The sequence below is a fragment of the Scleropages formosus genome, chromosome 15, assembly GCF_900964775.1.
Source record: "Scleropages formosus chromosome 15, fSclFor1.1, whole genome shotgun sequence".
In the NCBI taxonomy this organism is placed as follows: Eukaryota; Metazoa; Chordata; class Actinopteri; order Osteoglossiformes; family Osteoglossidae; genus Scleropages; species Scleropages formosus.
The window spans coordinates 15,913,764-16,027,133 of record NC_041820.1 but is presented as its reverse complement, the minus strand read 5'-3'; the positions used below and the strand labels follow the sequence as shown (position 1 = coordinate 16,027,133).

Here is a 113,370-nt window from a genome sequence, read left to right as displayed (position 1 = left end):
TACTTCTTGACTTTGAAGGCAAGAATGTTCACCAGCATACTAAGCAGTCTATATTGTCAATGACACGTTTATTTACAAATATTGTTTCTAGAATACAGCCATATGGACAACTCCTTATCTGTATTCACGCACAGAATCGAGCGCTTGTTTGGACAGGTTATCCCCGAGACCTTTAATATGCCTCCATCCTGTTTCTGACCTTGCGACACTGCTTTCCTCCAAAGATTTTAAGGTTTTAATTGTTAACAAACACCTGAAAAGTTCATACCTGCTTGCCTAGCTTGTGTGTGTGTGCGTGTGTGCTAGAGTGCCACCTAGTGGTTGAAATTGAATGCTGCATCACATTCCCCCTGTCGACCTGTACCTGCGCCCTGGTCTGTCTACCCTCCACAGCTAGATCTTCATCACTCGAACACCTCCTTGATCCTGACTAGACACTCCAGTGTAAGCACTGCTGTCAGGTCCTATCCAGAGACAGTTATAAACAAGTTAAAAATTATGTATAAACAATATACTCTAAGGCAGTGTGGTGGCACAGTGGGTTTGGCTGGGTCCTGCTCTCTGGTGGGTCTGGGGTTCGAGTCCTGCTTGGGGTGCCCCGTGCCAGACTGGCGTCCTGTCCTGGGTGTGTCCCCTCCAGCCCTGCACCATGTGTTGCTGGGTTAGGCTCTGGCTTGCCGTGTCCCCGGTTGGGATGAGCAGCTTCAGCAATGTACTTCATTACTAGTACTTTAGCACATTTCCTGGGAAATTTTTCTTTTCACTTATGTCACACATCATGCAATGGCCTTTGACACATCATCATCAGTGATGTAACCTGGTCATCGGCCGTTTCAGGTCTTTTGACCTCAGATACCCTCACCCAGGCGATCCAACCACGATTGATGAAATCCCAGTCCGTCTCCAGGTGCCGTTACTTTGAATCCACAGGCCGTCTCTCCTCATCCACAGCCATCAAGATGACTTGCTTGGAGGTTTCTGACAGCAACACGATGTCAGGCCGTAGAAACGTCTCTGTGAGGGTGATCTATTAAACTCTTCTAAACAATACCTCAATCTGTCATGAACAATACCTAAAAATGCAGCTAGAAATCCATCAATTTGGACTGTTAAGATAAACAGGAGCGGAATACTGAAATATCCTGAATCGACCACATGAGACAAACCGAAGTCTTGTTTAAGCATCTGGAAGTCATCCTCAGGGTCGGAACTAAGCCCGCTATCTCAGCAGGGGCTCCGCACCTCTAAACGTTATCGCAAAAGCAGTGCTAATCAGCTCCTTCTGAAGCACAAATAGTTTAGAAAAGGCTCACCTGCCTAACGTGACAGTGACCCCATGGGTTCTAGCTTTAAACTGAAAACTTGAGTGGACCCATTGTTAGCTGCAAGGCCTTCTTCCCACACCCTTTTCTACACTGATCCTACAGAAAAGGAACACCAACGCACCAGCTGTCCAGTTCTTCACAGGTTTTTGTGCTAGAGGACACTGGTTGCGATTATGACAAAGCTTTGGGATGAAATGAGAAGAAACGTTTTAAAAAAGGCATAAATGGATTGGTCTACTCGAGCTGAAGAGAGAGAGGCGCTACGTCACGTGCTGCACGCATTACTACATGAGTATACGCGATGTTGTAGTTTTACTTGTAGTTTTATGGATGGCAATTACACATAGACGAGTATAAGAGCAGGCTTTCGAAAAGGTGGCGGTTTGATTATTAAAATGTAAACTTTCAAAGCAGTTTTTTTTTTTTTTAACACAGCTACAGGCTGCTGTGGAAAAGCAAGGAATCGCTATGAACTTCCTACTTCCTGCTCGGGCCTCAGACTCACAACGTAGACAGCAGATTCTGCACTTTTAGAAACCAATTATTAATATGTTAATTTTAAGCGATACGAACAACTTTCGATACATAGTGTTGCACGTTAAGGAAAATTACATACATGGAAAAAAAGAAAGAAGGCGATTAAGGCCCCAGCGAGGATCGAACTCGCGACCCCTGGTTTACAAGACCAGTGCTCTAACCACTGAGCTATGGAGCCTCTGTTACATTACGCTTCTGTTTAAAGTCTCTTAAAGATAATGAAAAAATGTTAACCCACAACATAAAGGTGTTAATAGTTATACACTTTATGTTGTAGTGAAAATGTTCGTTTAATCCTTCTAGAGCGGGGAGGTTCAATATTGGTAATGAGGAGACGAAACACGCCCACAGAAATGACTACACAAGTGAGGTGTGCGGTCACGCGTTCTACTTGTTAAACGCATTCCATAGCCGCATCGTGTCGAAACAGGCGATGTATTTCAGTGATGTATTTAATACGTTTTACACATGACCATCCTCTCTCATTTTCAGCAACACACTTCGCAATAAGAAAATCCAACGTTTAGGAGAAGTTCCCTGTAACTCGGAAATGATGGATCTCGCGCTCAGCGCCAGACGGCCAGCGCAGCGCGCGCGAAACGCACGTGCACACAGTCACGTCCGCGCGGCATAATCGTACAAAATGGCATATAGTTCACATTATAAGTTGTAATGAAATAGTGCACACCTTAAGTAGATGTTATACTGTAATGGGGATAAGTGAGAATAGTGGAACAGAATCCCATTTAATGAACGGCTGCCCCACTGAGCCCTAGACTCCAAGTTTAACATGCAGGTTTTTGTTTTAGGCAAATGTACGAATTGTTCAATCCATTTTATTAGTGTAAACTAAATGGATTAACCCACGTTATTATTATTAATAGCTGAAAAAAAATATGTCTGAGAAAAAAGTAACTGGAGAGAAACTGGACATTTCACTTCAATATGTACATTGTTGGGAAATTTCCAGAACACAAGTTACAGAAACCCCTGATGGAACACTTCCCCAACCAAAAGTTTGCAAGGTCTCTGTTAAATGAATGCTCATCCTCATCAGCATACAAGACATGTGCAAGAGGTGCTTTATCCAAATTAAAAAAAAGACCCATTTATACTCGGTGACCTACTTACTTCCGTGCGAAACATGGTGTCTCCTTGCTATTAGGAGCACAAGCGCTAATATTTGTCTGTGAATTAACATCCGAACATTGCTCGGTATTAAAACCAGAAAATGAGCTGCAGCAAACCAATACCCAAACATTTTGCTTAACCATTCCTTTAGGTATTTTTTTTAAAAAAAAAAAATTGTATTAAATGTATTACATTCGCTCAGAAAGAAGTATACTGACTACAGTGGTATACAGACAACACAGACATTATGAAATGCAACTTGCACATATGACTGGACTTCAAGCATCCAAAATAACATAAAAGAGAAGTTAATGGCCAAAGTTACTTTAACTGGCAGATTTCACTGAAACTTCACTTTAAGGTCATTTTAAGTCCTCAGTGAAAGTATCTGCGATGGACTGGTATCCCATCCAGGGTTTACCCTGACTAGCCCAGCACCATTTGTTTCTGGAAAAGACTCTGGATCACCAAACCTGACTTAGACCAGCAGTTAATGGTAGTGAGTGAGTGAGTGAAAGAGGTAGACCTATGTGCCAAAGTCAACTGTTAGGCTTTGTCAGGGCTAACTACAGTCTTTAGTGCTGCGTGGAGTCTGTGTTCCCACACACGACGCCTGCGTCCTCGTGGTGCCCGCAGTTGTGCTTGCCCACGCCAGCATGTTTGCAGTCTATCAGCCGTTCCTCAGTTCCCTTGCACTGGACGTCATCCAGAAGGATCCTCAGCTGCCTGCCCTCTCCAAACCAGGCCTGCTTTAAGGCCTTGAGTGCGTAACGGAAGCCCAGCTGCCTGCATACCACTGCTGCATTTTTGGTGTCCCACAGATCGTCACAAACTGTACCCCATTCCCCGCTGATGAAGACCTCTACCCTGCCACGATCGCCCCTCCCCTCGGTGTCGCCGGCGAGTCGCAATGCCCCGTTTTTTCTTTTCCTCCGCCGACCTTTCCGAGGCTTGGCCGATCTGGGGGCTTTAGTGGTAGTTGTAGCGGCAACTGTGGGGGTTGTTTTCGGGATAGGGGTCGTCTTCCCCAAAGCACCCTCTTGTTCCCCAAACAGATTCATCAGCTCCTGGAGCCAGTCCACTGTAATGGCCTGTGTGGGTGTCGGTGAAGGTCCTTCTTCACCCGCTAGCCTGGAGCGCTTTGTTGGAATTTCTACACCAATCAGTGCTGTGAAATAAAGTTTTTTTGTTAGAACTTAAAACTGTATGGGAAATAGCATCTAAATTCATCTTCTATCAATAAAATAAAAACTATAGCAAAATTCATGTAGTTACCATAGGTTAATGCATGGGGGTGCCCAGCCTTTTTTGGCCATGGACCAAAACTATTATTCTGAAGTGTTTTGAGGGCTACGCATATAAAAAAATCATAATAAGTGACACTATAACTCAATTTAGAATCTTAAATGTCTAAATTAAAAAAAACCACTGTATTGTTTTAACTTGGATGTTTTGTGTTTACATTTGGGTGCCTCTAACTTTAACTATAATGTGAGTCATAATTTATAGTATTCACAACGGGCATAGTATACATTAATAATTTTACATATGCTCTTGTGAGCCATACTTGTATAATGTGAAGCAGGGGGTTCACATGCAGCGCGTTGGGATGGCATGTTGGACACCTCTGGGCCTAGTGGTTTGGAAGAAGAGATGTATGTTACAATAAGGCCACTTACATTCTTTCGGCTTGAATTTAATCAGTTTGCTCTTCAGTCTGACGGGCAATGGGTCATAATGACATTTTCCTGGTGGTGCACGTCTGCAAAGCCAAAAATGAAAAAAAAGATAAACAATAGTCCTACTTAGAACTTCAAGTAAGATTATAAAGTTTAATCTGACATCACATTCATATTGTGCATACCTACATATTGAAAAAATGTACTTAAGCTTTTTATCTGTTAAAACAAAATTATTTCAAACTTGTTTCCCAATGTCATGCTTTGAAATAGAAAAAACTGAATTTGCGGATATTAACTAAACTTAGCAGCTACATTTTACCTTGTATTGTTTTGCCTCTTTATCGAATAGGTTCTTTTTAAAACCCTCAAAATTCAAAAGTAACATTCTGGTAGGAACAGTTTTGCTGAAATGTTTCTGAATTTCTGAAATTTTTTTTTTTTTTTTTTTTTTTTTTTTTTTTTTTTAAATCAATGGTTTTACAAGAAAGGAACAGATAATATTTCTGCAAATAAATCAGATCCACTGCTGTGTGAAAGGGAGACTGGACTTTTATAGAGCATAGCGGAGAAGCCATCTCTTACCGTGAGGGATCAACAAGTTTGTACACAACACCTGAAGCTGCTGTGGCACTTGCAATTCCAGTGGACATGAAGTACAACTCTCCTGTTATCATCAGCACATAGAACAGAGAGGTAAAGCTCGAATTCTGTATAAGACAGAATTTTGCTTTGGTATAACAAGGGTTGACAGGCATAGTGAGTTTAAAAGACAATTTATCTGAAGTCAGAAGTACCAATGGTTAAGCTAAACATAATGCAGTCCCTGTTATTCTTCATTAGCAAGGACAGACGTGTAGAAAAAAAAGTCACTTTTTTCAACAGAAGACCACTGTATGAGCCAAAAAATCTGATATGAATTTGTAATCAATCCATTATCATGCCACCTAGTCAGGGCCGTGTCCAACCTGACTCATCCTCAGCAAAAGAGATGATATACTGGTAGTAGTTGTTAATGACGCCGGGGAAGGCGCAGGTCAGTCCAAGACCCATGCAGATCTCGTGGTAGTCCCATTGACCGGACTTCTTGTCCTCCTTCAAGGCCATCATACGTCTGTGCAAGGAAAGAGTTTTGGCCTTTACCAGTAAATCTGTGACAACTGAACACTCCCAAGCAGAAATAAAGAGATAGAAAGAGGCCTTACCCACTCATAAAGTCTCCAAATATATACATTCCATTTAGATTGGGGTATTCACAGCCACGGTACACATATCCCCCCGTAACAGATTTACCCAGTTTGTGAGGGTAGGCAAATATGGGTAGAACATCATCTGAAAAAGAGAACACTGTAAATATAGCGCATCTTCTTGTTCCTTAGACTCTACAGGGAGTCTTATGTGTGGTGGGTAATACCTGGCCACACTGTCCAATTAAGGACACCCACCTAATGAGCTGTTTGCACACAGCTTCTTGTCATAGCATGCAAAGCCCTCTTTGGCTCGCCAGCCATAGTTCTTCCCCCGCTCAATGACATCTACTTCTTCATACTTGTTCTGTCCCACGTCTCCGCAGAAGATCCTGCCTTTCCCCTCTTTTGTGACAGGATCGCCCCGGTCCACAGAGCACCGCCACATGTTCCGGACCCCGTAGGCAAACACCTCGGGCCGTGCTGCCGGGTCTTGCAGGAAGGGATTATCTGGGGGGATCTTGTATAGTGGACCCCTGTCATTGTCATCCACATCAATGCGAAGGACCTTACCCAACAGCGCTGACCTTTAGAAGCAAAACGTGGAGAAAAGCTGTGTCTGAAAATCACATGAATGTATGTCACAAATACGGATGCAAAAGTCATATTCAAATGCATGTTTGTGAAATTTCATGGATAATACAGTATCCAAGCAGAGGGTTCATGATGTTGATTCCATCATCTTTGACTCCTACTTGTTTTGCGAGTTCCCAAATTTCCCAAAAGGATCTCCAGCCATGCCACCATCCCCAGTGAAGATGTACAAGTAGCCATCATCAGCAAACAGAAGCTGGCCTCCGTTATGATTGGATGCTGGTTCATCAACTTCCAAAATAACCCTGAAAAAATTGAGAAGTATTATACTATAACATGTAAAAATATTGGAAGGAAGAACTGAAACAAAGGACTGAAAGGAAGACCAGTAAAGTGGGTCTGAGAGTTGGTTCATTATTCAAAATCCTTGTTATGTGATATGGCAATAATGTGATGTGGAGCCAGGGGTTTGTCATCAGTTCTGTTCTATTCTGTTCTTTTCTATTCTAATTCCATATCAAGATACTCCTGTAATGTGCACTGGCAAAAATAATGTTTTGGATTAACTGACAGCACTGAGAACTGCATGTCTGTATCTGTATATCTCTCCTGATGAAGTGCAGTTTTGTTTACTGAAAGTTGTTACTCCAACTTAATATTCAGATTTCTTTAATTGTACACCTGCTAAATGAATAAATGTAATGTGAATGTCGGCAATGTGACAGCTTTGCATTCCACACAGAAATAGAGAAGTGAAGTCGGTTTCTCCCAATGAGTAGCTTGCAGAGTCCAGGCTGGCATACAGCCTTGTGCATACCCCTGAGCATCCTGAGTGTTTATGACTCATTGTAAATAAAAAAAAGCACAGTAAAGTACCCTGGTCAGAAGTAGAGCAGGGTGCTGGCAAACTTAAGGCAGCATTTACTCTTTGCGATCGCCGTCTGTTGGCGAATTGGGTGAAGCTTCGGGACATGATTTGAATTCTATGATATTTCAATTTATGAAAAATAAATACTAAATCCTCCAAAAAAAAGGTTTCCCGTGGTGAAAAGTCTGTTACTGGAAAGTTTGTAAGGAGATGGCCCACTGTACAACATACAGCGGCGCAGCAGCAGTAAGGGAGCATCACTGACATCACAGTCACAGCCTTCAAAAGCTCTTCATATCTTCCCTCCTCCTTCAAGTATCGCCACATACATATCTCCTGAAGATGCGTTTAAGCAGGTTATGACTGGACAATGATGTACACATACCTTTCTGAGCTGTGGTCTACAACATTCACGTCGCTGGAGGAAACACGGAATTCGCTGATTCTGATTCTCTCGTCGAAACCCACCTCCACCGAGTAATAGACGTACAATTTTCCATTGTATTTATAGTGAGGATGAAAGGCCAGACCCAGGAAACCTCTCTCATCCCCCTCCCAGGGCGAGGTCAGAACCGCCTTGCTGATGTTCAAAAAAGGCTCCTCCAGCCTTGAGCGATCAGGCAGGTAAACCCAGACCACGCCAACCTGCTCTGCCACAAAGGACCTGTGAGTACCATCATTGGCGTGCACCATAGCTACAGGGTTCCGCAGCCCATTGGCCACCTCCTCTACACACAGCTGTAGACAGCCCTCGGCGTCGGCCGTCACCCTCCCTAGGTCCTTGGTCAACTGCTCGTTGCTCAGCAAGTGGGGGTAGCAGTAGTCTGCATCATCCAGCTCCAGGTACTCGCAGAAGCGTTGCTGGTCCTGCTCCAGGTCTGCCAGGACCGTGTCGTTGGAAAGGAGGGTGACGACGGAGCGGCACGTCGACCAGAATCGGGAGCAATAGTCCGGGCACAGTCCTGGCACGGCCCGCACAGGTGTGCTGGGATCCTCGGCATCGAACAGGTGGGCCGCGTACGGAGAACATTCCTGCAGAACCCCAGGAATGTGGGACATCACACACGAAGAAAGAACACATTTTAAAGTATATTTTAAGAATATATCCAGTCATTGCACAAATGAAGAAAAAACATTGCAACACAGTGTATGGCACATGTGACACATAGATCAATAACCATTTTCAAATAAAATTTCTTTCCCTTTTATACACCTGGAGAGGGACCTAAGGGTGCCATCACAGTACTTTAGTCAACCATATACACATATTCTGAGATCTTCTCTAGTGTTAAATTCGTTTAAATACACTGAGATTGATTAATACATGTTGAACTAAAAAAAAAAAAAAAAAAAAAAATCTGATTTTAGAGTAACCTCATGGGCATTCTAGTGGTTTAACGGGCATAATTTATTTCCCTTTTTAAGCATCTCAGTAGTCAGATCTGTTGCCTTTTGACCCAAAAGTTGCAGGCTCAAAATCCCACCTACAGCTGTACTACCCAGGCTTGGCAAGGTACTTACCCTCAGTTGCTCCAGTAAAATTACCCAGCAGCTGCGTGATGGGTAAATAACTTACTAAGCCTTGGTGCTTGGGGAAAAGCGTCAGCTCAACGAATCATGTAAACTTGCGCAAATACATCATCATCATCATCATGTTACCACGTTTTACCTGGCACAGCAGCTCTTGCACGTAGCCCGCACAGCTGACATAGGCGTGGTACGAGAAGTGGTCCATGATCCTGTAGAAGGTGGCCATGAGCTCCTGGTCCCTGGCCGAGTCGCAGCAGCCCAGCTCCTTGTACATCGCGCAGAAGACGAGCCCCTCCTGCGCCGGCTTGAAGGGGGGCTTGAAGTCCAGGCACTGCGGGTGTGCGCGCGCGGGTCCTGCCGCGAGCTCCAGCACGAGCACCAGGAGGAGGATCGCGCGGCGCCGCACCGCGGCCGCGCGCCCGCCGAGGTCCCGCATCGTGGTGTCGGAGCGCTCTCGTTCCCGCACACCTCCTCGGAGGAGTTACGCAAACGGAGGGGGGGGATATATATGCGTGTGTGTGTGACGGAGAGACCTCTGCGTGCTTTATTTATGTCTATTTCCTCAGTCAGCGGCGCTTTCGGACGAACTTCTCTTCAGCAGTGTTGTCCATGATTCAGTCGTATTTGTGTCCCATGTTTCCGAACCCTTCTTCCGAACTTCTGCTTTTTTTCGGCCATTTTAGCGTTTTGCGCTGCCGGCACAGCAGTTCTTCTTCTCCCGACAAACTTCTGAGCTGCTCCACAGACATGAATCACCATCGCTGGACCTTCATCACATCATGCGTCTCCATCTGAGTGCAGCTCCTGGCAAGAAATCAGAGAGCGACTCCAACCAAGTGCGCTTCGAGTTCAGCCAGATCATGTGCGGCGCGGCGAAGGGGGCGGGGAAGCTTCTCTCTCCTCTCCTCTCTTCTCCACTTCTTCACAAATAAGACTACACACACACACATTTTCAGAACCGCTTGTCCCATATGGGGTCGCGGGGAACCGGAGCCTACCCGGTAACACAGGGCGTAAGGCCGGAGGGGGAGGAGACACACCGAGGACGGGACGCCAGTCCGTCGCAAGGCACCCCAAGTGGGACTCGAACCCCAGACCCACCAGAGAGCAGGACTGTGGTCCAACCCACTGCGCTACTGCACCCCACAAATAAGACTAGTCAATGAGATTATTATTATCTATAATAATACCTGACTTCTCATTGTGTACAAGAAAAAAAGCGCTGTGTGTGTTAGCAAAAGGACCAGTTATGCGTTAAAATATCTTACTGAGGTAACGATTTTGTTAATTTTAGCACACAAATGGTCCCCGTGCGTTGCGCAATACCGACGTGGAATCAATTTGTTTCGCAGATACTTGAATCTTGTCTCGCAAACATCTTATCTTCCCAAAGTTTTCGCTAGACCCATAGGTGGACTTTTCATATGAAAAGTTAATATTTATTTTACTTGTAAGTTAAGGGGGTGCGGTGGCGCAGTGGGTTGGACCGGGTCCTGCTCTCCAGTTGGTCTGGGGTTCGGGTCCCGCTCGGCGTGCCTTGCGATGGACTGGCGTCCCGTCCTGGGTGCGTCCCCTCCCCCTCCAGCCTTATGCCCTGTGTTGCCGGGTTAGGCTCCGGCTCCTGGCAACCCTGTATGGGACAAGCAGTTCAGACTATGTGTGTAAGTTAATGATCCACCTCCAGCTCAACCTCTCCAAAGCAGAGATTCTTCACCTCCCAGCTGACCTGTCCTCCTGTCACGATCTATCAATCAAACTGGACAGCTCACTCATTTTGCCTACCTCCTCGGCCAAGAATCTGGGAGCAACGATTGACTCGAGTCTGTCTTTCTCTCGGCACATCGAAGCCACAACCTGCAGATACATCCTGCATATTGGCAGGATCCGTCCCTACCTCACAACTGACTCTGCCCAACTACTTGTCCAGGCCATGATGACTTCCCGTCTGGATACTGCAACTCTCTCCTGCCTGGCCTTCCTGCTGCTGCCATCAAACCCCTGCAGCTGATACAGAATGCTGCTGCCCGAGTTGCGTCTGACTTACCGAAGCATTCTCATGTATCTCCTCTACTCATTTCTCTGCACTGGCTTCCTATAGCTGCCCGGATCAAATGTAAAACCCTGGTTGTTGTCTACGAATGCATCAACAGAACTGCTCCCAGCTATTTACAGGACTTGGACCACTACACCCCAGCCAGACCCAGTTCTGGCTCCACTGTGGTGGAATGACCTTCCCCTCCCACTCAGAACTGCTGAAACTCTGTCTACATTCGAGAAGGATCTGAAAACCTACCTTTTCTGGATTCACTTCGCCCAAGATCTCTCCAGCTCATGTGTGGTGTAAATGTTCATGCACCGTAACTTTATGATCATCCCCAGATAGGCCTTTACAACGCAGCCGCTACTCCTGTACTGTATTGTATGTAAATGTTTGTGTACCTTAAAAAAATGTAAATAGGTGATCAGGATTCGTCTATCCTGAGTTTTATGCACCTACTCGTGCTATGAACATCGGTGCATGAAGTGGAAAGAAACAAATTAGGTTTACTTAAGAATCACATTGTCTGCAAGTTACTATGTCTCTTTCTTTCTCAGTGTAATGCACAAATTGTATTTTCTCTGAGATGTACGTCGCTTTTGGAGAAAAGCGTCTGCTAAATTAATAAATGTAAATGTAAGTATCTGAAAAGTTACACAAAACTAAAAAGATCTTTATGAAGCGTTATTAATAAAACACTGTACCGATATATACAAACTGTATGGAGTGATTCCCGCCCACTAAGTGAGAACGAGAGAGAGAGAGAGAGAGAGAGAGAGAGGGGCTGAACCGGACTCGCTTAAAGGGGCAGAACACTTTTATTTGCCGAATTCAACTCGCGGGCGCTTAACCTGCCACACACCTGTGGTATAAAAATGAAAATATTGAATGAAAAAAAAGGCAATTCGTTTGAAATATGCAGCACTCAATTCCAGAAAATTGGTCCACTGGTGAGACCCAGTGTGGTGCAGCTGTTGCTATGGCTCTTTTTGGGCTTTCCTAGTAACTATGCTATGAACTCTCCGGCCAGAAGTCTTAGAATGGCCAGGTGAGCCGAGCTGAACCGAGCCGACAGGAGCTGTGCCCTTCAACGTGTGCCACCTGCAGAATGGAAGCGAGAGACGATGCTTTGCGGTCCGTTCGAAGGAAGCCCACCGTTTCCCCACTGGAGGCTGCTTATTATGTGCTGCAATAATAAAGGAATCTGTGTGGTGCGGCACTCCAACTTACATTTGCACATCTTTATTCATTTAGCACATGTGTTTCTCCAAAGGCACACACAACTCAGAGTAAGAGAAAGAGCATTTTACAGATGTCAAACTATATATGCCGATGCGTGGCTCCTGAAGAGGGAGCCCGCGGTGCAGAGGGCCCGGCTGGGCCCCACTGTGTGGCGGGCCTGGGGTTTGAGTCCCGCTTGGAGAACTTTGCGGTGGACTGGTGTTGCCCCCAGGGTGTGTACTCCTGTGCCCCGTGCTGCCGGGTTAGGCTCCGGCTCGCTGCCATCCCGCCCGGGACAAGGGGCTATAGACTTTGTATGTGTGTCTGAGTGTGTGTGTGTGTGTGGGCTCTTGAAGTACAGTTACAACCGTCCCACACCACTGCTTTGCTGCCACACACTACAGGAGTAACTGCATATAGAACTGATGATGAGCCCCTCAACCGCCCCGCTTCACACTGCAGTGACGAGGTGTGTGAGTAACAAACCAACTCTCCGCCCCAATTAGGTTCGTAAAGCGGGGAGCGACTGAAAATGAACGCGACAAGAGGCAACCCGTAATGACTGATCTGTCCACGAGGTGGCGCTCAATTCGCACGAACATTGTTTCATGGCGTTTGACTGCGCAAGTTTCCAAGCTGAAAATCAAAGACAAATGAATTATTATTACCATTATCACTGGATCTATATTGGACGTGTTTTTATTAGCTGCGATGTATTGAAAAATGGGTTGAGTAATGATAGACACAGTTAACCATTTTTTCACATACTGATTAATTTAACTGTAAGTCGAATTCGTGTATTCCAATCAGGTATGGATTATTTTATTACAATATCACTCATAAAAAGTTTTCTCGAATAAACCATATTCCGTATAGTCACATAATGCTTTTAAGCAATACAGCACTATTTAAATAAAATAAAAAATACAATCCAAAGGCAGGTAAAACTTACAATTTCTTAAATACGCATGCATCTTTGCATGCATGTTTGGCAAAATAAATATTTCTTGTTTTGTGCATTTACTTTGACTATATGAGAATGTATCTCATAAGTGTAATATACTGTTATTAATATTAAAAAAGTTGAATTTACTTCAGTTATTTCATTGAAGTGGGGGGTGCGGTGGCGCAGTGGGTTGGACCACAGTCCTTCTCTCCAGTGGGTTTGGGGTTCGAGTCCCCCTTGGGGTGCCTTGCGACGGACTGGCGTCCCGTCCTGGGTGTGTCCCCTCCCCCTCTGGCCCTACGCCCTGAGTTGCCGGGTTAGGCTCCGGTTCCCTGTGACCCTGTATGGGACAAGCGGTTCTGAAAATGTGTGTGTGTATTTCATTGATATTTAATAAATTTAACTTTGTCAAGGGTAACATCATTTTTAATTCGATTATTTAATAGTTAAAATTCACTTACGTCGTATTTCCTACTTTTTTCTGTTTACTCTGAAGTTTTAAAATCATACACCTTTGTTACGATAAATATGTTTTTATATTTGTATATAGCCTCTTATATATATGTTTCTGATAAATTACTGTTCTAGCCTAACTGTTTCATACAGGAATACACTCACCTAAAAAAAATTCCATATATATCCCATCATTATTATCTATCTTGGATCCATCTTCACATCTTATAGTATATAAGTTCTTCATAATATAGCAATGAAATCGTCAACATTTATTATATTCAAAGAATGCGCCTTACCTAGCAACAGATATGTTTATTTTTACCAAACAAGTTTCTGCAGACCTTCGTCCGTGTACCTTGTGCGCACATGTTGAGCTTAGTGTCGACGAACTCCCTTTTGTTACTGGCCCTTTAAGAGGGCGGTGCCTCACTCACAATAGGATTCCACATAGAGTATTTCCAATGTACCTGCACGCGCTGTTTATCTGCACACTGATTGGCTGGCGGACAGAATCCCCTGGAGCGACTCGAACGGAGCTCAGGCGAGGGGAGGGCGGCGGTGACACAGTGTGTCGGAGCGGCCGTGTGACAGCGGAGAGCGGCCCGAGCGCACTTCTTCCTGGCGCAAAACTTGGATTCTGTGGACTGGGAGAAACATCACTGATCCGCCGCGAGTGGAGCGATATTAGCTGATCTTCACCGGACCTTTGCGTTTAAAAAGGATTCGACCTCTTGATAGAGAGATTAAGATACTGGATGGACGAGTGATGATGATGTAGCACGTGAACAAGTCACAAGTGTAGTGCGCCGACATTTATATATTACATATTAGCCCGGATCGCGACGGACAGGTAGTGACCATCGTGCGCTTCGGTCTTTACCCTGAGCAGGCAGGTACAGTACCGTGGTGTGAATTACACAGCATGTGGTTTTTAACGTGAAGAGAGAGGGATCGGGGCGTCTCCGGGCTCTTTTACTTTTTTCCTTTTAACTCGCATTTATTATTTTTGTAGCATTTCGGTTCCTTGAATCCTTCCGCTCGACGTTTTTTTTTTTTCTAATAATGATTACAGCCAGTTCATTGTTTATTCTGAGTTCATTATTATCTGTGCCATTGCATTTCTGGGTCACACGTGTGAATGTGTTAAATGACATAAGGGCTCAATAAAAGTCGTTGTTCTGTTGCGCTGAATGGTACCGACGTCTGGAGGAATGATGATGGCTACGAACAAGGCTGATGGTGTCAAGGATGATCTCAGTAAGGTGAGCGACTCGGAGCTGTTTAAATGGAACAAGGAGGACTTGATCAAAAGGCTGAGAAAGGCAGAACACGAGAAGATGAGCCTGATGGTCGAACATGGGAACATGATGAAAGATGTAAACCGCAGGCTCCAGGTGCATCTTCATGAAATCCGAGGGCTGAAGGAGGTCAACCAGAAACTGCAGGAGGACAATCAGGAGCTGAGAGAGCTCTGCTGCTTCCTGGACGATGACAGGCAGAAGGGCAAGAAGCTGTCCCGGGAGTGGCAGCGGTTTGGCCGCTATACGGCCACCGTGATGTGGCAGGAGATGGCTTTATATCAGCAGAAGTTGAGGGAGCTGGAAGTCAATCAAGAGACCATGGTGCAGGAGAACATGGAACTGAAGGAGATCATCCTCATGCTGGATGAGCAGCGGAGTGGAGCTGGCTCCAGAAGCTCAATCGACAGTCAGTCCAGCCTGACCAATCTAAATGGGGGTTCCGGCACGGTTCGGGATGTCGGGGATGGGAGCAGTACCTCCAGCACAGGCAGCACAGGCAGCCCAGACCACCACCACAGCCACACGCACAAACCAGGGGATCCCAAGGCGGGGGTTGAGAGAAGGTCTATGGAGGACCTTTGTGGTTCTGCCCACCACCAGAGCATCCCCAATGGACTTGATGGTGAGTCTCGCTACAAATGGGGATATCTTGTCACCTTAGCGACTGACTTGTTTCAGCAGCAGTTTGTCATTATTGTGATCCTCTTACAACCGGGAACTGCTGTGAATCACAAATCCTGCTGGGTGTCGTAGATTTTGGGTGGTTTTAGTGGATAAATGCTGACATACAAGATAATCTGTCAGCATTTTTTCGTGTAACCCCACAAATGTGATTATTTGGAAGACATCCAAACATTAGAACTGCGGAAAAATCACACGTGTGAGAAGACAGGTTCAACCTCACATAGTGGCTTGCCGTGTTTGTTTAATTGCACATGACTGCCTGTGGTTGGTGTTTAGTCACACAAGAGAGAAGATCAGGAGCAGCCTGTGGGGCACTGTGTCTTCAGGTTGGGCAGAAGTGTGTATTCGTTCTACACTGTGGGAAGTGTAGAAGTCAGGTCTTGTTGCATTCCTAAGAGCGCATGGGAAGCTGGCTAGTTTTCATTTCTTTAATTATCACTGATTTACTAACTGATATTTTAAGACGGGGGTGTGCTGGCGCAGCGGGTTTGACTGGGTCCCGCTCTCCGGCGGGTCTGGGGTTCAAGTTCTGCTTGGGGTGCCTTGCAATGGACAGGCGTCCCATCCCGGGTGTGTCCCCTCCAGCCTTATGCCCTGTGTTGCCGGGTTAGGTTCCGGTTCACCGCGACCCCACTTGGGACAAGCGATTTCAGTCAGCGTGCGGGTGTATTTTAAGACAAACACAATACACGCCGTATCGTATTAGAGTGTCATTAAGGTGACAAAATTCTAAATGACTACGTTTACTGTCAGCTTTCAGGTGTTTGCCTTTTTTGAAGGTGGACTCAGGATCTTTTATTAATTAGGAGTTAATGTGAAGTCTGCACAATGAGACTTAAGCTAACATACTCTTTCTGCTCTAGATAAGAGTAGAACTGAAACATTAATGCGCTCCTACACTTGGTCCCGTTTGCTTACTTTGTGCCGAAACTGTGATATTTGGAAATTTCTCCTTGTCTGGGAGTGTGTGTATGTGTTGCGTTTGAGGCTCACCTCAATAAAGATCGCTTCTCTTTGTGCCGTTTCCCGATTCATCAGCAATCACTCACTCCCAGTGTCTCTCGCTCCCTCCCTCCTCTTTACTCTGACACTCCCAAACTTTTTCTTACTTAGTCACTCCTCGCTTTCCAACTAACTTCCTCATCAGTTCTCTTCATTCATCTTACTTATCGTTTGAATGCGTGCTCATTTTCCATTGCGTTCCATCCTGTTTTTATGTTCCCCATAATTTATGCCCCAGATTTGAAAGCAGTAAAGACGCCTGCAAACAATAGCCTTGTTACAGATGTAATAGTACTTTGGCCCTTTCAGGGGCCATGGGTCATACAGGGGTCAGCTCGAGCATAGGGGCAGATCTTTCCCTGGAATGGCACTTTACCTCCTTCCTGTGGCCCAGTTTCCAGTGAACGAGTATTGCTCTTGCCACACCTCCACGGTCGGAAAATAATGGAGTTAATTGGACTGATGGAGATCACCAATATGCAGGAAATGGTACATGGCTGCAAATCTGTGAGTTCTGATTTAGGGTCAAATCTATGTGTTTATGAATATGAGCGTGAACAAATATGGTTCGGTGTGGTCCATTTTTTTTTGTATTTCCTACACATTTTGCAGTATCTTGGGGCCAAGACAAGTTTTGTCTTTTTGAAATATCATACCTGAAAACACCGCTTCAGTACTGATATACGCATTTATAATCGTGACTTTTAGACTGCTCAATTCCTTGCCCCTCATCGACTCTCACAAGACACAAGCCACTGCCCCTTTCTCAGCTCCCCCAAATCTCTCGATGGGTTAATCCTGCTCATGCTGGCTGAGCCTTTGTTTCTACCCCCCTGAACATCACTGAGTAAACAGACACTTAGCCCCTCAGCAAAATGCTCTTTAGAGGTTTTCGTTTGGCAGGGGCAGCAGGATGAACCTTTTCCAGGTTCCTAAACCGAAAGACCTCCTCACTTGGGAAAAAACATGCATCAGCACCCGTGCTGTTTCATGAAATGGTACTTTTAGAGTTGCACCTCTGCAGCAGGTAGCCTAGCGGTAAATGGCACAGGGTTGTGACCTGAAGGTCGATAATTGATAAGTCCCGGTAAGAGGCCCTGCTACAGAACCCTTTAAAAAAGTACTTATCCTGAAATGGCCCAGTAAAATGTCCATCTCATTTCTGGGTGGAATTGTAAGCTGTTTTGACAAGGACAAAAATAATAACTATGGAGGCCTCTTTGGGTTTTGTGTATCTGTATTTATTTTTTAAGTTTGTCAGAAGCCTTTCTGTGTTGAGGTGGCACCTCTATGGTATAGAATAACTCCGCTGTGGGGAAGAACTGATGGGGGTCTTTTTGTCACAAAGGAGTTGACCTCCTTTGGATCCCCCAGTGGAGTTACCGAAAGACCAAATGGGTCATGTGCTGGATTCCCGTTACGGGGTCAGGTAACACTCCTGCTCTGTCTTCCCACAGTCAGAGAGAAGAGGATAATGTTGTGCCGGTGAGGACCATCTATCAGGTCCATAGAGTTCCCCTTTGCGGAGGATCTGCCGCGTGACAGTTTGACTGCCTCTGCGGGTGGAATTTAGCGCGGTAATTGCCCCGCATATCCGCTTCTCTCCTTGAGGACAGTGGTCGAAAACACCTCCCGATGCACTCCTCTGTGAAACACATAGCAAATGTACAGTGCGTCGAATCTTGAGTGGGAATCAAATGAAATGATGTAATAGAGCAAAAGATACAAACGGGGTAACTGCATTCCCACATTTTTGGCGTTGCTGCGCTGTTGTGGTATTCCTCAAGATGCTCTCTACTTAAAGTGGTGGATTATGCTGCGGAGGAATCCCCAGATCTCACGGGAACGTTCAAATCGAAGTCTGGCCACGTGATTTTGGACTGCTGTGACGCGGTCGTACTTTTTCGGACAAAATACCGTGTTTTGTTTCGTATTGCCGGCGTACAGTGTGGATGAGTCCAGATGTCAGTGTGGCCGTATGACTAAATTCCTGGCCCAGGAGCGGGTGTCCGTGCAGGAGCTGGTGGAGGGAGTATCCGTCCTGTACAATCTGGTCATGTAGAGTCATTAGCTCCGTTACACAATAAAAGTCCTGCAAACACGGCTTGCTCCCATATATAGGCCTGTAAAGGTTTCCAGATAAGCTTGTAATAGGCTTGTCCCACTGAACCCACACTAACTGAACCCTTGGGAATAGGTGGCGGTAAATGCCGGTGAGGACTGTAGTTTGGCTGACGGTTTTACGGCAAACCCGATGGATGCCCGCCTCATCATCGACTTTTCCGGTGTCGATTCTCTTTATCAGACTGACCGTTTTTAAGTTGCATCATTAAGCTGTATTTTGCGTCGGCGGTTTATGCGTAGTTTTAAAATTGAGTGATTGTTGTCGCTGAAGAGATGTTTTGCTCTACAGCTGAATGAATGTGCTTTCAGTTCTATGTCTGTGGCTTATTTATGTCACACACCGCTACTTGCCCCGTCTGTATTAGGGCTCAGCTCGTCTGAAAGGGTTTATTGCGCAGAGGGAGGAGAGTTACTGCTTTGTTATGATAATGCTGCCACGCAGAATGAATGAAGACCTGAACAAGAGGGATTGCATTCCTGAAAGGTCCGGCCCTCCTCCAAACTGCTTTTGCTCCCCCATTCAATCCCAGGAGACAGCTGCTCCGCTGCCTTAGGGGAAGAATGGCCAAGGCGGTTTTCTCCCCGTCCCGTGGCATAATAGAGGCCCCCCCCATATTGCCAGAGAAGCTCCATATTTAATTATAAGTATTTAATTGCATATCTATGGTTTTACCCAGATCAAGTCTAAATATTCTCTGGGATATTTCACCGGTGCAGTTCAGGCTGATGCAGCACAATACAGTTGAACTTTATTGTCGATTGTTAGACGTATTGTTAAAAGCCTGCCTTCTCACCTCCATTCCACAGATGGGTGACCTCCATGTTGAGGCTTGTGTCTTTTAAGTACCATGCCATGTGTGTTACCTGTTGATGTACCTACCATGTTGCTCCCGTTCGTCTGCTCTGTCTGGCTCTGGCCTGTAATTAGATCAGGGATCAGTGGACATGCCGGCCTGGTGGCATCTGGTCTGCTTGAGGGACAGACGGTGGAGAACTCCTCTGGAAGGGACATCTTCTGCAGTCTGTGAGTCCAGGGAATTTGTATAGTGGTGGTGGGCAAAGTGGGGAACCCTGGGCCTTTAGCTTGCCTGAGAGAAAACATCTTCTGCATGAAGCTTTCCCTCGTGAGCCGCTTGATTCCCACTGTTGCGTCGACAGTGCAAGGACGAAGCATTTATTTCGGCGTGATGGCACACAGACGGGATGGAGAAATGAAGGGCTATCCCGGTGCTCTATGTGTGGAGCACTGTACCCATGGAGGCACCATTGGTAATCCTGTGGTACGAAGGCTGACCCAAAGCGTGACCCTTAAAGTCCTCTTAGAGTGGTACTATAATCACTTCCCGCTAATCGTGCAAAAGGCCAGGGTTGGGCAAACTCTCTCTCTGTGGCACACACTAATCCACTTTTAAAGCCATTCTTGTACTGCGAAAACATTTAGAAAAATATTTCTGCCATTCTTTGACACGATTGGACAAATCTTATTTTAAATAACAGCTTCTTTGTTTGCGGTGATGTATTTAGCAGGGTGGAAGTAATACCTTCAAGAAGTATTTTTGGGGAGCAGTGCCAGAAACAAGAAAAAAGTTACTTCTCAGTAAAAGTTTGCCCTAATTAGGCAGGTGTCCCACTTCAATGAGTGGATTATGGCTGTGTCTCTGTGGCTCCGGGGATTTAGCTGCGGTGGGAGATGTCACACTGAGCCGTGCAGCTGGATCACGGCCGGTTTGAGGACTTCCCTCCGGGGCCTCCCACGGGAGCCGTGCTGCAGCAGGCTTCTGATTGCCGGGTCCCGGGAAAACCCATATAAAGTGATAGGACGAGCCGAGAGAAGAGAGTCCATCGACAGTGCTGCACGATATTATGTAAATGTGGAATACATGAATACTTGTTGATCCCCTGAAATTCCTCCTTCTGTGGCATTTGGGACCAGGTTGAACTAATTACTTAGCCACATGACTTACAAGACCTCCTGGCGTCTTATAGTTTCGCTTTCTTATGGGATGCAAAAAAACAATGATTGCAGGAAGGAGGTCAAATGAAGAATGGTCCAGGCCAGCCGCTGCACACGTGTGCTGGGGCGCGGATGGAGCACCACGATGGCTACAGACATTACCGTACAGTTGAATGCTTGCAGAAGGGGCTCGCTTTGCACGGCAGCAGCTGCGTGTCCTGGCTAGAGCATGAGAGGTGGGGTGGGTCCTTCCCAAGGGAGGAGTGCCTGGAGGAGCAAGGGAGCCGTTTTACGGAAGCTGACCAGCCCGCATGTGGATCTGCTTTTCTCTTCCTTGCGTATGAGTACGTCCAAGATATTCTCAGTAAGTCCACAGAGAGGGGAAGAGTGGAGTGTCTGCTGTGCTGAATGATGGAATGGAAACCCTGTGAAGGAGCCACCCCCTCTGCAGACTAGAGAGCAAGGGCATTACTGCGGAGATGGCGCATCGGTCACGATTAGTCTGCTCCGGGTCTCCAGGAAGGACCTCCCACGGTGATGGATGTCAAGAGATTTCCACTTAAAAGTTCATAGACTTTTCTGTCAAGCATGTTCACCTTGTAGGAACTTCAGCCACGCAGCATCAAGAAGAAGAACAACAACAATATTTCTGTAACCAATAGATTTGATACTACATTTACTTTTCCAGGCACTCTTCACACATTTGTGGCTATACTTCATGTGCCTGCAATAAAGCGGGACTAGGGTTTACAATTGCAGTGGGATTTGGGATTAAACTAAGCAGAGGATTAATTTAATTGCACAACTACAATAATCCACATCTCTGTTGAGAGTAATTTTAAGCCCTTATATAAAGGCTCATGACTTGTGTAAAATATGAAGGCCAATAAAGTGAACACTTGGTCTTTCTGTAGGAATCTTGTTTTCATCAAGAAATCCCATGACTTGGAGCCTTGTTTACCATATTTCAACTGCCTCACGCTCTCCTGAACTGCCGTTTGCATCCACTCGGCACCACAGCAGACCACCGAATACTTCTGCTCAGGCCGAGATATTGCACGAATGATGTCCTGCGACAGGGCAGAGCGGTGCGGATGATGTTGCTGTTTTTCAGGCGTTGCCCAGCGCCACAGCCTGCTGTCCTGCATTCCTGTGCTGTGGGTGCAGGGGTGGTATTCTTCTCCAGAGGCCTAACTGTCTGTCTGATGCCATTGTTCTCCAGACAAAGAAGCAGACCTGCTGCCACCCCCTACCATGCTCAAACTAGCCTATTGTGCACGACCCGGGATGTCCCAGGCTGTCATCCCTCTGACCTGAGCTCGGCTGTGTGGAAAAACAGGGCGACGGCGCTGTAGCGTCCTGCTCCTGCACTGTAATCAGGATGAGGAAGCTGTAAAACCCTGATCCTGCATAATAAACAGAGTGAAAAAGCGGTAAATTCCTGTCCTTACTGACAAGCTAGGTGTCGGTGTTGTAACGCCTTGGTCCTGCCGGAAAAACAGGGTGAGAGCACTAATTTCCTGCTCCTTGCTGCTAAGCTGGGCGAGGGAACTGTGACACCTTGGTCCTGCATGATAAACATCGAGAGAGCAGTAATTTCCTACTCCTGTACGATAAACACGGCGAGGGAGCCGTAACGCTCGACTCCTGCATGGTACGGAAAAAAGGAGGGTCATGAGACGTGTGCAGAATTGCACTCTGGCGCTCTTAGCTGCAATAGATGAAACAAGTTTACAGCATCCTTTTATCTCCTCTGCATTAAAGTTTTATGGGAGCCGTTTAGACTCCAGAACACACTGCAGAGCTCGCCGCCCGTCTGCCGAGACTCGTACGGGAAAATAAAAGTGGCGCTCGACGGCATTAGGAGCGTGTCCTCGTGCGCACTCTTTGTGTTTGTGCTGCCGCGGAAGCGTTTCTCTTCACTTGAGCTCAGGCCCCCAAAGGATGTCGGGGAAGACACACACGAGCTTTAGTAGCATCAAGCCTCAGTAAAACAGCAAGAGCGGAGCAGAACTGCAGTAAAGTAAAACACAAAGGCTAGAGCACAGATATAGCGCAGCAAAGCACAGACTGAAATACATGCAGGACAGCGGAGCGCCGGGAAGCATCGAGATTGAGAACCTGGAGCTGTGATCTGTCCCAGGAGGGGCCCTGCTTCTCTACCTCTCGGTTGTTTCGGCAAAAAAAAAAAACACACCCAGCTGTGTAAATGGACTCGGTGGAAACCGTGAGCTATGCGTAGAGCTTTCGACTGAAGCGAAGGCTAATTAGCGGAGACGACAGCGCGCAGCGCTATCCCCGACCTGGTTAACGTTAGCTAAATAAATGAATATAAATGAATGTAAATGCGAAGGAACGTGAATAATGCCGATTAGCCGTGGGTTTCCAGCGTGCCGGATAGTGATGGGCGCGCTTGGGGAGGGAGAAAGAGCAGTGAGTCGAAGGCAAGCCTTTCCGCCAAAGGGTGCCACGGTCAAGGGCAAATGTCGGTCTCGTCTCACTTTCAGGTATTCGCTCATTATCTGGTCATGCATCTCCTCGACATAAAGGAGAACAACTCGGCTAGCGGGCACGTGCACTTTATTCCATTTACTCAGGGAAAGAGGTGAGATGTTGCCTTTTGTTTGAACGTTTTCTCCTGCTGTTTCAGTAAGGGTAGCCCTGTGTCTGGAACAGTACTGCTCGTGACTGAAATGTACACGTTGCTGAAGCGGTCGTCTGTGAAATGGTAACGCTAAATAAATATGTAGGAAAGAAACGTCCCGAATAGCCGATATTTTCTCGGCGTTCCGTTTTTTGCAGTCTACTTGATTTGATGGCGTAGCGAGGAGGACTACTCGCACTGACAATGCTATCGCGTTGAATCTGGTTCTCGGAGAAGATGTTGCTAAAGGCAACGTCTTGTTCATTTGCATTTGCCGGATGAACGGTAAAGGCTACTTTCTTCCTGTATACAAGACAGACTCCTCTGGGCACTCTTCCTCCGCTCAGAATTAAACTAAGTACTGTCCTTTACTGCCTACTTGCTCAGGATGTCCCGGATGTTTCCGGAGCAAAATTGCGGCCACGTTTCTTGCATTTAGTGTTTTCCCGTGGAGGCACTTTGCATCGATCTGATGAAAATCCACTGAAGATACGTACGCGTATAAATTGTGAGTCGTGTTCAGTCGGTTAATTTTTCCAACGGGAAAAATACATTGGATTAAGCGGCAGCGTTTTGAAAATGTCCAGCACCGCACTTCAGGTATCGGTCTCTGAAAGCGGAGGAGAGGGAGGAGGAGAAGAAGGTCCCAGCTATGGGAGCAGCAGTGCCTTCAGAAACTCGTTGCTAGGAAACAGTCTTATCTGTGCACTGGCATGCGGTCTCCTCTCCAGGGCTCTGAGCGCTGGTCTGTCACGTTCTAATGAGCTCATTTGTTTTTAACTCCCATCTTGTGTGAAGCAAGCCAGCAGACCGGCATTCCTCGCCACGCTGAAGTACGGAGCAGCAGCCAGAGCCAAGAGAGTAGGAATGTGTTGAAAATTGGGGGCCGATTTTTTTTTTTTTTTTTTTTTTGCAGGGGGTTTTGGGGCCCCTCCCCCAGAGTAATCTGAGTAGAGGGGAAACTGAATTCCTGCAATTCTACGCATGTTCCCATAAATCTGGCTTCTTCCAACAGCATATGAACATAATTAGACTATTTTTTTAAAAATTTGTAATTAAAGCACTGTGACTTTATTAAAGGGTGTCACAGTGGCACATTGGGCAGCACTGGTGCCTTACAGCACAGTTCCTCCCAGTTCAGGTGAACTGAACACTTTGTATTGCCCGTAACATGTGTGACTACCCTGCAATGGACTGGAATCCCTTTCCTCGCACCCAGTGATTCTGCGATAGGCCTCAGACCACCATGACCCTGACCAGGACAAGCGATTAATGAAAATTTTTGATTTTATTAAAAGCGAGGAGGAGAAGAATTATCATTTTAGGAGCTGGGAAAACATTGAAAAAGTGTGTCCAATTCCTTTGGCATTAGCATCCATAACATAGTCCATTGTCCCCTCCATGGTATTATGAAAGCTGTTGCTCTACTTCTTCAGAATACAACTTTTGTGTTGATGCACACTGTTGCCTGGAAAAGCGGAAAATGTACCCTTCAAGTGTCTGAGGGCACTGGATCTCTGGGGTAGTTCACCACCCTAGGAAATATGCTTGTGCTTTGTGAAGACCTGAGGCGCCATCAGAAGTAAAAACTTAGGTCCCTAAAAATGTGTATTTCTGTAGTCAGTGAGATCTACAGCCAAGTGAATTGGTCTCAAAATTTGCTAGTGTCACAGTTTGGTTTGGAAGGTGTCATAAAGGGGAAATGCTCAAAATGTGTTTTTTATTAACAAAAGAGCCAACGGTAGCTTTTCGGAGACCCTGGGAAAAATTTGAGAAAGGAACCCTTCCAGACTGCAATACTAGATACTGTAAACAATCAACACTCAGTGACAATAATATGCAAAAAAAGAAAACTGAGTCAGTTGCAAATAAAGTTTCACCTAACCCAAACAGTTATATAACTTGATCCATCTAGATTTCCTCGAGGCAAAATCAGCAATTACACAATACCTGCTGGCTCACCACAGCATAGATGCTTATGATAGAACATACAGTTATGTGATACTTTTCTCCAGATAAACCTACAATCATTTACCCCTTTATAGAGGTGGGTAATTTTATGGGAGCAGTTTAAGGTAAGTACCGTGCTTAAGGGTAAGACAGATGGATGGGGAATTTGAACTAACAACCTTTGGGTCCACAGGCTGCAGCGTCAACCACTATGCTGCGCGATGTCCAAAAACTTGGTAGTTTCAGTGTTTGGTTTGGAAGGTGTCATTAATGGAAGTGTTCAAAGTTTGTTTTTTTATTAAAGTAACATAAGACATACATAGTAAAATAATCCTTTTGTACATAAAAAGTGCAACGTACTATAGTTTTACCTGTTTCAGTGTGCATAATTAATAAAGATTAATTTAATACTGTTTAAAATGTTACGTAATTAGCAGAATGATTGATTAAAGTACAATAGAGTTTAATGGTAAAGCGAAACTGGATTTAACCAGTCAGTTCTGCCACAGTCTACATTTATATGAGCATGTTTACTAACATCACACATGATAGTTCAGCTACACACTTTCTCTACATACGCTGGTTAAGTTTCTCCTATTTCTGAAAGTACGACTAGCTGAAAATGTACAGATATCTGTCGAGGTAAAAATGTAAACGTAAAATGAAAATTAATTAAAGCTTAGCTTAACAGTGGGCCTTTTCGTTGCCGATCTCTAACAAGGACCTAGACAATCATCTTGTGTCATTTTGAAAAGATTGTAATGTAGATATTGAATGTCGCTTTGTACCAGCAGACAGAAGTAGGATTCATTTGCTTGCTTCCTACCTAGATTAGCCGGCAGAATCTTTGCCATATGGTCGAGGAATAATAAACAGTAGCTGGTCTGAAGTCATTTGATATAATTGTTGAAATAGGTAGCTAGCTAGCAAATTAAGTAAAATGGTAGCTACAAAAGCCAAAAATGTATTTACGTTCCAGAACTAGCTAGCTAAAGCTAAAGCTAACGCAACAATACCTGTACAACATTATTACGAATGGCTCACTTTATCAAATATTAGTTATGTTTCGGAGACATTAAATTAATAGTGACATGCAATACATTTATGATTACTTGTTTCTCTGTGCTTTTGTTCTGAAATAAATACCGCGCGTACGCGGTGCTAATGATTCATCCAGTTATTTACAAAACAGCCGACTCGTCATATTTGCTGTCCTCAGCAGCAATTACTTGCAAGCTCCACGAACCGTATTCATCCCTCATTAGTTTGCTCTTCGTTTCTCTTATTTCACCTCACCCGTAAATGCCACCCACTGTGCTCTCTGCGTAGTGTAAATAAACTAGCGGCATGAAGAGCACAGAAATTAAACAGAAACAATATTACGTTGCGTCGACACCTCTCACGCTGAGTGGCTGCCCGATGGCCTTGAGGCCTAAGGCTGTCACCTATTTCGACTAGGCCCACGACTGTAAATAACGAACGCAAAGCAAGGAGAAATTTCTCAATTCTTTAGTGCTACTTCCATGATTCTTCTCCCAGGATGTGAACTCATTAGGAGGGTTTTGAACACAGAACTGTAACGTTGTCTGGGAAGAAGACGGAATAAAGGGCAGACGGGCGGCAGAGACCGGAACTTCAGAACCGTGCTCCCTGGTCTTCTCTTTTGCTTTCCAGCTCAGTCAGCTCCCTTCTCGTCATCGACGAGGGCCTTAAATAGGCAACTGGGAGCTAAGGCAGCTACTGTGTTAGGGAAACGTGATACCCAGCTGGAGGTGTGCTCGCTGTGTCCCCTCTCCCTCGCATGCTACAGAAATGTATTATTATACTGAGTTAGACTGAAAAATGGAATCCTGATTTGAAATATATTACATTTTTATTATCATTTTCCTGCTGGAATTTAATTTAATTTATAGAAACAAGCTGAAAGTACATTCCCCTGCAACACTGGCAAACACTTCCTGTAGTACAGGCTGTTACCACAGTAGATCATGTGCTCCCCTGTCAGGAAAGAGGAGTTGTGTTACCTTGTACAGGTAGCATGATGGTACAGTGAGTAGTGCTGCTGTCTCACAGCACCCGTGTGGTGTGTGAGAGAGTGTGGGTTCAAACCCCCCCTCAGTCCATGTGGAGTTTGCATGTTCTCCCTGTGTCTGTGTGGATTTATTCTGCTGGGTGCTCTGGTTTCCTCACCTGTAGTGTGTGAGTGACAGAGAGTGTGTGTTCCACTGATGTATGGGTAAGTAGTGTATCTAGCAGTGTAAGTCACCTTGGTGAATAAGGTGTATGGGCTGATAATGCTACACAGAGTTTGTTGGAAGTCGCTTTGGAGAAAAGCATCTGCTAAATAAATATAATGTACATGTATCAGAAAAACCCTCAAAACAGGGAAATTATTTGATAATTAACTATTGATTTTTCCACACATCAGTCTCAGGAGTGTTTGCCAAAAGTGTTCAAGCAAATATGAAGAGATGGCATTTTACAGTTACATGAACATCCAAGTTCCCTCAAGCCTCTGCCCTGTTTTCTGGCTTGTGGGAGCATCAGGAGGCAGGCAGGGAAGATGGAGGCACAGTAGGGATACTTGGCCTGAGAATGAACACAAGTCCACTTGTTTACTCTGCAGCTTTGTACAATAAGATGATTACAGCATTAGTGGACAGCTTGAAGATGGAAAAGCTACAAGCTCCTCCAAAGATAGTTTGCAGCAATGTTTACACTGATCGGCAGACTGCAACACCTCTTCTGAGCAACTACTGCCTGCAACCGTGCTTTGCTGAGAAGCGAGTTTGAAAGAGCCGTAATATGCCTCCGTAATAGGACATTTCTGCGGTACGGACACAGGGAAGGTAACGCATCACGTTCGTGGTGCACAATGAAGAAAAAGCTACAGCTTAAATCTCCTGTTCTCTTCATATTTTATTGCGAAGAATATCCAATGTGCTAAATAAATAAATGTTTGAACAGCAGAAAGGCAGGATGCACCGTAGCTGGTACGATCTCAGATGAAAAATGAACATACCCTGCTCATCTTAGGTTGTTCATGCAAAGGGGGTGGATACAATTTTCAAGGTGATTTTCACTTTTGAACTATAAATGTAATATTGAAACCCTAAAATTCTCTGAAGTGAATTTGGAAATTTATTTGTAACTTGATTTTCCAATTTCGTTTAGCAAAAAAAAAACCCGTGTATTAACTGGGGACAGTGAGGAATTACTGCCTCGTCTTCTTGCCTCCAGAAGGTAGTAGCTGCGCGTCACTGTCGTGCTAAAAGTCCTCATAGACATTATGGCACTGAGGGTAACAAGTCAAGGCAAGCTGTTGGTTTGAAAAGGCTGAGATCTGTATGTTATCATATGCTCTCCTTCTTCGAAAGTCCCGGAGGAATTTTTCCAAACCTTAGTTTTGTACGGTGGCTTACGTGTTGATTATCAGCCGGATATGATGAAAGTGTGACATTCCGATTGGTGTCCGATTCGGCGTTTTCTGTTCAAGCGGAGGATTTGTATGGCGGAACGCTGACACTGAAAAAGGTGTTTCGGCTGAGCTGTGTCCTCTTCTCCACACGGGGGGATATATAAACCCAAACTGAGCTCCAGCTGCCTTGCTGGGACACTTGTCATGAGAAAACGTTTACACATATTTGGCCATTCTGCTGCGGATCAAACAGTAAGCGAAGGCAGGTTTGAAATGTGTTTGAAATGGAAAAGAAGATGGTAAGTGTCTTTATTTGGGACCTCAAGCGGCATTTCGGTTTTGGATCACAACCTGGGATCAGTTGGTTGTAAGTCGATCCTGCTTAATCTGATTTGTTTCAGTAAACTGTCCGGACAGTTTGCGTTGTGTTCATGCTGACTTGTGTGTCACTGCAGGCCACACACCACGCAGTGTGAGTCACTCGGGTGGGGCCCAGAGAGGAGAACTGAACACATGGTTAGGATTAGACCTAAACAGGTTGAGCTAGCTCCTTTGTCCCCCCCTCCCCGCCTTGGTGAGTGAGGCCCAGTGCTTGAGGGCCCCGTCTGCTCTCGGCAGGTTGAATTTCGCCGACCTGGACGCCGCTGAAGGGGCGGCACACTTCCTGGACAGCAGCGGCTGCAATTATGCATTTAGAGTATAAGCGAGGAGCTCGTTGCTCTGGTTTCTTTTCACAAATGTGTTGGGAGAATATGATGTGATACACAGATGACTTTGTACCTGTGATCACGGCTCACGCTGCTCACATGCGGGAGGTGGGATCCGGATTCGAAGGCAGCGCTGGTTATGTGGGAGGTGGCATGCGGCAGAGCCCGGTGGCCGACTGGCGCGTTTCTGATCGACAAAAGGTGTTTGGAAAGAGGCGGAGCCTTGCTGAACAAACAGCGCGGGACCGAATTGCGGCTCGATGTGTTCTCCCCCGCTAAGCGCAGCGCTTCTGCGTGGGCTGTGTTTCATTACGCTGCTCTCTGCACGGGGCCCTCTCTAGGAGCCGGCATTGTGGTGGGAGTGTCACGGTGCATTACGGTGCTGAGGGAATACTAAAAATTCTGTCAGCACAAGTCAACATAACTGTTTGGTGGAAAGTGACATGATCCCATTGGACCACGACTGCAACACGATTTGCATAATCCTCATTCTCTTACTGCTCTTTGCCAACGAACCAAGTTTTCCTTGGTGCCGAAATCCCGAATATCGCACACGCTCTGTTTAATGGCCTATTTATGTCTTCGTTTCGTGTGCTTACGGATCGTAATAATGGGGCTGTTTCTGCAGCATTTTGAAGAGCTCGTCATTGTTGTGGGGAACATCTGGCAGTGGAAGTGTATATCGTCTACCTTCTGTCAACCATGATCCTAAAGTAGTTGAAATATCAAACCGTAGTTTATGTTGCTGACCTTATTCACGTGGCTCCAAGGGCAGCGCGGGGGCTGTTTACGCAACGCAGTTAATGATTACAGTCACTCGCAGTCTTTTGGACAGGTGTGGCCATGTCTGGCTTTTACAGGGTTAGATTTACACCTTTGCTATCGATGGCCTGAGTGCCCAGCTCATTTTAGCGGAAAAAAAAAAGGTATATGACCAGTAATCTTTCAGTTGACAGTAATTATTATGTTGTTGCTTAGCTCACATTTTTATTCTGTAGCATTTAAAGTACGTGACACATTTAAACACCTGGGTATTTTTACTCGACCATCTGAAGTTCCGTACCTTCATTAAGGATACTGAACCAACGACCTTCAGGTTACAAGCCGACATCCTAAGTGTTACAGTTCATTTCGCACTGACTGTTCTCTATAATCCATGTCCGCATTCAAATCTCTCCTTCTCTTGATGTAATGTACTCATTGTATTTTTCACTGAGATGTATGCCGCTTTGGAGAGAAGCATGTGCCAAATGAATAAATGCAAATGTATATGTAAATTCTTATATAGCAGTTGGATATATACTGAAAAACTGGCCAAAGCAACCTTCAAAGTTCCTCTGACCTTCCTCTAAGCCTTGGAAGGTCGAAAGGAAGGTGGCAGTGAAGAGGAGGAGTTATATGGAAGGTGATCAGCTCAGCTCACTGCCCATCCGGCCCCCCAATTATAGGTCACAGAGGAAGCACGATGAATAAAAGGGGGCCACCAGCTCACTCTGCACCAAAGTTTGTTCACCTTAACCGCTTATCATTCAAAGCCTCTATCCACCAATGATTCATTGTTACAACAGCACTTGCGGCAATCTTCATTCTTACAGAATGTCAGCCAAATGAACAGCCAGCCATGTTCCTGAACAACAATTTCCATATTCTCTTCTTATGCCTTCCACCCCTCCTGGGGCATAGGCGGCCAACAAGGGCTCTCCAGGCATCCCTAAGAGCTGAGATGTCATGAAGTTTCCTTGTTGGCGTTTCTGTAGCTGGCAAGGTTTTTACGGTGTGGGGTAGCTAGCCCCACGCCCAACCCTCCTCCTGTCTCAGTCGGGCTTGGGACTGTCCATGGCGGAGTTATTTTCATATTACAGTGCCCTAATCTCTGTTATTTACAGTGTATGAGTGACCCCTGGTGGCTGCTATAGACCCAATGAAATTATTCTAAATAATGTCTTAAAAGTGTTCTTCGGTCATGGAAGGGGACTGATGTGACATCCTCACATCTTGGTCCCAGCAGTGACAGCAGTAGATAAGATGATCTAAGGACTGACAGTAAGAATGATGGTGCAGGGGCACAGAGTATTACGGAGTATGCAGAGGTACAGTCTACAGGAGAACCATGATGGGTCCTGCACGGTGAACCGCCTAACGGAAGACAGGATGTCCCGAGGAAAACGACTTACAACAAGTAAACATACAACTTACAACAAGTGAAGTGTCACGTGTTGAACAAAACCGGGGGACTAACGTATGAAAAGCAGTCCGTGCAGCATTCATGGATGTAAATCTTAGGTTGCTAAGGGGTGCTCACAAGGCCTCTTTCAACACACTTCTAGCAGATCGAAAGCTGTCTGATTCCTGTGGAGACGTTGTTGTCGGTCAGCTCTCTAGGCTTCTCAAATTTCTTTTGCATCTTTCTTTCAGATCCGTCTTCCAACTACATCAGCCAACTAGAAACCAAGGTTCGGATTTTGGAGGACGACAACAAGAAGCTCCTGTCACAGGTAAAACCCCGTACTGTACATCTACAATAGGGAAAAACCTTAATGACGCATGTACCCATCATATTTATAACCCCATGTACCTCACTTATACCTCATCTTTGACAGCATTATAGTGTTACTGTTACTTAGGATGGTTTTAAACAAAATCAGACCTTTTGTTCATATTTTGCCTATAAATATCTCCTGGTTGCCTCCATCTGTTGTCAATTGGAAGACTATACATAACCTTATGTTTCATATTAACGCTATTATTCATTGAGGCCTGAAAAAAATCAGTGAAATGCTGCCTGCCTTTTTGAGAGTTACATTGCATTACATTGCATGGCGACGCTCTAAATATTTATATCTTCTCAAAACAACTCATTGTTTTCCCATATAACATGGAGGTAGATCTGGGGCTATGATCAGAGAAAAAGAATGTGGTTCTGCCTGGTAGACCCACGTTTAGAATAACACATAAGGTAATGGAATGGAGTCTCTTCAAAGCCCGGATCCAGGACTTCATGGGCAAATTTGTCTTGGAATCCGATGGCCGTCGGCCAGTCAGACAGAAGTGGCCACGTCTCTTTGAATAGAGAGGGTCCCATAATCATAGGAAGTCGAACAGATAATACACACCAACCTAGAGGTCCTTAAAATGCAGCATCAGGGAAATCATGGATTGATCACTGTGTTGTACAGACTGTAACTCATGATGTCCTGTTCTCTTCCCTCTCAGCCCCGTAGCCGGTATAGTTTACCAAAGATGCCACTAAAGGTAACCTCCTGAAACCACCTAAAATACTACTGGTGTGGCTCTTTCGGGACATGGGGCTTCCTCCTCTTTCCTTCTACGTTGGCTTGAAAGTTGTTTATACATCCTGTCCTTCAGTTGCTTGCTGGGTGATGTACACATGGGTATGGTGTGGCGGTGTGCACTGGAAACAGATGCAATGTGGGATGTGTGTGTGTGGCTACGTTGTGGATGGGGGGGAATAGTTTGCTGCGTCTGACATGCCTTTCAAATGAAAGCAAATATGGTGTGTAAAACTCTGATTAAATGTTTTGTGTGTTTGTGCTTTTTGTTTACATTTTGTTAAAAAAAAAAAAAAAACCCATAAATTCATAACATAACAAATTCATCTCATTGCATAACAGTACAGGCTTTCACCGTTTGTTACATTTGAAAAATGGAAAATAGTGCCTTTTTGCTAACACTGGCATTTTGAGGGGGAGCTCCGTGTTTCAGCTTGGTAGAGATATTGCCCTACAAAGTTTCTATAACCTTGAATGACTTTCTTCATCAGCCACCATTTGCTCAGTGTAGCTGCAGTTTTCAGGAAGAAACATCAGCTGTTGGTATGAGCACACAAACAAATATGCACGTATGCATATGTACACACACACACCCACCCACACCAACACAGACGCAACAAGGGTTTGCTGAGGCGGTGTTTCCTAGAACCAGGATAGTGAATGCATGATATATAGGCTGAAACTGCAACAGAAGCACATAGAACATGATTTGGCCCTCCCTATTTTCTTGAGGGGTGCGGTGGTGCAGCGGGTTTGTCTGGGTTCGAGTCCTGCTTAGGGTGCCTCGCGAAGGACTGGCATCCTGTCCTGGGTGTGTCCCCTCCCCTTCCAGCGTTGCGCCCTGTGTTGCTGGGCTGGGCCCCGGCTTGACGTGACTCCGCTCGGGACAAGTGGTTTCAGACTGTGTGTGTATTTTCTTGTAGGCTTATTACTCTTACATAGTTGGCAAGGAAATGCGTTTTGCAAGTGTTTAAAATTTTGTCTGCTGCACTCTATATGATTTACATGAGAGTGTAAAACAATTCTGTAATGCCTGGACACCCTTCTGAAATTTATGACATAGTGCTACATGATCACACCTGTGAGATTGAGATATTACAACCTTTTCTCTCTTTCCCTCTTTCTAATCCTGCTTTCTTCTCTATGTTGTTAATAAAGAAAGGCCAGAGAACATGGAGCCTTGTGAAAAAAGCACATTTTAGAAAGAAGCACATTTGGTTCCTTAAGGTCCCAATAATGAAGATGCCACATGGGGTCTTCCCTGCAGGGACACCTATCAATCTTACTCTGTCTGTTTCTCCAGCTACATCAGGCTGTGAGGAGCAGAGGTGGGGTGACGTGATGCAGCATGGTGGACGAAGCTCTGCCGTGTTCTCTGATTGTCTGTCTCTGTTCTCCAGCAGAGCACTGCTACTGGCCTGAGGCCTCTGCGGAAAGGCCTCCCTCTGTGCCACTCCGAGTCGCAGCTCTCTTCCCTGGCACAGACCCAGGATGGCTTACAGAACGTGAGTAAAGGCAGCGTAGTGGCTCCACACACAATAGCCTCTTGTCCTGAGAGTATACTGAATATGTGTTTAACCCACACTGACCTCTCCTGTAGAGTAATGCCAGACTTCCAGCCAGTGCCTCCACGAAGCCCAGCTACCTCCCAGCAGCACAGAAGCCCGAGGCAGTGGTCCACGCTATGAAGGTATGGTCTCAGCTCATGCCTCACCAACACAGGACCATAATGAAGTGTTACAGTATACTGCATGGTTCTATTAAACGAAGAAATCCAGCATGATGAAGTCATGTACGATTCTCCTCATTCATTACACTGTCTCATTAGCAATTGCGCCATCAGTTGGTGGATTGATGAACTCTTTTGTACATGTGCCCATCTAGTACCTCAGTGAGGTACACTGGATACACATACACAGTCTGAAACTGCTTGTCTCAAGCGGGGTTGTGGTGAACCGGAGCCTATCCCGGAAACACAGGGCGCAAGGCTGGGGGGGGAGGGGACACACACAGGACGGGGCACCAGTCTGTTACAAGGCACCCCAAGCAGGACTCAAACCCCAGACCCACCAGAGAGCAGGCCCCAGCCAAACCTGCTACGCCACTGCACCCCCACACTGGATACACTACAGTCATTTATTAGTAACTCACTAGCAGTCATTTAGTTGATTTTAACACATAACTAGACCATATGATCCATTTTCCACTTTGCATGGTTTTACTTTTCCTCTGCTGCTTATTATCTAAGGTCCTTGAGGTCCATGAAAACCTGGACAGGCAGAGTCCTGAGGATTACGAGGAAGACCTCAGTGAGAAAGAGAAGGCCATTGTTCGGGAGATGTGCAACGTACGTACAAACCTTTTATCGTTCTAGCCTGTCACTCATTCCACTGCTTCCCTGTGGTCCAGACTTATCGATAGTATGCCTGGAGAGTGGTCTAGTAAGGACTTAACGCAAAACCCAGGAAACATTAGGTGCATCCTTGTCTCTTCATTTTGAGCTCATTATAAAACTTGAAATTTACCAAAGAGTTTCTCTTGAAAATTTCAAGTTTTATAATGAGCTCAAAATGAAGACACAAGGATGCACCTAATGTTTCCTGGGTTTTGCATTCATTTGCCAGAAAAATGGTTTGTGAAAATGACTGAAGAAACCAAAGTAGCATTTAAATTTAATAAGCAACCCATTTTTCACTCTTCCAAATGCCTTGTGCATTGCATGCAACCCATTGCTTACTTCACAGTTCATATTTCAGCTGTCTGTACATAACAGCCTGGTTGGGTTTCCTCTGCAGGTGGTTTGGCGCAAACTGGAGGATGCTGCCAGCTCCAAGCCGTCAATCCGGCACCACTTGGCAGGGAACCAGCTCAAAGGACCCCAGTAACTCGATCACAACAATGAGAAGTTGGAATGAATACTGGGACTGAAACAGTTTCTTCCAAAATCAGTTCTGCACTCACTGCCTAATAACTACAGATTCTGCCAGCCTTTCATTTTGATGGACTGTAAAAGTCCTTGCTAGACCAAACCACGTTGTCTTTTTTGTATCGATCAAGTGTTTAAGACTGGCAGCTAGTTTTAATTTTCATCCTACAGGTGCTGACTGAAGGAGTACAGAGCACTAAGCTCATGTATGTAACACTTTCTGAATAGAGATCTGCATGTTTGATGTTCCCCATGCCATGTGTACTCCCTCACCCTCAAGACCCCTGAAATACCTTGCCCAAACCTACCTATCATACTGTCATGAGAAGTCTTCCATTTCCTTCAGGACACACTAAGCCAGTGGGCTGCAAGAAGCTACTGCACAGCAGAAAGGAAGTTCTCAAAAACAGAACTGAACAAAGTACAGAAAAGCAGTAGTGGCATACAAAATATGTATGAATCCAGAGCAATACTTTTCCATAATTTTGCTTCCTACTTTTTTGGATTTGTGCATGTTGATTTCTGCCAAGGTCTGTTTATAACAAGAAAGGGGCCTGAGTACTCCCTTGGAAGTTTGAGGAACCTGGCCGTGGCTCCTCTCAGTCAAGCAACGCAGACGGGCTGGTAATCGGCAGCAAACGCACGATGCGTGGCTGCAAGTGTGGACGAGCAAGGTTGGTCAGCGGACAGCGGGTTGTGGAGGGAACATGGTGCTGAATACACAGAAGCTCAAGACTGGTCTGAAAGGAGAGATGATTCTGGATACATAGAGGCAAAACTGGTTGGAAAGAAGAGAAGGTTCTGGGTATGTAGAAGCTCAGTACTGGTCTAAGTGAAAAGATTGTTCGGGACACATGGAGGCTCAAGTGGTTTGAGAGGAAATAATTCTGAGAGGTAAGGCTGGTTTGAGAAGAGAGATGATTCTGTATTTGTAGAGGGTCAGCACTGGTATTAGAAGAGAGATAGTCTGGGAGGCACGAAGGGAAGACTGAGGTTTGAGAGGATAGATGGCTCTGGAAACGTAGAGTATGAAGACCGCTGTGTGAGGAGAGATGGCTGTGGATATAAATGCTTAAGACAGGTCTGAGAGGATACATAGTTCAGATACATAGAGGCAAGGCTGGTATGAGAGGACAGGAAATTCTGGATATGTATGAAAATGTTGGAGACACGATGGCGGTGAGAATTAAGGGTTACTTGCTGCATTCAGCTCGGATTTCATATGTAATTCTAGAATTACTGTTTAACTTTAAGTGGTACTAAAAATTCACCAAGTCTTCGCTGTCCAAAATCTAGATTACCTGCTCATAGTTTGAGTCAGAAGATTCGGTCAGATAGTAATGTGCAAAAAAAGCTGTCATTGTATTTGGCAGGCATGTAAAGTGAAGTATCCTTAAACCAAGTACATGTGCTCTGCTTACTCCAGACAGGGTCTATAGTTTGGCACTATTCTACCAGGGAGAGAACACTAGAGCTCAAACAGGGTCAACCAAAGTATAATCACGTAATCATATAAGCCTTCAAAATCAATTTGTTAATAAAATGCAACCTTTGTATACATATAGTTATATAAACCACTGGCTTTTTTATAGTAGCTGGTTTGTTTACAAAGTTATTGTAAAGTCTAACCATTTCTACAATGTGAAACAAACAATTGCATGGAACCAGTGGTTTTCTCCAGTGTTCAATTCTGTTGTCTGAATGCGTAACGCAGGAACATGGAACACTGGGATTTAAGGAGCTCTGAAAACATGGATTACTGTAGAATACATGGAACTAGCAATATGGATTTTAAACCTATTTTGCTACTAGGAAAATGTAGCTAAATATGGAGTGATATTTTAGCAACTGAAAAGACAAATCATATATGGAATAGGTTACTTTTTTCATACTCTAACTTTGGAAAAATAATAAAAAAACACTTTCCAGTTAGAAGAATGTGTCAGCTGTTTCATCTTACATTTCATTTCATGTATGTTCTACTTTTTCACTTTATTTGGTACTGTGTTTTTCTTTCTTCACTGCCTCAGTCTGCAGTGCAATACAACTGAGGAATAAGCACAAGGAAAGGATAGGTGGAATCATCTCTGTTGTGCTGGAATCCAGCCTACAAATTCATACAGCACAGGTGGGTATCAAAGGTCAGGATTAAGGCAGGATTTGAATTTGGGACTTCTGGAGAAGTCACAAAACTAAAATAGGTGGCAAGGTATTTTCGTGGCTGAGAGCAATAAGCGAGGGAAGTTGGGAATGGATGTTATCTGTTATCTTGCCCAGGATAACCATCACTTGCCTCAGGGAGAACCCACCACAAGAGCAGCATGTTGTAAACTGAAAGTCAGTGTACGTGTGAAAATCTACCTTCTCTGTCATGCACATATTCAATGCAGCTAAATAGGCTATGCAATTCAACAAAGTATAATATTAGTACATAACTGTGTGAAAACAGCTCCTCTTTTAGCAGTGTTAAACTCCTAGCCAATTTTTATAGATGGAACAAAAGTTTATTACTAGAGCAAACAATCAGCAAGCACATACCCACAATTCAGTGCAAACATTTTCTTGAAAATCGCTAAACTTAAAAAATATTTACAATGTATGTAAAATACACACACACACACACACACACACACACACTGGTTGAAGCCGTTTGTCTTGTACGGTGAACCGGAGCCTAACCCGGCAACACAGGGTGCAAGGCTGGAGGGGGAGGGGGGACACACCCAGGACGGGACGCCAGTCCATCGCAAGGCACCCCATGCGGAACTCAAACCCCAGACCCACCAGCGAGCAGGACCCAGCCAAACCCGTTGCGCCACCACACCCCCCTATGTAGAATAGATTTATTTTTAAAAAATCCTGTAAATTTTTACCTTAAATGACACTCTTCTTGGGGGTGCAGTGGCGCAGTGGGTTGGACCGCAGTCCTACTTTCCGGTGGGTCTGGGGTTCAAGTCCCGCCTGGGGTGCCTTGTGACGGACTGGCGTCCCGTCCTGGGTGTGTCCCCTTCCCTCTCTGGCCTTACGCCCTGTGTTGCCGGGTAGGCTCCGGTTCCCCGTGACCCCGTATGGGACAAGCGGTTCTGAAAATGTGTGTGTGTGTGTGTGTGTGTGTGTGTGTGTGACACTCTTCTTAACGTATTTAACTAAACACATCGCACAGAAATTGCAGAGTACTTCAGCACTAAAGACATTACTGTTCATTTATAGTTGTCACACCGTACATGAATTTTTACGTTTTAAAGATTAAATATAACTAACAGGGATAAAGTATACCAAGAAGCAGATACCCAGATCTGCAAGAAACCGGACAGAAACACTAGACAGACTATACAGCTAGATAGATTAACCCCAGGCCTTCCACGTATGGTAACAATAACCACATAAGGCTATTAGCAGCTTCACCTAAAGGTTAAACGGGGCTCTGCTCTGTAACAAGCAACAGGACGGAGCTGTTCTGCAGCATAGTGCATTTCACTCAAACACCTACATGGCAACGGGTAAAACAGAGTACATCTGTACCACAAACCCTTAAAGCACAAATTATGATCTCTGCAGAAACAGACTTTGTCATGCAGTACTGCTATGAGCTGTGCGACTTGCTGTCACACGGGAATGTCACCACAGTTCCTGGGACGCAGTGCGATCGCTGTTAGCTGTGACACGTACATCCGGGAGGCAGCAATCCACGAGGCCGCGGCAAGCCGGCGGTCCGTCAGTCACTCACACGGGACGGAACCTCATCGCTTTGCTTTGACTGCAAAGGGCCCATGTTTCTCCTGAGGAACGAGTCACATGTCCTCGTATCAATGGGATCCACATTTGTTACCTTTCAGATAATACAAATTGTTCTTATGCTCTATCGCAATCCATCTCACACTGACAACGGTTTTACATTTACTCATTTAACTGACACTTCTCTCCCAAAACAAGCTACAATGGTAAGGCGCTTCCAATTATTTACCCATTTATACAGGTGTGTAATTTTTTCATCGGAGTAGCTCTTTTATGGCGAATATCTTGCTCAAGGGTACTATTGCTGGGAATCAAACCTGCAACCTTTGGGTCCGAAGGCAGTAGCTATTAGTCTTACTACTATGCCCTATCTGAGAGAGATTCAGAATTCATGTACCTTTTCAACAGGCCATCATGATGAATTTAGGTACAAGCTGCATATTGCCCATGCAATGTTAATTTTTTTGGCCAGCAAAGTTATAAAACCTTCATCATAAAAGCCAAGACCAGCATCCACAGTAGATCATTAAGTTAAGCGACCAGTCACAGACTTGAGTCTTTCACTCATAGACATAAAATCTAGTGATCGTAAGGCTACTGCTTGGATTCAATATTCGCCTGTAGTGAGCATGAACGACAACAGTAGTGCTTTTAAAAGACAAATAAACAAACAAAGGATGTATAACAATTTAAGTAATATGAGTTTATGTTTAAACACATTAAACAACGTGCTCGTGTCCCACAGGGTGTGATTTCAATGAGTACGTAGAACAGCGAAAGCACCGCGCGCGCCATCTCGAACTCGGCACCCGATTGGCGTCTCACTAAACAAATCAACGCGCGAGTCGTGACCTTTTAAGGTAATTTCATTTCCCACACGAATCCGTCCAATCAGAAGACAGCGAGGTCGCGGATTATTTCTGTGCGATGCAAGCAAACTAGTCACTTGCGAAATCCCGATTAGCAGGACCCGATGGCCTATCGCGTTCAGAAAGGTATCGGGGAGTCGTCCTTTCAACCAATCGCTGTACGAGGCAACAAACGTTTTGGTTTTCTTGGGTTAAAGAGTGTTCCAAAATATTTGAAAAGAAGTTTAGCGAACATAGCTACCATAATACAGTGACATATTTTTACGGTTAGCTCAAAATACAGACGTGAGGGGGAAAAACAGTCCTTCTTTCCAACATCTCTGCGGAAAAGGGTGTCGTAGGCGTGGCTATGTACTGTGGAGTAAAGTTAGGCTGCGCTCTGTGTGCTGAAGAGGATTGAATTCCGGACTGACAGGACCCATTGCTGCTGTCAATTGGAAGGTAGTTGGCGAAAACGCTGGAAAAACATTGCCGCAGCACACGTTCCCGAGTACTTTATTCTACAGAAATTATACTATGTGCTGTTACGTAGCCACTGCCACTTGTTGTTTTACGCGGACGCAGCAGTTGCCGCGTATGTGTGTTTATGTGTGAAATGCTAACTGGCTAACTCACTCTGGGCTAGCTGCTCCCCAAAGTTTATAGCTGTATGATTCGACTGACTGCAGTCTGTCTTCTTGTCGCGTTTTCATTGTTAGCCTTTGTTAAAATAAGTGCACGTTAATGTGGTAGGCGAGTTTACTGGCTGACCTGCTGCTTTGAAGGGCGTGATTTTCTGCTGTCCATTTTGAGACACTCAGGGCTTCTCTGTCAGCTCAAAGTTCTCTGAGCCAGAACAGAAACCCAGCAGCAGCATCACAAACTGGAATCCTTACTACATCTACATCTTTGTTTTTTGTCTCTATAATAATATTCTTGCTTCTGGATTCTTTGCGGCAAGCTGTCTTCTTGCCTTAAAAATACGTTCTTATACACATGGAAGTTGAGCATGGCTTAATAATAAGTAATGTATAATGTTGTTTATAGTTCTCCAGTTGACCTTTGAACCCTGTCTGCTAAATTTTACTTGTGGGAAAAAGCCTCTTATGTACAGATGCAGACAGTGGTTGGTGTGTAGGTGTCACTGAAGTGAGTGTCTGAGTTTATTGTGGCTCCAGGTCCAAGGATGGGCCCTTTTCAGTGCTTCTTGGTGATGTTTTTTTTGTTCAGACCAACAGTTTTCTGGCAGCCCCTCGCACTGTCTTGGTGTTGAGACATTCTGAACGTGGTCCATAAGGTTGTGTGGCAAGGGAAATGCTCTCGCTGACAAAAATGGTTTGACTAACACAAATTCACATCACTGACCATTTGATAGAAGGTAAAGTGCCTAATTTGTTAACTGGGGTAGATCCAGAGACATCTGTTTTGGAGAGCTCGCATCGATTTCTCAAGTGAACTTTCTCGAGTTGTCATTCATTCTCTTCCTAACTGGATAAAGAGCTTTCTGTTTACAAAGTCTTGCTGATGTAGGCATAGGCTTGTGATTTTCTGAACGTTCCCTTTCAGTTGGAGGAAACTATGGTTTTTGAGCCTTAGATTTCCATGTTTTCTGCTGTACTGGAGAAATACAAGAGCTGTGATACATTTAGGAGAAGTGCCTGCAAAGAGAGACAGCAGCAGCTGCAGAAGAATATAGGGCTGTCCAACTGTGGCAGAAATAGTTGCACATCTAAAAAAAAAAAAAAAAAAATGCAGTGTTAGGAAAATAAACTAAATTCCAGACTATTATCTATAATTCATTTATTTTCTCCACAGCAGTAAAAAAAAAAAAAATGCAAAGCACTGTTGCTGATGGATGTAGTGTTTTCTGCAATAGAGGTGTGTCTTATGTATATATAGGCTGTCTGAACGTGCAGGTCCATGTATCTGTTTCATTACTGTATGGAAGCTGTCTACAACACACGCAGCACTGCTTTTAATTGTAACAACTGATACTTTCACTAGTGTTGACCAGATTTCCTTTGTGAATGAATAAATGTGAATGATTTCATAGAATATGGAAGGAATAAATAGGAACATAAACGTATTCTGTAAACTGCACCCTCTAGCGGCGGAGCTGACAAAAACACCTGCCTGTACATATAAACTGTACCCTGCATGTGCAAACAATGCTATATGTGTGTATGCATGAATGGATGGGGAAAAACGACCTCTGTATAATCCATGTCTTGCTTATAGTCAGTTTTGGAGCAAATCAGGGGTGAATAAATTTATATACTCAGCAAATCAGGCTAGGTACTGTAGACTTTTCCAGCGCTTGACCCATGTCTTTAACTTCTAACTGCTACCTGCTGCACTTTTTTTTTTTTTGTAAATGATTCATGCTTATTTCCTTTTACATGGTTGTATCTAGCAGTCCGTGACTGTGGTCCAGCCTGAATATGGGGAAAAAAAGCAGAGTGAAGACCCAGAAGTGGGGTACTGGAGCCACAGCCATGGCCACTCCAAAAGAGATGCTGAGCTTGATCTCCGAACTCCTGCAGAGTAAGTGTCCGCCAGCAGAAGAGAGTCCTCCTTTCACCATGTCCTCTGAAAGTCTGTTGGTAAGCATACCATCATTGCAGGGTCAGGTCATTTTAAACCTCGTAAGTATCTAGCCGTCACAGTTTATGTTTGGCTTTAACATCGGAACGGCGAATTTGCTCCAGGTGAAAATCTTAATTGATGGCCATGTTCTTCCCTACAGAATGCAGCAGTGCTGCTCCTCCCCCAGGACAGGAGTGGGCAGAGTATATACAAATCAGGAGCCTTGTGGAAAAGATCCGGAAAAAGCAGAAAGGTAAAAGGCCTTCAGACCATAAGTCACCAAGAGCTCCATTTTGTGGTCCCTGAAAATAAGTCAACATGTTTTGGATGACATGCAGTAATGTAACAATGACTGTAAGCCCCTGCCTTGGGAGAAATGATTATGGAGGGCTGACTGGTTTGCCATCTTGGCAGGTCTTTCTGTGATGTTTGAAGGAACGAGAGAGACCTACTTCACAGAGCTGATGGCCTGGGCTGCAGAAAATGGAGCATCTTGTGAAGGTTTTGAAATCTGCCACTTTGGAGAGGAAGGATATGGCTTAAAAGCCACACGTGACATCAAGGTCAGTCCTCAATTGGCTGCCAGGCCTCTGGGAGCAGTATGGAACTCCTTGGTGGAGGATGTGTCAAGGCAGTGTGCAGTGAAGACTTCTCATTTTTGCAGGCAGAGGAGCTGTTTCTCTGGGTTCCTAGGAAGATGCTGATGACTGTGGAATCAGCCAAGAGCTCTGTGCTTGGTGAGTCCCTTCAAATGACAATGGATAAGATCGAGAATTGGTTAAGAGTCTGGCTTAGAGACTGCCTTTGTTCCCAGGTCCCCTGTACCTCCAGGATCGCATCCTACAGGCTATGGGCAATGTGACACTAGCCTTTCACCTACTGTGCGAACGTGCCAACCCCAATTCCTTCTGGCAGCCATACATCAAGACCCTGCCCAGCGAGTACGACACACCACTCTACTTTGAAGAAGAGGAAGTGCGTCATCTTCAGGCCACACAGGCCATCCAGGATGTCTTCAGTCAGTACAAGAACACGGCACGCCAGTATGCCTACTTCTACAAAGTCATTCAGGTGCGCCTGGCCCCATTTCAGAGAGATAGTTGGAGTTGATGGGAGGATTTCCTGTGTGGGTGGAGTACCTGTGAATGAGTACAGAGGAGGCTGTCATGATCACAGCTATATAACTGGCTTCCTGCACCCACTATACTGTTGAAGATGAGAACCAGTGTAGACTCATGTATAGAAAACTTTCTTATGCACAGGGGTCAGATCTGTATTTTACTCACATCAGCAGTCAGCAAACTTCTGGTTAGTTTTTCATAGATTTACCAATGATTAGGCAATCGTTAACTGATGTGGGGGGGGGGGGGGGGGGGGGGGTATGGAAGTGCAACCAGTAGCACTTAATGTCATGTAGCTTCTGAGCTTTGTGTTCAGACATTGTTGTGAATCTGGCTCAGTCTGAATCGGAATTGTGTTCCTGTGGATTTCCTCTAGGTGCTCCAATTTCTGCTCACAGTCCAAAGATGCGCTTCAGGTGAACTGATGCGTGGATGGGTGTGTGTCATTGCTCTGCAATGGATTTGTGTTTCACAAAGTGTGTATATTGCTAAGGGGTATTTCCAGATACCTGTTTCAAACCTTGGTTACATAGAGTGCTCCCTTTTTGCCTGTGTATCAGTTCCAAGTCTTCATTCTCCCTGTCTGCATGCACACTGCTGCTGCTTGGTTAGTTAAAGCAGCAGGTGTGTGGGTGTGTTGTACAACAATGCAGGTCTCGCACTGTTTCCTTTATAATGCATGTAAGCCCTAGTTGGGATTACTTCGCTAATGAAAGCTGCTTCATTGTTTACACCGTTGGGTTTTACATGAGAAGACTTTGTATGTTTAATGAAGACTTGATTTCAAAATGGCACATACCTTTCTTCTCCATTACCTGAGCTTGTAAACACTACCTGGGGAAGTCAATCTGCTGATTTTATAGGGATTTTATAGGCCTGTGCTTCTGGAGTGCGTGTGTGTATAATCTGTACACAAGGCCTTACACTCTACAGCTGGCTGTATGCAGTCTGCTTTGCTCCAGTGTCTGGCGCAAAGAATATTGCTTTGTTAGGTTTTCAGTCGTACATTGTAAGATGGTTGGTAGTATGTCTACAATGCCCTCTTATACTCAGATTTAATGGGTGTAATTAGCAGTAAGTGACAGTAACACCAGGGGCACTTTTGTCCACAAGAGGGAGCAATAATACCTGGAATAGTTTAATGGTTAAAATGAAATCTTTATTCCACTACTTCAATACCAATATGCTTTAAGTCGTCTTTACGTCTCCATTTTTGCTTTGTAAAACTGAATTAAAAAAAGTGTAGTTTTTTTTCAAAATCATTGTTGATGCTATTTGGTTTTTTCATTACATAACTCAATTACAAATGTGAACATTCAACAGTTCTGTCAAGGCATCAGAATGTAGTTGGATGAAGCATCAATTGTTTTTCACAATGACAGAATTATCCTGTGATATTTAATAGTTAATGCAATAGGCAGTTTCTTTGTTGGCAGATAATATTATTGAGTTTTTTTTTTTATTTTTTTTTAATATTACATGTTTGTTCAGGTGTTTGCAAAATTAGAATGTCTTATTTGTTTTTCTTTTTTACTCAAATGATATTTGCATTTATTCATTTTGATGAATGAGGCAATAATATGGAGGGTCTGTCTTTTTAGATATTTTCAAAAATCTTTTTATGGCCCAGTCCTGAGGACTTCATACAGTCTGTCTTCAGGTGTTAGGATAGTATTGCTTTTAGCCCCGTGTTTCTGTCAGAAGTTGTATGACTGCTGTTACACTTGTGCACTTTCTAGTACAGTTAAATGGTTATGCACTTTCTGGATATGTTAGCTGAGGTTAGTGAACACCATGTTCCATGTATGTAGACCTTATTACTTGGAATGATGGCGCAGAAGGGCCATATGACTCAGTTTTGTGAGATTGGAATTTTGCATGAATATTCCACTAGGTGGCAGAAATATGCCAGAAAATTGCAAAGGAACTGTATGTTTTGCTTTAAGTCATCAGAGGAGCTGTGTAGTGAATTGGGAGCTGTGGTTGAATGTTGGACCTGTATGTACATGTGTTTGTGTGTGCTTGTGCTTGTACCTGTGAATGAAAGCAAATTTGTGCGTATTTAGGAGTACAAATCAGCTGTTCGATTGTGTGGTGATGTGCCTGTAGATGAGTGTAGTAGTGGGCATTTGAAAGAATTCCTCTCCCCCCCACCTAGCCTCCCCAGGTTGTAGCCTTTGTCACTGTAATGACTACTGTCAACGTCAAGCTCTGGGAGTTGGCCGCAGATAACTGGGCTGGAGAATGAGCCTGTCGCATTGGCTTTGAACGGGACTGACCTGATTGCAGTGAGTGCACATGTAGAGCAGTGGCTGGACGGTACTTGTGTCGGTTGGACCTTTGCAAGCTGCATCCAAGGACACACGGACTCGGTGAACTTGGACATGGACTTGTGAAGTTTGGACAGATGCTGGTGAAGCGTTACGATGAGTCTGAAAAAGCTGTTAGATGCTGCTATTTTGATAAGTACTTCTGTCTAAGCTATAAGCATTAAGGCTGGTTTGTTATCTATTATTGTCATTTCGAAACAAAAGTATCTACCTACTCAACAGAGCAACGTAATAACGACACCTACTGCAGGAAATTCTTCTTTCTCCAGTTCACCTGAAATGCATGTCTCTGGACTGTGGGAGAAAACTGGAGCACCCAGAGGAGGCCCACGTAATCATGGAGAGAGCTTCAAACTCCCCATGGACTAAGCTGGATTCCCATCCATGTCCAAACCCACAGACCAGGAGCTGTGAGGAACCTGTGGTAGCTGCTGTCCCACCGTGGTGCCCCATGTCCTTGAATGAAAGAAACACAAGATGAATGAGCCTGCTGCTACTATTGGAGCTGCTGCTGTTGAGACAGTCTCCTTCCACCTGGCTGCAACTTCCTGTTCACTTGTAAATCGTATTGGCAGTTGGCTGTTGCTTTTTAATGTTTGAGTCCACACATGCAGGAGGAGCTGCCTGATTAACAGGAAGAAAAAAAAAAACAACTGATTGTTGGATTCATTAGATGGCTCTTTAGAAACAGCAGGGGTCGGTTTAATAAGTAATGCAATTCTGGTCCTGCTCATACAAGTTTGTGGTTCAGATCCTTTTCTAGAGCTTTAGTGAGACCATACTGTGCATTTAGAAATGCAGCCCGCAAGCTGGCAGTGAATGAGTTCACACAAAATGCTTCAGTTTGGTGGCAGAGCTGAAACACAGGAATATAGTACATTTATGAAAACGGCTTTATGCCTGTCGCCGGGTTTGCAATGCAGTCTATTTTTACAGCTCATTTTGCATGTTGAGGAGGCAGCATTAGGCACTAGCGCGTTTGGCGGGAATGTGGCCCTGGCTGACACGTGGTGTAAATGAGCCCGGGGAGGCCACACCGTGGTGGCTTCCCATGTAGATTTCTGTGGCTCTGTGGCTCTCTGGCCCTCCGTCTCCCAAATTGATGAAGCAGATTTATGACGGCTGCTGGGCACAACAAATTAAGTTGACAGTGATGTATGGGAGGCTAATGCCACCATGATCCCACTGTTGGGCCGCTGGACGCTCCCGCCTCACTGCACTCTTGTTAGGATCCGTTAGGCAGCTGGATAATGAAATTTCACTGACTGATTTGTGGGTTTTTTTTTTTTTTTTCCCCCTCCCTCTCTCCCCCCTTCACCTCCTCTTTCCTGCTGTTCCTTCACCAGACTCATCCCAGTGCCAGCAAGCTATCCTTAAAGGATGCCTTTACCTTTGACGACTACAGGTAATGAGCGTAATATAGTTTAGAGGCAGTGGTCCCTTCAGGAAGCATGCCACGCGACACTGCTTTTTCCACAACACTACTCAAAATGGGCTTTTTGCACTTGTTGTTCTTTCATTAACACAAGCTTATCTCTGAGAGAATAATTAATTGTGGGTCTGCTTTCATCTGTGCATTGTTGCAGCTGATGTAAGTCTCTGTGGTTGTCAGGCAATGAGTGCCAGTTGAATGGCTAAGTGTGGTGCCAAAGTGGGGGGGCCAAATCTACTCATGTGGTTCTGTGATTCTCTCCCCCCCGCAGATGGGCCGTGTCATCTGTTATGACCCGCCAGAACCAGATCCCCACAGAAGATGGCAGCCGTGTGACCCTGGCCCTGATCCCGCTCTGGGACATGTGCAATCACACCAATGGCCTGGTGGGTTGAAGCTCAACCACAGTCTGGGTTCTGTTTGGTTTGGCTGTGGAGTTGGGCAGTATATCAGTGCTACTGGGGTTTCTTCACTCTGACCATGGAGGAAGTTAGGGTTTTTTTTTTATTTTATTTTAAAATAAATCACCCTTGGAGCAAGGTGACACAGCGGGCCTGCTCTTGCGGGTCTAGGGTTTGAGTCCCGCTTGGGGTGCCTTGTGAAGGACTGGCATCCCATCCTGGGTGTGTCCCCTCTCCCTCCAGCCTTGTGCCCTGTGTTGCGAGGTTAGGCTCCGGTTCACCGTGACCCCTCTTGGGACAAGCGGTTTCAGTCAGTGTGTGTGTGTGTGTGTGTGTGTGTGTGTGTGTGTGTGTGTGTGTGTGTGTGTGTAAATCATCCTTTGTGTTGGATGTAATATATTAAAATGGCTTTTAACATGTTCCAGATCAAAATGCACATTAAAACCATTACTGCACTTGGTAGGTAAGCTGATATTAGTTCCACAGTACACTTTGTGTATGTTCAGAAAGCACTTTTTTAATGCTGTGAGATTTTATTTTTTTAAATGCCGAATAAAATGGAAAAAGCCAGTCATTAAGAAATTTAATGAAATGCCATCTTCCGTGTCCCCCTGGTTTTAGTTTAATGAAATAAGCTGCGGTTTTCTCAGTTCCACTCCTTACGTTATTGATGTGATGCCTTAGTATATTGCTCTCCATTGAGAAATCATGCACCAGTATGTAGTTTTATTCAATTTTATAAATTTCAACTCATTTGTAAAGTTCTTGTTAACTTAATTTTGGCACTCATACATTCATATAGCACTTAATTGCAAGATATTTTTTTTAAACCCTGCGGGTAAAATCAACAAATGAACATAATAGTGCCCAAAGCAGTCTGATTTGTATAAGATTAATTTCTGGTAAACCTTCAGCAAGAAGGTTGCGTTGGTGCTGCTGCAGAAGCACCACTGAACCATGCAATTTACATTTAGTGTTTGGCACAAACTGAATACAAGATGAGGTGAAAGTTTCCATTTCACTGAGGAATGTAAATTTCGTAAAAGGTTGTAACATTCTAACATCAGTGTATTTCCTAACGTGCTTTTCTATTTTCTCTGTTTTAGATTACAACTGGATATAACCTGGAAGATGACAGGTGTGAGTGCGTTGCCCTTCAGGACTACAAGAAAGATGACCAGGTGAGTGTTGTGTGTAGCTTCTTCATTTCTACCTGGTATGTGGATCTTTGCCTTCTGGATGAAGATATTGGTTGCATTTTTGCAAATGCATTCATTTTATGGGCTTCTGCCTCTGAATTCTGTGAGCTTCATATGTCAAACATTAGCAGGATTAGGACATGCTACCGCTGAAGCTCTGTGGAACCATCCGTGAGGTGAAGAAAGCAAGCACGCTTAGGCCAGATAGCACCTCCCTCTCCGCAGTGGGAATTATTTGATAAGATTTGGGATGACAGTGGGAAGGACTGCCCTTCTGCAGCGGGGGGGACATATGCTCAGGAACAACGCCTCAACAGGCTTTTTGAAACTCGGTGCCTACCTCCAGTTTCACACGTTTGTCCAGAGCTTTCAGCACTTGCTAATTAGACTCATAGAGCTGCTGTCCCTGAAAACGATAAGACACCGTATTTGCTTTCTGTGCAAAACGCCAGATGTTGATAGTTTAAATGTCAGACGTTCATTGAGATGCTGATTTACGCTGAAGTAGAATTACAGAGGACACTTTATAAATGCATAAAACATACTGAAATGCAGTAAGATTATTTGCTTTTGTTCAGAGAAGTTTGTAAGAATGTACATGAGTAAATATGGTATTTATGTAACATAAAAAATGAAAATTGTGGAAAATAAAATTCGGGAGTTTTTTTTTTTTTTTGGGGTAATGTTTTTAAAAACCTTTAACAGACCAAGGTTATTTCTCTTACTGAACATGAAGACTCTGCTTTGGGAAAAGGTAGTAGCAGTGGTGTCCTGCTTGAGTTTGCTATGATGTGGTTGGTGTTCTGCTGGTGTTTGTTTTGTCAGTTAGGGCAAGATTTCCTTTAGCCTCATCTTACTCTGTTGTGATGGCAAAGAGAAGGCAGAATTTTGATATTTGGAAAATATGAACTTAGTCCAGAAAATTTACTGAGTTGCGGCTGCTCATTTCCTCCCCAGATATATATCTTCTACGGTACAAGATCCAATGCAGAGTTTGTAATTCACAATGGGTTCTTCTATGAAGCCAATGCCCATGACCGGGTGAAGATCAAGCTGGGTGTAAGCAAGAGTGAGCGCCTGTATGCCATGAAGGCCGAGGTCTTGGCGCGAGCTGGCATTCCCTCGTAAGTGTGTTCCTCTGTGGGGCTACCTGTCTTTGTCAAATTTCACTTGAAGTTCTGTTTAGAATAAAATTGGGGAAATGTGATTAATTCTTTGGAAGACATACATTGCGAATTGGTGTCCACAAGCCCCTTTGCTGTGTTGAGCATCATGGGTTAAACTTTCAGCTTTCATGCTGGGTTACAAAAATGGTCTGGCGTAATTCCATTGCTGTACTGGTACAGCTCTGTAATGCGTTTTTGGTGTAATCACTTCAGCCGTTTCTGCCTTTTGTTACTTTGATCAATACACTGAAGTCCAGGAAAATATTACCCTTTTAAAATGACTTTTTCCTAAATACAATCTTTTGGTGATACGTTTCTTCTCAACTAAAGTTATCAGCTGAGGAATGTCATCAGTAAACGGTGAATTATAAATGATTGAGTGTGTTTAAAAATGCATTGGGTTCACTGGCCTCTCATCACATCAGATCAATCAGTTGCCAAGCATGGGGGTGGGGGAGGGGCCAGGGCAGGGTGGGGCTGGCCCCTGACTGGTTATTGCTACTTTTGGATCACTAATCAGCTCCTGCATGACTGCACTGCTGGGCCACTCAAATTGGGATTTAATTTGGGAGGGAAAAGGACGAACTGATCCGGGATTGGCTGTCGGCCATCCTTCACATACCCTGTCCAGAAACCCGATTGTCTGAAATTGATGCTTTTTTAATGAACTGCTTTTATAATTGGTATCAGCTCAAGGAATTAGAGATGAAAAATTGAGATTCCAAATTAAAGTTAATGCTTGCATGTTTATGTTCACTGAGCAACACACCCCCTTTCAGTAATGCTCCCCACGTCATTTTCACATTCTTGTAGGGAGGTTGGGGTAGCCTGTGTCTTTGACCAGTCAAATATGCGTCAGTCCAGCTCTTAAGGAGAGTCGGCTCATCTTCCCGCGGATGATGGTGAGCGATGGTTACCCAGTGGATGGGTCACGACGGCGTCTGGCTGTACAGATGGCTGATGTGCTGAAACACTTCCCCACAGGTCCAGTATCTTCGCTCTGCACGGTGCCGACCCCCCTATGTCAGCACAGCTGCTGGCCTTCCTCCGTGTCTTCTGCATGACTGAAGGTAAGGCACCACCCCAGAGGATTGGTGTACTGGCACCCTACAGGGCCATCCGCTCCACAACAGAGGCTGGCAAGGGTTCCAGACCCTTCGGAGTACTTCGTTTTTGAAGAAGTCCCACTGAATGACAAAAATGCAGTTTGTAATGTATATCGATAATAGTGAAAAAGGCACTTCGCGCTCTTGGGATGGGAGGTTCTTGGGTTGTTCTGGTTCACCCGTGGTGTGTGAGGTGTGAGTGATGGAGAGAATGTGTTCCACCGGTCTATGGATGAGTGACCCATTGTAAGTTAGTGTGCAGTATGAGTAGTGTAAGTCGCCTTGATGAATAAGGTATGGGCTGATAACACTACATTGAGTTCGTTGGAAGTCGCTTTGGAGATAAGCATGTGCTAAATGAATAAAGGTAAATGGGAACCTTTTTGTTCTCTGTAGCATTTCTAAGACAGAGTGACAGGTGGTGTAGTGATTAGAGCTGCCACTTTGCGGTCAAAGAGCCCATATTCAAATGCCACCTTCTGCTGTAGTACTCTTGAGTAAGGTACTTAGGCTAAAAATTGCTCCAGTAAAAACGGGGGCGTGTGGCGCAGCGGGTTTGGCCAAGGCCTGCTTTCTGGTGGGTCTGGAGTTCGAGTCCCACTTGGGGTGCCTTGCAATAGACTGGCGTCCCGTCCTGGGTGTGTCCCCTGCAGCCTCGCGCCCTGTATTGCTGGGTTACGCTCTGGCTCGCCGTGACCCAACTCATGACAAGTGGCCTCAACCAGTGTGTGGTGTGTGAGTGAGCTTTGTGTCTTTCAGAGTTAAGGCATTGGTCTATAAATGGTTAATCTGCAGTTGCCCCTTATATACCACTTCTTTAGTGTGCAATGGGTGTTCTGGGACCTGCATTGTTCCCCTACTCCATGAAATATGGGATATGTCAGTAAGTGCAGCTTGTAGTTGTTTGGTTCCCATGTTTCTATATTTCTCACTTACCTGTAACCATAGAGGAGCTCAAGGACTACCTGGTGGGTGACCATGCAATCAACAAGATCTTTACCTTGGGCAATGCGGAGCTTCCAGTCAGCTGGGAGAATGAGATCAAACTATGGACTTTCCTGGAGACAAGAGCAGCCCTGCTTCTCAAAACCTACCGATCCACCTCAGAGGTGAGCTTTTAAAGGGACTCTAGAACATTTTAGGCCTCATTGTCTCCCAAGATCATCTGTTTGTAAATTTCTCTGGACAACATATTTCAGCCTGTTTATCCATTTGCTAGCTTATTTATTTTCCTATGTGTTTGGTTACTTATGTGTGTATGTATGTACATGTATGTGTTTGTTTATATATGTTGTACATGGTATACTGCTGCAGCCAAAGTGAATTTCCCACTGGGATTAATAGTGTCATTTGTTTGTTCATTCTTGGTTGACTCTCCAAGCTTAGAGGAGCTCCCATTCATGACATGGTACTATTTACCGTTGTTCTTGTTTCCCCAGAATGACCGGTCCCTGCTGGAGCAGCCAGAGCTTTCATTCCGTGCGCGGGTGGCTATCCAGCTGCGGCTGGCGGAGAAGCAGATCCTGGAGCATGCTGTGCGCTGTGGGAGGGCAAGGCGAGAGCACTTCCAGAGGCAGCTGGAGGAGGGCGCCCCACTGCCACGCTGCCAGGAGAGCAGTATCTCCCTGTTGGAGAACTCCCACCCGGAGTCAGGGCTGCCCCTCAGCCTCCACCACCTGGACGAGGCTGACGGGGCACTGGAAGGTTTGGCAGGGGCAGAACCTGGCGATGGTCTGCTCCTCAATGGTGCTGTCACTATGGAGAATGGGGATGGCACTCCACACGAGGTCGAGCAAAGTGCCAAACGAACTGGAGACGAGGCCGTGGAGAACAGTAAATAAGTCACCCAGGCAGAATGGCAGTCCTAGTCCCCTCATTATTTATTTATTTTGGTTTCTCTAAGTGACTTAAAAGAATAAATGGAACAAAAGCATTCAAATTAAAAAGGCAGAACTTTTTGTGTTCTGTGGGTCTCCTGTGGCCCGTTCATTTGTGTCCTGCCTGAGGAACGTGAAGCACGTTGTGCCACCAGTAGATCATATCCAAGCCCTCAGTGTTGCAGCTCTTTTTAATGTCTGGTTCTGTTTGGAGCTTAACAGCACCATATTTGCTTGTGTTTCATTGCTTAAAATGAAGACCCTTTGAAAATATACTGATGGATCACAAGCGTAAATAACGAGAATAATCAAGAAAATACAAGTTTTTGCGATTATGTACTGGCTAAAGGTTGTGGACAAATGTTAGTTGCAAAGCGGGATGTTGTTTGTGTGGTCTTGTGTTGTCTACACTGAAGCAATGTACGGTTCAGGGACAGACACAAGCATCAGATCTTTTCCATAATTTGCTGCAAGGGCAATAGGAGGAATCCAGCTTTGCTGGCTGTTCCTCATTGAGATGTTGCCCTGTACTCCGCAGTTCCTGATGAGGTCACTGCTGTGTCTCTACTGACCAGAGACCCAGTGTTACAAAGGATGGAGCTTCTAGATTTGATCCTTGATGCTTTATATTAGACACCATCACTGAAGAAATGAGGGTAGAGGTTAATATTTTGTCTGAAACCTGTTTTTGAATGTAATTTACTGTTTTATTCTTCCGGTCACGCAAATGTCTCTTTTCCCCACCAAGACCCTTGCAAGTTAAGAAAGAAGTTGGCTTTCCAGACATAAATAAGGAGACATCATTAAAATATTTGTTTACAGTAGAAGAGCAATGAGTGCTCTTTGTATTTTCTTTGTGTTGCTCTACTGTGTGATATGCAGTGAGAAGCATAAGCTTTGGAACAGGAGTAAAGTTGTTTATTTTTGGTGCATACTCATAAAATGTGTATTTCAAATCAAAATATGGACATGAGAATGAAGTACAGAATTTCAGCTTTTATTTCTGGGTAATGTTTTTCTATGCAGGTGAAACCATATTGGAACAATGTCATTTTTTGTATTTAGTCCCCCTACTTCCAGCTGAGCATAAGTGTTGGGGAAAATACAATTAAAGCAAATTAAACTTGTGTAAAGTTATACACCGCTTTACATGCAACTGCTTCCAGTCTGGAACCAATCAACATCAGCAGACTCTCGATGTCTTCCTTTGCTAAGGATGATTTGCTAAGCCTTAACAGCAGCCTCTTTCAGTTGTTGCTTCTTTTGGGTTTCCTGACTTCATTGTCCATTTCAGTAAGTGAAATGCATGTTCAATTGGATTTGAATCAGGACACTTACTTGGCCAGTTTAAAACTTTTTCCACTTTTTCTTTCAGATGAACTCGTTGGTTAAGTGTTTGGTGTGTTTTTGATCTCGTCGTCATGCTCCATTATGAACTTCTGTCCAATGAGTTTGGAGGCATTTTTTGGGCACAGGGAGACGAGATGTTTCTGTACACTTCAGAATTCATTCTGTTGCTATCATCATCACTTACATCATTAATAAAGACTGGCGAGCCAGTTCCAGAAGCAGCCATGCATACCCAAACCATGGCACCACCTCCTCCATGCTTCACAGATATGGTGAGGTGATGTGCTTAGGATCATTTGCAGTCCCTCTTTCTCTGCACTTTCCCCTTTCCATCACTTTGATAAAGGTTTATCTTCACCTCATCTCTCTGTAAAACTTTGTTCCATAACTCTTCTGGCTCATCTTTGTACTTTTTTGCAAATTCCAGTCTGGCCTTTCTGTTCTTGCTGCCGATGCGAGGTTTGCATTTTGCAGTGTAGCGTCTCTGTTTCGCCACTTAAAGTCGTTTGTGAACAGTGAATCGTGGTACTTTCACCCCTGCACTCTACAGTTTTTCTATGATTTCTTTTGCTGTTGTTTTGGGGTTTTCCTTGACAGCTCTAATGACTTTTTTTTGTCAGTTGCTGTGGTAGTCCTTGTTTGACCTGGTCATCACAAATTGCTTACTCTTCCAGTAGTTTCTTTCCCTTTCAAGATGTTTCATACTTTTGATTTTCAATCCCCAGTTCCTCTGCAATCATTGTAACTGGTGTTTGCCTTGCTCTCAACTTCAAAATAACTTGCTTTTCCGCCATTGTCAATGTTCTACTTTTAATTTTGGTTTATACCTTTTACCTCTAAATCAGGCACAAAAGGCGAACTCCAGTGGCTGCAACAATCCTACACACAAAAAACCTGTATAAAAAACACTTCAGTGTGACATAAAATGACATTCTGTACTTTATCCTCATATTCATCTTTTGATGTGAAATGCAAATTTCATGAGTATGCACCAAAAGTAACTTTGGTCCCAATACCTACGCTTCTCATTGTACATTTATATACCAGTTAAATATTTTGTCTCTGAAAGCCTTAACACTGATTTTGTGTTTTCTTTCACCGAAAGGGAAAATCAGCCTCTCCGCACTGTAGTTTTTTTTTCTTCAGTGATCTCCTGCAATCTGCTCTGTACTTTACTTTGAACCTGTAACCCCTCAGAGGGCCAAGCAGCTTTGTGTTACGTTACATTTTAATGATTGTGTGACCCTCTGCCCTGCAACAATCTTGATGTAATTACTGCTTTGTACATACATTTATAGTCAGTGAGAGCCTAGAGATTTAACAATAAAGACTCATTGTTCAACCAACAAAATCGTTGTCATCAAGCCGGTGTCATCTGTCACGGGATCGGGTTGTACACGTATGGCCGAGATTGTGTCGCGATCGCTCTTGTCACAGCTGTCTGTACACAGCGTTTGAGTCCTGCTCCAGGGTCAAGTTGGAGATTAAAGTTAAACATTTTCACCTAAATCGTGCGCGCTATTGCCTTTCAGAGTGCCCGTGTCATGATTTATTATTTTTTTTGTTCGTTTGAGCAGAGACTTCTGGGAAACTGCAACCTAATTTCCTTATTGTTTTTTCTTTTTTTATATAAAATGTTTTTTTTTTTTTTTTTTTTTTTTTTTTTTTCTTCTTTACCCCCCAGCCCCATTACAAATTTATAAAAGAAACATTATCTTGAATCATTTAATTCAGAGCAATTAAATTTTGAAATTCTCCATTTATTATTCATATGTTCCAGGATAAAGCCCTTTAATTGTTGAATACATTACAGTAATGGGCAGTGGTTCGGTGGGCCAGGGCCTTGCGTGTCCAGTGTGGTTAGCATGCAGTGTGCGGTGGGGTGGGAGTGGCTGGGCCTAGGGGCTGGTCCTGAGACCCGGCCACATGAATAATGCGCGACACCATTAATAAACAACAGCCTCCGCATGCCGCTATGTGGAGGTCTTGCCTCGCGCATAAGTGCCGGCATCATCGTGTGCCCGGTGCCCCAAGAAGGCATCGGCTTCAGTCTGTTTACACACGGTGCTGACTGTGGGAATGTGTAGGGCGTACGACTTGTTTCCAGAGTGCGAGCGTTTAGCACCTGCGGTGTTTGTAACGCTCCCACCACACGCTGTGGTCTGAGGCATCAGCTGTGGTTGCAGGTCGCAGCTCTTCATCACGTTGGACAGCCTTTTGTGCTCCCCCCCCCCCCTTTAACGGAACTGTTTTAGCCGCCTAGTCTTCACGCCTGCAGTTCTGTACCATGTGTCCACCGATGTCTCTCAAGCAGGCTTGTGGGCACCACGGCTGAAGATGGAGATGGCGATTGGCCCATGGAGGATCCTGGTACAAAGTAAGAACACCTCGGTGTGTGTTCCTAGAGACAGAGTACAGTCGCGCAGACAGTTGTACTTCAGCCCCTGTAGCCTGGGTCATAGGCCGTGCTGCGAAAACTCCTCCCTTCGTCACGGATGAGTGACCCTGAGGGTGACGTGCTCCTCCCGCCCCACACCGTGGACCTTTCCTAGCCAGCTGGGGCCTCTTCTCCACCCCACCTTTCCTCCATCTCTAGGTAGGGAGTGTGCCCTAGAAACGGAGAGATGGGGGTAGGCGCTGGGGCTCTCTGTGTGTGCGTGTGCGCGCGTGTGTGTGTGGTGGTGCTCGTGGTGGTGGGGGAGTAGCGTGACCGCTCTGCCACTGCCATCCCCACAGGGTTGTTAATTCTCCTCCCCGCTCGCAAACCCCCCGCTCCCGGCCGGGAGAAAGCCACATCATTCTCCATTCTCCAGGTCAGAGTGGGAACAATTAAGTGTGGAGGGCATGGAGGCGCGGAGCGGCCGGCCGACAGTTGATGAATGTGTGGGCAGGCTGCAAGTGACAATATGCAGACAAGCGAGATCATTTGCAAATGGATGCAGGGAGACAGAGGGAGAGAGAGGGAGCTGGAGTCAGGGCCGGCCAAGCAGGAATTTAACCCCTTCCGCACCTTCCGCGGACAGAGTCTTCCAGGGGAAGCGGCCACGGGGTTGGGGGCCCGGCCGTGTCCGTGAGAGGAGCGCCCACGCCGTCCAGAAGGACTGCGTGTGCACGACAGGTGAACGGCGCTGGTTGTGCCCCCTGGTGGCAGGGGATCGCCCGTACTTGATTATGGCCGTGGCTCTAATACACGGAGGAGCGCGAGTCCACGGGGACTCGGCGTAGTCCGGGGAGGCCTGCGGCTGCAGCGCAACGCGCATCCAGAGCGAACCCATTAGGTTAATAATAGCGGTTTAATAAGCAGGGGTAATGTCCAGGCTAATCCCACATTAATCATAGCGCATTCAACCACGCTTTCTATATTTACTGCTGTGAAACCACTTGAGGCGATCGCATGCCGTCGCCTCCAAATATCCTCGTGTAGGAGGGCCGCTTTTGTCCACGCAGTGAACGCGCGCTCGGCTTTGCGCGGCCAAACGCGCTCCTCCTAAATTAAAAGCCGGCGAGCGATGGGCAGCCGATGGACTATTTCGGCGTGGGATCGTGAGGTCGCTTCCTGCCGCGCGGTTTCCCGCGGGCGACCGGTGCGCCGTGACCTCTCTGAAGCCGGAGAAGGGAGTAAAGAGCTTCCGTGGGGACTCGAGTCCCACGCGCTTTTTTTCGGAGCGGCGCCGGTGCGGGGGTGCAGCGACGTGCCGTGGTCCACCTCCGCTCGGAGGTGAGGCGGGAAGCCGGCCTGGCAGAGCGGGCCCTCGAACGCTTCCTCCGGCTCTTCGCTCGGGACGGGAGTCGATCGATCACGGTGCCTTAACGAGACGTTCCCGCACCCTGAAGGACGTTTCCATGAGCTCGCCCCGCCGCGCGTTTCCTGCGCGCTTCCTCCTCCTCTGCGTGTGTTTGGCTGCGCTCGCAGGAGCTTGCCGCTGTTTCCCGCTTTCCTTGCCAAGAGCTCGCGCTGCTTTCTGAGCAAACCTGATCATCAAACCTGATGTTCCGTAGCGGCGGGCAGGGCGGCCCGCTAGGGTGCGGGTCGGGGGGTCAGGTGAGGAGGAGCCACGTTCCGCGCGCTCCTTTGCCGCGCATCCGAGGTACGACCCAGCGGAGAGCGCGAGCGGATTAAAACGCTTCCTCATCACCGAGCGACGTTTGCTTCCTTCATCTTTTTATTATTCCCTGAAATTATATTACAAATTATTTAAATATCTTCACAATTGTTCAACTAGAAATATTGAAAGGAGGCATGTATGCAGCGAAAATTCAATTGGACTGAGACAAACTAATATGACATTTCATTTCTATAAATAATTACTGGCCCAAAAGTCCCCCGACGGCCTTGCCTGGAGGAGATCAAACTTCTAATGCTCTTAAAATTGTCTGCCATCTTTTATTTATGGCATTTTATATACTTTGTTGCCTCAAAATCCCTAGAAACTCTTCATTGTATCTGATGCGGGCTTGCCATAATGGAATTGCGCTGTGTGGAAGCGTACAGAAGTGTTTTTACATTGTGGGTTTTTAATAACAAAAGTGTTATCTCCCCTTATATAGAGAATGAGAGCAGAGATTGTAGAGAATGAATTTCGCCTGGGTCTGGAGATCAATATTCAGGCAGCTTGCAAAGACCCAGCCGCGCAATATGTGCTGCTCTTTCTCTGCTCCGGAGGAAGCGAGAGCGCTTTTCGCAGCGCTGCCGTCACAAGGGCTTGTGTGCGCTCAGCTCCGCGGGACGAGTCACCGGGGGCTTCGGCTCGTCCCCGTCGGCGCGACGCCTTGAAATGTACTCCCCGCTCTCCTCCAGCACGTGCGAGCGGGGCGTGGCGTGGCGTGTTTCCACTCGGAGCGGGAGACGCCCGAGAGCCGCTCCCACACCCGGTAACGCACGCACACGCGCATGGACGCACCCGGAGACGCCCACCGATCACCTGGGCGAACCACGCGAGGGTGACGTGATGCGGCGGCCTTGTGGGCTTGCTCGGTCCCGCTGCTTCTTCTCGTCCCTCTTGCGACGGCCAGACCGCCAGGGTGACGGGCGGCCCCGGTCGGTGGAGCGCCGCCGTGCCACAAGCCATCTCATCTGGCCACTCCGAGTGTCCACCTGAGTGTCCATCGCTTGTCACCCTGCTGCTCCTGCCGGTCAGCGGCCCGTTTCTAGGTCAGGCCGTGATGCAGATGAAGCCCGACACGAGCCCATTCCACGTGCTTGTCTGCTAAAAGTGCAGCGCGGCGCCGGCGCGTGAGCCATCAGCCTCGATCGGGACTCGCCGTGTCCCCGTTCCTTCGGAGGGAAAGACATGCGACGAGGATCGCGCTTTCCTCAGCGTCTCTCTGAGAACACCAGTAAACACAGGACACGTCCGAACTTGGTCACCTTTCCCAGAACTCCTCCGGACGGAGAGCGCCGGTGACTCACACATATGGCTGAACGTCTTGCTGACATAATATATCTCATTGCAACTTACATTTATTTAGCAGACACTTTTCTCCAAAGCGACTTCCAATGAACTCTCTGTAGTGTTATCAGCCCACACACCTTATTCACCACGGTGACTTACACTGCTAGATACACTACTTACACTGGGTCACTCATCCATACATCAGTGGAACACACTCTCTCCATCACTCACACACTATGGGGGAACCTGAACAGCATGTCTTTGGAGTGTGGGAGGAAACCAGAGCACCCAGAGGAAACCCACACAGACACTGGGAGAACATGCAAACTCCACACAGACCAAGGTGGGGATTGAACCTACATCCTCTCACACCACCCAGGAGCTGTGAGACAGCAGAGCTACTCGCTGTGCCACCGTGCCGCCTTAATTATAGACTTTAGCAGGAATTAGGCACTTCAACTGTACGCAGATGCTTCTCATGTATTATTCAGCGCACAATTAATATTTAATTGCACTTTCATATCGGTCAAATGACACCCTTTTACAGCTGAATGTATCACCTGTGCTGTTATTCATGTGGAGCGACTGTGAGATGCCTACAGCCCCCTCCGCACTCGTACACCTCTCCGCCGTGTTCGTGTCAGAGCTCGTGTCGCGCCTCTGTTTGTCTGCCCACGGTAGCGTCTTCTCAATGAGCACCAAGAGCCAGAAGAGGGCAGTGGTGGCCAGTTGATGAGGTGAAGAGACTAATTAGTGCTGGTGCTCCTGGTCAACGCCCCCCCCCCCCAGCTGTGCGTTCGCACAGAAGACCGCTGGTGGACAACAAAAGACCGTATCGCTTCAGGATCTGTTCCATAGACATATAAATATTGCAGTGAGTGCATTCATAGCTCAGCCAAATGTCCCCTAATTTCTAGCGGTGAACCCCCTGGTGCTCACCTAGAGAAAGAAAGAAAATGGAGTAAAGCAGACTGGTAGAACTCTGGGAGCTTGTAGGGCACTGTGTTTTCGGGCAACGTGTTCTCTTAATTCCCTCCTCGATTTTGATGGATCCTACATAATTTTTTTTAAAAGTGCAGCCCCACTTAAAACACACACATTGACTGAAACCCCTCGTCCCAAGTGGGGTTGCGGCGAACTGGCGCCTAACCCAGCAACACAGGGCGCAAGGCTGGAGGAGGGGGGGGACACACCCAGGATGGGATGCCAGTCCATCACAAGGCACCCCAAGCAGGACTCAAGCCCCAGACCCACCGGAGAGCAGGCCCCAGCCAAACCCGCTGTGCCACTGTGCCTCCTCCTATAATTTATTCCATCAAAATTCCACCAGGTTACCCCAAACATAGCCAAAAAAAGTTTTACAGACCACAGAGACACAAGTGTTGGAATGGTGAAATTGGGAATTGGGATATTTATTCTCAGCACTGCCGTAATTCTCTAACGAACGGTTTAGCCGTTGCCGGACAATACCGGATTTATCAAACAGCACCACGGTACAAAAGGTGCCACGATACAATCGGAAACAACAATAGTGAGCTTAAAGGGTTATGGAAACCGTAGTTAACAAGCGTTAAGCTGGAGAACTAGACAACCGTTGTAAAGTTTGCTTGACACGAAGTAGCAATCTAGCTATCTGAGGCCGAACCTTACCGTACAACGACTTAAATCTCTGAGCGGTGCGCTAGACAAGAGCGTTCGCCTGGCAGCGGCGCTCACATCGTTGAACCTACTGCAGGAATAGAAGGACGGGTCTCAGTCTTGAAGTATTTGAAGCATATTTATAACACAATAGGTGGGCCTTCTGTTAGTGAGAGATATTAAATGGGAACATTAATATATTTGCATTACCTCAATAAAACTTACATTTTTATCATCAGTACAAACATATAAATAGGTAAAGCTTTGAACTGGACTGATTTTTCACTCTTTTGATTTTCAGAAATTAACATGTTACTGCCTTTATATTAATCTCAAGTCATCTGTATACACAGGGAAAAAAAAACTTTATAACCCAGTTTTGATTGTGAAATCATTGACTTCTAATCATCACATTTTTTATTTTTCCTTGGATGTCATACATATGATTCTAGGCAGTTTTAAAAAAGCTAACGGAAGCTTAGCCTAAATTCCCGTTTTTATCTGGGGACAGAAAGCAAGTTACCTATTTTTACCTTATGACCTCACATCCATACATCATCTTAGACTGAATTGAGTATACTCACTTGAAAAGTCACAAAGCAATAGAAAGGGAATTCCTTTACTACAGTCTCTAGGATATTTTCAAAATAGACATGAGATTGCTATTGTCCTTCCAAAGCTCCCGATGACTGAAGACGCTAAACGGAAGTCAATCTGCCGTATTCCTCATTCACGCAGGACTTTTTGAATGCCCCATGCATAAATATTTGACCCTTCAGCAGACCAGATTTCTCTCTGTAGACTAAAACGGGCAAAGAATCAAGCAGAGGGCAATCTTTAATGTTCCTCAAAGCAGCATCCTCGAAGAATCTTGTGGCCATATCCATCACAGTAAGCAGATATTGGTTTCCCTGTGAGGTTCTTGGCCGTGGTCCTTCAAAGTCAATCGTAACTCTGCTGAAAGTTTAGAAAAAAACAAGACTGCATAGGAGAGGGGCTTGTGGGGAATGTGTGATTCCTCCGACAGCTAGCAAACATGGAAAAATCATGGAAACATTCAGAATGTCTTTGTGAATTTCAGACCAGGTTTTTTTTGCGTGTTCTTTGTCTCGTGAATATGACCCGCTGTATGAATCTTGTAAGCCAATTGTAAAATCTCATCTTCACATCATGCTGGAGACAGTTTGGTGTACCACCCTCAAGCTTTCAATACCATGGCGGCCTGAAGTCCTCTAGCTTCTTATGATGGTACCGATAAATAGGTAGAACATTCACACACGGTCTCCATTCCTCTTCTTGGAAGTCGGAAGTATGTTTGGGTGAACGTTTACTGTACTTTTCATCTTGGCACCTGCTGTTGAGGAGGTTGCTGAACCTCCCACCGAGGACTCTTGGAAAAAAAGGCAGTGGAGGTGGGATGCTGGTGGGTTTGTGGAAAACTGTGTGCGGCAGCGTGAAGGTTAATGGGCATCTATATATGCTCTATGTAACTGACAGCTGGGAATGGCCAGGGTTTTTAACATTTCCCTCCCGAAGTTTGGTTTTTAAACAATGTTTAACTGGGAACCATTCTGTTGTGCTCCTACCAAAGCATCTCACCGAAACCCATCGTCATTACATCACACTGGTTCAAGTGTCTAACAAGAGCTTGCGCATGAGCGACCTCGCAGGCTGGGGAAATTTCTGGAATTTCAGCCCGTAGGACTTCCAGTTATAGAGAAACTGTGGAGCACTGACTGCGTTCAGCTCGAGGTAAAATGGCGCGTTCACAGAAAACCAAACTGTCCACCGAGCTCGGTAAAAAAAGAACAAAAGGCACATCGTTCCTGTAGTCAGTATGCAAAGATCGTACCCCATCTGTATCCTGCAAGGTCATAACTGGTACCTCTTATCCGCCATCATTATTGAGAATAAAATCATAAGATAAAATCATTAGATATAGATGATCCTTAGATTTTCTGCAGTTTCACTGTAACAGACTGACATAAGACCTGGCAGTCACCAGAAGAAAAAAGAAATACTTGGTAAAAAGTTTATAGGTTTAGCTTGAAAACTCCATTTCGTTCCTAAGCCATTTTCAGCACAGAGGTAATGGAGCGGCTCTCGACCGGGGTGCGTGAACCCCTGGGGGTACCTCAAGGCATGAAAGGAGGTACCTCAGGGGCTGCATCTAATATGGAGCATTTTTCATTTACTCATTTTTTAGTAAAATATTTATCTACTAATTGTGAATTATGAAGCAATTTTCTGTGTCTTTTTGTGTGGAATTTAGAGATGCGCACACCAATTTATACTGAAACAATATGATTTCTTAGCATATATACACACACACACGCATACATAGGGGGTGTCCGAGCACCTGGCAAACCCTCAATGGTGTATCCTGGCAAAAAAGGGTTGGGAACCACTGATGTAATGGAGTTCAGGTTTTTGTGGTACCGTAAAAGACCCGGAGATAGTGGATATGTGGGTTTTCCCACAACCCTCTCGACAATGAAGTCATCATTTTTGGTCCATCTAACAGCAAAAAATCATTAGCAAAAGGTAAAAATTCTGAACTTACACAGGTTATATTTTTATTGTTCAAATCAATTCAATTTATTTTTATAGAGCACGCACACAGTGACACTACTGAACAAAGGCATAAGACAAATAGACAGATAGCTGGCTATATATTAAATGACTACAATATCCATGCGGTTATTAAAGCTGTAAGTATGGCAAGTATTAATATTTATGGTGACAATATTTTCAAAAAGTTCAAGTTAACTTGACTGTCTGAGGGATCACCTTTTCCCCTTTATCAAATTTTTAACTTGCACATTTTTATGCTGTATACAGTTCTATACGAGTATGACCGGGCTGTCAAAGTTCATAAAGAGACAATACAACATTTTTAACTTCCTTGTGTGCAGATGATCACTTATCCTTTAAACTAGAAAATATTTGCGGAGCTTTGTCTGTAAGCGACAACAAACCAAAAAAGTCATGTTGTAAGCTGACGGCAGTTCCTTAGGACATGCTGGTGACCCATAAACACAGAGACAACGCTCACCCGTGCTATATGTCTACATTTATTCATTTAGCCGACAATTTTCTCCAAAGCAACTTCCAGTGAACTCTATGTAGTGTTATCAGCCCACACACCTTATTCACCACAGTGACTTACACTGTTAGATACACTACTTACACTGGGTCACTCATCCATACATCAGTGGAACACACTCTCTCTCTGTCACTCGCACACTATGGGGAACCTGAACAGCATGTCTTTGGAGTGTGGGAGGAAACCAGAGCACCAGGAGGAAGCCCATGCAGACGCGAGGAGAACATGCAAACTCCACACAGACTGAGTCGGGATCGAACCCACGTCCTCTCGCACCACCCAGGCGCAGAGACTGATGCACACATGCACTCCTTTATTCGGCCGACAATCAACACGAACACGTAATCCCTCAGCCAAACCCACTGCCACTACTTTTCTCCGTAGCAGGTCAGAACCGACCGTAAAAGCCTTCAGTTGACAAAGAGGTGTTCTCTCTGATCTTGAGCAAAACTGTGCAAGTGTTCTGACAAAACTGAGACACCTGCTCATAATGAGTCGCCTTTATTAAAAATAATGATAGCCTAACTTCTCCTGTCAGGCAGAAATAAGTCATCAGAATTGGCGACAACCTCAGGTACCCTATCTATAATAAGGATATCTCATGGCGTAGGGCGAGGATAAAGGACTAAGTTGTAAAAGAGTTTCTCTGAAAAGTCAACATGTGGTGTCAGAAAATGAAAACACATATGCTGCGTTTTTATATTGATTAAAGTGCACATTTCAAATTTAAAACGGGGATAATGTGTATATCACGTTATTCGCTCCTTCACATGGGGTGTTTTTGTCAAAAATGTGCTTTCTGTTGTGTTATGAGAGTAAACCACACAATATGTACAGGTAAAGGTATAATGTAGATGCTGAAAGTGAAGAAACTGAAAGAAGGTGGTGTGGACTACATAATACAGCACACCTACTCCATGTACCATGTTTTACTCTGTTGCAACACAGCAAATCACTATATTAAATACACTAAGGGCAAGGAAAACTTGTTTTATTTTTATACATGGTTACAGATGTGTTTGATGGTAAAAGATTTGACATATTGATATGTCAAATGGCTCATATTTTAAATGTAGTGAGTTGTACATAAAGGTCTCATCGTTGGTCCACTATTCATTAAATTAATTAGTAGGTCGGAAATGAAGCTTAATTGTTTTTAAATGTTTCATGTGTTTTGTTGACACTCCCTGTTGTGTTTCTCACGATCATTGATTTGAATTATTGAGTTGGTACACAGTTTATTTACCAGTGTTTACAGTGGTTCAGCTTAACAAACACAGCCGGGACCAGAATTCCGTTTGTAACTCAATTTGTTTGTAAATCCATAGTCACTTTTACCACTATTATACAGTGAATGAAAGATTAATAATACAGACATCGTACAATTTATTTGCTCATATAGTATTAGGGTATAGCTATAATGAAAATTTGGGTAGACTTATTTTATGACTTTTTATTAACTTCAAACACCATTAAAATTTTTTTAAACTGAAATTTTAAAAAATCTCCTAATCAGTCCTCACAATTGACTGGTTCATCCCTCAAACAAACGTAGTATTTCTCAGCTTCTGGACACTTTCAACTTTTTCATTATCTATACAGTTATAATATTAATAGCACAAATGTCCCTTTATGTTGTCATGGGTTAGGATCTGTTAGTCCTTGATATAATATATAAAATAATATGAAAAAAAAAAACTTTACACTAATACATGCATGCACACACACTTGCTGAAGCCGCTTGTCCTAAGCAGGGTTGCGGCAAGCTGGACCCTAACCCAACAACACAGGGTGTAAGTCTGGGGAGGAGACACACCCAGGATGGGACAGCAGTCCATCACAAGGCACCCCAACTGGGACTCGAATCCCAGCCCTGCCAGAGAGCAGACACAGGCCAAACCCACCGCACCACCATCTTTCCTTCATATTAATACTTAAATGTTATTTTAACATTAACTTCGAACTACATTACAACTGACCATGAAAATGTACATCTTCACAAAGTCCTATTTTAGACTTTGTGGACTGATTCAAGGTATGAACGTGCAGTGCGAGTGAGGTGAATTAGTCCAGTCCCTATTTTGTATGGGAATGTTTTACTACTGGCTAATGGTCGGGTGTGGAAAAAGGTGGCTTTTGTACTACAGCAGAAAGAAACTGCAGTTTAAGATAAATAATGTGGAAAACGTACGTCTCAAAAATTCTTAACTCGAATGTTCGCAGCACGGGAGATGGAGTACATGAACGTAGAATTATGGGCATCGTGCTGGTCTAGCAGGTAGCACAAGCAATTCGAAACACTTGGGCTGTGGATTTAGATTTGGGCTTAAATCTGGATCAGTTTTTGTGGATTTTGTCTGGGTGCTCCAGTGTCCAAAGACGTGTGTTTAAGCTGAGTTTTTCACTCTGAAGCGCCCATCGTGTGTTTACAAGTGCCCTGTGTCCTGCCCAGGCTGTGTCCTGCCTTGTGCCCTATGTTTCAGGCACAGGCTCTGGATCACCTGTGCTCTTTATTAGGACAAGCGGCTGATGAAAATAGGGAGAATGGGGGTTTCGTAGCATATTAATTAATTTATATGAGATTTAAACCTTGTGTCCTTACACAGGCTTTTTGAGCAGTAACACAGCCCATAATAAATGTGTCATTTTCACTCCAAATTACAGAGCAATATATTACACTACTTTATTGAAAGCCAGTGCTAATATGCAATATATTATAGTTTTGAAGTTATACCCTCAACACTGTTTATCAGCTCTTGCCTGCGAATCCCTGCAGGTTGGGCAAAATAAGAATGCTGGGGCTTCTGGGTAATGTGAGCTGACTCACAAGGAAGAGCAACAAATGAAAAAAAAAGGATCCCATAGTGTGTAGCCTTGGTTTGTGTTAATTTGGATCAAAGACCAAAGATGACACATTCTGAGCTGTGGGTTTTCAGTGTTTGAGACATGCAGGGGTAACTGCTAGTGTGGTGGGTAGCGCTGCTGCCTTTGGGCCCAAAGGGCATAAGTTTGAATCCCACCTCCAGCTGTGCTACCCTTGAGCATGGTACTTACCCTAAATTACTCCAGTAAAATTACCCAGCTCTCCAAATAGGTAAATGGTTGTAAGTTGCTTTGGAGAAAAGTGTCAGATAAACAAACAAATGTAGATGTGTAACCCGTACGGTCACCTTGAGACAAGAGACTGCTCAGTAGGAACAAAATGTTAAGGTGTTAGTTTGGTGGTGCTTGTCTGCTCATGGTGACATTCCCTCTGGATATGAGTGGTGTTTTGACAAGCCCAGTTACGCAGAGGGAGCGCGTTCTGCGACCAGTACGTACGGTGCGGTGGCGTCGCGGTGAGAACGGGCCCCGTGGACAGCGCCGAGATGGCCGATAACAGTCTATGATAGATGGCAGGCCAGCTGCAGTAGCCTTCTTGTGTCAGGGGAGTGGGGGGGAACAAGCAGATAGTCCCTCTCGGGCCAGATTCAAGGGCTCCCACCAGACAGCGAAGGAATATAGCATGGAGAGGGGTCTGTTTAGGAAAGAAAGGGTTCAACATGCACTAGAGGCTCTTGGTTAGCACATGTGCTGCATTCTAGGGGGCGCTACTACATCCACATTTATTCATCTAGTGGACACTTTTCCTCCAAAGCTGCCTACAATGTTAAGGTCCTCATAGTTATTTACCCATTTATACAGCTGGGTAATTTTACCAGAGCAATTTAGGCTAAATACCTTGCTCAAGGGTACTAGATTTGGAGGAGGGGAATCAAACCTGCAACTTGTGGGTCTAAAGGCAGCAGCTCTAACCACTACGCTACCAGCCGTACTACATAAATGACACTATTGGTTGAAGAGAGGATTACTTTTGTTTAATGTGGACAAACCTCTCTGGAGCCAGAACACAGCATTCCATCTCAGCCTCATCATCTGCCTCAAGGCATCATGAAAGACTGGAATGGGGATATAGCACTCAGGTCTGGAACATTTTTTCTAGAAACATTACAGCGATCACACCTGCTGAACAACACTGCTGCGCTTTTCACTGGAAAGGATCTCGGATGTAGTAACTAAAACTGTGTGGAGCCACATTAAACTGTCCATTATCCCACCGATTAAGTTAGAGCCAAAAAAGTGAGGTTGTGAAAAACCGCATTTTAATTTCTGTTTTGGCATATGCCAAACTCATAGGTTCACTCATCGGGGGGGAACACCACCACCACGATGAAATATACCACCTGTGAGAAACGTGTGGAGAAAAAAGTGCTCAGTCAGCTGCTGCTGTCCTTCTAGGGTTTGGTGGGAGCACAAAGCTGCATGGACGTTTCTGATATAGACGCTGTGCGCTGTGCTTCGACAGGCTGCACGGGCAGGGTGCTCTGAGTGAGGGATGCAAAAGGCCTGAGCCTCAGGTACGGAAAAAGTGTCCAGGTGGGACGCCGCACGAAGCCTAAGTAGGGGGACCCCGACCGGATGACTGATGTTTGAGGCCGTAAACTCTCCTGGGAGCATCTTCCTTTCCTGCTAGCGGGACTTGTGGGACAATCCGCCTTTACTATTGGATGCTGGACTTGGCTGAAGCTTCTCTTGGGAATCGTTGCCTTTTCCATTGGCTTGGCGGAGCTGGCCGCAGACTCTCCCGGGAGTTGCAGAATTGGACCTGCATTGCCTGCCAAGCAAACGGGTTTAGTCACACTTCACTGCCATTTTTCTTCCTAAACAATCCCATTTGCGGCTGCGTTTGTGAGGCACGGGGCGGCCTGTGCGATGGGGGTGCAGGAGGGTGTTCCTAAAGAGATCCGAGCACCCCTGGCATCTTCAAGCAGGTTAGGTTCCCGTTGGGGTGCTGGGTGGGGATGCGGTGAGCCAGACCGGATATTGGCAGGCAGCTGAAGCATTGAGCATCATGGCCCTTTACTGCTTGCATCCTTCACCCCTGACAAGGCCACAGCACTGTGGGAAATTTCCTTTGAACAACTATGAATACAGTGTGAATTTGCAATTGCAGTACCACTAATAATGGGTATTGACTCTCTGTTTATGGATTCTTTCAGCACATTTTTTGGCCTTAAATTACATTTACTCATTTAGAAGGCACTTCTCTCCAAAGCAACTTACAATATTAAGGTTGCAATTATTTACCCCTTTAGGCAGGTGAGTAATTTCACTGGAGCAACTTTAAGGCAAGTACCTTGCTCTAGGGTACTACAGCCAGAGGTAGGGATTGAACCTGTAATGTTTAGATCCAAAGGCAGGAGCACTAACCACTACACTACTAGCTGTCCCTGGTAAATTAAAATCATACCATAGAAAAATGCTATTAATTTCTAACACTGCTCCTTGTAAAGTGGCTAACAACTTCCTACAGAACAAATTGTTTTTCTCCGGAAGTTTTTTCTACACTTAATCCTCTTGTCTGTTTCAGCATGCCACCGGAGCTCCGCTCGCTACTGACTGCCTTTCCAGAGCCCCAGATGTGACGACAACCTCTACGAGCGGGGAGCGACCAGAGCGGCGCTGCAGCCACGGATAACTGGAGACCAGCTATTTCATAATGGAAGGATTTCAAAAGGGCTAAAATGAGTGGTGTCTCATCGCTTCAAGTATTACCGCAGTACTCGGAAAGGTAAAGCAGACAAGCAAACGACGAGTGGAATAAATGCCCTTTGCCAAAGCCACCTTCAAATTAAAGACCTGTTTGACACTGTCAAATTATAATGCATAATATTGCACAATACTTCTTCATAACAGGTCATTCACAGTTGCACATTTTTCTTCATTAATGTCTTTGTAATTGAATGCATATGGAAATCATTTGAAACACATTAACTTCTTTGAGTTAAAGCTGAATCATTTTAGTACTTAGCATTTTTTAAAAATGTAACCTCATTATATGTTGTTCATGTGATAATGACCAATGTATACATCAGCCACCGGCACCTCCTCATTCTAATGCCATTAATTATTATTCTGAACTACGGTCTCTTTGGAAAAAAAAAAAAAAAAAAAAAACTGCCTGATTAAACAGCACAGAAGTGAATAAGTAAATTCTGGAGTTAATTATGAACGCAGCTGAGCTGCTGAATGCCTTAACGGCTCCTAAATAAACCTATCATTAGCATTTTCTCTTTAAAGGAATAATTTAAACTTTGATATTGTTAATTGTGCTTAAGGGCTTACCCACTCTTAAACACATGCAGAGACCATCTTGAGAGAACTTTTTAACTCTGAAAGTTTGATTTGAATATAAATCTTCAATGCTGTTGTGATTTTGCATGAGAAAAAGCTATATAATATAACAACAGTTGTATATAAATAGGTCTTGTTGCCTAAATGCAGCTTGTTTCTAGACAAGTAATCAGGCCATTCCGGAATCTGCTTCGTTACCCATTTTCCTATAATACACCACACTCACGGCAATAATAACCGTACTCAGGTCAGTCATAACGCTCCATTCTCGTTTGAAAGCTGGACTTCTGTTGAGACCAAAACCAAATCGAAATGATCAGAGTGATGATTTTACGCGTAATCCACCCTCCCCCTACCACCCCCAACAGCAATGATCTGTGGGAGCTTGCATGTGACTGATCATGGAGGTCTGGGGGGAGGGTGGTGGTGGCGGTAATGTGATTTACATGTGTCAGATGCTGGCCAACAGAGGGTACTGTTGTATTACAATCTGAGGGACTGAGGGCTGGGAAATTAGCATGTCCAACTGAACCATCAGAGCCACATGTCTGAGCAGGGTGTCTGCATTCAGACCGCTTACATATAAGAGCCCCTCTCCTCCGCTGTGTTTCTGCTCTGCCTTCAGCACGTTGAGGCTGTCGCTTGAGCGGGTGGCTCCACGGGCCTTCCACCTCGCAGCCCAAACAACCGAGCACTCGAAACCCGCGTTAAAGGATCGCGTTAGCCTTCCGATGGGGACAAAGGACAGGTGGTCCAGCGCCCTCCGTGGTGGTTAGTGTCTGGTCAGAATGCGAAGAGGACAGATACGAACAAGTTGAATTCTTCCACGATTCCGCACCAGCGCCATTCCATCTTACCTCTGAAAAGCTGCAGACACCTGAGCAAAACATATGATTTTACCATACCTCTTACCTTTTCCTCAGTCAGTATTATAATAGTTATGTATGTTGTATAAACTTGCTGGATCTTACTGTATTTCATTAGATTGAATATAATGCATTTCACTAAAAAGTTGTCGCAAAATGCTGCACATACATTTTCAATATGGAATAAAAAGTTAACATCACTTTGTCATTATTGGGAAAGGTGAAAGTGGTGGCCTGATCTTTGCAAAGAACCTGATCCGGTTAGACTGCTGGATAATAATGTGTGTGTACATGTACAAATTGCAGATCGCATGCCAGTCACTCTGCTGTGAAAAATGTTGTCCTATGTCTGAATAAACAGTAAAAAGTGAGAGTGAAATGTTTTCATTCTAAAAAGTGTCCTCATTGCTACAGTGAAAAAGTATTATTTATTAGTTGTGCACAAGCAGACAACATTTTACAGTTGCATACACATGCATTTATATTCAGTGCAGAGTCATTAAAAAGCCCTCATATGTCATGGCAAACTGACATAGCCTCATATTCGCTAATGAATCTTAGATTCGTTTGGTTTGGCTTTTAATTTGTTCCTTAGATCTGATGAAGCTCTGTGTATGCAAGCATTTGATCAAATGTTTCAGAAGCAGTTTATTGTAAAGTACCATCTGGTTGTAGGTACAGAAGGAATATTATTCCTGATTGTGAATGATAAATTCCATAGAGATGGCTGTAGAATAGCCTCCTCTGTGATATAAATCTTCCATTCTATTCTATTCCTTTCTCTTTCAGTTATTATTCACCAATAGTTAAATAAGAACTACCTAAACCTCGAAAACAGTTTTGCATTCTGTACTGCCAGATATAATTTGATTTATGATATTTATATATAAACACTATTGTGAGTACTTTTTGACAGTGCAAGTATTGTAGTATTTTAATTAATGCTATTTTTTAAATACGCATTACTAGAAAATTAACAATTGCTTTATTTCACATCAGAATGGAAAGGTGAACGTAAAACTTTAGAAACAATATTTGAAATACATATATATTTTAAAACTATTACAGGAACAGCTGTCTAGAATTTTGAGAAAAAAGTACCACACATTGCATTTTAATGTAATGTGCAGTACTGTGTGAATACCGAAAGGATAAATGTGTCCTCTTCTAAAATAGATGTGGATTGTATTATATCAATTTATTACAGTAAAGCAATAATCGAGATAAACTGGCATCCAACACTCTCTCTTTTCTTAATCAGGCAAGGGGCGTATGAACATTTTTAGAATTGTGTGTATGCGTGTGTGGGGTGGGGTTTGGGGAGCCACACTAAATTCTTGCATTTCCAAACACTTATAATAAGCCTCGGCTATTGTACCAGAAAATAAAGACTAGAATAACATTGAGAAGAAAAAAGGCGCACAAAATTATTGTTTTAGCCAGAGTTCTGCATGATCTCAGAGATACATCTGGTGTTTTGTCGCTCACCTTATATTGCCTGCTCAAACTGAAATTAATTTGGGTGGAACAAAAAAAAATGTAAACAGTGATAGGAACACCTCCATGCCAATTATACAGGAAGCTACACACACATAATAAAGTAATCATAGCGTAATGTTTATGCACCCCTGCTAAATATTGGTAGTAACTGTGATGCAGTGGTTGGTATTTGGAAACACTGCAAGAGAAATCATATTAAAATGCATATTTAGATGTTAAATATTATTTGAAGCATGTCTCCCGGAATACTTGATAGACTAAGTAAATGTGTAGGAATCTCTCTTAAAAACCCTATTAAACGTCCACACTTCTTGTTATCTCGAGATTTTATAAAACTAAGTCACCATTGTTTCTAGGTAAACTGCAAAGTTCTCAGAAGAGTGCGTGGAGCAGGTGTTCAGTCTGCGGAAGGTCATGTCAGCTCTGGTTTCCGAAACAAAACCAACCTTGACACAGTTAACGCTGCTCTTTGTCTGTAAGAGGGATGTTCCAAGAAATACGGCAGGATGAACGGAATGAGCGAACTGTTACCCAAAGTTTCACGGAGAGCAGCGGGCCTGAAGCTGTGCCCGTGGAGGTATGAGCGCGTACCAGAGCTCTGTCCCTACTCTCGCCTTTTGGTGCTCCTTAGGCAGGGCTCCTAGGAGGCCTTCATCATCTTCATCAGCATCAGCATCAGCATCACAAGCACCAGCAGCAGCAGCCCGAGCTTCAGTGCAGTGCCATTGTGTTGTGTGACACACTGACTGTACCTAAGTACTAACGTGTCCGCATGAACCTGAGCCGAAGCATGTAACTTAGGGAGGCTTTCAGACTAAAGTGCATCCGCCGTGACCCGGTGCCCCCTGTACATGTGAGAGTGGGGGGCACAGCTAGAAGAGAGGGGGAGAGGTGTCTCGAGGTGAAGGAGAGCGATGCAGCCGAGCGAAGTCGAAGGCGCAAGTTCCGAGGCTCGGGATCACTGCTTATTGCCCTGAGTGAGAAAGGACATACTGTGTGAAAGCGCACGAGAGCAATCACTCATGTCGTGTTTGAGCGCTCCAGCTCACACGCTGCTCTGAAAGTCGCACCGGGGTATAATGCGGCTCTCGTGTGACCGTCCGGCACCTCGTGCTCCCGCGAGCAGCGCGGCAGGTAGCGCGGCTCCACGCGGCCGCTCCCGCTCCCGCGCGCCCGCGCTCGCGCTCGCGTCGCTCCTGTCGCTTCCGCACCGGGGTCGCGTGCCGCCTGTGCGCGGTGCGGCCAGGGCGCAAACACACGCGGTGCTCTCGCAAAGCGTGCCTTTTATTTTTGCATTTTTAAAATGTTCACTGGCACACTTTCGCAACGCATAAATAAAATACAACGGAGGGAATATGTGACTGTTGGGTGTGTTGCCTGTAAGAGTTAATAGGGAATCTGCTTCCTGTAATTAAAACACGTTATAAAAACATTTGCCCATAATAGTGCGGGCTTCTTATTGGCAATTTTTTTTTTTTTCATTTACAGAAAACTCGTTACTAAAGTTAACTAAGAATGTGGACAAATATAACTAAGCAGCAACGCTAAACTGGCGGAATTGTTTGGTTTTTAAAAGATTAAAAAAAAAAAACCATTTTATGATTTATTAATGTCTGACTGTTCAGGGGGAAAACTATACGGGTGATACAATTGAATTCAAGGATTTGTTAGTAGCTAATTAAAAATAGTACAGATTTGGCGTTGTCAGTTTACTCGTGATTTTCTTGTATGCGCGCCTGGATCTCAGATATCGTGTCTTTGCTTCAGTATCATGAAATCAAGGGTATCATCTTATAAATGTATATTAACGTGTTTCTATACTAACACTATACTTGTGCAGGTCTTGTACACATTACTAAGCATATGGCTTCATATACTGCTGACAATTTATGTATTACCTCTCAAGATCTGCATTAAATATGAAAATGACAAATACTATCATTCGAAAAAATCCGCAGTATAAACACAGTCAAAATATTTCTCTAATGTCACGATTTACAAAATTTCTAATGTTTTCACAAATCGAAATTCAAATGACTAAGTCTGTAATTATAACGCTTTTCTTGTATTTACTCCGTGCATAGAAATATAACAAGGAACGTGGATGTTTAAAATGGGTGTTTTCCTTTGGAAACTCGTCTAGTTCAGTTCTATCAAGAGTCACCAGCCTCCAGATTGAAAAATACAGGCAAAGTGGGACCGAAGACCAATTAAAGGAAATTTAGATGTAATAAAAAAAAAACACTCGGAGAGTCAAAGGCCAGATTGGACCAAGCATCCAGTTTTAAACCCTTGTGTGTAAATATCTATCACTGAGGTCAAGTGTAACAAGGTTTACGTGCCAGGAGAGCGATACAAGCAGACACGAGGTCTCATATTGACACATTCGCGTAGCCTAGGCTGCGTGACCTTTGTTAATGTTGATTTTACCTCGGCGTCGCATAAATGAACACGTTCTCTTTAAGTTCTCGAGGGAATTTCAGACTTTTCGACTATGTATCTTTGTCACCCTAAACCTGTTCAGAAATAAGCGAGGCGCCTCACGAGATTCGTCTCTGCGACGCCGCGCGCGGGACTCACGGAGCGCGCCCGTCCGCGAGCGGTTGCGCTCGTGCGCGATCCGCGAGTTGTGGCAAGCGGCCGCTAGTCGCCCCCAGTGCTCTTGCGCTCTCTCACTGCTTCCATTTTTTTCTTTCTCACTGTAGACTTAACGTCACGTCCGCACTTGAACTTGAATTTTATCCCATTGTACGGAGTGAACCCCAGACACAGAGAGACAGCGAGCGCCCGGAGAGGCAGGACTCCGCCATCTTCACAGTGAAAGAAAAAAAGAAAAAAGGAAAAGGCAGCAGGTCTAGTTGTGTGTGGAAAGGGGGTGGCAGACAGTCACAAGGAAGCAAGTGTGTGGAGAGTTAGTGACCAGGACGCACGGGGCACACCGAGCGCCCGCTCCGCTAACCTGAAGGGCACTTTGGATTCTTCCCCATTTTTATTAAGTGTCTGAATATTTCTTTTTTTTTTTTTTTTAAAGAAACAAACAGTTCCAGTCATTGAGCGCAGCCGCAGACTTGCAGGACTGGGACCGCGCGCCACACGGCTGTCAGATCGCTGCGCAGGGCGGCGCGCGCCACCGCGCACAAAGGTAGCGACACATCTGTACAGGTCTGTCCGCGCCTGTCACTTCGCGCGCGTGCAGCAGTCCGGGATATCGTCTCCAGCTCCCCGCGCATTCCACGCGCCGCTCACGTTTTTCTCCTTGTGCTACATGGTTTGAGTCAGAGAAGAGCGGAGGTCCGGGTCCTCGGAGCGCCACCGTGCACAGGGACCCCCCGCTCTACGTCGCCTGAACGAGGAACCGCCGCAGCGCCTACACCTCCACATCCGAGCGCCGGGGGCGGCAGGAGCCAGGGACTGTGGTCCAGGAGGTCCCGGGAAAAAAAAAAAAAAAGTTATTGAAAGAAGGAAAAAAGGAAAGAAGAATCAACAAAAAGAAGCGACCCTCCCGAGTGCAGGTCTCCGGGCAATGCCAGTGTAGATGCAGGGCAATGTCCCGCCGCAAGCAGGGGAACCCGCAGCATCTGTCGCAAAGAGAGACCATAGCGCGTGAGTATGCGCCTCACGCTCCCCGCCCGGGAGCGTACGCTGGGCGGTGGGCACGGCACGAAAACGTGTGTTTCACACCGGGCTTCGACACTTCTCTGTGTGCTTAAACACACCTTTCACACACACTGATAACTTAACGTGAAATTCCGGTGCTTCTTCGTAGTCCTTCTTAAATTTGTGTTACAAAATTGTGTGGTAAATTACATGACCGGCAGCAAGCCGCACAACCACCAGCCCAGGAACTCGAGACTGAAACTTTAAATTTTTGTCGTGAAATGTGTTGTTTTTTTTACACGGAGAATTTCAAAGTTAAAGGGTAAAAAATGAAATAATTATCGAAAGAATGCTGTTACTGTAAAAAAATTCCCATCAGCATCACTTTTCTTTATATTCATATTGCACTTTTTTTATAGTCTAGTAGTAAGAGTAGCCAAAAATGAGCAAATGTTTTAATAAGTTTTAAATAACTGAAACAAACCAGAAGGGAAAATATGAAGAGTGTTACTCACTTACTGTTACACAGGATTAATTTTTATTGAATGATAAATAATGTGAAATACGTTGTGCCGGTTTAGGCCTTGGTGGCGAGTATAAACCAGTGCGGAGGGTAATTGTACTTCAGCGCGCCGACAGACACAGCATGATGGAGCAGAGAGCTGGAACACGGGCCGTTTACTGTGGTATCACTCGACACATGGGGCTCCTCAGTAAGCCCTCTGTGTGTGAGCGCGAGCGAGCGAGCGTGCGCGCGCGAGTGTGTGTGTGTGTGTCGTGTGTGTGTGCGTGCGTGCGCGCGTGTGTGTGCGTGCTGTACATCGCCCTACATTCAGCATGTACAGCACGAGTGTGCGGTGTGTGTCAGCGGCGTTCTCACGTCGTTCATAACCAATGTGTGTCTGTACGCACAGATATGTGCACATTTTCTCACACAGCAGCGTTGAAAAGGCCCGGTTCACCCGTTGAAGTAAAGTTTACCTCCGAAGCCTCAGTTTACCTCATATCTGGGCATCTCGGTGGCTTTATTAAACCTGCAACTCAGTAACTTGACACAAAATTTCTGGTCAGGGAAGAACATTTCTTCTTAAAAGCTGAATTTACTCTTAAATAGACTAAGCGTAATATTTTGGAAGAGAAGCTTACAGAAGAGAAAAATAAGAACAAGTAGGACATGAAGCACAGAGATGTGACACAGAGTTGAGCCCAAGTGAAGTTGGCGGGTCGAACCCGCGTTTTTTTTTTTTAATTTTTGTGAAACATGTCATGCTCAGATATTGTCTCATTTCGGCATACATTTAAACACATAAACGCTGATAAGTTTCTCTTCTTTCCAGTTTATATTTCTTCCTGAGGCAAACCGTCGTTCGTCTCCCAGCATCTGTTTAGACTAGTTTGCAATTTTTATTCCGAAATTCCCACGCCTTGAGATATTAAAAACCGTGACCTAATACCGCCATTAGATGTCTAATATTCGAAAGTATATCAGTTAAAGAAGAACCGCATCATCATTTGCCTCAGACATCTGAAAAATATTTGCTTGTCTACATTTAAATATGGTCCTTCGATAAAACACAAGACATATTTAAATTGTTTTGGAGAATTTTCCACATCTGCTTGAACTCGTTGCATTGTCAGCGCTTCGAACAGAGGACATTTTATATGTTATTTACGGACACTTTTGACTTTTTCACTCGGGACCCCGAATTCTGGGAGCAGAAGGTCATCTTACCGAAATTAATTCAGTAGCCTACTTCAGAGAATAGCAGAAAATAATATGCTCAAAAGATGGGCACAACACATATAGTGCGTTTAGGAAGCAATTTGTGTGTGTTGTGAGGCGAGCGCTACACGTTAAGCTAATAAGTGTCGAGGAAGGTGGCCGGAAATGCAGACATTTTATGAAAAGCTTGATCTCTCGATATTATCAAATTGTCAGAGTTCACGCGAATGTGTCTGAATAACAGCACTGCCTAACTGTATCTGACATAAGGGGTCAGATTTAAAAAAAAAAAAAAAATCAATTTTAACCACTTGTAAAGAGTCATAATTACAAGGAATTTCTTTTGTTTATTCAAAGAGAAAGATGTGTTACATTCATGAATTCGTGGAGTGCGCTGCTGCTTTAGCTTTTCAGTCACACAATTTGCCAAGGAATGTCAGGAACAGCTATAGAGAATCCCAGTTAAAATCAATTAAATTGCTTCTTTATTTTCCAAGTGTTTCTAAAGTTTTTTCCAGCGCTTATATGCATTTTTATTGTGGCCTAATCCAGCTAATTCATAACAGTTGGGTATGATGTAATGCCTTTCCAATCTGTTTTGTGTTGTGCTGGGTTAGATCTCTGTATTCTTCACATTCTTTCTTGCCCTCTCCTCTTTCAGTCGTACACTAACGATTTTGTGGTGTGCTTTTACCCGACTGCAACATAAACCCCTACCCAGGGCACATTTTGCATGTTGTTTGGGGAAGATCTGCTGTCTGTTATTTACCTCTTTACATATGTGTTTTCTCCGCTGCTCTGGACCTGAACGGATCCAGGTAGGAGCACGTGGCAGGCCCTGAAACGGAGACGTTCTAAAATGGGTTCCCTCACTCCTTTCAGGGCTGCGGAGGTACCCACCCCGTATACCCAGAGGCAGCCGTCTTCTTCAGAATACACCGAGCGTGTTTCTGCGTCACCTGCAAATATATGTTCCCGCTGCTGCGTGTTACAAGCTGCGGGAAATGTGCTGAAGCGTCCATAAGAGTCCACACCTTATTCCCTGCCATATGTGCGCTGTCAGAGCGGTGCAGAAGTCCCTCGGCCACGTGCTTTCGGCATGTGTCGCTCCAGTGCTGTGGTCGGCTCTATCGCTCGTCTATCAGTCGCGTGGTGGAAGACAGTGGCTCGTAGAGATAAACGTGATTTGAGTTGTCGGGGCCCCGGCGAGTGAGAGCCTTGCTCTGGCTGCTTTCAGCGGCACGAGGCGGACACGGTGCCTGGGGGACGGTGGGCCGTTCCGAAGCCCGTGGAGGAGCAATAATGGTGGCGAGGGCCTGTGTCTTCCTCCGCGTACCTTCGTAAGAACATCACAGGCCCAAGGCGAGCGCTTAATTAGCGAGCAGGCTGGCAGGTGCTTGCTTGTTACGCCGCAACGGTGACTGTAATAGTGACACTGCACAGCTACAGGTGTTGTTAGTGAGCAAGTGCGTGCGGCGGCGGCGGGGGCATGGGAGCGCACGAGCGTAAAGCCTCAGGTACACCTGCCAGAGTCGGCCCTCGCCTCGACAGGAAACAGGAAGCTGTGGCGCTGAGGCGTAGGGCGGAAACAGGAAAGGTTCGTGGCGAACGGAGTCTGTTGACGGGTTCAGCGGGACAGAGTTGTTCTAGGGCGCTGCTTCGCCTGAGCCCCGAACCCAGAGGCTGCAGGGCTCTCCAGGCTTCACTGGGACTCGCTGGGGCTTCGCTGAGCTTCAAGGACGCTCTTCTCCAAAGGTGTACCGACAGCAGAGCGGGCAGCTTGCGCTCCCTCTGAAACACACGACAGTGCAGAGACTCACGACCGAATACTTTTTGTAAACAAGCATCCGAAGGTGCGGGTCTGGAAACCGAAACTCGCTTTGAAAAACGAATCCATAGCGCATTTAAAAACAATAATGTGTTACCTTTGCTTGTGGTTAATTAATTAACGTGTACGTGAACGGCCTCTTAAGACAAATGTCGGAAGGCACTTGTGCAGATGTTTTTGTCAGCACCTCTTATTTCAAATCGAGTACGACATCCGAGGAGTGAAGTCAGGTTTCAGGGCCTGTCCTGAGTGTGAAAGCAGCCCGCGAGTCAGCCCGCTGACCGTGCTGTTTAGTTCTTGTTAACCGCTGGTCTATCGGTGCATTAGCTCAGTCAGTCGGAGCCCACATTCTGAGAGGCTCAGTTGCACAAATTCATTTGAACGTGCTGGCTGCGTGGCGGAGCGGTGCGCTCGGCGTATGCGAGGCGACGTCCTGCGCTTGCTGCGGGCCAGTGGCAGCACCTGGAGCGTTACTAAATGACACCCTATTTAACAGAGATGTTTTGGTGCGTCTTTTTAGTCATGCATTCGTACAAGTGAATGCGAATGAGCGAGGAGGCAAGGTGTGTTTTGCTATATTAAGGATGCCGTCACAGTAGAATCCCACGTTGCCGTTTCTGGCGCACCTTCAAGCCCAAGGGCAGACGCTGCGAGTGTGCAGAGCAGGCCGCCTCTGCAGGCCGCCCGAGGATCTCGCTGGATGTCGTCGCGATGAAAGACAGATCATTTTAAATATAGCTGAAATTTAACACCGTGTTCTTTTCCTCTTACATCAAGACTTTGCGGTGTTTGGCCTCAAAACATTTCTGTTTTGTTGCAGAATAATTTCTTAAATTGCACTGAATCAGGTTCCTTAATGAATAAGTTCAACAGAATTTTGCAGGAGTTCATCTAATGATCATTTTATTTTCTTCACGCTTTCCCAAAATAAGACTCGTTTCCTTTTTGTCTTGTTCTTATTAGGACAAAATGTGATGAACCGAGTAAATGAAGCGGAATAGAGTGTTCTCTTTTCAAATTAAAAAGATGGCATGGAAGCCGTCGATTGCGAAGGGACTAAACTCGTTTATAAGAAGTCATAAATGTAGAAGTGAGAAGTGAGATCTAAGTGGAGTCAGTGAAAAAAGAGCACCTGTGTCACAAAAAGCGTTATGTCATCACAACAGTTCAGTTAATGTAAAGGAGAATTTAATGATTTTTCCTATTTTTATTTTTGTATTGCAGGGGTCATTTTAGACCTACATTCTGTAGTCCTTTTCGCTAAGAACTCTTACTGTGCAAGTCAGTACTGTTGCGTTTTGTTTGAGGTTTTTCGGAAGAAATGCTTCTCACAAATTGTTTTTATGGTAAGCCAGGAGGTGTGCTGCCTCCTCAGTGAGGTGTGCCGCCAGCCCGTTGTTCGGCGAAGCGCCGCTCGGAGAGCCACTGTTAACCAGGTGAATAATGTGAGCGAAGACAATGAAATCAAATAGCGGGACCCCCGGTGTTGTCCAGGGTGAAAGCACAGCGCAGTAATTTCCTCTTCACATTTTATCCCGCAATGCAAATATGTGATTAATTTCTTACTGCACAAAGCGTGTTATATTGGTGTCTTTTATACACCCAGGTGCTCACCTTGCTTTGCCAGGGGCCACCGGTGAGCTCCTGCGCAGCTGCTGTTCCGCCTTTGTCCTGCTAGGGGGAGCTCTAAGTCTGTGAGTCGGGCTGCTGCTGCTGCTGCTGCTGCTGCTGCTGTGGAGGTGCACAGACACATTTCCTAAATCTCTGTTGTTAGGGGGGTTGGGTGGAGAAACTTGTAAGTTGCTTTTGACCACTGTCTGCAGAGATGCTTCTGCTGATATGGCCGTGAACACACCCCATGCAGAAACCTGTCCCGCTCCCCGCACGGCAACTGTTGCCCAGCCTCTGCTGAAGGCCGTGTGATTGCAGCTGCCTGTGCAGAATATGTGCACTGTAGTGCATCTTCAAATAGCATCCCTCTCTCTCTCTCTCTGTCTCTCTCTCTCTCTCTGTCTCTCTCACACACACACACACACACACACACACACACACACACACACACACACACACACACACATCCGTGCAGTGTCAAGCTGCTTCTCACGTGGAGGAGATCTCCAGCCCCATAATACGCCTCATTTACTGACCTAATTTAAGACTTTTATGCCACTGAGCCAACACTTTAAAAGCACTCATAGCTGTTTCAGGGCTTCATTACTCTAAAGACACTGAAAGTTATGATCTGGATTCACACATTTGGTGAGGTCTGGTTGTATATTTGTCAGGTACGGCAACGTCACGGAGGGTAAAATGGAAAAGATGTGACTGTAATTAATGAATATGTGGTTGTGGACTTTGATGCCAGTGGTGACGTGTCTAGCGTGTGTGAAATAAGTGCAGACGCTGAAGTGTGGCGAGTGTGTCAAGAAGCCCTTGCCGTCTTGGCTAGATGGGTACGTACGGATGCTCGCTGGTGAGACAGCCTGCTTCTCCCAAGAGCACTTTGACAAAATGTCTGCCCGTGAGTGTGATTAATTCGCTCGCCCGTTCCCTGTACGCTCCGTGGGTTCCTTTGCTCCGAAGGAATGTAAAAGTGGCAGGGTCTTCTCAAATAGCGGGCGCTGTTTTTTTTTTTTTTTTTTATAACATCTGCCCTACGTAACATTTTTTTCATGTTTCATTCATGAGATTATGGCCCTCAAAAGTGGGGAACCCTCCCCTTTGTCCATTGAAAGATTCTGGGGAGAATCTCCAGGCCAGCAGAGGATTTCTGAGTCCCAGGTCCGCCTTATAAGAAGAGCGGCAGCGAAGTCGTGTCCATGGGATTCGTCGCGATTAGAAATGAGCACCTGGCATAGTGGCCCGAGATACGATTTTCCAGCAGAGCAGCGGAGCTCCTGGTCTGTCCAGGGATTCCCAGATGAGAGCCAGAGACAGAGGGGTAGCGCTGCCCATACTCTCTCCCAGTGGATGTCTACATGTTAACCTCATTTTACCTGCCAGCAGCCTAATTTCCCTCTTTTTTAATTACAGCGGTTCACAGAGGAACCTGGTGGTGGGAAATTCAATAGTTTGCTGAAAACTGATCCGGGCTTTCTCCTCTTGATAGCTTTATTTACACTCTATTTTTTTGATACACACCAAGCTTTATAAACTCATGTATGTGTGAATACGGGCATGTGATTATTTCTAAGGACACACACACACACACACACACCCCAGGGTGTCATGCTTGACCACTACTTTAACTTTTTCATTGGCATCTCCAGTCGTTTCAGTCATGCTAGCAGTTTGTATTTTAAATTAGTACCAAAACAAGCTCCCTGAATGAAATTCAGGAGCGTCGGGACGAGCCGGCGTTGGCTGTTTTTGGCTCGGTGGTTCTGGTTCTGGCTGCGCTGCAGAAGCAGACAAGGGAGCCAAGCAGAGCTGTGGAATGGTATTCCTTGTGTGTTTGGGGGATCGCTGTGTGTCATCTGAATCACACTGTGTCGCTCAGCTTCACGGAGCGCTCTTCTTTCCAAATTGTCGGACTGATTAACGTGAATGTAGCCGGGTGTGTGTGTGTGTGTGTGTGTGTGTGTGTGTGTGTGTGTACTCCTTTGGGCTCCCATGAACGTGCTGTCATAGCAGGGTCCCGATGAGAGCCCGGATGGGGCTCCTGGTGGGGGGCTCACAGATTTGCCGCCACAACTGGGTCATCAAGGCCTTCAGCAGCATCTGTACGGATAGGCAGGATGCAGACGGGGTCAGAGGAGCTGCGCTCTTCGTTCGTGGTACTACCTTTGGCCTCTTCCAGGAGCGCAGGACTGCGGTGCTCTGAGAGAAATTTGAATCCAGCTGGTTGTAAATGCACAGTTTTGTTAGCATGATTAGGCTTTTCTTTGCACTCTCCCTCAGTCCTTGCCTCCTGAGTCCTGATGCACTCAACGCATGGATTTAAGTGGTGCCGGGTACGTTTTTGTATCTGAACAGAACTATAATAAAGGCTTTCGAGATTTAAATGGTGAAATTTAAAGTCACACTTAGGAAACAATGTATCATTAGTTTGAATTGTACTTAAACTGTTGCGTAATTAGATGCTAAGAGCTGGGCAGTTTACAAAAAAAGTGACGAAATTTAAGTGTCCTGCCATTTTGTTTGAATGAGCAGCTACCTCGCTTTTGTTTATGTGGGTATTGTTGTTTTTTTGGCCATAAGGGGCATTCAGTGTACTGGATATGTCCTGGAGGTGGGCTGCCTGGCCCTGCAGACTGCTCCCTACACACCCATCAGGTGCCAGCGCCGTGAGCGCATGCGGCCACAGCCAGGTAGCTGTCCATGTCGGCTTTAAACTGCTGCACTGTGATTGGCTGGATAATTTCGACCGTGACGCAGGCGGCCCTCTCCATTTATTTTTTGAAAATTAAAAAAAAAATGTTTTGCCCCGGAAAGTGAGTTTGCAGCGCACGGTGGGTCGTTCATTTTTAGATGTTCAATTTGTGGAGGCTTTGTTCTCTATAGCAGCAGTGGAAATCCTGTTAGAGCACGGTGAGTCACCAGTCTTACGAGGTAAATCAGGCCAGACCGAGGAGGCCGTCCCATCCATCATTTACAGTGTTTTGTGTTTTGTGATTTGCGCTGAAAATTTAAACTGATGTCTAAAATCAGAGTAAACGCAGAGGATGGGAGAACTTAATGCTGTGTGAACTATCTGGATAAATAAGTAAAGAATAAGCTTCCGTCAGATTCTTTCAGTGTTTACCTGAGTGAGGACAAATGCTCTTGTGGGCAGTGATGGAGAATTATCAGGCCAAATGGCAGAATGTGGTGGTATACTGGGGCATGCCGTTGTAGAGGTCATGGTGAATTTGGGAGATGTGAAAGTGCGAATCACGGTGAAGTTGTCCCCATGTGTACCAGGCAGACATCTTGCCATTCAATGCCACCTTCGATGTGGCTTGAAATTAGAAATACATGGAAATTAATCAGAAGCATTATGTGAGTGACACCAGAGGCAAAGAAAAGCACAAGCATGAAAGCGGTGCTCTCTGACTGCTGAATTGGAGACGCAATCCCGGAGAGTTTATGTTGTGTCTTAGAGGAGAGTTAACCATCTTGACGAAGTGAAGAAGTGAAAAGGTGCTCATTGTAAATGACAGCTTCTCCTTGTGCTCTTCTCTCCAGCAGCAGAGGCTGACCATGTGGACTCCGGGCCTATGGCCAAGGCCCCCTCGCTGGACGAGGCCGCCCTCGGCTTTCCTTGCCCGCTGCCGGGTGGGGCCGGCGACCATGACCTTCTCACTTGCGGGCAGTGCCAGATGAACTTCCCCCTGGGGGACATCCTGGTTTTCATCGAGCACAAGAAGAAGCAGTGCCAGACCCTGGGGGCCGGCCTCGGCTGCTACGACAAGATGGTGGAGCGCAGCAGTCCATCGCCACCGCGGCCCGAGGGGAGGAAAGTGGTGGAACCGGTTGAAATCGGGATCCAGGTGACACCTGAGGACGAGGACGACAGACGGTTGACACCCACCAAAGGAATTTGCCCCAAGCAGGAGAGCGTCTCAGCAGGTAGGTTTCTTTTTCTTGGTCTTCTGGAAAAAACCGCCGCCGTCCACACCCAAAAAACAAGGAAGGAGTGATGCGAACGCCTGCACTGCAGCCTGACCATTAGTTATTCTCCAAGCACCAGGTTAGGAGTCTTCTGTCGGCACATGGCCCACACAGTTACTCCTGTCACATCCGCCAGAAACGCACTAAACACACACGGGCCTCTGTGGGACAACCTGGAGAGAGATTGTTTTCTTGTGCCTGTTTCATTAGCGCAGTCTGTGCTCTTCAGTGTGAAACATCACATTACAGATGCAATGCCCAAACCCCCTGAAGGACTTACCAAACTGTGCAAAACGTGACAGCGAGCTCACCTTACTTTCATGAGGAAATCCGGCCTGAGCCACAGGCTTAAAAGGTTGAAAAGCTTATTAAAATTCAAATACTCCAAAAAAGGGATTAAAAGGCTAGTTTTGCATTCAGTGGGGTAAAGAGGCAGTTTAGTGTAGACCTGCTGCAAGGAAAAAAAGTGTTTCTCAGTTATCTTGGAAACCAGTCCAATGGAGTCCTTCATCGAGAGCCTGGAGGAAGTGCGGTGCTGGAGGGATGCAGGCATGATGCAGGCTGGCACATCATGGGCTGCGGTACAGCCTATGTATGGTCTCGGGTACGAGCAGTCACTGGGTTGTACGCTGCAACAGGGTCTGTATATGGTCTTGGGCAGCAGGTTCTGATGTTGGATCTGACAGGCGCCTGCTTGTTTGGTTTGAACCGATCTTGGGATTAATTAGCCTCGGTTGAGCTCTTCATTGAATGAAGGGCCCAGTTCAAAACAGTCTGAACGAAAAGTGTTAACCGAGGATTTGCTTTAATTCATAATGCTTTCAAAACTGTGTAAGAGTGAAAAAAAGATAGACGTATTTTTTGCCTCGTGCAATGCAGAAATACAGTGTGTGTGTGATTTTTGTTAATCGGTGCTTACAGTGAACGTTTGCCATCTCTTTTTGGCTTTATCAGTTACATAATTACTCACTTCTATATGTAGGTTCGGTAATAGTTTTTTTTTGTTTCAGGTTTCGTAAAGAGAGTGTTGTATTAGCGCAAACGGGCCTGCAAGTTTTCCTACAACGTTGTAACGCTGCAGAATTTCCTTCGTGACAGAATATAATGCAGGACAATGTTGTAAACTGTGCTTTCCCTGATATTTCTATGAAGTTTCTCTTTGGCTTCCCTGAGTAGTAGAAGCATTAGTTAAAACATTTCCACCAGTTCTAGCGCGTTCTGCTCAACGAGATCTAAAATTTCCAAGTTGTTGAATGAACAGCTCGGCCAAGGCAAATTCATTAAGAGCTCAGCTACATCAAGAACCAGCGTACACCGGGGTCCACATGGAGCAAGGCTGAGAAACATACAGACCAGAGTATAGGTAGCATAGTGGTTAGAGCTGCAGCCATCCCTTCGAAGGACCCACGTTTGAGTTTGCCCTTGAGCAAGGTAAAAATTGTGTAAATGTGCTTTAGCATCAGCTGAATAAATAAACTCCAATATAGTGTTCAGGGAATGATCTGGCTATGGTCTGTCTCTGTTTGTACTGCAGAATTCTGATTCATGTGAATAACTTGCAGCAGCAGATGCACGTTATTCAGTGGTAACCAATCCTGCACATATTTAAACATTTGCATCCGGGCAAGACTTAGTCACCCAGCACTGGCAAACAGCTTGGCGCAAAGTGGTTAGAGGCAGTGGTAGATCAGTGTTCAGACCAAGCATGGTTTTAAAAACAAGGTCCATACTGATTTCATTTGTGAGAATGATAGCTTTTTTTGTTTGACGAGAAAAAATGTTACATATTTTGTTCACTCCTGAGCTGTTTTCATTGCAACCAGGTCTGGGAGGAAGAAGGTGAAGTAAATGTTATAAAGCTGAATTAGTACAACTTCCCAGGACCTTTCAGTGAAAAGCAGGCTATAAACATTCTGCGTATGTATTTTGACCGTTTTTGAACAATCAAAATTTAATATGCATTCATATTAGAAAAAGACAATTCCGAAATAGTCACTACTTTTGGTGACACAGGTTTAGTGTATAATGTGAAGCTTGGTTTGTTTGCTTATGCTTATCATCCTGCTGAATAAATAATAAATAATAAAATGCATGGGAATAAACAGATTATATAAGCATTTTATATTTTTTGGCCACCATGCACAATTTTTAATATTAATGAAGAATATAAATGCAATATCAATAAAATATTAATATTTAGATGTCTTCTTGCTTTGAAAGGTGTTAATTTTATATATACATGTACTTTCCTATTTCAGTAAATAAAAAAATAATAACAATAAGCACTATCTGGATACAGAGATAACTTTGTGTATGCAAAATACTGAAAACTGAGTAGCAAAATAAATATGTGCCAAATATGTGGTATTAACAATAGCGCTGCCTAAAAATGTTTAATATTACATTACAGCAGAGACCAGTGGAGACTTATTATCGTGCTGATAGTTTTCTCTGTCTCTGACCAAATATTTTTTTGTGGTTTAGGGTTAATGCAAACATTAAAAGCTTTAAGTTAATGTGACAAAAAACTGACAACAGATTTTGACGTCATCTTCTTAATAATTGGGGATAAAAATCTGACAAGTAAAATATGCCTTTGTAATTCAGATAATAGTCATTATATGTGAATTTTACGCCTTTCATAAATGAAGGTTTGGACAGTAGGAGAATCTGGTGTCACGGAGAAAGACAGCAAGATGAAACGTCCATGGAGGGTGATTAAGCAGCTTAAATGTCAGTTTGTGCACTCAACTAAACACTCACTCGACGACGCACATTCATAATTGCCTCCCAGCAGGTTAAAGTATTCTTTTATGCTAAACCTTTCCAGTTCCATTTGTTCCTGACGTGAAATGAAAAATCATAAATAAACTCGGAGCTGGGTTTAAAAATAGAGCCGCTACCCTGGCTCTCACAGTAGCCATCATTCTTCATAAATGTGTTTTTTTCATATATCCATCTGTCACTTTGTAGTGAAGAAATAAGATGAGGAAGATGGAGTTTTGCAGCCCAGACAAAATCACAAAGCTGATTCTGAGCAGAGCCCTATCACCACTTGAGCTTAAAGTTGTATATACAGAAATGCCTTTCAAACCCAGTTCTGAAAAACAACGCCTTGATCTCCCTTCTCTTAGACAGCCCAGGAGGATGGGGAATATTTTTCAGCCTTAAATCTGATCGTTTCGTTTACTTGTCATTCTCTCAAAGGATGGATAGTTACGGGTTTCCTGCCGCCAATGAAAGGCATCCTGAGACAGGACAGCGGGGCAAAGGTTCTTCTTGGATGAGACGACACAGATGCCAGAGGTCATTTCCAGGAGCCATTTGAATAGTTGCTGGAATACGGGGGGAGATGCGATACGTTGGGTGAATGCCGGTTGCATGTACTTTTGCTGTTTGTCCCGCTTGCACGTGTTGTACTGGCGCTCGTTTTTTACCGAAGCCCAGTTTGTGCGGTTCTGGAAGGTGATGAACTGAATGCGCTCTTCCAGACTGTGGGAACACCAATGGGCCGCTTGAAGAATGCAGAAAAGAGATCGTAGACTGTAGGAAGGGCTGAATACAAGTAATTGAATTTTATGTCTCTTGGTGCCTTGGCTTGCCTTACCAAGACAATACATAATGTTTTTGATTTATGTAGGAAAAAAATGGCAGGGAAAAAAAAGCCACGTTAGAGTGTCATTTTGTCCATTGTCATTGTCAATTTTCCTGTATTGAATGCGGCCAAATCGCTGTTATCTTGGAATATGTAGGACAGTCGTTGGGAGCCGTTTGACAGCTCAGCTCGGCTCAGCCCATCTTCCTTCAGAAGGAGCAGGACGCTGGCTTGCTCGCATTGAGAAATAGCGCCATTTAAGCCATCTCCACGTTCAGCAATATTTAACCATATTCAGTGGAGCTAATTAAGTGAAATATGACATTGTTCATTCCCCAAGGCACAAAGAGCAGTTGCCCTGGGTTGCCTGGCTGTGTTGGGCCCGCTGCACTAAGCAGCTGGCTCCACCGGTTGCTACCGTACCAAACTGAACTCAGTTTGATTTTTTTCCTCTGCTGTGGATGCACCGCTCGGCTACTGTAATGGTGCCGTTCAGGAGGATTTTCTCCACGCGATATTATTATTTTCTGAACGTTGTCTGTTAAAACGTGTTGTGAGAAGTAGAATATTTGCCCTTTGATTGATTGTCCTTGCGCATGATGTAACGTTACTGCATTTCAGATCTTATACAGTAGAGCAGCACAACAGATTAGGTGATTAATAAAGTGAAAGAATGGAAGTGCGTGCTGCAGGTTTGCATGAATTGTGTGCCTGCTGCTTGGAAGATGCTTGTGGACACTTATCCACTGTGGGAGCTTGTGACTGCAAGGTGTTTTTGACCCCACACGCTTACGATACATCCGTGAATAATTCATGAGGTGTTCTGTATTTATAGTGATATTTACCCCACACATGTGTTTCCCTACTAATGTAGAGTGTTTGATCTTACAGGGCAGTTCCACAGCGTTTGTTGGCTGGCTTTCTCTGGGCTCCATCGCTGCATCATCTTTGCAGCGGGGAGGGCCTGGTGCTAGCACTGCCGATGGATCCGGGGATGTGTTTGGGTCACGTGCTCTGAGAAGCCACCTGACTTTTTTTAGGTGAACAAATTCTTCACTCTTTGTTTTAAATAAAAAAGGGCAGCTGGATTTGTCATAAAACGTAAGGGCATGCGACTGGCAGTGATGGACGGTCACCAGTGCCATCGACGTTGCTGGATTCTGAGACTGATCGGGGTAGGACGTCTTTCGAACGATTTTTTTTTTTCATATGACATGAAACATGTGACGCGTGCAGGAATTCCAGGACACTGCGAAGGTTCTCAGTTAGATTTTAAAATTTCGTGATTAGATTTCTAATTAGTGTTTTGTAAAGTGATTCTTAAAAACGTCGACGCCACGGAAAGTCCAAGCAGTGCCTGTGGTCAGCGATGAAAGCTTTCTTGGCCGTGGAAGAACCAGCCTGATATCATTTTGAATAATCATGTTAGATAACCTAATTGTATGCTTGGTTCTGGTGGCGAGGGAAGTTTCCGGCCAATTCAGTTTCACCCCCCCCCCACAAGTCTTCTTTTCCTACCTGTTTTTGAGTGTTTTCCCAGAAACACGTGTTTCAAGCAAAAGGCCTTTCCTGTGTCGAGCTGCCAGACTCAGCTTCTGTGAGTTGAGGCTCTGTACCTTTTTTTCGTTAGCTCTGTGTATTGATTTATTTTCAACTTTGAGACGGGGGTTTCCACTCTGCCACCCTCCTCTCTCTGTAAAGCGTGTCTGCGGCTTTTATTTGCTGGGTTCGTGCTCGCGCAGTCACTCGTGCGCTCACACATGCACACAGCGGTCTCAAAGCCTCACCTTGGAAGGCAGAGGAAACACAAAGAGCTTTTCTCAAGCTGCCCTGTACGAGCTCGTGCCAAAACACCAAATCCCGCCATCGCTCCGACGGGAAGGTTTCGGGAGGGTGCCATGTGCCGATCGGGCTTCAAAAGGAGAGCAAGGCCGGGACACAGGCGATAAGGTCGCTCCCACGGTAACCGAACCGGGGAGAGGGACGGCTGCAGATGCCGCACGTGCGCAGACACCCCACTCTTTTCTGCAGACACCCTACGATTTCGCGCAGACGCCACGCGCTCGTGCACAGACGCCGTATACCAGTGGATAATGACACAAAACAGGCAGAGGAATGTTAAAAATTAGTGTCCTTATTACTTCACATATGTTAGTTTTTACCAATTAAAATGTACAGCGGCTGGAGAAGCTCCAACACTGATGCGCTGCCAGAATCCATCTGATGGTGATGATGTAGCCAAGTGATGTGCATCTGATACCATGTGCTGCTTTGCAGCGACGGCTCTCGGTGCTCCGCTACAGTAGAACCAGGAGGCCGCTGAGGTGGTCACTCACCGCTGTTGCACTTTTTCTGTAACCACTTGAGCGTGTCTTTGTTGGCATACTCCTGACTAGAGGTGTTTTTACTCCAGGGAGTAAATGTGTGTGGTGTGGTTACGGTGTGTGTTTGACACTTTGCAGCGGTGATGGAGTGTGCCGTGCAGCGCTGTGTGGGAGTCGGAGTGTGACGCAGGCAACACGGCATGCCTGAAGAATGTGGCTTTTCCCTCTCTGCGCGCACGTCCGTACCCTTTAGTAATGGGCAGAAACAGGTCTGAAAGAGATGTTATTTTATCTTACTGCATTTTATACGTTCGGTTTTTATCTGATGCATTTCTGTTGGTATATTATCTTACTGAATTGAAAGTAAAGTGAGGATTTGCAGTTAATGAATCCCACAGTGATGTATGATATTTTGTTGTATTAGATGCCCTTTGGTCCGGCGGTCGATGTGACGCTGTTTCCAGATGTAAAATCAGTATAAGGTGTTTGCTCTCCTGCCGGTGGGCCCTTATCGCTCCGGTATGACCCAGATACGTTCGTCCCGCTGAACCCATCGTCTTTGCAGCTTTGTGATTCAGCCGGGCCTCTGCAGCGGGCATGGATCCTAGAGGTATTGTGCTTCGGTTGTGGAAAGGCTCAAGCGTTACCTGCGTGACTGCTGTGCTGTCGCAGCCTTGCCGGTGACGCTCCGCGTTCGCCGTGTTAACGGCAGCTCCGCGCTGCAGTGCGTGTGAAGTGGTGCTAGGCCCCGGAAGCCTCCCTGTGTGCCGTGTCTCCCTGGCACTCGACGAGATGCACGGGGACCTCGCTGTCACTATCGGCGTGGCTTTGGCGCACGGCTAACGGTGGCCCGGACCGCGTTGTTTGCGTTAAGAGCATCCCCTGCAGCGATCAGGCCGTCTAACGCGTAGCTGAAGAAGTCCCTTTGGTGGGAGACGTACTTTTGCTTTGCTTAATCCACCTCTTCCAAATCCAGGAAACTGCTACCTTTATGCTGCGTTTGAAATCGTTTCCAAATCCTGCTTCTTGGGCCAAGTCCAGCTTCTGAGAGAGAGAGAGCGAGAGATAGAGAGGCAGCTTCACTCATTAATAGGCCGTAAAGAAGGAAAGATGCCTGCGTGTACTTCTTAGCATCTTCAAATCCTTTTTACATTTTTGCCTCGTTGCTTTTTTTTGTTAATCACTTTGCATGCACTCATTTAAATATTAAAATTTTCTTTAATCATCAAAGGCAGTGAACCTCATGCATATTCATATCTTCCCCCCCCTCCCTTTCCCCGGCATTACAGGTTCATTACCTCGCTCCAAAGCCAAACAGTCATTACCCACAGCCAGCGCTTTAATTATGGGTGCCTGGCCATCATCGCCTCGCTGCTAACATTTCACCTTCCATAAGAATAGAGAAAACTCATTTCTCAAGTTTAAAATAACTTTACATACTTGTTATACATTCCCTCTGCTATGGAAAAGAGGGGAGAGAGAGACACAGAGAGGGAGAAAACCTGTTCTCTGGCTGGAGCGCTGAATATTTGTCAAGAGGCTTGACGAAAGTTTCATTTGCATAATGACTTTGTAGTTCTGCATTAATAAAATTTGCATATGAAGCCGTGTTAATTACTCCTGATCAGGCTTTTTTGCATTCATGCATGGTAATTTTCTGCGACTTGCGAGAATTGATGTCCTGGCGTCAGGGCTGTGATTGGTGGTGGTGGCTGCTGGCGTGGGGGGGGGGGCTGCGGGGGGGGGTGGCAGGGGGTTCTTGGGTGGGGGCGGGGGTCTACATTCCTGTGTTTGTGGCTCTTTATGACACTGCTCTCTTATGCCTCCGATACATCTCCTTTCATCGAGGAGGGAAAAGTAGAGATGCTGCAACAGGGTTCGTTGCAGCGAAGCACTAAATACAGCGGGGACTGAAAGTGCCCTTTTCCAAGAGGCATCTTGAATCCATTGTTTTCATTTCAAAGCAGAAATGTAGTTTAATAGAAATATTTTCATTTATTCAGCCATCTTTTTCATCTTACTTCTCTTTTCGCTGTGCATTTTACGCGAAAGTGCGAACCTGTGCGAGCGGTTTCTCCTTTCGTCGGGAACACGCTTGTTTAAGCCCCGTGTTGTTGTGTTTCACATTCTTGCACACCACGTGCAGTCTTAGGCTTTAAACCTGTGCATTCAGTAACCTTTTCTTCTGTTCTGTTTGGACTGTTTCCTATACCTTAGCTTTTTTCCCCATGTCCCATGGGGGCTATCATGTCACTTGGCAGTGAAATGCATCCGCCGTTCACAAACGCGGCATTTCGCCGAATTCAGTTCCTGTCCCTGCAGTTGAACTGCAAGAACAATACCTCTGTATTTGTACCTGAAGCGTCCAATATCTGTTCTGGAGCGTGTGTCTGTGAATGTACGTTTTGCGCACATGTACAGGTGTACGTGTGTGTCCGCGGCTCTCTTTGAGCTGGGTTGCGGAACTTATTGTCCTGTTAACAGAGTGACAGAGCTACGGGGGTTGCAGGTAGACCCAAGACCCAAGTGCAAATGGCATCGTAGTAATCGCGAGCAACTTACTTTCCCTGAATGAAAAAATTGTCCAGCCACGCAAATGAATATATCGTTGTAAGCAGACGAGTGCACAAACGTAAATGCGAATTTTAAAAGACTGCAGTTAAACGCATATAACGGGCCACAAGATATTCAGTGCACCTCAGAATGAAATGCAGCGCAGTTAGACAGTGCAGGTATGGCTTGGGCTCGAGGCTTCCGCCGCCAGGCTCTGGGGGTGCGGGAGAAGGACTTGTGAAACTGCACTTTCTGTGGTTCGTCGGAAACGTGAACGAACAGAACCGGGTTACACGCCGACACACGGTGTCCCGAAGGCCGTCCGCCGGCATCCGCAGCCGTATATCATACGTTTACACGCTTAAGAGGTTGTGGCACCCCGCAATGCAGGAAAAACGTAAGAACGCTGTGTAGAGCACGGACTCTTACTCGTTCAAGAAATGGCTGCTGCCCTGTTTCTTGCTTGTTTTTAAGAGAGGGTTTTCGGTCCCCGCTTTCTTAAGCGCTTGACATCCTGTGTTTTGGTTATGGGTGCACCGTTGTACTGTCAGTGTATGGCAGTCTACACTTGTCACGTCACCGCAGCCCGTTCACGGGATCGCAACACAATAGCTGCTGCTAATACCAGAGTGAGAGTGGCATAAAGCGTGGAACGCATAATCACATTAGTCCCTTGACCTCCGCTGAAAAGGTGCTCCTGTCGCGGTAAGAAACGAGAACCACTCAACACGCTGATCCCCGACGATCTCGCGGCAGCTTTTTCTTTCCTGTGTCCGTGTGCTTTCGCTCTTTAGGTTGCCTGGTAGGCGTGAGTCTGGCGAACTGGTTCCAGGACCGGTAAATGAGAGGAGATTAATGTGTACATGTCTGGACCGTTCTCTTATTTGAAACACCCTCCCTTTTCCACAGCAGGCTGGTGCTGCCCGCCGAGGTGTGGTAGCTGTGGGGCAGCCGAGGGGCGTTCTGAGCATAGCAGCCTCCCCACAGCGTTTTTATCAGCTGAGATCTGCCCCACTGCAGCACTGACCTTGGCAGCATGCCGCTGGAGACCCACATGAAACAGCCGACATTCCACATGCTGCTCTGGGAGCCTCGCATGGCAGACGGTTTTATATTTTCCGACCACATCAGGCAATTAATATGGCACTAATCTGGACACTGCAAAGGATATTTCCACATGCAGCTAGTTTTCTGTGTTCTCCTTTTTGGGCCTTCTGTGGTGTGGGTAAGGCATGTGGATGCTGTTTATGGCGTACATTGTTAGTTTACGCTGTGTGCAGAGGGTGCAGATTGTGTGAGTGCGTGCGTGCGTGCGTGTGTGTGTCGTTCAGTGTGCTGTGTTGTGTGTGCGATGTGCGTTGCGAGCGTGCGGTGTGCATGCGGCAGGCCTGTTGCGGCTCCGTGTGCTGCAGTAAGACTGGGATGCGCGAGGCTGCCGTAAAGCCCAGCAGACAGGATGGGATTATCAGGGTAGTACAGGGTCTGATCTGCCGTGGGCCTCTCCTCTGAAACAGTCCATCTCGCTGTTTACTTCTCACATCCCACTGTCTAATGAGGCCTCTCAGCCCAGAGTCTTGCTGACAGAAGGGTGCTGCCGTTTAGCGGGAGAAATCACCACTTAACAAAAGCTCATTCTTCACTTGGTTGGCTGGGAGGATTAGGCGCTGGCGCTGGAATAATGCAAACACTTTTTTGCATGGGAAGGGGCAGGAGGGGGATGGGGATTTAAACTGCACTTGCGGGGACTGGGGAGGGGTGGGGGGGCGTGTGGCTGAGAGTATTCCTCCCGGTGGGCAGCGCGTCCGTGCACCAGCTCAGTCCCTGCTTGCCGCGCCGATCTCGGCGCGAGCCGCAGCGCCGAAGCGTCCCGTGGTGCTGACATTTGTCCTCCTCGAAGTCCTTGTCCCTCCTGCGCGTGCTGAGAAGGCTATGCATGTAAGAGGCCGCCACTGCCAGCCCACTGTGGATACAGAAGACATGTAATCACTGCTCTCTTACAGTAATTGCTCTCGTCTGCGGAGTTCAGAGAAAGCGTTCTGTTGAGGCGCAGGCCAGAGGGGCTTGCTCGAGCCCAGGATACCCGCAGCGCCCCCTCCCTCGAGGCCGGGGACCCATTCCTTACCCAAGGGTCGGTCGACATGGAGCTGATTAAGCCTTTTGCTGAAACAATAGTTTAGTCTGCAAATCTAACTTATAATGTTTGTTTTCCTCCTTGGTGGGAATTCATCATGGCTTTTGTGTCATTTTTTATTTAGTTGGGGGGACATTTTTTAATTTTGTTTATATGGAGACATTCTGGGTGGCAGACCTATAAAAATGGGACCGCGCTTTTAATTTCATCAAGTAGATTTAATTAAAGTATGTCATCTGGTTTAATTCAAGTATTTCATTAAGCATTTTGTCTTGGGGGGGGGGTTCTAGTTGTTTGGCGTACTTGTGGGTTTACGTTTATAACAAATCCAGTGTAAAGTGCACAGATTTGTGTGCTGACTCACCTGGGCGGAAGTAAGCTCGGCTGCTAAGAACGACGGGCGTAAATTGGATGTATGGAGCTGCCAGTAAAAAGAAAGGGGGAAGAAGACTGGACGCTGAGATTATAAAAAAACGGAAAAGAATCAGCAGTATAATCTCGCTATAAAGACAGAAGTACAGTAGAGCCGCATCGCATAATTTTTTCATGCGAGCGGCTCTTGTTCCAACCTGTTGATTGGCTGAACTCTCCCTCCGGGGCAGGAGCCAACGCCTTCGGTAGCCATTAGAACCGCTAACTGTGAGTGCTGCTGGAGCCGAGCCAAAGGCAGCCGTCTATTGAACTTCAATATAAGTCGCTCTCATTACAGGCTGGAAAGATAGTAACCCTTTCATGGGGAGAATCGCCTCCCTTGCTGCTGTTAAGGGCTAATAGAGGTTGTCAGGAGGTATAGGGGTGGAATGGTGTGGGCTGCAGGCTGCGCTGGTGCGAATTGGCGTTGTGGCACGCGGCCCCCCGTTTGGTGTGCGGGCTGAGGGAGCCTCGCTATGATGACAGCCAGGCTGGTGAAGAACAGCAGTTTACACTGTGGATATTTTAAGAGGGGAAGGGGGGTGGGGGGGGGTCCGACAACCCGGCTCTATGACTTGTAGCCTCTGTGCAACATGGAGGCCGCGCCGTCGAGCGCGCCTCGTTCATTTGCACGATGGTGCTTCCTGCCGCCGCAGTCGCCGGCTCCCGTGCATGCACACGTCGGAGGGAGGCTCGCTTTATAGCGCCTTATTTTCCTCCGGGGGCTTGCTGAATGCCCAGCTTTTTATAGCTCCATTTGAAGGGAGCTGGATGCCTGGCCACAGCTGGGCCTCGTTAGGGTCTGTGTTATAACGCAAGCGAAATTACTCCCCATCCAGCACGGCTCTCGGGCCCATGCGGCTCCCTGCTCTTGCAGCGCGCCGGTCCACACACGCCGCTGAAGAGCAGCTCTTAAACAGCAGCCAGGAAATGCGTGGAGCGCCATCACAAGAGGTTCACAGAAGGACTCTTCCTGGAACTATAGCGAGACGCACCTGTGGAATCTACAAAAGAGAGTCGCTGCCAGAGAACTTTACTCCACGTAGTAGGAGCTGAGAAGTGAATTTATGCCTATTAAAAAGAAACAAATCACCTTTCCTTGTTTTTTCTTCGCGTAGTTTGTGTTCTGCGGCCTTTGCCAGCACGAATCTCCGGGCCCTTTGGAAAAACCTGTTCAGCTGGGGGAGGAGGACAGTTTGGGCCAACCGGAGCCTGGAGTATTAAGTGATCAAGATCATGCTGCAATGATGTAAACTCGATGAAATGAAACGGTTTAGCTAATGCACTTTTTCAAATCCAGAATTTCAGTGAACAGAAGCAAGGGCAGTTCTCATGGCTCATGGACTTGTTTTGATTCCACTGAAATGTCAGGGAATTTCTGACCCTACTGGCTTCCCAGGCCTAGGGTGCCTGCTTTGCTTCTTTATATTTATTAAAGAAAAAAAAAAAAACTTTATTTACTGCATCTTTAAAGAACCATCTTGTAAGGAGCCTTTCTCTGTTAGGACCAAAGAGTAGGGCTTCTTGCAAATGGAAACAGCTTGCAGTGGTTATAAGAGACGGCCTGGTTTCAGTTAGGCTGGAGCCAGCCGTGCCGCGTGAACCCGCACCCCCCGCTACGGCCTGCCTCCGCTTGCTCGGCAGTCTTTAACATGCTTGTCACAGCACCGCTTTCTTCCATCTTGTGCGACCAAGAATTAAACTGGAGAAATATGTTCTTCATGCAAATCCTGGTCAATTTTTGTTCAGAGTTTGACATTAAGAAGCAGTGGGGACTGACTCACTGAGTGAACCTACATAGGATGTGCAGTTGCAGAGCAAAGTGTAGGGTCCCTCTCGAAAAAAGGCTAAAACGCACACTTATTTTGTCTTGATTTGAAACAGATTCACGCGGGACAACTTTCGTTGCCTTTATAATACTAACTGCAACATCTCGTTGTCCATCTACTCAAGTTTGAGTTCAAATAAGAAAAAAAGTTGCATTTAGTACATTCAAGAACTGCTGGTTCATGTGCCAAAGTAAAAACCAAGACATTAAACTGTTTACCGTTTGGCTCACTGTAAGATGGTTTCACGTGTCACACGGAGGAAATTGTGACATTCAGCTCGTTAAAGAAATAAATGATTTATTTTGAGGTAATCTGTCATAATTCAGTGGTAATTCCGACAATGCTGCCGCAAGGAATGTTGCTGAGTTGAGACACACCTTCCCTGTGGTCAACACCTGCTCGTGGTCTTCGGCCCAGGGACGTGTACAGTGTGGAACAGGCTTTGTTCAGGTCTTTGTTTTCTACAGTCTTTGGAGAGTACACGTTTTTCATCAGGAGCCACGCAGGGAAAACAGCGATGGTGTGAACAGGCTCCTAACATCAGCTGTTCATCAACTTTGGGAATGTGACTGAACATATCAGGTGCAATGTTTGCATTTTGGTTGTTACCATTATTAACTTTTGTTTAGCTGACGCCTGTGTCCAGAATAACTTGGAGTGTTCGACATTTGGTCTTACAGTGGCTGATCCATTTATCCGACTGAATATTCGTACGGTATCGGTTCCACGGTCGCTACGTTGATCGAGGGTGCAGCAGCAGGAGTGGAATTTTGAACGAAAACCTTCGCATTGCAAGGTGACGGCCCTGACCTGTACACTACCTACTGGTCCTAAGGACTTTTGTTAACTTGTCCACAGTGAGCCAAAGAGGACGGCTCAGGCTACCGGTTGCAGAACAAGAGTGGCGTCCCCAATACCGGAGTTGTCTCTCGTCTCGTAATGTATGTAGAATAGTGACCTGGACTCGCTTCAGTCTCATTGTAAACACTGTAGGCAAACTGGACCAACTCTCCATGCTGTGTAAACACTGTGAGTAAACTGGACTCACTCTCCATGCTGTGTAAACACTGCAGTGGAACTGAACACACTCCGTGCCGCGTTAACGCTGCGAAAGAACCGAATTCACTCTCTTGTATTATGAGCACTGCAGTAGGCATGGACCCCTCAAATGAGCAGAGCTCACCGCTGAGTGTGAAGTGGATCGCCTCCCTCGTGCTCCTCACGCCTCTCTCTGAGGACTGAGGGATAGAGGGGTGACTCGCACTTTCATACTTCTTGAAACCTAGCAGCTAAGGACGTGTTTTGACACCTGGACAAGCTTGTAGGCAGCATGGCAGGTTGTGACAAGAGAAGCAGCAGGTGGTCAGAGATCTGTTTGGTTCTTAATATTTGCAGCACCCTCTTTTCTCGTTATTTAAACATGCACTTGCTTTAATAACATGTACTATGGAAATATGGCTATTGATTAGGATTCTGGGATGACTGTTTTATTACTGTGCAAGGCTTTCCAGGGGCGGAGGGGAGTGTGTGTAGCTCGTGTGTGTTGAGATCGCTGCTTGCTGATTGATCAAAGACGACCCTCCCTCTCTACCCTGAGCTGTGCATTTCTGACACCGCATCTTCAAACGTTTACACACATAATGACACCGGCGGTGCCCTGGTTCATTACAGTTTAGAAATGCCGACTCTTATGCCCCTTGTTTATTATAATGACAACCCTTTATTGGAAAAGGACAAAGCTTCATTCACAAGAATGGATGACACATCTGTTAATGTCACCCTATTCGCGCGATTTCACTGAGCTGTTTGGCGTTTTCATTCATATAGTTTTGCAGGATAGACTCGCTTCTACGTTAATCCTTTGTTCTTCCCAGCACATGTGGGGGGAAACGGTTGGTGGATCACAGTGGGGTTGAGATGAGAATGTGAACCGTTGAGCGCAAGGACGAAGCATCTAGAACCAGATGTTCGGTGGGCCTTCACCCAAGCCGTGGCTGCAGCGCTGGAGTTAGGGCTGTCGAGCTCAAATCGCTGTGTGGCAACGCATGTCTTGTGCACCGGCATCTCTTTGCCGCTGATCCTTCGCACCACCATCTTTATATTTACAGCAGTGCAACTTGTGAAATGTTGACGTATGCGAGCATAGCTCTTGTTTAATTACTCGTTTTTCAGCGACGTGTTTTGTGTGGACCCTTTTCATGAGGATATTCCTTAAGTTTAAAGAGCCCTTTAAAGGATGTAAATGGTCAACACCGGTCCTTTAGCTCTAAACCCGCTTTCCCATGGCTGCCTGTATGTATGTGTATGGCAATGTGGAAATGTTGACAGGCATTTAAGACAGTTTAAAATCACCATCAGTGAATGTCACCTATGCCTCTGTGTCCTGGCTCAGCGAGCAGCAGCCCAGTATGACGGCCTGATTTGCATCTAATTGTGGCCTCTGATTTGCCATGATAATGTCATAAACAAGATATTAGCAATTCAAGGTGAGGAATCGGTGGCTTCTGGGACTTCCAGATCACACACATGGTAATGATGCCCCAGCTTAATAATGCAGCAAATGGCAGGATTTGTTAGTCAGAGCTGCAATCGCTTCGTGTGAAACGCACATCGCTCAGCCACACCCACGAGCCCCTGGGGGGGCACATATACGGCCCGGCTGCACACCTGGCAAGACACGGGCTCTTGGAGCCATTCTCACGAATCAGACTTAATTCTTCACAGCATCCCTAAAGCTGGAGTTCAGACATATCTCTATAGTGGACAGGGAACCTGGGAAGCCAGACAGGTGGGGGGGAGGGAAGGAAATCAGTATGAATTTGGATTGAACCTGAAGGAAATTTAATCCTGGTCTTAATAATTTAAGCACCTTAGTGTGAGAAATTGAGTCAGTTGAAAGGAGATGGTTCTGGCTTAAAGAAGCAAGGTTATAACACTCTGGAAATCCCAAGGTTACCCAAGTAAGCCCTGGTTAACAGGATGTCCGGTCCAAGTCGGATTTGCAGACCCCGGTGACCTCTTTCTCCCCCGCTTACCGAGTCTCTGGGTGAAGAGACGGAGCCACCGAACGGTATTTTACCACTGAACGTATTAGTTTAAAGTGCTGTGCTTTACAATAGGCACTGAGACCTGCTCAATTTAAGACTGGTTAACTGGTGGCCTGGTGCTACAGGAAAGCGGGTTTGGGGTCAGGGTGCCCGAACAGGTTTGGCACTGAGAACACCTGCTGGAGTTAGAACGTGTCAGTGTGAGCCACAGACGTAGACTTTCTTTTAGAACACAGCAAGGGGTCCGTCTTGTTTTGTAGCGATACAGGAACTAAATAAATAATGTATTAAAGATTTTTTTAAACGTGTACCATGAGTTTCATCTTTGATCAGCAGCAAATTAAAAAAAAGTGGGAAACAACGAGGATCGGTAAGATCTGCGTCGCCTGACACGCGGGCCGATGACCGAGCGTTACGAAAGGATTTGACCGCTCGACGCTCTCGACATTTAAAGTGAGCCGTGGACGATGCAGGACTAAGGGATTGTGGATTTGTTTGTTCTCCGTAATAGAGCGAAAGCATTCCTCCTGGGACCGGCGGCAGGGCTGAGACGCTGTGCTGCAGCGGCTCTGGCGTGCCTTGGTGTTGTTTTGAGAAAGCAGCATTATAATTTGATGGCCTCCACACTTGTGACATTAATAGTAAGCTGCCTGGCTATCGGCGCTTCCCGCATAATTGAACATGGAGAGCTAACCTGTTTCTTTAGCAGTGCAGCGCAGCCTACCGTAATAGCCCTGATTTAATTTAGCTATTTAACCTGTAATTCCAGCAATATTTATTGAAGAGCGAGGGGAGAAAATTGGGCCATTAGGCACTGAGGATGAATACATTGAGATGAAAATGAACACTCCTAACTGCTAGTTGACCTTCGCATTTTGTAGCAGTTTTTATTAGCGCGGGCCACAGTAATTACTGCAAATTGAATCATAGTGAAAACTGAAATCATTCCATAATGAGCATTTTTATTCGTTATTGCACTTTGCGGGCATGCTCACAAGCAAGAGTGTGGGTGCAGGTCTGCAATCTCCAGCTGCCCCAGTGGCTCATGGGAAGGCTGAGGGAGGGGTGCAGAGCTCCAGTGACCGTCCACGCTACAGAAAGGCTGCACACAATCTCCTGTCTCATTGCGAGGGACAGAGAGGCAATCCAATGTGCTTAAACAGCCGCTCCAGCCCTTTGAAACTTTTCTGTCGGGGGGTGGGGCTAATTAATTTTATCCACTGTCTACTAATGACATATGGCATGTAGTGTGAGATGTGCTGAGATGCAAATGTGGGGGAGCCTGACTTTAAATGAGGTACAGGCTGTGAAAGCAGTGTGTTTGAAGAGCGTCTAGGCGGAGGGGGGTCTCGGGTCGGCTGTGCCCCCCCCCCTCCCCCTTACTGTTATAGCTCTTCTGCGTCAGGCTGGTGGCCGGTTGGTCTGTCACACAGTGATGGACGCCGTCATGTACGCATAAAATCTTCATCCCAACGTACAATACAGTATATACGTGAGCCGACACAGAGACGAGCGCATTCGTACGTATCTGTCCCGGCTGGCGATTCGCCGCGAAACCCGCCCGCGTCGGCGCAAGAACCACTTTCGGACATGAACTTTGACACGGTCGTACCCTTTTCTGAGAAGCGAACGTACGACTGTTGCGATGTTTCGGCCTCAGTTTATGGCCTTGTCCTCTTCTTCCGTCAGACAAAGGAGTGAATTCTTACGAACTGTTTCTCAGAAAAGAGACCAAAGATACATGTAGTGGTGGGAGATGAATCATGGTGATGTGGTAACCCTGTATGCCAGAGCTCTCTTGGTGGCGAGTGTTTTTCTGGATACCACTTCTGGTCTCGACTGCGCGTTCAGCAGCCGGAGGGGAGGCAGGGCCCCCTTGCTACCGCGCCCGCGTGCGCTCGCTTGCTTGCGTTGCCGCCGCCCGCTCTCCTCTGAGCGCTGTCCAAGCGCTCTCCTGCCAAGCGGTGTGTGAACTGCAGCCAAACTAAACAGCGGCAGCCGGCCAGCCCAGCACTGCACACTTCCACTAATAGAGAGAGAGGCTTCCAGACCTAACACACTACTTACAGCACGGCAGAATTCTTTACGCTAGATAATAGCTTAATGACAGCCTAAATGGAGTCCCCACAGTAAAAACCAATGTCAGCAAACGAGCTCCCCATTAAGGGATGTGATCTCCATCCCTTCGCTGGAGGAGCGCTTTTATTGTGTGGGAATCAGAGACGCAGACCCTGAGCCCCTTGTCCTCACAATTGCGCTTTGGTTTGCCTCCTTTCACTGAGCATCTTTGCTTTTAAGACAGGAACCAAACAAACTCTTATAAGCTTATAATGACAATATGCGTCAATGTGCCAAATGGATGAGATAGACGTGCCTTTTCTCTCTTCCTGGCAAATGGAAGGATGTGGGGTAATGATGCTGAGGTGGTGTTTTAATCCCATAAATGCTACCAATAACGACTCAATCCCAACAGGAGCACAATGCAGCTACAGTTTTTTGGCAAAATGATTAGCACCCAAACACACAAAGGCCCAATTTAGGCATTTTCTTCATCAGTTTTCTGACAACAACGGGCACGAAAGCGCGGCGATTGGTGGAAGCTGCTAGGCTGGCAGGCTGACTGCTGACTGGGGCGCTGGGTACGCACCTCGGGCTCCCGATGCTGCGGTGCCAAGCGGGCAGAGGCTCGCTGGCTGTCCCAATGGACCCCGACACCTTGCCAAGTACTACTGTATTAGGAAGGACCTTTTCAAAGATTTCTTTGCACATCTCCTGCGGTTTGCTATCAGACCCTGCATTCCCACACGCAGCATTTGACCCTGCCATTTGGAAACCTTAGATGGTTATTAACAATAATTTGCAGCTAATTGAATCACATCCTTCATAGCGTGAAGCTGTTTGTATCTGACAGCGGTGCCGCGGTGTTTTCCTCTCCGAGTACGACTCCCGTGAGCGCGGGCTTTAGCGTGTCCCTGAATGTACAGTACGAGTCTGCGTGTTGCATGCATGCGTGCTTGGCTCTTCAGACATGGGTGTTTGTGGACTGCGTGTGTGTGTGGTTTGCATGTGCGAGCGTGCGCGTGTGTTCGGATCGCCTGTACGTGGATGAGTGTTCTTCTTGTACGTGCAGCATTTGTACACGTGTGGTTTCATGTACAGCATGGGTGCACGTGTGTTGTACCGAAGTCCCGAGCGCTGTCCCGCGTGTCTCTGTGTCCTGTGTGTGTGTGTATTATGTGTTTTCTGTGCCTGCTTATGCGTTGTGTGTGTAGCCGGAGAGCGGCGAGCCATAGGCCGAGCAGCAGCAGCAGCAGCAGCAGCAGTAATGGAAGGCGAGGGCTGTAGGTTTTATTCCCTCTCGCTCCCTTTTTCATATGGAAATGTAGAATAATGGGGTGATTAAATAGAGCTGTATATTAAAGCACAGCTGACATTAGAATTAGCATAATGTGCTCTCGCCTCAGGCTGCATACTTTATTTGCCATCTGCGTCGGACTGCTGTCCCGTGAGAGGGCAGGCGCTGAGCAGCTCTCCATAAACTCATGGCCACGGCTCTCCGTTGCGAAGAGGAATACCATCTTAGGCAGGAAACACTGATTCCCCTTAATTGCGGGGCAGAAATGAACATTCGCCCCCCGTGATTTTCCTCGAGTACAGCGGCCCTTCCTGATCGAGCAAGGAAAGAGGGGAAGTGGCGCAACCAGGACGCACTCTTTCTGAAGGGGCAGCAGGTCTGTCAAAACTGCGGCCACTGAACTGCATGAGAAGGGGTGGGGGTGGGAGGGGGGAGGGCACACGGAGGCCATTGTCTGCCAGCGTATGCTCTGTCCACTGTAATTAAGTCAGAGAGACTATGGGGCGAAAACTGACTGCAGATGTGAGCATCTGCTTATGTCCAGTCAAAAAAAAAAGCAATTGCCAAGACAGAAATGCTTTCATTGTAGTGCTGAGTGCATTTCTGCCATTCCTGTTTAATTGTGCATCTTCCTGTTATCTAGCACGCGCAGAGATGAAACGAAGGGGGGTAAAATGGAAAGGAGACGTTGCAGCTCAGGAGGAATTTCAGCTGCGTGTCCCCGCGGAGAGGGTGACCCCCACGTGTTTTGTTCGACGATTCGCCGCCGAGGCTTTTGCGTACAGTTTCACGTATGGCGAAGCTAAATGTTTGCTGCCTGTCCACGTGGGCCAGGTTCACGCCACTGGGGAGATGTGCGTTCAGTGGGAGTTCCAGGGTTAGCGACACACACTGTGTAGCGGACTCTGCTTGGACATGTAGGCACTGTCAGGGGTGTTACCGGGTCACGGAAAGCGCTCGCCCTCAGTCCTCTCGTGTGCTGTAGCACATGGTTTGTGGGTACCTTGCGATGCATTGCACACGTGTACGTTTTCTCCGCAGATGCTGGAGAGCGTATGGCTGCGTGCCTTTCTTGTGCCGGCGGCTGTCGTGTCTAAACCGGGCCAGTGCGAGGCGCAGCACCCCAGCCCCCAACCACCTATGAGCCCACCGTAAGCACACAAAAGGGGGAACGGCGCCTAACGCCCAAACAATTACCGCAGCATATGTTTGCCTTCGTCGTTTAAATTGCCGCATTAGGTCAGAACAGCAAGCTTTCATTTAATAAATAAATGCAACTCGTTTCCAGGAACACAATTACCCTTCCAGGGTGTTTTTCACTCCAGTCCCAAAGGAGCACAGCGGGGCCTGCTTAGCGTCTCCCTACCGCACTCCCTGCACGCCACTGCTTGTTTGCGGCCCGTAACGAGTCCCCCTTGCATTGCAGAACCTGTGTTCCATCGCAGCGGCATCAATTAGGGCCTGCAGTCGAACCCACGGTCTGCGATGGCGGGGCGCTCTATGGCAGCAGGGCATTTGGTACCGCGTTCGATTGTGCTCAGCCTCTCGTGGCGGCTTCGTGGGCTCAGGAGCAACCAAAAGTTTTCATTCGAAAGTCTCACCTCTCGCAGTGCCTCGGTGGAGTCCTTGTACACTCCGCCCAGCACAGCCCAGCATGTAGGGCATCCACCATCATTCCCTTCCCAGGACTATGATGTCTATTGGGGATAACCTGCCTTTGTGTAAGATAATGCAGGGTGAGCTCAGTGTGTGTCCAGTGTTTAGTTATGATAAGTTACCGCAGTGGTTAGACCCATCACCTTTCAATAAATAACTTGAATTTGATACCAGCTCAAAATGTAGTACCCCCGAGCAAGGTACTTTTCCTGAATTGCAGCGGTAAAATTTACGTAATTATGTAATCGGTAAAAAAAGAAAACAAGCATTGCAGATTACTTTTGAGAAAAGCATCAGCTAAAGGAGTAAATAATAATAAAATGATTGCAGCGTCTTTGAGTTTGGTGGTTCCTTGACAGGAACACTCCGCGCAGAGCGAAGCTGAGACTTCGGCAAAAACTCCTGTAATGGATTCGTGTTGCGATGCTGGAGTGGCACAGGACGCCTGCAGGCTGTATTTTAAATACCAGCAACTTAAAGACTAAATAACAGCACAAGACCAGGAGTGATTCACAGGCTACGCTTCTCCTTGCTTTCTTATTTTTTTCACTCTTTATTAGAAACCATTTATCTTGATGTTCACCACGTTATCGGTTTTTATTTGTTTCCTGGAGGGGAAAGTCCTGTATTTGCTACTGATAACAAAGCCTTAACTCTGGGTTCACGCTGTATTTCTTCACAGCGGCGTGCTACAGGGTGTTATGGAGCTAGGAGGAGGGCAGCTGGGAGCTGCGGCACACTTGCCTTGTGTTTTTCCGCGAAATAACGCAGCGATGTGGAGAGGCGACGGAGCCCTGCTCGTGCGGGCAGGAACTCCAGTCGTGTGCTGACACCGCAGCACCGGACCTGCCGGTGACGCACACCGCCGTACCGGGTCAGACACATTGGGAAGTGCGGACTAATGACTGGGCCGCTCGCAGGGCTGAAAGCGCAGCCATGTTTCAAAGGTTCAAAATGTGAGGGATTTCGCCGAACAGGAAGGGTAACTTTAATGTGTCTCATTAATTCACACAGCGCACAAAACTCCAGACTTACTTCCCTAATCAAACGATTTCTTCTCTCCCCCGCCCAACATTTTGGTGCTTGTACTCATGATATTATTCTGTTTGTGTTCTGGTATTAAAATATTATATTTTATGCTTAACTTATTTACTTGAAAGTAACTTCTGTAGTGTCAACAAACCAACAAAATGCAAGTTTACAAAAGGGATGGGCGTAAGAAGAGTTTATAAAGCGCCGGTCTCACCTTAGCATGATGTCTCTATGGACTCTGTGTGCCTGCAGGTAGGGACGAACCCTCCAGCTACACCTGCACCACCTGTAAGCAGCCCTTCCCCAGCGCCTGGTTCCTGCTGCAGCACGCCCAGAACACGCACGGCATCCGTATCTACCTGGAGACGGGCCCCTCCAGCAGCTCCCTGACCCCCCGGATCACCATCCCCCCGCCCATGGGGGCCGAGTCCATCCCACAGTCTCCGCTCACAAACTTCTTCGGGGAGAACAACCCTTTCCACCTCCTACGCATGAGCGCACCGCTCCTCAGAGAACCGCCGGGGTTCGTGGAGAACCGCTTGCCCAGCACCCCGCCGTTTGTCAGCCCCCCTCCCCGCCACCAGCTGGACCCCCACCGCCTGGAGCGCCTTAGTGCCGAGGAAATGGGTTTGATCTCCCAGCACCCCAGTGCCTTTGAGAGAGTGATGCGGCTGACGCCCATGGCCATTGAGTCCCAGTCCATGGACTTCTCCCGGCGGCTCAGAGAGCTGGCCGGGAACAGCAGTTCCACTCCTCCTCTCTCGCCGAGTCGTGCCAACCCTATGCACCGTCTGCTAAATCCCAACCCCTTTCAGCCCAGCCCCAAGTCTCCCTTTCTAAGCACCCCTCCCCTGCCGCCCATGCCCCCCAGCAGTAGCACACCGCCACAACCCCAGGGCAAGACCAAGTCCTGCGAATTCTGCGGAAAGACCTTCAAGTTCCAGAGCAATCTGGTGGTGCACCGGCGCAGTCATACAGGAGAGAAGCCCTATAAATGCCAGCTGTGTGACCACGCCTGCTCTCAGGCCAGCAAGCTGAAGCGCCACATGAAGACACACATGCACAAGGCCGGCTCCATCACCGGCCGCTCCGACGACGGTCTGTCTGCCACCAGCTCTCCAGAGCCAGGCACCAGTGATGTCACAGGTGAGGGCATGAAGAACAGAGATGGGGATTTCCAGGGAGAAGGTGTGGGTGTGGACAATGAGGAGGAGGAGGAGGAAGATGAAGAGGAAGAGCTGGAAAATGAAAGCGAGTCGAACTTCAGCATGGACTCGGAGTTTAGCCGCAATCGGGAGAACGGCTCCAAGCCTCCGGTGGATGAGAAGTCCCTCTCCCTCGACAAGATGGTGGAGAGCGCAGCCCTGAGCACTCTGCAGCAGTACAATAACTTGATAGTTGACAATCGGAAAGCACTACCCTTCTCCAAAGGGGACCTGGAAGGGCAGCAAGACACGGGGGATGTGCAGGGGGAGATGGAGTCGGTGGAGAGGACCGCGGTGAACGGTAGGAACTGTGGTTCGCGGGACTCTTTCTCGGGCTTGTTTCCTCGCAAGCCCACCCCCATCACGAGCCCGAGTCTCTCCAACTCCTCAGCCAAGAGGATCAAGGTTGAGAAGGACTTGGACATGCCCCAGACCCCGCTCATCCCGTCGGAGAACGTCTACTCTCAGTGGCTGGTGGGCTACGCTGCCTCGCGGCACTTCATCAAAGATCCCTTCCTGGGCTTCACCGATTCCAGACAATCGCCCTTTGCCACTTCCTCGGAGCACTCTTCGGAGAATGGCAGCCTGCGCTTCTCCACGCCGCCGGGGGACATGCTGGACGGAGGCCTGTCGGGCCGCAGCGGCACGGCCAGCGGGGGCAGCACGCCCCACCTGGGCCCGGGCCGGCCCAGCTCCAAGGACGGCCGCCGCAGCGACACGTGTGAGTTCTGTGGGAAGGTGTTCAAGAACTGCAGCAACCTGACGGTGCATCGGCGCAGCCACACGGGCGAGCGGCCCTACAAATGCGAGCTGTGCAACTACGCCTGTGCCCAGAGCAGCAAGCTCACCCGCCACATGAAGACGCACGGCCAGCTCGGTAAGGAAGTGTACCGCTGCGACATTTGCCACATGCCCTTCAGCGTGTACAGCACCCTTGAGAAACACATGAAAAAGTGGCATGGAGAACATTTGATGACGAACGAGGTAAAAATTGAACAATCCGAGAGAAACTAAGCCTATTCCTCCTCGCCACTGAGTAAAGGGGTAGCTGGTTACTCTGTTTCATAAATATTGATTTTTAGTTTTATGTAATGCCTAAGAAGCTGCCAACTGAGAAAAAGATACAGGAAATTTCAATTAATGCTGGCCTAAACTGCCTCATTTGGCCTTTGTTTTAGCAATCTATCAAAGGATGAATTAGCAGTAAAGAGTAACAAATTCGTGAAGCCTTTTAACTGTGCAATAAGTTCTGTATTTATTGGGTCTGTAATGTTTTTTAGCCTGTGCAGTATATTTTTGTTTACTTAATGTTTTGTTTTACCTTTTAATTTTATCATTTTAATTGCTGGGATTTTATTTTTTAAACCCAGATGATATCCTGAGATTTTTAAAAAATCAAACAGAATGCCATTGTTTCTAACTAACTTTTAGGCCGCTGCTTCTAGTAAATTGTATATTTGAACTACACGTGTAATTTCTTGAAGAGAAGCCGAATTTTGCATTCAAACTGGAAAGCGAAACTAAGAAAGCTATTCTGTGTTTGTGAGACATGTTAGGCTAAGAGCGGACAACAATCCTTTAAAGCAGTAGCACGTAAACATATCAGTCTAATTGAAGTTTGTATGACTGGGTGCCAGTTCTGAGAGTAAAAACAGGATTTGGCTTCGTAAGTCTCATTTCCTCTAAAATACGTAAATTAGGGATAAATGACTATAAAAAGGAGACGAATACCATGGCAGCTGCTTTTAGGTACCAGGTACTGAGCCAGACATTGTTATAACATAAGCTTGCTCGCAACTTGCCGTACAAGCCAGCTAATTAGGGTACAGTCCAGTGGTTTACTTGGATCTGGAACACCCCCGCACCCTGTCCTTTGAGCTCGTACCTGTTTAATCTGTGCATATACTGACATTGGGACATCTGCGCTATACTGAACTCGGCAGCAGCGTTCAGGATGCCGGACGCACTGGCCGCACAAGCTGTACATAGCCTTAACATCTCAGGACGAGCAGCCCGGCCCTGTGTGTGTATGTGCGCGTGGCTCTCGGGACGGGCGGGCGTTCCGGCTGCTCTTTCGGCAGGACTGGCACACCTGCGAACAGGGCCCATCTCTTCCGTTTTGTTTACTTCTCTGGCTGCCATTTACGAGTCACAGAGCAACTTATCGTTGTTTTGTTTTTTTTAATATGAAGCCATTTAAAGGGAAAAAAAAAAGGAAGAAACGAGTAGGCAAGCAGAAAAAAAGAATCAGTGAATAGAAAATAAAAATTCCTGAATGAACGCACAGGAAATTGGTTAACCTGCAGAGCATATCCACAAGTCAGACAATATCAAAATCATATACATTACTTTAATGCAATTATGTCTTCTTTTCTGTCGCTTTTCCCCACGCTAGATTTAAAATTACTGCTTGTAACTGTTCCATGTTTTGTTTTTGTTTTTTTTTTTTTGTTTTTTTTTTTTTGCCTTTTTTTTGGAAGAGGCTGATAACTTTTCTGAGATAGAATCTGTGTTTTTAGCTTTGCGGATGTTACCTCTTTAACCAGATGTTTTGGTTATTAAACATTTATATGAATTTAGAATATTTCCATTCAGAAAAAAAATGTTTGTCATATTACTTGAATACGTTTTTCCTATGCATTTTTTAGTGTGGACTTTAGGTTATTTTTGAAAAGAATCTTATGTGTTTTAAACAATTTGCTAATTAGTTCCATAGTGGAAATGCCAATGACCTTCACTCTTCTGGTTAACTTGGTTACCTCCTATCAGAGGCCGTCCCGAGCATGCCGTCTCCGGGACTTCATAGCTGCAGTGTCTGTACAAATCTGTTGAGCATGTACTAAACAGTAAGACTATTTTTTCTTTCTTTCTTTTCATTTAGGACTTCCTGTGATGTGTAGTTGAACATTCTAAGAAGTAGCAACTTTTTCACATAAAGAAAGCACAGCAGAATTTTTTTTTTTTTTTCTTTTTTTTTTTTTTTTTTAAATTTGGTCTTAAGCACCCACCATCTTTCCCTGAATCACAACTGTGAGCAGGTCCAGCCAAGCCAACCAATAAAAATGTGGAAAAAATATACGGGGGGGGAAAAAAAAAAAAAAAAAAAAAAAAGGGAAATCAAACAATTTCACTCAGATTACCCGCACTTTATGATTTATTTTCACTAAATAATTTTTAAAAACCATGAGAAAGAAAGAAAAAAAAAACGGCTTCTGAGCAAGAAATTACGTTTGGTGGACCTACTTGGCCCGGCAGAAGGGCTGTAGGGAACTGTAACACCTGAGAGTACAGTGCCCCGCGTACACGGAGCGGGCACTATAAACACCCCATTCATTGACTGGAACAGTTTGTGTACTGCCATTCAGTTTGACGTGAGTGTGCCTTCAACACTGATCTTCCGATTTATTGTCTCCTGAGACAATGCAACACTTCTGTGATGCAACAGAACAAAAAGGAAAAAAAAGTACCAGTTAATCTCCATAGCTCTAACGTGCGTATAAAATTCCAGCACAATATAAAAATTTATATTTAAATAAAAAGCAACAGAGAGATGCATGCAGCACAACACCTGTGTGTCTGTGTGTGTAGATACTGTATGTGTGCATATGTACATATAAAGGCACAAACATCTATACTGTATCGAATTCTTCACTTCAGGACAAGACTGCGTCCCTCGATAGGAAAAGCGGCGGAGTGGATTATTAGACCACAAATAGTCCATGAAGAGAACTGGACAAAAATCAGGAACAGCAGAAACTTAAAAGAATTTAGTGCACTCTGTCTTAAAATACGTTTACAGTATTGAAACAAGTACAAGGATAAAATAATATTTGTGTGTATGTGTGTTTTAAACAAGTATTTTTTTTCCAAGTTTGCTTATAAAGTTTCTCTGAATGCCATAGTGGCTATGTGTATATTGGTTTTTTTTTGGTGACGGGGTTTTAGTATATATATAAATATAAATATATATAAATCTATATTACATTTTTCTTGTTTACTGTAAAAGTATACTGGTATTTGTAATATTTCAGAATGCCTGGGCATTTTACAAAAAATAGAAAAAAAAAATTTTTTTTTTTTTTTTTTGAAGTCCAATTTAAAATGTGGGTCTATTAAGATGTTTTGTCACTGTAACTGTAAAAGTCTTGAGTT

General features: G+C 45.8%; 4 protein-coding genes and 1 non-coding gene across 17 annotated transcripts; 3 read left to right on the top strand and 2 right to left on the bottom strand.

Annotated features, from left to right (window-relative positions):
* Nucleotides 1-1,967: 1,967 nt before the first annotated feature.
* trnat-ugu (transfer RNA threonine (anticodon UGU)) lies at nucleotides 1,968-2,040 on the bottom strand. The gene has a single exon. It is a non-coding gene; the product is annotated as a tRNA-Thr (tRNA).
* Nucleotides 2,041-2,771: 731 nt separating this feature from the next.
* On the bottom strand, nucleotides 2,772-9,368 carry hhipl1 (HHIP-like 1). Its single transcript, XM_029258560.1, has 9 exons — nucleotides 8,991-9,368; nucleotides 7,707-8,353; nucleotides 6,615-6,758; nucleotides 6,118-6,446; nucleotides 5,878-6,004; nucleotides 5,641-5,786; nucleotides 5,258-5,339; nucleotides 4,673-4,755; nucleotides 2,772-4,161 (listed from the first exon to the last, which is right to left on the bottom strand). Exons 1-9 carry the CDS (start codon nucleotides 9,285-9,287, stop codon nucleotides 3,569-3,571), a joined length of 2,448 nt encoding a protein of 815 aa, XP_029114393.1. The 5' UTR covers nucleotides 9,288-9,368; the 3' UTR covers nucleotides 2,772-3,568.
* Nucleotides 9,369-14,501: 5,133 nt separating this feature from the next.
* ccdc85ca (coiled-coil domain containing 85C, a) lies at nucleotides 14,502-35,758 on the top strand. 4 transcript variants are annotated; one of them, XM_018727309.2, is made up of 7 exons: nucleotides 14,502-15,435; nucleotides 31,712-31,791; nucleotides 32,510-32,548; nucleotides 33,990-34,091; nucleotides 34,187-34,276; nucleotides 34,835-34,933; nucleotides 35,382-35,758. In XM_018727309.2, exons 1-7 carry the CDS (start codon nucleotides 14,703-14,705, stop codon nucleotides 35,469-35,471), a joined length of 1,233 nt encoding a protein of 410 aa, XP_018582825.1. In that variant the 5' UTR covers nucleotides 14,502-14,702; the 3' UTR covers nucleotides 35,472-35,758. The 4 variants fall into 4 exon arrangements, with proteins under 4 accessions (XP_018582825.1, XP_018582824.1, XP_018582828.1 ...); XM_018727308.2 differs by having other exon boundaries at nucleotides 33,987-34,091; XM_018727312.2 differs by lacking the exon at nucleotides 32,510-32,548.
* Nucleotides 35,759-40,202: 4,444 nt separating this feature from the next.
* Nucleotides 40,203-55,418, top strand: setd3 (SET domain containing 3, actin histidine methyltransferase). Of its 5 annotated transcripts, none has more exons than XM_018727829.2 (13): nucleotides 40,203-40,242; nucleotides 42,509-42,639; nucleotides 42,842-42,934; nucleotides 43,096-43,244; nucleotides 43,346-43,418; nucleotides 43,496-43,752; nucleotides 47,479-47,537; nucleotides 47,836-47,950; nucleotides 49,072-49,146; nucleotides 50,122-50,288; nucleotides 51,315-51,400; nucleotides 52,385-52,545; nucleotides 52,876-55,418. In XM_018727829.2, exons 2-13 carry the CDS (start codon nucleotides 42,537-42,539, stop codon nucleotides 53,275-53,277), a joined length of 1,740 nt encoding a protein of 579 aa, XP_018583345.2. In that variant the 5' UTR covers nucleotides 40,203-40,242; nucleotides 42,509-42,536; the 3' UTR covers nucleotides 53,278-55,418. The 5 variants fall into 5 exon arrangements, with proteins under 5 accessions (XP_018583345.2, XP_018583343.2, XP_018583348.2 ...); XM_018727827.2 differs by lacking the exon at nucleotides 40,203-40,242 and adding an exon at nucleotides 40,482-40,557; XM_018727830.2 differs by lacking the exon at nucleotides 40,203-40,242 and adding an exon at nucleotides 40,501-40,557 and having other exon boundaries at nucleotides 42,512-42,639.
* Nucleotides 55,419-76,063: 20,645 nt separating this feature from the next.
* On the top strand, nucleotides 76,064-113,150 carry bcl11ba (BCL11 transcription factor B a). 6 transcript variants are annotated; one of them, XM_029258703.1, is made up of 4 exons: nucleotides 76,064-76,943; nucleotides 85,658-86,038; nucleotides 108,266-110,095; nucleotides 112,100-113,150. In XM_029258703.1, the coding sequence occupies exons 1-4, from the start codon at nucleotides 76,886-76,888 to the stop codon at nucleotides 112,120-112,122; spliced, it is 2,292 nt and encodes a 763-aa protein (XP_029114536.1). In that variant the 5' UTR covers nucleotides 76,064-76,885; the 3' UTR covers nucleotides 112,123-113,150. The 6 variants fall into 6 exon arrangements, with proteins under 6 accessions (XP_029114536.1, XP_029114535.1, XP_029114534.1 ...); XM_029258702.1 differs by having other exon boundaries at nucleotides 85,655-86,038; nucleotides 112,876-113,150; XM_029258701.1 differs by having other exon boundaries at nucleotides 85,655-86,038.
* The last annotated feature ends 220 nt before the right edge of the window (nucleotides 113,151-113,370 follow it).

Coding starts and splice junctions, on each gene's coding strand:
- bcl11ba (XM_029258699.1), top strand. CDS start 76,886: ATGTCCCGCCGCAAGCAGGGGAACCCGCAGCATCTGTCGCAAAGAGAG. Junction 76,944..85,654: donor GCAAAGAGAGACCATAGCGC/GTGAGTATGCGC, acceptor TCTTCTCTCCAG/CAGCAGAGGCTGACCATGTG. Junction 86,039..108,265: donor GCAGGAGAGCGTCTCAGCAG/GTAGGTTTCTTT, acceptor GTGTGCCTGCAG/GTAGGGACGAACCCTCCAGC.
- ccdc85ca (XM_018727308.2), top strand. CDS start 14,703: ATGGTACCGACGTCTGGAGGAATGATGATGGCTACGAACAAGGCTGAT. Junction 34,092..34,186: donor CCCAGGATGGCTTACAGAAC/GTGAGTAAAGGC, acceptor CCTCTCCTGTAG/AGTAATGCCAGACTTCCAGC. Junction 34,934..35,381: donor TTGTTCGGGAGATGTGCAAC/GTACGTACAAAC, acceptor TTTCCTCTGCAG/GTGGTTTGGCGCAAACTGGA.
- setd3 (XM_018727829.2), top strand. CDS start 42,537: ATGGGGAAAAAAAGCAGAGTGAAGACCCAGAAGTGGGGTACTGGAGCC. Junction 47,538..47,835: donor TTTACCTTTGACGACTACAG/GTAATGAGCGTA, acceptor TCCCCCCCGCAG/ATGGGCCGTGTCATCTGTTA. Junction 52,546..52,875: donor CCTACCGATCCACCTCAGAG/GTGAGCTTTTAA, acceptor TTGTTTCCCCAG/AATGACCGGTCCCTGCTGGA.
- hhipl1 (XM_029258560.1), bottom strand. CDS start 9,287: ATGCGGGACCTCGGCGGGCGCGCGGCCGCGGTGCGGCGCCGCGCGATC. Junction 6,005..6,117: donor GTGTGCAAACAGCTCATTAG/GTGGGTGTCCTT, acceptor TCTCTTTTTCAG/ATGATGTTCTACCCATATTT. Junction 4,756..5,257: donor AAACTTGTTGATCCCTCACG/GTAAGAGATGGC, acceptor TTGGCTTTGCAG/ACGTGCACCACCAGGAAAAT.